Source organism: Hemicordylus capensis, chromosome 3 (assembly GCF_027244095.1).
Source record: "Hemicordylus capensis ecotype Gifberg chromosome 3, rHemCap1.1.pri, whole genome shotgun sequence".
Taxonomy (NCBI): Eukaryota; Metazoa; Chordata; class Lepidosauria; order Squamata; family Cordylidae; genus Hemicordylus; species Hemicordylus capensis.
The window spans coordinates 187,569,137-187,688,182 of NC_069659.1; the positions used below are offsets into that span (position 1 = coordinate 187,569,137).

Here is a 119,046-nt window from a genome sequence, read left to right on the forward strand (position 1 = left end):
GGTTCATCTGATAATAATATGAAATTCCTTGTCCTAGAACACTGGAACAGGACAAGGGGGGGAAATGTGGATTAGATGAACAGATTTGAACTGGTGACCAATAATCTAGCTTCACTACAGAGAAATAATGCTAACATTCCAGGTCACTCAATGAACCTGAAGAGTCATAGGCTTCATGCATAAGAACATAGGAAGCTGCCATATACTGAGTCAGACCATTGGTCCATCTAGCTCAGTATTGTCTACACCAGGGGTGGGGAACCTTGGCCCTCCAGCTGTTGTTGAACTACAACTCTCATCATCCCCAGCCATTGTGGCTGGGGATGGTGGGGGTTGTAGTTCAAAAACAGCTGGAGGGCCAAGGTTCCCCACCCCTGGTCTACACAGACTGGCAGCGGCTTCTCCAAGGCTGCAGGCAGGAATCTCTCTCAGCCCTCTCTTGGAGAAACCAGGGAAGGAACTTGGAACTTTCTGCATGCAAGCATGCAGATGCTCTTCTCAGACAAAAATACTTCTTCATAATTAACTTACAGAATTCACAATCTCAAGATGTGGCAATGACAAGAGCATTTAAAAAGAAGTAGACACATTCAGAAAGCTGAAAGGAAGTTCCATGTTCACAGGTAATATACCTCAGACACTAGGCACTGAAGGCATCCAATAGGGGAAGGTAGTCACCCGCGTGTCCTCCTTGTGAGTTTGAAGAGGCAGCTAGCAGTCTGCTGCTAGAAACAATGCTGGATTTAGATATCTTTCCTGCAGCAGAAGCTATTAACCCCACATCTGCTGGACTAGGCACCCCCTTAGGGAGCTGTATGGTAGATTCTGCTATTGCAAGAATCCTTTACATGCCAGAGAGAGTGCAGAGCAATGGATGCTCTTATTACTCCCCAGTCCAAAGCCCTTTTTCAAAGTACATTAAGTAGCCAATGCTATTTATAGGGGAAAACTTACACCACCAGCCACAAAGCCACTAAAGAGAGAAAGCAAGTGTAGACTCGCTGTTTTATAATTAAAGATTAATTTCACTTTTAGGATTAAACCCACCTCTCCCGCCCCCACCCCAGTGTTAAGAACTCAAGTTTTAGAAGGGCACAGTGCAAGGGCAATCAAACAAATGTACACGTGAGCCTTTGCAGAAGTTAGACCCCAATACATGAAGTCTTGAGCACTGCATACATGTTGAATGGAATTATGCTTTATATTTTTTTAGGATTGAATAAGATCATATTTCATTCTCCTAGTGATACAAGAAATGCCTTGCCAATACTAAATCTGACAGCAATCCTAAACATACTTACTAAGCCCCATTTAGAACAATGAGGTTTACTTCTGAGTAAATATGCACAAGATTGCACTGCACAACTCATTTCCTTTTCTGAACAAATCTCTTGGTCGCAGTTTGATAAATACATAAATAAAACGTTGACTATTATAGTGCATTCAGTGTACTTCTACTCTGAAATAATTTGCCAGATATAATTAGATGTGAAATTTGAACAAGTATGAGAATGCCAAGCTGTTTGTGGTTCCTGCATTTTAAGATGTTTGTGCAATATATTAAATACCTCTCAGACAGCACATGCTATCTACCATGTTAGTTACATCGACCAGAGGAAAATATTTATTTTTGTTACCCTCCATATTCTTGGCTTAGAATGGGGTGACCTTAAAATTTTCAAACAAGCTGAGTAGCAAGAACATTGAAACTTCTGGCTGCTTTTAAGTTTCCCCTTAATTAAAAGAAACAAGTGACTACCAAAAGGGCCTCATTCTTTACCTCCTCATATCCTTTTTGAGTTTCTTCCATTAGAAAATGGTTACTGAAGCACTAATTTATTCACAAGTGTTTAGTTGTGAGCATCTCTTACATGTGCTGGAAGTATATGCCTTTGCTAAGGAGTGTTTGTCACCATTTTTGCAAGGCTGTATTTATACCATGTTTTCAGAATCTTGTCCAAAGGCGACAAGCAAAGTCAGGAAGAATTTATCGCCTGTGCTTCTTTAAAAATTAAATATACATGTATTTCTGAAAGTTGATGTCACACCTAAGAGGCTGGGCTAGAGATCAGGAAGATCCTGGTTCAAACCTTGTGTCTGTCACAGACTCCCAAAGCGGCTTTGGTGAGTCAGTCAGTCTAATATCAGCAATATGGAAATGGATAATTCTGATCTACAGGACTGTTATAAGGATGATACCATATAAATGAATGCAAAATGTTTTCAATACTCAAGAGAACAGTGTAAATTACTTAAAACTCATTTGTTTATACAGCTGAAGGATGCATTCAGGAAGCGGTGGCAGTGGCTGCACTGTCCACTCTCTTATGGGCTCCTAAGCACAAACATGCTTGAAGTCACGTGAGCTGGGATAGCTAGTTTGTTGCTAAGAAACAGCTGCTGCTACTTCAGCTCTGTGGGATGGCTGTTGATCATTCACCAGCAAGCTCAGGCTGCTGCACTATAAGAAACAGAACAGGGAGCATAGAATTTACTTGGAGGAATGAACTGCCTTTTATAAAACGGTACTAAGAGAGGGAACAAGATTAGCGACACCCATCAACTCTCTTCTGGTGTTACTCACAATCTGCATTCAGTTTACTAAAACACACTTATATGGTTTATAAAAAGGCAAATATTTAAATCTTTTACTGTTGAGACGTGTTAACTAACACAGTATTTTTGTTTAAAATGAAGGGTTTTATCAGATTAGATTCCTCTGAAAGGCAAAAGGGGAAAGTAACAATTATCTTCAAGCCATAGCTTCTAAATCAACATTTTATGCTTTATTGGAAGTTGAGAAGTGCAATAGTTAAATATACTGACATTTTACAATTTTCTCCCCTGACTCACCCCCAAGAACATGCACAGGAACATATGCATACTACTATACAGATCATATGCAAAAAAAAATCCATAGTGAGAAACCATTTTGAAGTTTGCTCTTGTGGATAGTATCCTGGAGTGTTGTTGTTTTTTTCTGACCCTGCAGGAAACAGAACTATAATGAACACATGGAGTTTGACTTCAAGTTATTCAGCTCCAAGGCAATTCTCAAGACATAAACAGCATCAGCCAGCCAGTTTTCTGAACAGCTGTGTAGGTGCAAATCTTATTCATGTAGCATCAAAAATAAAATAAAAAACCTACCCTAAACTTGTTCAGTTCATCCTTTTGAATGCACTCTGTACAACTTAATGAGCAGTTACAGTTCCTATTTTACAAAGTAATTACACTAAATACACAAATATACATTAAGCAAATAAACCTTCATTTTAACGATCCTATGTCACAGCAATGTGTCACCTACCTGCTCTCTTCCTAGAAATACAGTTTTTGCACCCATACTTGGCTACAGAAAACAATGAGTGCATATCTGCATTTTAAGGTGGCAGGTGTCAAGAGCCAAAATTTACTTTCCCCCATGTTTCCTCTAAGGTCCTTTCTATCAGTCATTGTTTTGGCTTCTTGGTGGAATGCTGGAGAGTGGGTCTTCATTCCCATCACTCCAGCCTACGCCTTCATGTTTCCATGCTCAATAGCACGCGCATTCACTGCGGCACTATATGGAAGGAAGATCTTAAGGAAAAAAAGCTTCAGGCACACAGATCCATGTCTTAGCAGCCACCTGCAAAAGCTGCTCAAGTCTCCAGTGCATTTGTGCTAAATCCCTGAACATTTGTGAGTCCCTCCCCCCAACTGAAAAATATTAAAAGGAGACTTCAACTCTCCCACTCACAATGAACAGCTTAATACTGGAAACGAAAACATTCTGTGACTATGTATGCAGGGCACAGAAGAGTCTTCATGACTGGCTGGTAGCATGCAATACGGAGTGCGCTACACTGGATACTCGGCAGTCCTGCCTCAGAAAGTCCAGAGCACTTATGCCCAAGACATTTGCAAACTATGCTGAAGATCCTGATCCTTGTGATGCTGGCTGGGAAGGCTGAGTTGTCCCTTGTGGCTGGGAGGATGGAGGTGAAGGACTCGTCTGCAACTGTGCTTGGAACTGGGCTAGCTGCTCTGGGCTAGCCAGCGTTTTCAGGAGGGTGTTTTCCTGTTCCAGCTGGCTGTTCTTCTCAATTAGCTCTTTGATCTGCTCTTTGAGGACCTCCACTTCCTCTCTTACAGCATACATTAAATGGCTCTTTACTAGATCCTGGGGGAAAAGAAGAAAAAAGTCAAGATTTCAGGAAGAAGCAGCACACTGAGGCCATGTGGGAGTGGCAAGCAGTTCCAAATTCTCATGTCAGAACACATGAACACACCCTGAACATAGCTGGTGATTTCCATCTATATTCTATCTGCCAACTCTTACAATTGAATATTCAAGGCATTTATGCCAGCTCCTGTCCCCCACTCGGCAATCTAAACCAAGTGGTTAAGAATATTTTTTAAAATAAGAATCAAACATCTTCATTTGCACTGTTCTAGGGGATGGATGATTAGGAAAGGCAACTATTGCAAGTCTTGTGGGATACAGACTAGAGCTGAAAATATGGTGTCAATCATGTTTAACTGACCAATTCAGCAGCATGCACAAAATGTTTCGAAGGCAGCGGTGGGGAGCCTGTATTTCCTGGGCCACCACTGCTCAGAGCCTATTTTGTGTATTTTTGTGTAATTATATCCCACCCCCCTTATTTTAAGATGACTCTTTTGTTTACATTTGATCAGAAGTGAGTCCAGCTGAAGGGGAAAATAGTCTGTGGTATGTGTGGCATTTGTAGGGGAGAATCAAGAGCACAGGCATCACTCCTGCCCTTCCTCTATCTTCCTGACCCCATATCCATCATCACCCCTACCCCCATTTTCCTTCTTCTATTGTCTCCCTTTGTCAGTACCTACATTGCAAGCCCCTGGGGTGGGGGCCTGGCACTAAAGAATGAAAGGGCATGTACAAGGATGGCACTATATAAATTAACAACCACCGTCTCAGTAAATGTGGACCTGGGGTCACAGGCATGCTGAGATAGTATCTTGTTTGGACCTAAGGGGGAAGTGGTGTACATAGGAATGCCAAACACTATTTGCCCCAACCAGATGGATAAGAATGCATACCTGAATGGGCTGAACTCTCCTGTCTACCAGGAGCATTTCCAGACGGGGCTTTCAGCTCGCTTCTCCTCCAGAATGGAGGATGTGCATTCATCTATTGGCCAAATTGACCTCACAGTCCCTGCAAGCTACTGGGGAGCATTCCACACCCAATTCAGGTTTTTCATTAGGCATTTGGACGGCAGCCCCGACTTATGTCGGGGTAAAAAAAAATCCATTGTTTGTGACTCTTTTTTGGGGGGGGAAATTCGAACTCGCAGTAAAGCCTGCTGTCTGAAAATGCTCCAGGTGAAGGACAAGAGCTCACTGTGGGAAGGCAACCTGACTTTGCATGTGCAAATCAAGCGCAAGTCAATCATTCAGTTTAACCGCCTTAACCTTACACGACTTGTCTCCAAAGGTTCACATTGTTTTTGCAGTATCATGGGGGTGGAGAAAGGCTAAAGAAGTGATCCCTTATAACCACAGGGAAAGTCAGATACATTTTCTGCTACTAAGTAACAGAGCAAGGGATACAAAAGAAGCACGGCCTTTAAGGCTGCCTTTTTCACTGGGTTGGGGGAGGCATCAGGTAAGCTTCCCCGCTGTGCTTTCACACACCATTCAAAGTAGGCCTGTATCTTCCACCCATTGCATTTCTCTTTCTTCTGATGGCGACTCATTCCATGCTCAGGCTTTGCAGTTCCCTGCATGAGGCAGTAGCCACCGGTGTCGCTGCTGAGGAGAAGAGCCCTGCTGGTACTCCATAGGAGTTCTGCTCAGGGCTGATTCAGATGGGCCAAGTAGGCGGACTGCATCCCCCAGCGCTCTGGCAGCAGCTCCACTGTATCATCCATCCATGCAACAATCCTGCCTGCGCTCATCTCCCCTCCCCTCCCCCGGCTTCCCAGACCCCGCCTCCTTGGAGCACCGGCTGCAGCTAGTTTGTTCTTAGAGGGCAAGGTTGGTTGCCGCATTTCCCTCCCCACCCACCCTCGGTGACGTCAGGCGGACCAGGGAAGACCGCCCCCGATGCTGAGCCTCAGCCAATCAACGTGCCACGCTATTTATAGCCGGGAGTTCTAGTTCAGAGTTTGCCTAGCAACAGAGGAGGAGAGGGAGAAGATGTGGATCCCGTGAGAACAGCTCCACGCAGCTCTCCAGCAACAAAAGCGAACAAGCCAAAACGGAAACCGAGCGCAGGGGGGAAGCGGGGGGAGATAATCTAGGATTTCTGAGGCAAGAGGGCACAAGAAAGATGGGTGCCTTCTGCCCGAATCCAGCCCTGCCAATCCTCATTCCTGCATCCCCTTTTCTTTCAGGGGGAAAAAGGATGTGCCCAACAATTGAGCTTCTTCCTCTTCTCCCCACCCCCATTTTAAAAGAGAATTCGTTTCCTAGCCTGCCTCCCTTCTCCCCAAAATATCAGGCTCAAATACTATTTCTTAAATAACATTAACACTAATACCGACAGCAATAGGTAGGGAGCCCCAGGGTAGAGACCGACCGCCGTTTTGCACGGGAAGGAAAGGGAGTGGGCGATAAGCTCCTTAGATTCCTCGCCTTTGAGCAATGAACAGAGGAAGCGCCCCCGAAGTAGCAGCAGCAGCAGCAGCAGCACGCAGTCGCCATCCCCTCCCTCCCCCCACCCCCCCGCCCGCAGCCACATTCCTGGGACGGGAAGGTGCACATACCATGGCTTGCTCGATTTTGTTGTCTATCGCTACGACGCTCGCACCAGAGGAGCTGCAAGACACAAACAAGGGGTGGGGGGAAATACAGAACACATTAGCAGCAGCTATTAAAGGGGGCGCACTGCCACCAAAGGCAGCTGCAACACACACACTCCAACCGCCGCCGCCACCCCCCTCCCCCCCCCTCAATAAACCAGGAAGATGGCAGCGGAATTACATAATGCGGGGGACTGCAGCGATCGCGCCCAGAGATGTCAGACTAGAAATCCTGCCCGCCCTACGGACAAAGGAAGCGGCCACCTGCACCGCTGCAAAGATGCCCCCAACACGGCGGCTGGGGGCGGGGGGCGATCCACACACCCCCCAAATCGCAGCCAGCGTCTCCAAAAGCAGAAGTCGCCGATCGGTCTGTATTTACCTACTGTCGAGCCTCAGGGCAGAGCTGTCGGTGCCCAGCAGAGATGACAAGAAGGAAACTGAGAAGTGCCTGAGCTGGTAGACTCCTAGATCCATTGCCACCTGCCTCCTACACCATTGGGCAGTCATGCAATAGCAGAAAGGGGTGGAAAAACAACAACAGAAGGGCAGAGAAAGCCTTGGAGGGGCTTATGACCGCCGCGATCGAGCAAAAAGGGGGCTGGTGGACTAATGGACAGGGAGCTGGGAAGATGCTGCTGCGCAAAAGCGATCTCCTCCTCCTCCTCAGTAGCCACAGCTTCCCCGCCTGCTCAGCCGATGGAAAACCTGGCAGGGGCTTCAGCCTTATTGCATAATACATGCAAAAAGAGACAGCATCCATTGGCTGCTGGGCTGCTCAGACACGCCCCCCTCGCCTGACTGCCTCGGCAGCAGCAGCAGCAACCCTACTCAAACCATCAAAAGCCAGTTTGGGCAGGAGCCAAGCCGGTGCGTAAGAACGTCAGAGCCTGAAATCTAATCTGTACAGATAAGGGACCCACACCACCCCTGCTAGCGGCGTCGTCTTCGCCCCTCAAAAAGGGGCGTCTCCAAGATTGCGCTCTCCCTCCTAGACACACGTAACTACGTGTGCTGTGGAAACCCAAAACAAAATAAAAAAACCGACACGCGAAAAATTTGGGGTGCGAAAAATTACGGGGAACGAGATTTTTAAGGTGACAGCGAGAGAAATTACGCTAGGAGCCCGATATGGTTCCTCCAGCCACTCCACTAGCGCCACCTAACGGCACAAAGAGGGGGAAGATCCACAGGAAAAAGGAAGCCAACAATGCTAGGAGGAAACAGACACACCAGCAAGCAAGCCCTTTCTTAGCAGGGATAATTCATGCATGGGGAAATGCTTTCCTAACAAGCAGAAGGTTGTCGGTTCGCATCCCTGCCGGTATGTTTCCCAGAATATGGGAAGCACCTATATCGGGCAGCAGCGATATCGGAAGATGCTGAAAGGGATCATCTCATACTGTGTGGGAGGAAGCAATGGTAAACCCCTCCTGCATTCTACCAAAAGAAAACCACAGGGCTCTGTGGGTGCCAGGAGTCGAAATCAACTTGATGGCACACTTTACCTTTAATGAGAACTAAGGAAAGCTCCTGTTACACTAAATCTGTCCATTTAAGTGCCAAGAGACCCATTCATAGGAAAGCAGTTGGCACTGCTCTCCTGACAGCAGGGGTCTCACAAGGTTCAAATGGACCCTGGGGCTAGAAATTAAGATGGGCCCCTGTGCCCCCTGCCAACTTCTCCCCCACCATGTCTTTGTTGCAGAAGAACTATACGGACATGGTGAAAAACAAAAGATCCTTGGCATGCCCTCTCTCTTGCTCCTCTGCATACATCACATCACGCACTCCCATACTGCTCAGGAGCCAGCAGCTTGCAGTGAGGGAGGCAGGCAGGAGAGGAGCATGAGGAGCGGGCCTCTTTCCCAGCTAGCAGCCTCCCCATTGGCCCAGGGACATTTGCCCCCCAGCGCCCCCCTTCAGTTATAGCTCTCCTCCTGCTTGACAGGGTTTAGAACCTTTGCTTTGTGTTCTTTGGTTTCTGGTTCACCGCAGCACTGTGCAACCATTTGTAATATGCACTGCTCTTGAACGATCAAGCCACTTTGAAACACATCTCTTTGCCCAGTCAACAGGGGATATTGACTTGATGTTGTCAAGGCAGAAATATATAAAAATGCAACAACAACAAAAGAGAATTATCTCTTAATTACATTACTCTTAATACATGGAACATGTCTTTTCTTCAAGGAACTCCAGGGGTCCAGCCGTGGGAGTGGTCTGGAGGGCCGCCACCACTATCCACTTTAATCTATTCAAGTCTCTCAGCAGAAACATATTCCATTCATAGGTTAAGTGCCACAACTTACAGGGATGCTTGAAACCATGTAGCTGCTGTCCCCACCCAACCCCACCCCACCCCCACCCCAGCTCGTTCTCTGCACTTTAGCTTGGGAAAACCTATTTTATACTTCATAAATTCTTGGAGAGATTCAGTCAAAAAGCAATTAATGGGGGATAGGGAAGAGAAAGAATAAAGTGCCAAAAGAATACACCACAGCTTGAGAGCTCATTTTTACATGTACGAAAATAATTTAGGAAATACTGCTACTATTTTTAAAATTTTAAGTTATTTATCTTAAAATTTGAAAAATAAGAATTCTAGCAGTTATACAGCAGATAAACCTCTGAATCTGATCATTCACAATAGGCCCATTTTCTGTTTAGGCAAACGTTTGAACCTAAATAAGATCTCCCTGGGACTCTTTCTGCAACTGCATAATACCTTTAACACCACAATTTACCAGGCAGAGAACACCATGTCCAAAGCAAAGCATTTCCTGTGGTGTGACAAGTTTTAAGGAATCTTTTAGGAGGAGTTGTCACAGAAGCTCTCCAAGAAAGCCAAGGAATAATCGTATTATGTTTAACTTCAGTGCTAGTATGCGGTCATCATCCTTCTTAAGGAGCTTATTTTAGCTTCCTTATTCTACTCTTCAAACAGTGCTCCCATCGGAAAGGTATAACTAAAATAAGTTGTTCCCAAGAAAATGAAACAAAACCCACTCAAACAGAGCCATTGCTTGCTGTAGTGGGTCCTCTTCTTAGAAGAGTACAATTCTAAAATCATTTCCCTCCGTACCCATTCTAGTCAGACAAATCAGCTAGATATTAAACTGAAAATGCTGGATGTTTATAGCACTTCTGTTAGAAGAATTTTATTAGAATAGCCTAGATTTGAAGCTTTTTCTTCAGTTGTACCACTCCAACACCTTTCAAACGTTTTAAAAGGCCATACTTTTTTTTTTAATCCATTTTTTTAAAAAAATGTTTTACTAACCACATCTCTCATCCAATTTCTGTCTAGGTTTTCCAAACTAAGTTACCAAATTAAAAGTGCACTCCCACAAGGCAAGCTGGCCAATCACTGATACTTCTGATGTCTGTGAAGTGATTGAAGTTCTATTACATCATTGCTGAACATCCGCAGAACAAGAACTGACCAAGACCATTGTATACTTTGGTGATACAAGTACAATTTGGCTATGTGAAAGTCCTTGAAGACTGCAGTCTTATGTATGCTTGCTTGGGAATAAGCCCCAATTCATTCAGTGGGACTTACCTCAGATTCTACATGTGCTATAAATGTTCTAGTGTTGAGCGCGACCATTCAGAACTTTAAGATCCATTACTGATGACCCAAATTGTGGACTGGGAGTCACCAATGGGTTACAGAACCTTTACAAGTGGGCCTCCACTTTTGTCATGGGTGGCAAAAAGAGAGGGGGAAGGGTTTAGGAAGGGGTGCATTACAAATCAGCAGGACAAATGGATATAGATGGGGTCCTAGATGGGTTTAACAGAAATCCAATATCATTTGCAGAGATGCACTGTATTAAGAAGGTACCAGCTATGTGAGTGAAGAGGCTTCTGCAGAGGAGGCTCATCCATGATTGCTCAGTTGACACTACAGATCCGGCAGTGGAAGATTCTTTTGCCTCTTTCCAAGTACTATTCAAAGCCAATGTCTCAACTGCTTGTGATTCCTGAGCAATTCCCAATCCTCATTTTAGCATTCCGGCATCAGATTTCAAGAGCCAAGGCAGTCTAATAGGTAGGGTGCTTGAATTTGCAATCTGTGGGTGAGTGGGTTTACATCACTATTCACCTGCTTGGCAGCCTTGTGAAAGTCACAGCTGCCTCAGTTCTCCATCTGCAGAGTGGCAATTTATCTCACAGAGTTGTGAATGCGGTTAGTTATAGGCTGCAGCCTCCACATACATTGCCGGTTTGGAAAGATGTAAAGCCCAGCCAGCCACTTTTCAAGGTACAGTGAACATTTGGGAGAAGTGGAAAACTGAAAGATATGTTCCCACAGGCTGTATGCCTAGGCTAACCTCTCCCATAACTACAGCCGCAATCAGAAAGAGCACATGGATGGAGAAATATGGTATGCTTCAATCTGCCAACCACTTATCTAAACCCAGCTTGAATTCTTGCTTGTTAAGGCTGCTCTTGGAAGTGTTATCACTAAACCTTCAAGCAGTCAGGAAGGGAAGTAGTATACAAGTCAGCAGTCTTGCTGAAAACACACACAAGATGTGTTGTATCGTGCAGCAGAGCGTTCTAGCCTCTTGCAGAATTAGACTGAATATCAGGGAACTCAACTATTTCAGATTAACAAGTCAACAACTTAAAACATATGAGCAGAATGCAGAGCAGAATTCTCTTAGTGTCTCAGGGCCAATTTGTACTTCATGTAGCAGAACTGGGTGGGCCACTTGTAGCGGGCCAGCCTTTGCTGTTGCTTTAAAAACCTCACTCTTTATTAATTAGGTCTATACAGGTATGTGTTTGGATGTATCTGGAGATGGTGGGGGGAGGGTGCTCACTGTCCCTAAGGCTATTCCAGTGGTGATGGGGAACAGAGGATGATGTGGCTTTGGCAGAGTAGCAGGCTATTATACAAGGAAAGAGAGATCAGAAATTTAATAGCCGTTACCCCTCCCAGCCCTACTGCCAGCTCTTTGACCTTGGGGAGCAGTAACAACCTTCCACAGAACCTCACCTTGCTTTGTTGTAATGCCACATTAGTTTAAAATAAAACAGAAATCATCCGTGTGGATGATTGTGGCTGATGAAGCTGACCGGGTATGTATTACAGAGACCTGGATGGGGGAGGCTAGTGGTCCAGGTTGGGTCCAGCTTCTCCCAGCAGAATAATCTGTTGTGGAGCAGGTGAGAAGATGTGGGTGGGAAAGAGGAGTGGCTGTGATCTATAAGAACATCTCCCTTACCAGGGTTCCTGTCAGGAAATTGGCCTATAGTGAGTGTGTGTCTGGAGTCTAAGGATAGACTGGGACTTCTGTTGGTGTACCTTTCACCCTGCTGGCCAACAGAGTCTCTAACTGAGCTGACTGACTTGTTGCAAAGTTGGTGTTGGAATCTCCCAGAGTGATAGTTCTGAGCGACTTTAATGTTCACTTTGGGATCAATTTGTCCGGATCAGCTCAGGAATTCATAGAGGCCATGACAAATTGGGCCTATCCCAAGTGGTCTTGGGACCAACTCACTTAGCTGGTCACACGCTCGATTTGGTTTTTTGCCCTGATCAGGATACTGTTCTGTGGGCGGGGACTCTTGTGATTCCCCAATTGTCATGGATGGACCACCATCTGGTTAAGGTTGGATTCAGAGCCACAACTCTCTTCTGCAGGGGTGAAGGACCTATTAGGATAGTCTGCCCAAAAAGGCTATCGGATCCAATAGGATTCTAAGAGGCCTTGAAGGCTTTAAGGTTGGTTCTGCCAGCGATTCTGTCAATGCCCTAGTTCAGACTTGGAATAATGAACTTACTAGGGCAGTAGGCATGATTGCTTCTGTGCGCCTTATTCAAGCCACTTCTAAATTAGCCCCTTGGTATACTGAAGCAGTATGGGGGCTGAAGTGGCAAGGTAGACTGCTAGAATAAAAGTGGAGAAAGACTCGGCTCAAATCAGACAGATTACAACACAGAGTGCATTTGAAGATCTACACTTTGGCAATGTGTGCAGAAAAGAAGCAGTTCTCTGCCTGCATTGCTTTTGCAAGCTCATGTCCAGCAAAGTTATCTAGGCTTGTGAGAGGGCTAGTACATGTCCCTCCTCCCTTTAATGATAATTTGGATCCATCAGTTACCCATTGTGATGTTTTACTTGAGCATTTTGCAGATAAAATATCTCGTATTCGAGCTGACCTAGACTCTACGGTTACTGCAGAGTCTACTGTGGAGATGTCCAGAAGCTCCCCTTGTTTGGTTAAACTGGATCAATTTTAGTTTGTGACTCCAGAGGATCTGGACATGCTGCTTGGGACACTTTGTCTTACTACCTATCCTCTTGATCCTTGCCTAGCATGGCTTATACAATCTAGCAGGGAGATCACTGGAGAGAATCTTGTTAAGATAATTAATGCCTCTCTGGGGGAGGGCAGAATGCCATGTCTCAAGGAAGCAATTGTTAGACCACTGTTGAAGAAACCTGTATTGGATAACTCAGAATTAGACAATTATAGGCTCGCCTCCAATCTTTCATGATTGGGCAAGGTGACTGAGAGGGTGATGGCACCTCAGCTCCAGGCATCTTGGAAGAAGCAGATTATCTGGAACCATTTCAAAACTGGCTTTCGGGTGGGCTATGGGGTTGAGATGGCCTTCGTCAGGATGATCTCCAATTAGAAATCAGTGGGGGAGTGTGACTCTGATTATCCTTTTGGATCTCTTGGTGGCTTCCAATACCATCAACCTTGGTATGCTCCTAAAGTGCCTGAAGAGATTGGGAGGGGGAGGCAATGCTTTGCAGTGGTTCTGCTCCTATCTCTTAGGTAGGTTCCAGATGGTGTCACTTGGAGATTGTTGCTCTTCAAAAAGTGCTATTGTATGGAGTCCCGCAGGGCTCCATTCTATTTCCTTTAAAAAAAAAAATTTACATGAAACCGCTGGGATTGATAATCAGGAGATTTTGTGCAGGGTGTTATCAATATGCTGATGACACCCAAATCCTTTTATCCATGTCAGCTTCATCAGGAAGTGGCCTAACTTCCCTAAATGCCTGACTGGAGGTGGTAATGGGCTGGATGAGGGAGAACAAATGGAAACTGAATCCAAGCAAGACAGAGGTACTCATTGTGAGAGGTCGGAACTTAAAAGTGGCTTAGATCTCCCTGTTATGGATGGGGTTACACTCCCCCATAAAGAGCAGGTATGTTTGTCACCTGGGAGTATTAGAGTCTGGACCCAAACTCTCCCTGGTTTCTCAGGGTGAGGTAGTAGCCAGGAGGGCTTTCCATCAACTTCAGCTGATATGCCAGATATATCCATTTCTGAAGATAAACTACCTTAAAACAGTGGGGCATATGCTGGTATCATTCAGACTTGACTATTGCAATGCTCTCTATGTTGGGCTGCATTTGTACATAGTCTGGAAACTGCAGGTGGTACAGAATGCAGCAGCCAGGTTGGTCTCTGGGGTTACCTGAAGAGATCATATTATACCCATTAAACAACTAAACTGGCTGCTAATAGGTTTCTAGGAAAAATACAAAGTGGGGTTTATTACCTATAAAACCCTGAATGACTTGGGTCCAAAGTATTTAAGAGAACACTTTCTTCTACATGAACCCCACCACCTAGTACGATCATCTGAGGAGCTCCAAGTTGCGGTTGCCACCGGCTCAGTTGGTGGAGACTCAAAACCAAGTCTTTTTGGGAGTTGCCCTGGGACTTTGGAACATGCTTCCTAACAAAATTAAGAGCCCTCCGCTTCTCTGGATGTTTTTAAGAAGGGCCTGAAGACATTCCTGTTTAGTTGGGCTTTTAGCTTAGAGTTTTACATTTTAGAGTTTTTATCTGTATTTTAAATTATTTTAATTGTATTAATGTTTTAATTGTGTTTTTAAATTGTGAACCACCTAGAGACTTGCATATGGGGCGGTAAAAAATTGTTTTTATTTTTATGTTTATACTTATACACACACACACTTGATTTATATACTTGAAATCATACGGCTCTTTACACCAAAGTTTCATTTGGGCGGGTATTGCAAAATGAATGCCCATGCTGAGTAGAAAAGATAACATATTTAAGAAACTTTAATATCTGAGAATACCAATTGGGTAGAATTAATGTGTTTTCTTTCACATACTACCCTACAATCATACATCACATGTGAGTGCTACAACATTCATATGTAGCATAGACAGCAAAAGCAGCTCAAGCATGCTTTTAGAATGTGAGAAAATAGTCTTAAAGTTTTATGCACAAGTCCCAATTTCCATGTATGCTTCTGATTTAGTAAAGTCACCACAAAATGTTTTCACCTCATCAGCATTATATGCTGATGATGTTTAGTGAATGCAGACCTGTGTGGTATCAGCTGGATGTGGAAAATATCAATCATGGTAGAGTCATAACTATGGTGGCAAATTTGTGTCTGGGCCAACCAACAGAAGACAATGCATAGAAAAGTTGCATGTCAGAGTGATAGCTAAGCATCAAGGCTGTGCCATCAGCTGCCACTGCAGGCTAGTTCAGAGACTGAAGTTGGGACCAGTGGGGCTGAGCAGGAAACCAGAATTGGGAAGCAAGGCAAAATCAAAACCAAAGCCAGAGGTCAAGGCTGAGCAGGCAATGGTAGATACCTGGCACCAGGACCAAGATGACCTCGTTACTGAGGCAAAGCCTTAGTCCAAACAATAAGCCATTATCTCTTTCCTGTTCTGGAAGCGACCCAATGATCAGCTGATCTGGGTGGGGCCAGTCCAGGTCTAAAAGCTCTGTGTTGTGCTAAAGCTGTCACAGTTTAATGTAATTGCATCTGGGGATATGGGAACTGTAATCAAACAGCTGGAGAGCCAAGGGGTTTGTACCTCTCAGCCTCAACCCACACAGCTCCTGACATTAGGCTACACTCCTTCTTGTCAACATCCTATGTGCATGGCATTTTTTTAAAATAGAAGAGTATTCAGTCATGTAAGCCTCCATCTGTTTAAACAGGCTTACAGTTTTGTCAGCAAGATCCAGTTTTTTTGTAGACAGTGGTACTGTCCAGAGCCAGATTTACTATCTCAACATGAACTAGGCCCATGTGGTGATGTCTTCATATGGTAGATTTATCACATGAAATTGACAACATAAAATAATTGTAGAAGATCTTTTACCACACTGAAAGTGAGTGTAGGAAATCTGGCCCAATTGACTGTACACACTGTACATAAAATATCTTTTCTCAAGCTTCTCTCCTGTGCCCTGCACACATGGACACATACTACTGGAGCAACAGAGTGTCAGTAACACTACCTGGTTCCTAATCATCATATTGTATAAAATGATAATAAGCTATTCATTTAGTTAAGTGAAGCTTAAGTGGAGTTAGGGGACTTTAAAAAACAGTGGGAACAGTTTTAATTCATAAAATCAATTATTGTTTATTCCTTCATCCAAATTTGTGGACCGCCCCAAACTTCTGTCTTTAGGCAGTTTACAAGTTTGTCCTTTGTATGAAAGGCAAATAATATCATATGAACATATGCACAGGATAATGGGTCAAAATCCTCCTTTCTTTCTATTAGCATCTTCAAGTATACCCTTTGTTAACTTTAAAAAGAAAAGAGCTAGTTATAAGACAGAGTTGGAAAAGGTGGAGATGAAAGAAACATGTTATATAAAATAAGTAACGAAGGAGGAAACAACACGCAGTTATAAAAGTAAGTGATGCAAGAAACATACGAGAAAATATTGAAATATGCCTGGTACAAAATACAATTTAAATGCAGTTCGTGTTTCCAAGAAATGTAAAAAATGACTTTCCAGTGGCACCTGACACCATGGAAAATTAAACAGATATATAACAAGAAGTTATGCTAAGAATTAATCTTTCACTATAATCTTAACTGACAATTACCATCTTAACAAGTTAGCCCACTTGCACCTCAATATGTTCACATATCCACCATCTTGAATCGGAGAGAACGACATCATCACAAATTACACCATAGAGGTGTCCCTAAGAGTCCTTACAACTGCAACAAATTTGGTTCAAATTGGTCCAGGCATTGCAAAGTTGATAGAAATAGGGACACGGACATAGAGAGAGAGAAGGGGGAGAGAGAAATGGGTGGTCTTATAAGCTTACTTTCCTTAAGTAGGCTAATAAAAAGGGAAATGTTGGTGTTCTTATTCATTTTTGCTGAAAGTGTAGTCAAGCACAAAAGGTTTGGTCTAGGATAGTCAATGAATTAAATGAAATGTTTCAGATGTGCTTGATCACGGATCCTAATTTGTATTTATTAAACTATGTTGGTTACCTCCCTAGAGAGATATGAGTCCCATGTAAACCACCCAGAGATTTGCGTTTTGGGCAGTATACAAATAAGTTTAATAAATAATAAATAAAATGTCTATATCTGCTAACTGCAGCAAGATTGAAATTTGTAGCCCATTGGAAAGATTCAGAAGAACCAATGGTAAAGAACTAGGCACTTAAAAGCTGGGGAATAATAGGACTAATCAAACTTACAGCATATTTGAAAGACAGCACAATACACAATACAGTTGAATGTGGAAAAATGGAAATTGAGAAACAATGAGTAAAATTGCTGAAAATAAAGTTAAGTGATAAGTATGGAGTATTTCAATGTAATATGAACTGTGTCAATCACTTGGAGGACTGTAGAAATTCCTTTTTAGCCTAATTTCCTTAAGGAAGGTAAGCTTATGAGATCAACCAGCGCTGTGGCTATGGCTGTGTGTGAGTGAGAGAGCACGCGTTAATGGACGGCCCAGAACTTTGCAATGCCTGGACCAGTTTGAACTAGGGTTGGGCACAAATCAAGATTCATGCATGATTCAGAGGGGCAGTCTGGGCACCTTTAAGAGCGAGGAGAATAGGTCCATACCTGCTCCTCCACTGCTTGCCACAGCTTCCTATTGCAGCGTCACACAACCCCAGCACCTCTCTTGCAGTGACAGCACAGCGGTGGCATGGCAGGGGCACACACATGGCCTCCATGCATGCATGGCGACCATTTGTATGTTGCCATTTGCATGTTGCCGCCATGTGACAGGTTCTGGGCAGCATGACACTGCAGCAGGAAGCTGCAGTGAGCGACGGAGGAGCAGGTTTGGACCTGTTCTCCCCGCTCGAAAAGGTGCCTGTTTGAATTGAACAGAGAGCCAGCGTGGTGTAGTGGTTAGAGTGCTGGACTAGGACCAGGGAGGCCCGAGTTCAAATCCCCATTCAGCCTTACTACTTGCTGGGTGACTCTGGGCCAGTCACTTCTCTCTCAGCCTAGCCTACTTCACAAGGTTGTTGTGAGGAGAAAACTTAAGTATGTAGTACACTGCTCTGGGCTCCTTGGAGGAAGAATGGGATATAAAATGTAAAATAAATAAAAATAAAATAAAAACTGTGCACGCATCTCGATTTGTGCACAATCCTAATTTGAACCAAAGTTGTTATGGTTCTAGAGACACCTCAATGGCATAGTTTGCGATGATGTCATCCACCCCAATTCAAGATGGTGAATGGGTGAATGTTTGAGATGGAAGTTGATAATTATCACTTAAGATTATAGTGAAAGGAGATTAGTTCTTACCAGAACTTATCTTGTCTTTAAGTAAACCTGTGATGGTATCTATGCTTACAGTTATTATTATTTTTTAAGTATACAATTTGTTATGTCTGCTTACATTTATATTTATGGTTATTCTTATTAGATAGTTTGGACATTTATATTGGTTTTTTGCTGCCTTTTCTCAGCTAAGATACAAGTTTGGTACCAATTTTTAGTCAGGAGGCTCGTTCAGACGTTTCTGAGTTCAGGAGTGCTCATGGTTACAGCTGTGAAAGTGGGGAGCAAATCCTGCCCAGCTGCTGTGCCAGTGATCACAGTTACGGCACTCCCCCCCTCACAGAAATGTGAGGGGGGGAGTGCCGTAACCTGTGACTCCACATGGCACAGACAGCTGGGCAGGATTGCCTCCCCACTTTCACAGCTGTAACCATGAGCACCACTGTACTCAGTCATATCTGAATGAGGTTTCACTATAAATTAACCTTTTATACTTAAGGTTAATTAGGATGTTTTACAATATCTGTTTAATCTAAGACTGTTCTTGGAGAAGGAATACGAGGACATGGTGAATGATAAATTGAGTAATGCATTTTTTAACAGAATGAGGAAAAGGACAATACTTGATAAGAGGGTTTTCAGGCTTGTGTGTTTAACTGTGAGGCAGTTGTTTAATTTATGGATTTTAAAGCTCTGAAAGAAAGAAAGATTGTAATATTTTGTTGGGAACAGAAACTGTATTTAATTTTGACTTTTAATTGTGAACAAAATAATAAAAACTAGCTGACCGGGCGCACAGCATCTGCGCCCCTAGTAGCGCCGCCGCCGGGCCCGAGAGTGCCGCCGCCTGGCCCGAGAGTGCCGCCGCCTGGCCCGCCGCCTTGCCTCCGCAGCCACCCAGCCAGGCAATTCTCCTGGGTGCGCCAGGACCAATCAGGCGCCCCCACAGCCCTGCCAATCAGCTGGGCTGCCGGGACGCACGTTCCAAAGGCACACCCAGGAGAATTAAATATATAGATGATTTTTTAAAAGTGAAGCTAGCTGGTATACTATTAGTAGTCACATACTTAGATGATGGACAGTTCTCTCTATTTAGCATAACTCTCAGAGAAAGAACATTTACTCAGAAGGTAGGGAACTCCTATTCTTCACCTGTTATTGGAACAGAGATGCACATCTCTCATCTTTCTGAATCCCAATGTATATACCATGATAGGTAGCAAAAGACATTGAAGGATGGAGGAAAAATTACCGTGCATCTCTGTGCTGATAACATGGTAAGAGAGAAGGGAAAGGAGACAGCAAAAAGCAGTAGTCATTCTCACTCACTTGTCCATCAGTGGCATTTGGTTGCATATACTGTGCACGTGCAATTGCAATTCACCTATCAACGTTGGTTTGAGCCTTCTGTATGCATCGAAGTGGTTATATAACTTCTGCTGCTTAGTCCTAGAGTTTGGTCAATGTATATGTACCCACCAGGAACTACCATTGCTGTCTTACTTGGTTACACCTCTGTCAGTATATACAAAGCCTACAAAGGAACTTCTACACAGCAATGTCATCTGATCATCATGAGCAGTTATACCACCAGTTATAGTCTTGTAGCTCTGCCTGAACACACAGTAGCAATAGTCCAGAAGCACAGTCACAACCAAGCATGGAAAAACAAGATACCCACTAGGATTCCTCCTGCTCTCCCAGTGTTTGGTCAGAGAGAGAGAGAGAGAGAGAGAGAGAGAGTGTTAGCCAACTTTCTACACTACCTGGTTCACACAGTTTTGTGCAGCCCAAGAACCTTGTTTACTTTACATCAAGGAAAGCTGGGCTCAGCAGAAGCAGTGCTGCCCCTCAAGCCATTTTTGAACTGGCTGCAGCAATTATTTTCTTCGCACTTGTAATTTAAAATTGGCCATCACTTATGCATCTCCTTTGAGGTTATTATTTCTTATTACTGAAATCAACATATGTATCTTAAGAAGTGTGTGTGTGTGTGTGTGTGTGTGTGTGTGTGTGTGTGTGCATATACACACACACACACCTTTCCCTTGCACTTATACTTTATCTTAATTTTCCATTTCTCCCTGTTTATTTTAATTATATAAATGAAAAATCTTTAATATACCCAAACATTAAAATATAGTACTTTAATATATTGAGTATGCAGTGCTCATCAACATTTATTAAAAAGCACTTCTAAACATATTTTTACACACCAGTTCACAATTAGTTGCTGCTAAGTACATTTATTTTTTAAGAAAATCAATCAATATGGCAAAAAGAGGCAGGTGTTGCTCCTCCTTCCAAAATTACTCGAGTGGCCACATTTTGTCAGCTGTCTTTTTTTCACATAACCTGGCAAAAATGCTTGGGAGCATACTAATAGTATGATTAAATATTTTCATGTTCCTTATAGCATTAAGAACTATTACATAACTGGTAAGAACAAACAATGCTCTGAAATCCTCATATTTAATGAAGCATTTCACACTCACACACCCCCACCCCTCTGATTTATACTAAATTCATATGATTAATGTACAAAGGAAGACTCAAAAAGAAGAAAGAGGATATGAAAAGCAGGTCCTGTTTCAGAAACCAAACAGAAGAGAACCTATATTTTTCTCTCTATGGGTTCCCACACAGAACACCTCAAATCTTCACGTGGCAACATAGCGTGCTGCCACTAACCCAGCCTGAATAGCACAAGACTGTTTGGAAGGCATAGGACAGGCTGGGGCAACCATGAAATCAAAAGCCAAGAAGAGCAGGGTGTATCCCTACTGGCTGGACAGAGGGGATACCAGCGGAGTGCAGGGGAGGTTCTCAGCCACTTGGAAGGAGGAAGTTCTTAATCTAAGGAGGAGTGTTTGACAAAACAAATTTCAATGTGCTATGCATGCAAGGATAACATGTCACAGGGAAATGGTGGGGGAGGATACCCCTTGGTTTATCTGAATGCAAACAGAATGAATTCAGAAAAGAGTGCTGTTAAAATGCTCACTCTCTTCAGTCACATCATGCCTCTGGCCTGTCTTCCTAAACCTTCCAAATCAATTTCAAACTATAAGAACTTACAGATGTAACGTTTTCCATCTCCCAGTTAATTCTGCAAGGTTGCATCTACCTTTGCTTCCTCCTTTTATTCTTGCCTTTACACTTCCGACCAGGCTCTTCCCATTCCACCTTTCTCCCATCCTCCAAATCTTTCCAGAGTCACCATGGCCTGGTTTATACTGCAGCACCTAGTCGAAAATGATCCTCCCTCTTCCAAATCCTCACTAGTCCTTCAACTTCTATCGTTGTCTTACTATGTACAGCCCATAGCACACTGTTGGCACTAAACATACCAAGTAGTAGCAGTTAGACTGTTCACATCAAGGCAAAGACAATTAATTGTACTAGCCAGAAAACCTCCAAAACTCTAGATCCCTCTTATTAAGCTCTGACTTCAGCTCGCTCTTACATAAAAGGAGGCTTGTGGTTTGCTAGTCACCTGCTGGGGTGACTAGCAATTGCCTTCAGGCACAAACACCCAAGCTACGCATGAAGCTAGCACCAACACTTGGCAAAACAGCCAAGCCAGGGCCAGTTGTGCACACAACTCAGCAGAGCAGTGGGAATGGCTGCCTCCCTCTCAGGCTGCGCCCACACGCACATGCACACAGACGCACACAGACTTCATCCTTAATGCAGAATGTGCACAGCCTGACATGGAAGCAGCAGGCTGGGTAGGCTGTGCCACTCTCAAGTCCTGGGTGGGGGAAGGAGTTTGTTCCAGACCTCTTTCTGCTCTGCAGGAGGGTCATCGCAGGAACTGAATCAGCTCCTGTACCCATCTCCCTACTGCTGTGGGTGGGCAAACACGAGCATTGATCTCCAGTGATGCCTTGCCTAAGCTTCTAGGTCAACATGAAATGGAGGATCAGCTGCTGAGCACTGCGCAAAGACACAGAGCAGCATTAACGGGGACAGGCTGCCCAGGCGCCTGCCTTTTCTTTGGGCTGTATGGCTAGAAGGTAGGGAGAAGAGCATAAGGGTGGGTTGGGGGAGTAGAGCTCAAGCAAGCAGATTAGGAGGTGGGTGACCCACCCACCCCAAAACGTATATAAATGGCAAGGCTTTACAAAAAGAGCTCTTAAGCCAATACACTGGATTTTAGGCAAGTTGATTAGTGGAATAGTTCACCTCTATGGTCATCCACCAAAATCTTTTACTCTTATTCACTGGTAATACAAATGCCTCAAAGCAAGTTACATAGACAAAAAGCTGCAAGAGACAGAAAATGCAGGTGCTTTAAGACAACCCTAGTAGTAGTCATAGTTTTAATTCTCACAACAATGGGAAGCTGGACATCATTATGTCTGCCGTATAGTATCTGTTGGTTGGGATTCAGAAACAGGGCTAGTGATCTGCACAAGTTCACCTACAGGAGTCTAGAGCAAACCTGAGAGTTAGACCAGGGTTATTCCAAATCCAGTCCTATTATCTGACCCCTTCTGGATCAAGTGATTCCCTAGCAAGAGATTAAGTATACCAGTTAAAAATGGTACTCTGTAGCTATAAATGATGTAGATTTGTTTTTAGCCAAGTCAACACCTCCACCATTCTGTTTGAAATCTTTTAAAAACGAGAATTCCGATTCAAGCAGTCTCTTCTCTGGCAGAGGAAACAGGCAGTTTGCTTTAATAAAATGCCATTGATCAGCCGAGAGAACCAACTTGGGATTTTTTTAAAGTTTACAAACACACATGCACACACGCTCTAACATTCAATACACATGTTTTTACAAGTACCTTTTAAGATGCTGCTCCAACTCCAAAAACACTTTCATGACTACTCCGTGGAGGCCTTGTCCCTGGAGAACTCTTGGTTACATCGATCTCTGTTGTCTCTGTCAATTAATTACTGCACAGCCAGGAGCCATACAAACATGTAATAGTTCTCAGCATGAATATGTTTAGTGATAGCAGCATATATTGCTCATTATAAACAAGACAGGGCTCTCAGGAATCTCACAGGGCATGGGTGGGAGGTGGGGGCTGCAGCCAGAGATCACGCAGATGCTTCTATTCAGAGTTTGCCATGTACAATACTGGCTGGTTATGGTTAACAGCAACAAGGACAAGTGATGACGTCACACAGCTTGAGATCACATGCTGTCCTGTTACATAAAGCATCAAGAGAGATTAAGATCTTCTTGATCAGGATTTCACCTCTTGGAATTTACACACAGTATCTTTCTGAAGTACATATTTGCTCCTCCAATTCTGATGAGTCACACCCTTCTCTCCCCTTAAAAAACTACCATCTAATTGTTCATGGCTTGCCTTGTTTCACAGAAAGAAAACAAGTTTCTCATTCAGCTGCTTTCTTTACCTGGTTGATGCCTCTTTTTTTAAAAGGAGAGCTGTCTCCAGCTGCTAGCCTGCCCCATCATACAGCAATCCAGCAAGCTGGAGGAAAGAAAACTGATAAAAGGGGAAGCGAGGCAAAGCCGACGACTGGAACTACCATGGACAAAGGAAATAAAGAATGCAACATTTTCTTTCCCTTACAAAAAATAGGCACCGACTCGGACTCAGGAGTTTGCTGCCTTGTTTCTCAGACAGAGTTCTAGAACTTGACATCAGGCATCAACTAACCCAAGGTCAGCCTCAAGAAAGAGATTAATTAGAAAGCCTGCTGAAGACCCTCCCCCCACACCCCCAATCTTTGTCAGCTGGTAATTAGCAACTGCTACCTTAAAGCAGTTTCCAAGAGACTGGCTAGAAAGAAGAGGGGCACTCATTTCAGTTTAACAAGTAATAAGGGGTCTCAGCTATACTCACTCATGCAAAGGGGCTCTGTGATATGAATCTGACTGAAAGTGATTCTAGAATATTCACATTTTTAGAGCAGATGTAAACTACATGTATTTCAATAGACCTGTTGGTATCAACAGATTATATATATATATATATATATATATAGAGAGAGAGAGAGAGAGAGAGAGAGAGAGAGAGAGAGAGAGAGAGAGAGAGACCCGACTAGGTGCTTTTAGACTAATTAAACTAAATTAGCCAACAGATACGCTGCACTATCCACATGCGACACTTGGAGGCTTTTTCATGCCAGTTAATAATCTCCCTTTACTGAATACTGCAGTTCTATGGGGCTGTTGGGGAAAGCATCTTAAAGTACATTCCCTTAGGCTGGAACAGTCAGCACATGACCGCTGCCAAAAGCAGCGGCAGCAGCCCTGAACTGCTGCCTGCTCTTAACGTTTAGTAATACAAAATATGACATGATGTCATTGCATTGCTTTGTCCGGCAAGCAGCAGCCAGTGCAGTTGCACAAGGAAGCTGAAAACATGATGACCTGACATCACACATTTTGTGTTACTAAATATGAGTAAGGGAAAGAGGAAGAAATGCAGGACTCTAAGCTTTTAGCAACAACCCCGTCAGCTATAGCATGCAGTAGATCCAGCCTGAATCAGCAGTGCCAGCACAGAAGAATGTTTCATAGGTAAGGTAAAGTGTGTTGTTGAGTTGGTGTTGACTCCACAGAGCCATGTGGCTTTCTTTGGTAGAATACAGGAGGGGTTTACTATTGCCATCTCCCACGCAGTATGAGATGATGCCTAACAGCACAATAATAGCATAGCATTTATATAATATTTAAGAGTATTCAAAGGACTTGACATATATTATCCTGCTGCACTCCTTAGAACAACCCTATAAGGAACATAGGAAGCTGCCATGTACTGAGTCAGACCCTTGGTCTATCTAGCTCAGTATTGTCTTCACAGACTGGTCCACCCTGGTTGCATATGAATGGGAGACTAGAAGTGTGAGCACTGTGAGATATTCCCCTCAGGGGATCGAGCCGCTCTGAGACAAAGAAAAGGTTCCAAGTTCCCTCCCTGGCTTTTCCAAGATAGGGCTGAGAGAGATTCCTGCCTGCAACCTTGAGGAAGCCACCACTGCCAGTCTGTGAAGACAATACTGAGCAAGATAGACCAATGGTCTCACTCAGTATATGGTCTGACTCAACATAGCTTCCTATGTTCTTATGGTTTTTTAAAAATTGAGACTAACACTACTGCTGTAGTCAAACATGAAGCTTTCTATTATCTTCTTCAATGAAGTGTTTTCAACTACTTCCTCAATTTGTGTTTTCGACTGCTGAAACACAAATCTCCCCCCGCCCAAAAAAAAGTTACCACACTGAGAGCCAAACTGGACATGATGGAAGCAGCAATGAACATGAACAGTATAAAGTATGTGTGGGTTTCTAATTTTTACCAGCAAGAGGTACATGCAGGTAAGAGGGCTGAGTGCCTCTTACTTTAGCACACCATGCTCTGTTGTTCCAGGTCCTTCTCCCAGCCAGGCTTAGATACCAGAAGTGAATGGGTGAGGGTGGAGTGTGCTTCAAACAATGTGGCACATTAAGTTTAAGGTGAGGAAGATTCAGTTCCCTTTCATGCGTGCACCCTGTGTTCTGAAAAACTGACCTCATTTAGCTACCACACACACTTTACACATGAACAAAGCAGATATGTGGTATGTGATGTTGCAGCATCTCTAGGTTCACCCGAAGACCAGCTACACTTGAAAACATTATGCCAATACTCACAATAGGATCTTGGAAGATGGGGTTTGTTGTAGTTAGTGTGGGGATCTAGACTGTTCGTTGTAAACAGTGACTGACATAGTGACTAAGAAAGCACTGATGTGGCAAGGGGAACAGAACAGCCCCGGTGCAATGGGGAAGGGACGGTTCTTCATGACCTACCCTTCCCCAGGAAGCCCTCTGTACCACCCCAAAATATGTCCCAAAGGGTCACCAAAAACTGCTCTTTCCTCAGTGCACTGGTACAATTAGTCTGGAAGCACTGTTATGATCCATTTGCTGTACTAGTGCTTCCTTTTGTATCCTTCCAGGATACAAGCCACTTTCATTTGCTGGTTCCACATACCAATGTTTTCATGTAATTTCATCTTTTTAGCCATCCTGTGTAAATCAACAATTCAATCAGTAAGTATCCCCCACCTTCCCCAAATGGTCGACTGAGGAAACATTTTTACTACTTTGAAAGGACAGCCTCTAGCTACAACTGAAAATGTTTGAAGTATCTCCATTTATTTTCTTCTCCTGTCAACTTCCTAAGCTCAGCACCCAAGATATGTGCTTTCTTTTTTGTTCTGAAATGTCCTGAGTGTTATAAATACTGACAGGTTGCACACAAATGAATTACCACAATGAGTACACAATGATGCCAGATACAGACAAGTCTCAGCTCCAATAGTACAAAAACAACTAGATTTCATACATGGTAGAACTAGGAAGCTTACCGTTTTTAATTTCTTTGCCTCAATTGCAATCAAACCTCAACATCATTCATTTTATTTCAAGATATATCTTTTGCTGAGGCATCTTCTCCATCCCTACACCAAACACACACACACACACACACACACACACACACACACACACACACACACACAGCAAAAACCTGGATTTTATCCAATAAATAAACTGACACTGGGTTACAAATCTTTACCCTTTGCATTGGTCAAAATACAATGTTGTAACACCACAATTTAGACCTTTCAGTGATGCAACTGTCATAAGGTTTCAGATCACAATAAGGAGGAAAAGAGGACTGTGTTCCCACTAGACCTCACCACTTCTTTAAAAACCTGGAGCGGGTACACCAGAGTAAAGAGAGATAATCTGAAGTTTCAATTTAATCTGCACTTATTTTCTGGAACAGAAAGGGCTGGGTGTTGCTATACTCAATCAATGCAAGAGAATGTGAGGATTAACAACAATATTTGCTTAGCATGATGCACACTTTAAGGATTGTCCAGGATCCTGACACAGCAGTAGCAGTGGCAGCCCTTGAAGAAGATAAAGTATCTCAACGGTTTTATTTATATACAAAATAGATGCTTTGTCCCTTCCCTGAATTGCCCTGTTTCATTTAGAGTAAGGTTAGAGAAGACGACAATGACAACGACAAGCAGCAAGGTGGATGGACTCAATTACGACAACAATGAAGGCACCACTGGGAGACCTTAAAGGCCAAGTTGAAGACAGATCATCCTGGAGAGAATCCATCTATGTGGTCGCTAAGAGTCAACACTGACTTGACAGCACTTAATCAATCAAGGTTATGTACAAGAACTGAAGCCCAAGAGATCTCTGGGATATCTCCAGATGCTATGAGTTCATGCAATCCTCCAGATTGGGAAAGGAATATATATTATGTAATTCTTTCGGGGGCGGAGGGGGAGGAGAAAGCATAGCACCTAAGAAGTGCACACCTTCCTTTATCAGGAACACCCAATGCCATTTCTTAAACTTAACATAAACCCACTTGAGAGAGAGCAAGAGTACGTTTTTAATAATAGCACCTGGGTAGGAACAGTTTGAAGAGCTACACTTTGTGGCTGCCTCTACCACAATGGAACCCCCTCCCGAAATAATCTGTCAGGATCTGAGCCTCTGGGGAAAGCATTCCAATAGCAGTGTCACTGCAGAGCCAAACTGCAGCGCCCAGAGGATTTGGAGCAAATGTGGCCCTGGGCTCAGCTTCACCTTTGGGGCTCTCTTGACTAGATCCAAACAGAGCAAGGTCCTTGGACAAATCTAAAAGGTGAGATACCCCCTGTGGGGTTTTGTAGCCTTTTAACAGATCACTTGAAAACTGTAGGATGCATGAATGGAAAAAGGGGGGGGGATTTTTAGATGAACAAACATGGCGACATGGTGAAAAATACTGAAGTGGGGGAGGAAATCTCCAGGAAGGCATAGATTTAGCCAAAGTGGGCAACCACTCTGCAATCATTCATTTGCCTATGTCAACCACTTGAACTTTATTGTTGGAAATTGATAATAATAAATGCTGAAGGTAGATCAGCGAAAGGAGAACTTAGCAGTTATCACCTATCCATCCAGCACTGGTGTCTTTGAAGAGAATGGCATCCAGCAGGAATGGATATGATAAGGTAAGAGGCCAAGCCTCTCTCTCTCTCTCTCTCTCTCTCTCTCTCTCACACACACACACACACACACACACACACAGAGTTCTTTGATGCCTTTTGTCTTTCAAATTAAACAGCAGTGGCAGCTGCTGCTCTTGGGAAACTCATACATCTGGTGTTCCCTCAATCACTCTCCTTGTGTGGTTGGGGAGAGCAGAACAGAGACATAGGCCAGGTATAGGGAAACACCATTGATCAGCCTGCCAGCAAACTGTGTGCACACACCTCTCCCTTATACTTATCAAGTAGTCTGTAGCTACAGCAAGCAGTCCTTTCAGCAGCAGCTGAACAAACCGCCATGCTGTCTTGGCCAATGGCGAGAGCCACTGAACGCTTCGGCAGCTCCCCGTCTGCCCTCCCACCACCATCAGCAAAGATCATTATGCTCTGCCAGGTTCTATTTCCAGCTCTCCCACACCAGCACTCAGACGTGTGTGTGCGTGTATGCGTGTGTGTACGCATGCACACACACACACACTTATTCATCCAGCACTTATTCTGAGGTGCCTTCATTGCTCACAGCTCTCTCATGAAGCGCAACCTTCTCACATACCTATTATCAAGGATAAAAGGGGGGCAGGGGAGGTAAGAGTAGGTCCCTTAACTGAAAGACAGCTTCCCCTCGACTTGCGTCTCATGCACCAGTTCAGCATCCTGGACAGCAACCATGTGGAGACTCTCCTATCATTATTATTTATTATTTAATTATTATTTTACATTTTATATCTCGCTCTTCCTCCAAGGAGCCCAGAGCGGTGTACTACATACTTTGGTTTCTCCTCACAACAACCCTGTGAAGTAGGTTAGGATGAGAGAGAAGTGACTGGCCCAGAGACACCCAGCAAGTATCATGGCTGAATGGGGATTTGAACTCGGGTCTCCCTGGTCCTAGTCCAGCACTCTAACCACTACACCACGCTGGCTATCATTCAGAGGCTCTCTGACACCACACAATTGGGTTCACTAGGGGCCCAAGTTTGATACAGGAAAAGAGGCTACATTTCAGTATGTATAGTTTAATATGGCTTTAATTAGTTACCTTACACATATTTTCAAATCTGCTGCTGTATGCCCTTGGCTTTTAGGGGGAAAGCAAGCACAAAATTTAAATTACTAAGTCCTGAACACCATAATTATTGGAGGGGGGGATCTTGGTCAGTCACACAGAATGCCTCCCTGCACCCCTGCAACCCCCCAGCCTCCTCCCCAAGGACACAGTCTGCCAAGGTCACAATCCACTACAGTCTGCTTACTCAGAGCCACAAGGGAAGAAGAACCACATTTTAGAACACAGTATGGAGCAGGGGAGGGAATGGTATGCATTTCTAAAAGCCATTTGCACCCACACTGCCAAAAAGAGTCAGGACTGACTTCTAGGGCTACATGTGGGTTATGCAATCTTCTGCTTAGTCAGTCAAAATGCTAACTATGCAGTGCATTCCTGAACACACACTTCCCTCAAGATTCTTTGCGCTGTGAAAACAGCACCCAGAAAGGTAGAATCAGCTCTGATGGTGGTGGTTACATTCTTCCAGTTCAGTAACGTTCTATTTGGTTCAGAAATTGAACTCCAAACTGTGATTGAACACATACAAATGGAAGCTATTCAGATTTAATATTTCAGTGGATTCCATTATTGCAAGGTTCCCTCATCAACTACTACTATGAATATTTGTATACCACTTTTCAACCAATGTTCTCAAAGCAGTTTACATACATCTAACCGACACGTTTGTTTTTCAACAGTCAGAGACACAATGATTAAAAATCACAACTATCACTATGGATGTAAAACAGCTGAGAAAGAGTTCCAATGTTTGCCTAGCTTACTATTCTCCCATTTGCAACAGCGACTTACATCCATAATTTAAGCACTGTTTTCATTACATAAATAGGAACAGTGGCCAGTGTGGTGTAGTGGCTAGAGTGCTGGACTAGGACTGGGGAGACCCAAATTCAATCAATCAAAGTTTATTACGGTCTATGACCAGCACAACAAGGTGGGGGAGGGGGAATACAATTAAAATATAAATAACAGTTTAAAAAAAAATAACATATCAACAGTCTAACCCACCAACAATATTATAACTGAAAGGTTATAAAGGAGCACTAGAATTATTAATTAAAAACTGACGCGATCTTGGAGCTGCCGCACAAAAGCCCGCCACTTTTCGAGTGATGAAAGGAGTACTGTCCTCAAGCAGGAAAGCCACTTGTTGACTAGGCAAATTTCCTGGAAAACGAGCCAGCAGTGGAGATATTAATTCTAGACGTAAGTCCCTATAAAAGGGGCAATAAAGCAAAACATGTTCGATTGTTTCAACCTCCCCACCACCACAGGGGCATAAACGCTCCGCATAAGGGGTCCCACTGTAACGACCTTCAAGGACAGCAGAGGGAAGGCATCTACATCTGGCCTGTGTGAAAGCCAGCCTATATTTGGGGATATCTAATTGTTGCAGATAGGATAATGGAGCAACAAGATACCTTGTGGTATCGTTACAATAAAAAACCGGCGACTTAGATAAATCTTCCTGCCGCTCCGTGTCTAATATTTTCTGTTTCACCAAGGCACGGGCTTGTTGTACTTCCATTTTAAGCAGGGTAAGCGGAAGCAACCCCAATGTTGCCAGTTTAGTAAGTATTCTGCGTTCCCAGGAGGCATGAAATGAATCTTGTAATGTAAGAAATACTAAACTACCATGGGAATGATGGATTTTAATCCAGTAAAAAATTGTAAGTATCCAATATCTAGCCTCCATCTTGACTAGACCTGTCTCCAGTCTCAATCTGGCATTAGAGACACAATGGGGGGTCGAAAGTACAGCTCTAAGGAATTTAGACTGAATTCTCTCCACCAGCTGAAAGCTAGATAAGGGCCCTAGCTGCGCACCATATGTAAGCTGAGCAAGAGATCTGGCAAGAAAAAGTTTAATAGCAGAGGGTATAAAACGCTCCTTACTCCAGAAAAACCTGAGAATAGCAGACGCACTCCTTTGAACTTTCTGGGACACATAGGTAGCATTTGGTTTCCTAGAGCCTGAGGCATGGAAAAGGACCCCCCAAATAGTTGAAGGTAGAAACTTGCTGAATAGGGTGGTCATCAATTTTCCAATTATGATGTTTAGGTTTTTTACCAAGGGCCATAATCTTTGTTTTGGCATAATTAATTTCAAGACTATTTTCTTTACAGTAGGAGGCCAATTCCCCCAGGGCACGTCTGAGGCCCACAGGTGATCTCGCCAAGATAAGAGTATCATCAGCATACAGCAATGAGTTAATGTGCTTCTCTGCTAATTTTGGGGGGTGAAAATTCAAATCTGCCAAGTGGGTAACCAAATCATTAATATAAAAATTAAAAAGAAATGGAGGACCTGAGTTCAAATCCCTATTCAGCCATGAAACTAGCTGGGTGACTCTGGGCCAGTCACTTCTCTCTCAGCCTAACCTACTTCATAGGGTTGTTGTGAAAGAGAAACTCAAGTATGTAGTACACCCCTCCGGGCTCCTTGGAGGAAGAGCGGGTTATAAAATGTAAAATTAAAATTAAATTAAAACTTATGCTCCATGGCCTTCCAGCAACAGAACGGGGGCTGCACATCTGTAAGGAGCCTTCAGTGCTCCCTGTGCTGAAAGCTTCGTGAGCAGTGGACCAGGTGTGAAGGGGAAAGGAGAGAGGCAGTTCTTGCATCTCTCTCCTCCCTCCAAAAGCTGTTTGCACTTGCATTAATATGTTCCTGAGGGCTTATTGTGGATCCCAGCCCTCCTTCCATTGCCTGAGGACTGTGGAAAATGTGAGCCATTCACTTTCCTGATACTCACAAGATGATCAAAACAGGGCAACAAGCTGGAGAAGTCAATTTAGCCTTTATGTTATCAAAGACAAACATTCTTCTGTGGTCCAGATGCACTAAGTTTAAACAGTCTGGATGTCTGGATTAAGTATGTGGCAAGTGGCACTTTAGCAAAGCTCCTCAGAGGGGGGTGGGGGTAGGGTTGCCAACATTTCAGTGCCAGAATGGGGGACACAAGGTCCAGAATGAGGTTCACAAGTTGGGGGGGTCTGGCTGGGGGGGGGGACAGGAGGTGTATGCGGTGGTATTCAAGAGCCTGAGTATCATTGACATATACAGTATGTAATTGAATTATATGCTACTGAGTAAATGAGGGACAAATGCTGTCCCTATAGGGACCAACATTTCATCCCAGAAATGAGACATCCTGTGTAATGAGGGACAGTTGGCAGCCCTAGGTGGCAGGACTGGAACAGCAAATAACAGCTCAGGTATGGTTTGAACTGAAGTATCAACCTGAACATCATTGGGGCTTCTTTAGTTTTACGTGTACCGTATATACCCTAAAATGTGACAAACATTTGCAGCACACAGATACATTCATCAAGGAGACTGGTTAGGACAAACATCTGCAACAGCCAGCCTGAATAATGTGTGAAATACCTCTTAAATTAGAAGTCGCAGATTCAAAATCAAGGCCTTGAGTTCTGTTTAACAACATTAACAGCCCATTGCTTTATCTTCTTTTCAGATTCAGAGAGGCAGATTTTAAAAGATCTTCATTAAAAAGGTAAGGGGTATATTTCATTGTCAATATAAGTTAACCAAGGAGATGTTCTGTTAAAATGAAAACACATTTGATCAAACTGTGTGGGGTGTGTGCGTGCGCACACGTGTATGTGTGTTTGTGTGTGCGCACATGTGTGTGCGCACGCGTGTGTGTGTGTGCACACACATGCAGTTCCCAGTATTTTAAATTTTAATTTAATTTGGTCATTGGTCATTTTACATACACATTCCCCATGACAAGCAGAAATGGAATATGTAGGGTTAAGAAAGCAAAGAGATACTAATCTTCCTGTTCCAATTTATGCAAATCACAGCATTCAGATTTTTGAGGAAGGGAGCAGAACACAGCCTTGATCAACACATCCCAGTCCCCATTCTGTGCCCCGCCTCAACTCAGATAAGTATAAGATCTTTGGAAGGGGGAGAGACCTGTGTTGAAACAGAATAGAAAGGAAGCCTGCTGTACACATTGGTGGTGGTGGTGGTGCTAGTGCCCACATGTTTTTTAGATAGTGCCATCTTTCAAGGAACATGCAGTGTAGACATAAGGTGCTACAGAATTTTGGGGTGCGGAGCGAGCTTTACCATGCTGCCAAGGAGTATGCACACCACCACCAATGGAAACAGAATTACTTTAGTTAAATGGGGTGTGGACACACACACACACACACACACACACACACACACACACAGCCGTTCCCATAAGCATTATTGGATGGCTAGATCTATGTGAACACAAAGAGAAACCCTGCCTAACTGGGCAAGGAGGCACCTTTCAAGTGGTGACCCTCTCTATCTTTAGTAGTGGGAGGGGCAACCAGCCCTATTCAACATAGCACAGTGCCCCTCCAGTCAGCTGTTGCTGATGTCCCCCTGTGTTTCTTTTTAGATTGTGAGCCCTGTCAAAACAAGGAACTGTCTTCTAATTTCTACTTGGATAATGTGTGTGTGTTTGTTTGCTGGAAAGTAATATATAAATACACTACAAAGAAAAGATGCAGAAAATATGGAATGCAGCTATTAAGCAAGTGTGAACAGCACAAGATTAACAAAAATGCAACACATTTTTGATATAGCCTCTGTTGTATCACAGAAGAAAAGATGGACAAAACTAGACCAACAGAGAGCAACACACAATATACAACAAAAGAGTATTTGATTAATAACTTAAATACTTGGCATGCAACATTACTGGAGAAGGGACAGCGTTGGCTTTGAAGTGCATACAACAAAAAGCATTTGATGCAAATAATTCAAACGGGTAACTTAAAAAAACAACAGGCTCAAATGAATGTGGATATGCCTGGTGAATGAGGTGGGTACTTTAGGGCTGTGCAATGCACATTGTGATAAAGCAATGCTGCCTCCTTGTGGAATACGTGAAAAATTACTGAGTTTTCATGGCATTTCTGAATAAGAAAAACCAAATCAGGTCTCTAACATTTTCTCCCTCACATTTAGAGAGAAATCCACTTGATATCTCAACACAGCATAAAGAGCTAATTGCTTAATATATAAGGCATCCCAGAATTTACACAATTTTATTCCAAATAGTTCAGAAGCAATAGACAATATTCAGAAGCAGTAGATAATGTCCTTTTAAATATTTTTTCAGAATGCATTTCTACCATCACGGAGCCTTTAGGAAAAGGCAGAATATAAAGAGAAATACTACTCTGATGGTAAAGCCCTGCTCTAGTGTAACAATTCCTCTACATTCAGCAGTAACTCAGGAATGTTTCAAACTCAAGAGCACACAGCAAAAGCTGTTCACATCTAGAAATACATGGGAGGGGGGGAACACCCCACAGCAGCATTTAAAGAATAGCCAATGAGTTACAGATGTAAAGTGGACCGGGAGGAAAACATAAACACTAACTGCTCAAAAAAAACAAAGGAAAAGAAGAAAGTTTGAAGCAAGCATGTTAGGGCAGAATATTTTGTAAAACTGCTGCTTACTTGGTAGCTAGAAAAGAAAGCATCACAAACCACCCGTTTGGACATGAGTACCTCCCCTTTCTTATAGGGAAGGGTGAGCACCAGTGCCCAGGCTAATGCACTAGACATTTCTGAAGTTGCTCCATGCAGGTGCAAATCCTACCAGGGCAACTGCATGGTGATCATGAAAAAGAAAAGAAGTAACACAATAGGGGTCTGTGTGTAGTAATTCAGAAAGAAAGGGCCTTCTCAGTCTTTTCTATGCAAATGAGCAGAGTCTATCGTCTTTTGCAAGTTATACTTAGCATGTATTTTCAGGGCAAGAAGCAACCTCCAAAGGGCATCTGTGTTTAATATAATGCAAGAGTAGCAAGGAAGCGACACAGCTTTTCAACGCCTTCTTCCAAACGTGTCAAATTGTAATTGTCCTCTAGGTGGCACTACTTGATCATCTCTGTATGCAAATTTATCAATATAAAGCCAAAAAAAGAAAAGACTTCTGAGGACGTACAGGAGCTTGGCACCAGGAGCTTTTTTACACATGGCTTTTAGTTTGCATCTCCTCCAGAATGGAGGGGGCTGTGTGTTCACATATCGGCCAGGTTTACCCCAAAGTCCCTGCGAGCTATCAGGGAGCACTTCACACACAATTTGAGTTCTTCATTGTGTGTTATATCCAGGGTTTAAAAACAAAACAAAACACTGTCAGCGTTGGTTTTGGGGAACAACTTCAGATTTGCAGTAAACTCACAGTAAAGCCTGCTGTGTGAAAAACACCCAGGCAAGGTAAAAATAATTCACTTCCAGTTGCATAGCCAACTCGTTTGGTGGCTACACGGAGATGGGCCTTCTTGACTGCTGCCCCAAGATTGTGTAATGCACTCCCCCTACTAAGATACGAGCCTCCCCATCTCTGGCAATTTTTAAAAAACTTCTGAAAACACCTCTCTTCAACCAAGCTTTCTCAGCTTTTTAAAACTTGTTTTTAAATTGTTTTGGCTATTTAATTGGTGTTTTATGATGTTTTAATTGTTAATTATTATTTTATGTAGTTTTATAATTTGTTTTAATTGTTAATTGATTTTAATGGTGTTTTAATGTAAACCGCCCTCTTTCGGAAGGGCAGTATAAAATTTTTAATAATAAACAAACAAACAAACAAACAAACAGCACCAATGAAAGTTGCATGCATATGGGAGTTTTCAAATCACCAGGAAAACACTCTCATGGAACAGGTAACTCCTACTGAAGATACCTGTACCCTCTTGCATGTCAGTGAGACTATTCATGAGCAAATGTTCCAAGCTGTGAATCATCAGAGATATTCAAATATTACCAAAGAATAAACGCTGCATCAGCTGGACAGATCTAATCACTGGTGGCACTGCTTTCACAGGCATTGTGGCAATCACATTACAATGTAAGCACAAATCTCTCAAAACACCTGGGATGAATGTGAGAAGTTGTTTCTTCAGGCTGGTTCTGTTAGGATGATGATGATGATGATGATTTTGATTTCTATACCACCCTTCCAAAAATGGCTCAGGGCGGTTTACACAGAGAATAAATAAATAAGATGGCTCCCTGTCCCCAAAGGACATTCTAAAACAAAACATAAGATAGACACCAGCAACAGTCACTGGAAGTACTGTGCTGGGGGTGGATAGGGCCAGTTACTCTCCCCCTGCTAAATAAAGAGAATCACCACAGTAAAAGGTGCCTCTTTGCCCAGTTAGCAGGGCTGTTGATGTTCAAAACCCAATATTGAGAAGAGTTCTCAAGCTGCATATAGATATGGGTCAGTTCTCAGTGAGCTGGTTATCTATATGCAAGGGACGTACATATAAAGCACCACAATTCCTGCTTTCAGATTATCAAGTCTTGTCAAACTTGTTCACGAGACTCCAAAAACTTGGATTTGGAGAAATCAATAGCAATAAAATGCATGTGAAACACACTGTGCATTCATCCCTGGGCTTCACAAGGATAAAGCTGGTCAAAAGGCTTTATTTGAAGGGGATACCTGTAATACAATATAGAATGTCTGTGGAGATGCCATCAGTGATGGGCTCTGTCAAGCTGGCACAGCAAAGATTCTTCAGGATCACTCAGGACGAGTGGCCAAGTCTGACGGGTCTTTTGTCAGAGATGCAGCTGTGCAAATTTACTCATATTGTAGTCTTATTGTCCTCAGTGGAACTCATACACTCCCTTTGGACTGCTTCACAGTTTGTCTCCTAAGGGATTTACAAACTTCTTTATATTGCAGCTTCTACCTGCAATATTCAGCTGATAGCTGAAGTGAAAAAAATTGCGTTAAGTTCCTGCACTAATTTGAGATTTAAGTTTTCAATATTTCTCATCCTTTCAAATTAAACACATTTATTTATTTAATTAATATGTTTTCTACTGCCCAAAACCTACGTCTCTGGGAGGTTTAAAATAAGATAAAAACAAAGGTAAAACATTAGTTAAAAACAGACACAAGAAATTTAACACACAACAATTTAAATTTAAAAAAAAAATAATATTCTAAAAACAACATTAAAACATCAAAACAATATCAGTTAAAAGCCTGGGTGAACAGGTGTGTCTTTAAAGACTTTTTAAAAATTGTCAGAGATGGAGAGGCTCTTATTTCATTCCAAAGCCTCGTGGCAGCAACGGACAACACCCATCCCTGAGTAGCCGCCAGTGGCAAATGCAGACGGACCTCTCCTGATGATCTCAATGGGCAGTGGGGTTCATGACAAAGAAGATGTACTCTTAAATACCCAGGGCCCAAACTGTTTAGAGGCTTTATAGGTTATGAGCACACCTTGTATTTTGCCTGGAAACATATTGACAGCCAGTGTAACTCCTTCAATACGGGAGTAATATGGTCTCTCCTCGATGACCCAGAGACCAGTCTGGCTGCTGCATTCTGGACCAACTGTAGTTTTTGGACTACATACAAGGGCAGCCCCACATAGAGCGCACTGCAGTAATTCCAGTCTGGAGGTTACCAGCAGATGTATCACTGTTTTGAGGTCGTCTCAAGAAATGGGCGCAGCTGAAGCTGATAGAAGGCACCTCTGGCCACTGCCTCAACCTGGGACACCAGGCAGTGACTCGGATCCAGAAGCACCCCTAGACTGCGTATCTGTTCCTTCTGGGGAAGTATGACCCCCATCCAGAACAGGCAGATCAAGATCGTCTCTCAAGTATCGACCCCGCACAATGAGTACCTCCATCTTATCTGGATTCAGTCTCAGTTTGTTATCCCTCATCCATCCCATTACCGCCTCCAGGCAGGCATTTAGGGAGGCTATGCCTTCTCCTGATGATGCTGACATGGAGAAAGAGATTGGGGTGTCATCAGCATACTGATAGCACCCTGCACCAAATCTCCTGATAATCTCTCCCAGTGGTTTCATGTAGATGTTAAACAACTTTGGAGACAATACAGAGCCCTGAGGGACATGATACAAATGTTCAGATTTTGAAGAACAACAGTCTCCAAGGGACACCATCTGGAACCTGCCCGAGAGGTACGAAGAGAACCACTGCAGAGCAGTGTCTCTCACTCCTAACACCCTCAGACGCTCCAGAAGAATACTATGTTCAATAGTATTGAAAGCCACTAAGAGGTCCCAAAGTACCAACAGAGTCACATTTCCTCTGTCAGTTCCCAGTTGGAGATCATCCATCAAGCCGACCAAGGCAGTCTCCACCCCATAGCCAGTCCGGAAGCCAGTTTGAAATGGGTCAAGATAATCAGTTTCCTCCAAGACTGTCTGGAGCTGGGAGGCCACCACCCTCTCAATTACCTTGCCCAGCCAGGGAAGGTTGGAGACAGGCCTGTAGTTACTCAGCTCTGAGGGATCCAAAGTAGGCTTCTTCAGAAGCGGTCTAATAATTGCCTCCTTAAGAGAAGAAGGCATCCTACCTTCCCTCAGAGACTCATTTACAATCTCTACCAGGCCTTCTACAACAACCCCCCTGCCAGATAGTATAAGCCATGTCGGGCAAGGGTCAAGAGGAAGGTGGTAGGCCGCACCGTTCCAATCAGCTTGTCCACATCCTCAGGAGTCACAAACTGGAAATGATCCAAACTAACCACACAAGAGGAGTCGCTGGATACCTCCATATCAGACACTGAAGTAATTATGGAGACGGAATCTAAGTCAGCCCAAATACGAGAGATTTTGTCCACAAAGAATTCATTAAACCCATCAGGTGGTAAATGGTTCCAGATTCCGATTCAAGGGAGGAGGGGCACATACTAGCCATCTCACAACCCTGGACAACTCCGCTGGATATGAACTTGCGGATACAATACGGGCAGAAAAGAATCGCTTCTTTGCCGCACGTATCGCCTGAGCATAGGTCTTCACATGAGCTCTATGTTGCAATCTGTCGGATTCAAGCTGAGTCTTTCTCCACCTGCACTCCAGTCGTCTACCTCGCCGCTTCAGCCCCCGTAGTTCTTCTGTATACCAAGGGGCCAGTTTTGAAGCGGATCAGAGAGGACGCTTAGGAGCGATCATGTCTACTGCCCTGGTGAGTTTGCTGTTCCAATTCTCCACCAGGGCATCAACAGGATCGCTGGCAGAGCCGACACTAAATCTCTCCAAGGCTTCTTGAAATCCTATAGGATCCAATAACCTTCTCGGGTGGACCATCCTAATAGGTCCCTCGCCCCTGCGAAGGTGGGGTGTGACTGTGAGTCCAACCTTAACCAGATGGTGATCCGTCCATGACAATGGGGAAATCACAGGATTCCCCACCCACGGAACACCACCCTGATCAGAGTGAAAGAGCAAATCAAGTGTGTGACTTGCAGTGTGCATCGGCCCCGAGACCACTTGTGATAGTCATCATGGCCGCTATGAACTCCTTAGCCGTCCCGGAGAAATTGGTCCCGAATGAACATTGAAGTCCCCCAGCACCACAAGCCTAGCGGACTCCAACACCAAACCCGAGACCAAGTCCGTCAGCTCAGTTAGCGACTCTGTTGAGCAGTGGGGCGATCGGTACACCAACTGAAGTCCCAGTGTATCCCGGTCCCCAAACTTAAGTACACACATTCAATATGGTTCGACACTAACAGGGATCCTGGTAAGGGAGATATTATTCTTATAGACCACAGCCACCCCACCTCCCCACCCACTGTCCCTCACCTGCTCCTCAACAGAGTACCCTGGAGGTAGAAGCTGGGACCACACTGGGCCACCAGCCTCCCCCAACCAGGTCTCTGTAATACATACCAGGTCAGCACCTTCATCCAGAATCAAATCATGGATGGTTTCTGATTTGTTCCGGACCAACCTGGCATTACAGAAGAGCAAGGTGAGGTTCCAAGCATCGTCGGCACTGCTCCCCAAGGTCAAAGAGCTGGCAGGACAACTGGGAGGGGAAACAGCTATTAGATTTCCAAGTCCCCTTCCCCTGTAACGGCCCACTGACCTGCCAACGTTACTTCTTCGATTTCCTACCACCACCGGGATGGCTGCCCCACAGTCAGTGGACACGTCCCCTGTCTCCCCATCTCCAGGCAAGCCCAGACACATTCTAAAAGATCCTCACCCAGGACTAATTAAAACAGAAGCCCCATTATTAAATGCCCACCACATACAATATACTTGGGCCAAGAGGCCTGGCCCTTGCCCTCACTGTCCCCTGAAGTGGCTCCCTCAAAGGGGCGACCCCCTTTGGTGTCGCCCCTTTGGTGGTGACCCCCCCTGGTGGTGAGCCTGTCACCATAGGCAGCGTTCCTATATAGAGCCAGAGATAGCCCCAATGGTCAGCTGGTAAGCAAGAACTGCTGACTCACTCCTGGCCCTGATCCTGCGAAGCAGCCACTGCCAAAGGCCACAGTTCTGCAGGTCAGGCAGGGGGCTGGCAGGTGGACTCACCTTCTCCCCCCCCCCACTTCTGCAGACAGATGTTCAATGCAGCAGCAAAAGCAACAGCCAGAAAGCCCACACCAGTCTCTCACCCTGGGGGCTGTCTAGGAAGCAGGTGGTCTCTCCCAATGCTGCAGGGTTTGAGATATTTTCCATCCAGGCATAATAAATCAATCCCTAACTCAGGAGCACTTGCTCCTTTCTATAGTTGCCCCTCCTCTACATCTTTCTATACATTGGGAAATAATCTCAAAGGAAATGCAGTAATGAGGAATCAGAGTAGCACCCTATTCAAATTATCAGCCATCTCCAAACCTGGCTGCTTTTCTCGGTAACAGGACAAAAGAGAAATCACTGAACTATAGAACCAAATAAAGATTACAGGAATATAAACAGGCTAAATTCCCTGTTAATACTGGATATGACACCATCAGAGCAGATTAACTGAGCACTCATAAGAAGGGCTTTCAAGATAAATGTGCTCCCTGCACAATGCAGACAGCTTGCTTCTAAGGTTTAGGGGTTGAGCACGTTTGTCAAATTCACACAGAACCAATTCCTAAATTCAACAAAGCACCAACTGTTACTGACTGTCGGACAATGTGCGACTGACATGCCCTGCATGGTTTAGCAAAAGAATACCAAAGCAGCAAGTAACCTCCCTCCCAGGACTTTTGTTGATTTCTTGAGACCTTCAGGCTGGAAATTGCCTCTCCCCCATCCCCCCAAGCATTACAGAGGATATAGCCGTGCATTGTGCAAAGAGCATTGCAATATAACAAGCGACAGACAAACCTTTAGCAGCCTCTTTTTAGCAGAACCAACACAACACACTGTGGTAAGCCAGGATGAACCAGACAAGCTTCGTAAAGCTAAAAATGAGTACTAGTCCAGTGGGAGTTTTGTTATTTTAAGGACAAGTTTCTGAATTCCCAGACCTCTTCAGGAGAAACGGCATCTGAATTTGCCTCAGGCCAACAGGCATCTGACTGAATTCCCAGCCCTAGGACTAGCTGAGCAGGAATGTTAAGCAGCAGTTACTGCTTTACTAAACATGGAACTCAATGTTGCTCCAGAAAAGACAGAAGACCCAACACACTAAGTCAGTGGAAAACTCTAACGCTCCAGCTCCCACAACCAGAACCTCAGCATCTTGCCAGACAACCCAACAGAATTCTGGCTTTTACTTTGATTAATACTACCCTGATTGCTTCTCTCGCTCTCCCTCCCTCCCCTCTCTGTACCATTACAGGTCTCTCTGAACCACTTTCTCCCTTAGACCTCTTTCCATTTCTCTTCCCCGCCCCCCCACCAGCCACCCGCAAAGAATAATCACAAATATCTCTGCACCCCTTGCCAATTTTATTTCTTGCTACAACTCTAAATAAGTGAATGTTTTAATCAACTCACAGCAAGTTGATAATGCATTGATAAAACAAAATGCCAGTCCTTAAACTGGATTGAACAACTTTTTCCTAGATTAACAGAAGCCTTTTTATCCTCATCTAATGTGAATTCCCTTCCCTTTTCAGTTGTTGAGAGTTGTATACCCAGTAATTAACGCTCCAAGCCTGGGTTTAATTAGTGAGAGCTCTACATTATCTCTGGGAACAAAGTCACAAAAGCTGAATGCTTTTATTTGGACCAACATTTGTAGATATAAAAGCAAGCAAACATCAATCTTACTCAACTTTGCATCAAGCAGACAAGGTAACTAGTCCTCAGGGTATAAAGGATAAGTTTGGTTACTGAAGTAACATTTAGTCATTTTAGATACACAGCAACAGAACATAGTACTGCAAACATGCATAATTTGCCAATACAAGTAAGCATTAGAGACAACAGTTTTAAATAACTGCTTTGTCAAACCCACTAAAAGGACAGACAGAGCTTTTTAAAGCAAATCTTTTGGAAGAGTTTTTGCATTTTCTATGGGGGAGTCTCTCTATCCTCATTTACTCCCTTCTTCTTCAGTCGTTAGGTCTGCAAACAACATGGCACCAAACTAATTTGTGTATGCCAAAAGCATCATTAATAGAAAAGTGTGATGTCAGCACCGTGTTGTAAGCAAATTGGTGCTCCGTCTGCAAAGGAGGAACAAACTTCTCGCTAGGTCAACCACTAATGAGACTACAGTTAGGTTTCTCTCTGCTACAATAAAACCTCACACAGTCAGCAAAGCAGAAATGACCCTCCATAAACTACAAAATGGAAACTATTCTCAGTCAGTCATTAGAAAATACTGTTTCCCAGAGAATCCCAAGAACATTGAGCAAGAGCAACCACAATGGAAGTAAATACTAGGTAGGTAATGTGATGCGTGCTGGAGGTTAAGTCCAGTTTTTTTAAATCCCCAAATGGCAAGCTAAGAAATGAGAGAAAGAACAGGAAGAATCAGGAAACTGAATGAAAAGTTTCCAAGTATCAGCATGGAACAGGTATCAAATGTTTCAAAAAGAGTAGAGCTCAAGCCACTGAGGACAGCTTCCTGTTGCATCCCAGAATGCACTGTGCATTGTGGGGTGGGGGCAAAAATGAGGCTGGAAACTAGAACTAACAGGGGTCCAGGTCCACATCATCGTCAAAGTACTGGCACAGAACTCTCCCTCAAGCCTAATCAGTCAATAGTAGACATCAGACCAACACAAAATAGCTTCCTATATGCCACAACCACATGTTCACTAGCATCTACTCACGTTGAAAAGATGTGGCCAAACTGCAGCTATCCACAGTGCAGCCACAACACATCTCTCTCTCTCTCTCTCTCTCTCTCTCTCTCTCTCTCACACACACACACACACACACACACACACACACGATACGTGACAGCACACACTTGGTTTTCCAACTAGCAGCAGTACCGAGGAAACTAAATTTGTGCGTAAAATGTCAAGGCAGGCCTCAGCCCTCCCCCTTGAAACTGTAACTGGACTGTGAATACAGAATACTAGTCAAATTAAGCAGCTCTAAAAAGCCTCAGAAAAGCCAAACTCTTTTTCAGGCTGATTTTAAAGATACACATGAGGGAAGCCCAGCTCAGGTGCTTTAATGCATTGTTGCCACATTTTTAACCATGAATGCCCTTTTTAGATCATTTCTAGCCTTCCCCATTTCTCTATGCACCCCATAGCATGCACACACTTTTCTTACAGAGTTAAAGGTCTTTCAAATACCACTTTCTCTATTACCTTTCCCTTCCTTTTCTCTCCCTATTCCATAAAGTGTGTGCTCTGTGTGTGTACGCACGTGTACACTGCAAGACTCTCTGCATTTTGCAGTTCTCCCCCTTCACTCCCCCCCCCATTTTCATTCCTCCCCGAGTTCAGTGGTGACGGCATGCAAAGCTGGTAATCTCTCTCCACTGCAGATGAGCTAGTAGTGAAAGTATTGCAGAGAGGTATGGGCATTAGCAGCTCCTTTGGAGCAACTCTCAACTACTGCCCCTAAGGGAGACATTCTGTCAAAACAGGTTGGGAGCCCGGGTTCTGTAGTGTTCAGTTTGCTACACCTATTGGAATAGGTCTTTGTATGTCTTGAATTTGGTTCCAACTTCACCATGTGTTTCTGAATCTCGGGAGAAGGAGAGCAATGCAGTTGACCTAGTACATCCCCACTAGACTTTCAGTGTTCCCATAAAAAGACAAGAAAGAACCACAAATGCTGGAGGGTCCTTTGAAATTCCCCCTGCCCACAATGGGATGGCAAATATTTTTTAATTTAACATTTATATCCCACTGTTCTTCTGAGGAGCTCAGAGTGGCGTACATGCTTATTTGTATCCTCACAACACCCCTGTGAGGTAGGTTAGGCTGAGAGATACAAGATTGGCCCAGAGTCACCCAGTGACTTTCATGGCTGGATGGGGATTCAAACTCATGTGTTCCCGGTCCTAGTCCAACACTCTAACCACTACACTATGCTGGCTCTTCTCAGGGTGACCTCCTCAAGGAGGAGCGCACAACTGGTATATACAGCAGAACTGTATGCAATGCAATTTATGCAGAAAGCTAGTTTTTCAAGACTAGTTTTCTACATAGTCAAAACTTTAATTTTTTTCCTGCTTCCAAAGAATAGCTAGAAATCCTAGGTAGCCAACTGATGAAATCACCATTTATTACATTAGAACACAAGGTCAAAAACTTAAATGTGAACTTGAAATATGATGAATACAAATAGATTGTGGAACCCTGCTGCTTGGAGACCTTATCTCGGGTGGAAATCAACTCCAAAGAGTGATACGAGACCATAAAGCAAGCCTCATCTCACCTTACTTCATGCTTTCTAGATAATACTTTGAAAGGACACAATAGGGGCTTTCTAATATACATAGTAAGGGTACTAGGCCAGTCATATTGTGTATTTGTCATCATATGCAAAACGTTATCTAAACCTATAGTAGAACTTTAACACATTTTTCTTTCTTGTGCTACATTATTACATTCAGAACTGAAGACAGATGAATTCTATAGATTGTGGGCATATGAGATTTGCTCAAGTTGTTAGCATTTCTCAAAACTAAGTAGCACGGCCTAATCTTGTCATTTAGCAACAAGCCAACATATTCTACTGATGGTCAGCTTTGCTTTCCGTTTCCCCCATGCTAATGGTGCCAAGTCACCTGCAGTTTAATGAGGTGACCCAATCAAAGCTTGGAGTGGGGACAATAGAACACAACCATGGCTGATTTTACTATTAAATGGGAGGAGTTTTGAGACCCTTGTGCTTCCAACACCACTGGGAGGAACAAGACCCTTTGTCAAAAGCTGAAGGCAGCCAACTAGGACAGAACATCATCCACTCATTTTAGATGTTTAGCATCATTGCAATTTCTCCCAGCCATAATTATATCAAAAAATGTCCATGACCCTAACCATGGCCCCCACTTCCATTCAGCTAACAGGTCTTCTGAAGCAAATAATTTTATTTATTCAATTGATAAAATGTTTTGCAGTAGTTTGCCTAAACTAATGATGTTGCAGGGGAAAATAAGGTTATCTTGTTTGATAAGTGCCAGAATCTCCACAATAAGCCCCTTCGGAAACAGTTTGCTTTTTGCAAACAGTTTGTGACAGCACACCCATTGGGCCTGCATCACCAACATGTGATGCAGATTGAAAACGAAGGAAAAAACCAAGTTCGAAACCCCATTCAGCTATGAAACTCACTGGGTGACTCTGGGCCAGCCATGTTTCTCTCAGCCTAACCAACCTCACAGGGTTGATGTGAGGATAAAAATAATCATGTGCAATCATATTCTCTGAGCTCTTCGGAGAAAGAGTGGAATATAAATGTAAAAATAAATAAATAAAAATATTAAAAAACATTAAGTGGGGATAATGCACTCCTCCTCCTCCTCCTCCAAGAAGCCCAGAGCGGTATACTACAGACTTAGGTTTCTCCTCACAACAACCCTGTGAAGTAGGTTAGGCTGAGAAAGAAGTCAGAAGAAGAGTCACCCAGCAAGTATCACGGTTGAATGGGGATTTGAACTCGGGTCTCTCTGGTCCTAGTCCTGCACTCTAACCACTACACCACGTGGCTACACCATGGAACTAGACTCCCTCTGTAGAACAGGGCCACCCACCACTTATCTCAAAAAAACAGAGAGGGGGTGGGGGTGGAGTAATTCAACCCATTAAGACCGTGACTCTCAAACCCTGGGTCCCCAGATGTTTAACTACAGCACCTCTCATCCCCAGCTTCCAACCACTGTGGGACATCTAGAGACTCACATCTGAGAACCTCTGCCATAAGACCATATCGATTCAAAGTCAAGTACATCCACACACTAGTTACAGCACTATAGAGACTTATGCCTCAATATAGATGACACTTGTCCTCTTAGGACAGATCGGACATATTTAAAAATAGACAGGGATCAAGTGCAGCATCCAAAGCTGCCCTTATACAAAGTTAATTCCTTGGGCAATAGAGTCCAGGACCATTAGAGTCCTGGACGCGTGTACAGTGCACACCGGTACAGATGTGTACACATGTATAGTTATTAGCACTTTATGTTGGTTACAGATAGCAGGACACTTCCTATCTGTATGCTGCATTTGAGGGGGCCTGTGCCCAGGTTCACTTTAAATGAACTCAGGTACAGTCATTCACACAAAAACGTGTACGAGTGTACAGACATTGGTACACTCACACAACTATGTCTGAATAAGGCTTTTGTCAACGTAGGGTGCTTACCCTACCAATGAACTGCATTTAAATGAAACAATTAAGCATCTGTTGGTAAAACTTGGATGAGTAACTCAATCAAGACTCAATGAGTTTTGATGAGTAACTCTGAGGTTATTGTATTAACTTTTGTAAACCGCCTCAGGATATGTTTTATTAAAGGTGCTATATGAACTGAATAAATAAATAAAATCTTGCTACAAAATAATTCAGTTGCACATGGATGGCTTGAAATCTCTCTCTCTCTCTCTCTCACACACACACACACACACACACACACACACACCTACCTGAACCAGAAGTAAAATGCAGTTCAGGGGCAATGGGTTTTTTAAAAAAAATAATATGGGAGGGACACGCAGGTCATAACAGAGTAAATGTTTCAAATACACAGTCTCCAAAATAACTGCATTCTTTCCGGAAGGTAAGGAACAGCCTATTATTGTTACTTATCAAACCTTCTAAACATACACCCTGTTTATATTACGTTGCCCAAGGTGCTCAGGTTTTTCTCTACAACCACACAGCACACACAGTTTCACTCCTTTACTTTGAATTAAACTACCATTGCACCTTTTATTCGCTATCAATGTTTTACAATCCTCATTTCACACAAGCTTGCACTGGAAGGGTAGAAAGAAATATCATGCATTTTGTGCCAGGACTACAAACAAGCCATTCTAAAAGCATGAGTAAGGAGTGTGCACACGTATATCTCCATCTCCCCGCACCAGATAAGCTACCTCCTCATCATCAAATGAGGCAGCGTGGTGTAGTGGTTAGAGTGCTGGACTAGGACTGGGGAGACCAGAGTTCAATTCCCCATTCAGCCATTATATAAATGGAGTAATAATAATAATAATAATAATAATAATAATAATAATAATGATGATGCAAGAAATTCATCTGAGCTGCCCTTAAATGCAGGAGACACTATGTAGCATTTCATTTGCACATGTAAGCCTACTTCAGGTGAAGTGCCCCCTGTGCAATTAGAAAGTGGTAGGTTGGGAGGAAAGACGTGCACACCCATACCCCTTCCTCATGCGATTAGGAATGGCAGTTCAGAATATTATCTGAATTGGCACTGTGGGTACAACAGAGATAAAGGGCTGTATGGGCTAATTAATCCGCAGGAAGCACATAGCTATCTATTTTGCTATAGAATTGTAGCAGGCAGGCTTCTTAGAATGCACATTAACTATGGCAAAATATTTGGTCAAACTGCTTTGCATATTACATCCTGGACTCAAGAATAAATTCCCAAGTACAACATACATGCAAATACCATCCCGGTCCCGACTACTACAACCTTCACCCCACTCTTCCATTGCTAGCCCTCAACCCTCTCACCTCCAAACTCTGCTGCCAAAATCATTCACTCCTCTCAGCCACATAATGCCCCTCAAATTCCTTCACTGGTCCCCAATTGTGCCTTCGATTCCATACAAACTCCTCACATGATCTTCAAAGTCTTCAAGTCAGAACTGTGCACATATTAAGTTAAGCCCCTCGACAGCGATCAAGTCTCAGGGCCACCTTCATACAAGATATTTTTTGTACTGGGGTGAGACATTCAAGTTCTGTATAGACTGCGGCGTGCACACTTGGGAAAGTGATTGGGGAAGTACTGGTCCCTTCCCTCCTCGTGGGTATTTTAAAACCAGCCAAACAGTACGTGCCAAATCCAAAGTGAAGGGGGTACACATGTGCATTGCATGAAGGTATTGTATTTGGATACAAAACATCCTGTCAGAATATGAGGGGTGATCACCCAATGATCAGTCCCCGCTCACTGCCACATTTCACAAGGCGCACTCATTGAAAGAGAGCTGTGCTGCTGGCTCTGATGGTGACATACGTACATGTAGCAATGTTATTACACTGTGCTGCTTCTGCTGTAGTGTGTGTGTGAAGCAGCCCACAGACTTACCTACTTCATCAAACTCTAAGGACTGAAAGAACTGAGGTTCCTTGAACACAAAGGCTAGAGAGGTTGTCAGAAAGTGTTGCTTTTCAAGGCTGCTTAGAAGAGAGTGTCTAGACTTCCCCAGGCTCTCTCTTGCTTTCCTTGGAGGAAGGGGGAGGAGGGAGAAGCAGCTTCTTTTTCTGGAGCAGCCAAAATTTGCTCACACAAAGAATCTCCATATATTTCAACAAGGCTACTTAGAACAATACAATTGCAGTATGGTGGCAACAACCCAAGCTAAAAATGTAAATAACCAATGCAATTGAGGAGCTACAGTTGCAAAAGGGTTTGCCTCTTACATCAGATTTTTGGCAAAAGCCAGTACATTGTACTGTTGGAAATAGCAGCACTGGGAATATGCTATTATAACTTGAAATTATTCTGTGACATATTTTAACTTAAATACATACACAGGAGATTTGTGGACACCACAGGCAACCCCTGGAGTTGTAGTTTAATCACTACCTTGATAGAACGTATCCACGAAAACGTACTCCCCTGAAACCGACAAGCACTGCAATAGGCGCATGCTGTCTTGCACCACAGAAAAATAGAAGTACTGTAGAAATATTTAGAATGTGACAACATTAAGGTAAAAGAGTAGCAAACACAAACACACAGTAGACAGGCAGTAAGAAAATGATGCAAAGCTTTCGGAAGCAAGGAACAGTGAATCTGATCAATTTTACCATACTAGGAAGCAGCAGATACTGATGAAAGCAGCAACAAGCATTTAGATTTGTCCAAAGTTGAATGGGAGAACGATAATGAGACAAAATTTTCAGATGCAAGATGCCCAAAGGCTACAGGAATATAAATGCATTCTCAAGAAAAGGACATTATATTTACAGGGTGTGGTGGATGACAACAAGAATTGAAGTACCATAATTCATGGCTGCAAACAAAACGTTTTACACACAAAGTTGCAGTTTCTTTATCATGCTTAACGAGGTACTCAATTGTTCAAGATTAAAGCCATAGGGCTAAAATTGACTGGGGATTATATTTTAATATTTCTCATTTAATTTAGCACTCTAATTTGTTTAAACTGCATCTATCCATCCAAGTTTTTCAATTACTTCAAAACACATTTATGCAAAGCAGTTTTTAAAAAAAAAATTAACTCACATCCATAAATAAGAAAACGATAGCAATAAAGCAGCAGTAAAAGTTCAGCAATGCCAATAAAAGTAGCATAAAATATTCAGCCAAAAATAATGAAAATCCAGGTGGAATTAAACAATACCTTGACAGCTTGTTTTAAAAAGGTTAATGAGGGGGCTCAGGCAAAGAATTCCACCATTGCGATGCCATCACAGAGATAGTCATGTCTCTGGTCCTCACCACATTTGTATGAATGGTAGACCAGACAGAAAGATCTTGGGGTCCAGGCTGGTTAATATAGATCTAGACAGTCCTTAACAGTAACTTGGTCCTAGGCCAAACAGGGCTTTAAAGGTCATAATAAGCACCAAAACAAGTTGGCAGCTAGTGTATTTGGTACAAGACAGGTAAGGTGTGTTCTAAGTGTCTTACACACATCCATCTGGCAGCCCTATTCTGAACCAACAGAAGTTCACAAACAGTTTTCAGGGGCAGCCTCACACAGTAGTCTAATCTGGTCATATTGAGTGCATGGGTAATTCAAGTCAGAGCCAACTTCTTCTTAGAGTGATGACTACAGTTGGTGAATCAGCCAAAGTTAATAAAAGGCATTCCTGTCAGCTACCATCACCTGGGAAACCAGGGGTAATGCCAGGTATCTCTGCACCTGGATCTTCAGGGGAAGCATAATCCTATCTAGAGTCTGTTGTAAGCTTCCATCCAGATTGACAGCATTTCCAACAGCACCTGTGCTTTACCCACATTATTTTAGTTTGTCTATTTTCATCCAGACTAAAACCACCTCCAGACATCAGCTCAGGGTTTCCACTGCCTCCCTGCAACTAGCCGATGGAAGTGACATGTATAGTTGGGCATCATCCACATAGTTGGGTGTCATCGCAACACCTCAACCTCAACCTCCAGATGACCTCTTCCAGTGGTTTCATGTTACTGTTGAAAACCGAGAGGGACAAGAGAGAGCCCTGTGGTACGCCGTGAGCCTAAAGCCAGGAGGCAGAGCTAAAGGTCCCCTGCAACACCTTTGGGGTATGGTCCACTGGGAAGGGCTGGAGCCATTGTAAAGCAATGCCCTTAAGTCCCACCCTGGTGAAATCTTTCAGAAGGATACCATTGTCAACAGTATCCAGGGATGCTCTGCGGTCCAAGAGAATCAACACAATTGTGCTCTCCCATCTCAGTGCAGGTCATCCGCCAGGCTGACCAAGGTGGTTTCTGTCCCATAACCAGATCTGACACCAGACTGAGATGGATCCAAGTAATTAGTCTTATCCAGGAGTATCTGGAGCCGAAAGGGCACCAGCTGCTCTATCACCCTTCCCAAAAAGAAGAAAGTTTGATACCAGCCAATAGTTGTTTCAGTCTGCGAATGATGCATTGATTCCAAAGAGCCAATGATGACTTTTAAAAAGGTGTACCACTGCCTTCTTTCAAGGAGAAGAAGATCTCATCTCACGGGGGCATTAGTCACCTCTGAGTCTTGTAACCATTACTTCCCCTCTAGCTGTTTTAGTTTGCCAAGAAGGGCAAGGACAAAAGGCACAGGTGGTAGTCTCACACCTCCAAGCAGCCTCTGCATCCTTAAGCTGAATAATCTAAAAGGTACCCATAACAATTAAGACAGATGGCACACCGGCCACATTCAGTTCAGATTCTGTTAAAAATGGTGGTGTCCAGGTTGGAGTAGAACTGAGCTATTTTAGACGCAAAATGTAATGCAAGTTGGTCACAGTAGCAGATCCCTAACACCCAGAACCACTCTGCTGGCAGACATTGTGAAGACACAATGGTGGCAGAAATAGTTTCTTTGCTGTCATCACTGCCACAGCACAGATTCTAATACAGACTCCTACTGTGTCTGATCAGATTTACTGCAAGATTTCTACCATTTGTGCTGCTGCAGCAGTTGGCTCAACTGCTTCATTACCCTCAGCTCTTCTGTATACCAAGGGGAAGCAGAGGCTCTGCATTACCTCACAGCACCTAGAAGTTATTGTACTAATTGCCAGATTACAACCCCCTCATTGCAAAGCACTGAGAGTACCAACAGCTCTTGCTGCAGGGAAATCGCTCAGAGACATCAGGAAACTATGTGGATCCATAAACTACTGGAGGTGGACTAACTAGATAGGGCCCCCACCTTAAGGTGACCCAGAGCAGCTCAAAGCCATTACCTGTCCATGACAAGGAAATCGTTAGACTCTCCCATCCACAGATCAACCCTGTCAAATGTCATGCAAGAGATGAGATGTAATGCATGTCTTGTCATGTGTGTGGGACCAACTATTTGAGACTGAACAATGATTGGCATGGTGGCCAAGAAATCATGAGCCACTCCTTAGATTTTATTTTTATTATTAAATATTATGTTATTCTGACATTTTCAAAGAATGGCAACAGTTGATTATGATGTTCGTTTGGGCATCTAAGAAGCCCCCAGAGTGGCAGCTAAGACAGTTTATAAACTTTTGGGCAGAGGAGCACTGGTTGTACTTCCTTCCTATAAAACATTATTATAATGTGCTTTGTTTCAAGTTTCAGCTTGGTACTGACAGAATTATAGCAACAGAACCAGTGGCTATTCCTATTCCTAAAGGATACGCTATATAGTTTTACAGTAGAAATATTGTATCTAACATAAGGAGGAATCTATGTACCAGAGCAGTATATTTTAACTGGTTAAAATTTAAAAGGAATGCTAAGTTCTGGTTCATCACCACTGACTACTTTATATTTTACTAAGGGAATTGAAAACCAAGACTTTTTGGTAACATACAACTCTGGATTAATTATGAACTCACCTCTATAGACAGTCTAGTTCAAGAAGTTACCATGAAGCTTCTTAGAAATTACTGAACTCATGGAGGGTAGAACTCTATGAATCCAACACCTTCAAATGCACTCAAAGAAAGTGGTGAATAAATTGCTTAGGGATTTTGGGCCTCCAGAGGAACAGAGAGATTTTGAATTAATACTTACACAACTTTGAGATGGCTACACTGACTCATAAGTTGCTTATTAATCTAAATATAGATAAACATCATTATTAATTAAGATGGGAAATTGATCTTGGTTACCCTATGGCACCAAATATGAAAAGTTCCCAAGCTTACTTCAAATGCCAACCTGAAGGATCATTTTTTTTTTTAAATGATCATGGAATTGGTACTCAGCAGTACTCACATTGCCTCATATTTGTCCATCTCGGTCAGACCTGTGCTAGAAACATGGGTGTGAGAGGGCTGATCTTCTGCACATGTACTGGAATTGTTCTTGTAAATTGTAACTTTCCCTCAATAATAATTTCTGTTGATTGAGAGTTGCTCACATATTTACTAACTGCTGCAAGATTTGTTATAACAAGAAAAAGGAAACTATACAATCTCGTTATGCTATAATTTACCAACTTTATTCAAATATAGAAAGGCAGTAGGATGATGATTTTATGTTCAATTGGAGTCTTTTTATTGACCTGGAGCAACAATATACAATATAACATTCAACTTTTTCATTCATTTGGTGCAATTTAATTGAAATATAGTTGTGGTTTTCACTTTCTCTGATTAATGAAAAATATTTATTTTCTTGACTGACAGATATTTGTTTAGAAAAATTATTCAAGAGTTAAAAAGGAAATCCTGAACCACTTTCAGTAACGTGACCGCCATATAAATATTAAAGCCTCCCAAGACAATAAGCCTTGGAGTTCTCAACACCATAATGCGAAACCAGCTCTGTCAGGGAGACTGCTGGGCAGCAATGTGGATGATATGCACCAACAGAATCCTTATTTTTTCTTTGGAACCCAGCACCAGGTACAGGCACTCAAAAGCTAGTCAGTTGCTGCACAGGGCACCAGGTGAGGGAGACAGAATCCTGATATACCACAGCCTCTCCTCTCCCTGCTCCTGACCATAGGCATACATGGAAACTTGGAGGGCACAGCTAGGAGAGAACAAACACGCACATCCAACCTGGTTTCTGCGATACAAGCCAGGTTGGCATTCTCATCCAGAATCAAATTTGAAATAATGATTGTTTTCCATTCAGAGCTGGGATTCAGTAGCATCAGATTCAATAGACCGATACAAGAGCTAGTGTACCAATGTCCCCCAGGTTGGGGTGAGGACAAGATGGCAAAATAGTATAAAGACATCTAAGGTGCCTTCCCCTTACTTGATCCATCATCTCTCCACCACCATGCTGTCCCCTAACCATAACCACTTTGACAGGAGTGCCACTTTCAGCAGGGTAGTCAAAGTGAGCAAAAGTTCCCAAACACATTATTCACCCAAGATCTTACCACTACTTTAATGCAGCCTTTAAGCACCAACTAGCAAAAATTATTCTCTTTTCTCCAATATTTGCTTTTTCCCAAACGTCTGATTTTTAGTGGGAAAGGCAGTGTGCAATTTTAGCCTGGTAATATAGACTTGTTGAGCCTTTCCTCTCAGTGGTCCAGCAGAACCAAAATGTGAATGGATTTTTTTAAAGTTTAGATTTTTACTCTATTACTAAGAACAACCTCTGCCTATAAAAACTTCAGCAGCTACACTTGAATTATCTGCCAGCATACTACCTGAAGAGAGATTCAAACTTCATAGCTCAGAGTTTAGTACTGATAGAAGTTCCCATCTTTCCTGATGTGGCATTTGAAGGATCCATGAAAATGTCATTCCCCACAATCAGTATACTAAAGAAAGCCAATTCTATCCTTATCTAGCGATCTGAGAGCAGCCGTTGTGGTTCTGAACCAGTGGCTGAAAACTTTGGTCAAATTGGCAAGTGCAAGCAAACTGAAGTGATGTCTTCTGGGGAAACTGGGATCTTGCTACCATCATTCATGCATGTTATAATGCCCTCTGTGCATCCTTGAAGATGCTTTGGAGAAATTAGCTGGTGCAGAATCATATTCAACCTACCTGTTTGCTTTTACATCTAGGTTCAAGGTGCTCATTTCAGCCTTCACAGCTTTTCATAACATGTACATTTCAGATACTGCCACTCCCAATATACACACCTATCCCAATGCCCAATCCCTTATTTGCCAAGATGTCCACAGGGAATCCATGTTCAGTATTTTTTTTTCCTATCAGAACAAGAAGTGAGAGGAGAAAGGCAGCTCACTACCCGGGCCATAAGGCTTTGGAATGTATTTCCTTTGCAAGACTTACTATTTTTTCCATCCTATTCCTCCAAGGGGTTACGAGAAGTTTCCCAGATAATCTCCCATCCAGAGAGCTTCAGCACTAGAGTATCTTTAGAGTACTTTATTGTATGCAACTTCCTACATTATCAATTAATAATAATAATTTTAAAAAAATATTTTTGTTAGCTGCCATGAATTCATACAAAGAAAAAAGTAGGATATAAATATTTCAAATAATCAGTCCACAGCAGTAAGGAGAATTAAATGTTAATACACCAAGACAAACCGGAGGTACTGTAACACCAGAAGGAACTGGAAAAGAATAAAGGACTAGTAATTAGGAAATAAAAACCAAGACGACAACTAGAGTCAGAAATACTCCTATATAAATATTTGTTGTATTCATACTCCAATATTTCTCCCTGAAATCTTATTCATGTTTTATTTTTTAAAGGTCTAAAAACCCCTCTGTGGCATAAAAATTCATACTGTTTGCTTAGAAACAAATCTGAAAGCCAGTTATTCTGGGCTTCTTCCAGCTTGCCTACTCATTATTGGGACATAGTGCTATTATATTTTCAAGCTTATCTGTAGAACCATGATCACCACTATTCTCAGGAATGTAAACAGCCACAAGCTACACACAATTTGAGGTTAATATCTCACACACACACACACACACACACACACACACACACACACACACACACACACGAAAACACATAGGTAGATACCCCACCATGTAGGATGCTCTGCACTACAGTATCTACTTTCCATAAGACAATGAACATTGCAGCATACTATCTCTTATTCTATCCTAGTCAAACACAGTGCCAAGAATCTGCTTCAATATTAAATTTGTACCGAATACTCAATTTCTGCCTGAAGCTAAAATGAATAAATGGCACCTGAACAAGAAATGCTGAGAGGATATCTCCATGTATCCTCATAATTACTAGAATCTGTAGTAGGGTTTTGTCAAGTCTCTTAGATGCCCTGAACATTCTGGTACCTGCATAGTAGATTCAGTGTCATGCAGCATTATGAGATGGCCATTGCATCCCTGAGTGCAAATGAGAAAAGGAATGAAAGGAATGAGAGAAAAGGAATGAGAATGAGGAATGAGTGCAAATGAGAAAAGGAATGCAAGGTATTTGCAAAGGCTGGTACCTGCAATGAGATGAACAACCCCCAATGACACCACAGGAGGCAGCAGCAGGGAACACTTACTTTGCTCTGTGTAGGCCTAGCCTTTGCAGAGGCTTTGCTGACACATGTCAGTATCTAAGTACCACTTAGGCAGGCAGGCAGTAAGCATTCACTCCACTCCTTTTATATGGAATCCAGTCTGCAGTTCAGTGTTTGTTTCGGATCAACCAATGAAAAAATGTTGACATTCATAAACACATTCATTCTGTACTTACAGGAGGATAACAAGCTTTCCAAACAGGACTGCTGAAACTAATCTTGGAATAAAATCACAAAGTATTTACCAACCAGAAATCTTGGATTAAGGATGGAGTAACTAAGAAAGTAGATGCTGGTTAAACAGATTTCAAAATGGAACAAAACAACATACAAGTATTTTGGCGTGAACAAAGGCTAGCACATCAAGTTAGAGGAAACACTAGACTGAAATTTTGAAATTAACAAAAATAAAATCACTGACCTCTCTAAGGAAAACAATAACACATCCTAATGATAGAGCTGTTTGATTTCAGAAAACAAAGTTCAATTATTTCAGACTAGCATTGAGGATTTTCCAAAGACACCTAGAACTTTTTTTATAGGGGAGACATGAGTGAAGACCAGCAGTGATGAGTATGCCAAAACCGCTTAGATCATGAAAGGCCTTTTCCTGTTACAGCTTGTGTGTCTATTACAGTCACTGTCAGAATTTTGGTACCACGTTTTAACCAGTTTGCAACTAGCCAAAGAAACAAGGCAAGGTTAATCTCCTTATTTGTGGAAGACAGACAAGGTGACTGTTCTTTGTGACATTTCCACCAAAGGAAGATATGCCAGAGCGGGCTTAGCTCCACATGCCAGCAGAGAGTGTCTGTGCAGGTGGGCCAGGACCTTCTTTGTTGATGCCCCCAGGCTTTGGTATGCTCTCCCAGTGAATGTCTGCTCTTTAACATCTGTGGCTGCTTAAAAAAAAACTAAATATCTTTATTTGTTCAGGGTTTTCCCCTTAGGGGTTGCCAGGTCTTTCAGCAGTTCAGCTTCTGTTTGTCATTTTTAGAGTTGTTTTTTGGTGTTTTGTGATTTTTACTGTTTTAAGTGTGATTTTTATGGAGTTTTATTGTATTTTAATTTTTGTAAACTGCCTTTGGGATACATTTTATGAAAGGCAGTTTAAAATTGAACTATAAATAAATGTGCTCAGAAAAGTATCAAGACTTCTTTATTCTGTCAGGTATTTGAATTTTAGGTTTCTGCAATCTAGCTGCTTTAGAATTTGCCTCCTGCATTTTTAATCATTCAACATTTTGAACTGATCTCAATGCAGTGTTTTTATAAATTGTTTCTTAAACCACCAGACAAAAGAAATGGCTCTCTCAGGTGTTTTTATGGATGGATATCTCTTTGCAACTGAGATACCAAGACTTTGCAAGTTAGCCCTATTCCCATATTACAAAGAATACTAATCCGATTAATAGTTGCACATATATAAAAACTTATTCGACTGCCTGATGAAAATATCTAAGATGCTGAAAAGCTTCTATGTAGAGAGGGTAGTACAAGGAGCTATACTCTCAGCATCTCTTCATCATCATCATCTGCTCCTTCACAAAAAAGCAGAGCACTTTTTCAAGAGCACAGCCTACAGGATCTTGCCACAGGATCTTGACTAACTTAATAGGAATGAACATAAATCAAATTTACTACTTCAGTTTCAGACATCCCAAAGAGAGAGACCCTCTCAACCAGCCAAGCAAATACTATTTGATATTAAAACAGTTTAACAGTTTGAGAAGCACACATTTTGATGCTTACTTAGCCAAACGTTTTTCTCTTAAAGAGACTGAATAGTAGCTACATAGAAAACTGCCTCAGGCAGAGTCCAACTATTGGTCCATCTAAGTCATTACAATGTAAGCCACTGAGATTTTGTTGATACACATATTCTATATAGGGATACTAGTCAAAATCCTAAAACCAGTGTACCACCTGTCCTTCTGAAGAGTTCCAGAGCAATGCTGCCCAAGTGCCAATGTGACTGTGGAGAATTTCAATGATCTCTCCTCCCTCTGGAAACCCTCTGTATCACCTGAAACTATGTCCCTAATGGCTACACAATACTCGGGGACCTATTTTTGAGTGGCAGAGTGTACTTCCTGTGGAAGGAGAGGTAGTTGAAGTTTACCCCCACTGCTGAGCCAGCAATGGAACCAAGTTAGTTGAACTTTTTAGAAACACTAGTGCTTCATTAGTCAGGATGCCCATCAATATTTTATTATATAATCATCATCATCCCTGAATTATCTGCCTTGACTGGCAGAAGCTCCCCAAGGTCTCAGGCAAAAGTCATTCCTAACTCTGCTGCCTAAGAACATTTAACTTAAGTTGACAGGACTTAAACCTGAGATGTTATGCACACAAAACATATGCACTACAACTAAGCTAACCCTCACCCCTTGCATTAACATTTAACATTTCTTGTTCCATTTAAGCCATATCATTGGTTCCATAGGGAGTAGTTATACTGCATATAGTCAAATCGCAATTCTCAGCACCTCTGAACAATTCTAAAATATTGTCACATCTCCAATTTATATACAATAATCACAATTCTTCATCTTGTAAAGAAAGTTAGACAAGTAGATGTTAAGGAGTTTTTATTAAGTTCCCTTAAAATGAAACCAAATCATCTTTCATTTTTTAATTTGCTAAATGTAAGCGAAGTCATACAGGTCTACAGACCAGTCAAAAAAAACATCTATCATCTGGATTTAATAGCTGTAAAGCTTTATTGGCAGAAAGACAATTACTCTGCTGGTGATAACCTCCAGTCACCTTGCAAGAATGAGGGCTCATTAAGCATTTTCAAGTCTGTGTTTGAACTGATAATTCCACCCCACCTCCACACTTCTATGCATGGAATTTCTTGTTTAGGACATTAATAGGCTTTTGCCAAATACTAAAAGTTATTCTGGAGATATATTAACAACCATGATGCCATTCACTTCAGAGTCTAAAAATTGCTTCCAGAAGACAGAGACTTCCTTTGATTCTTCAGTTATGCTTGCCATCCTTGCTGTTCTTCCATACAGTGGTCCAAGTCCTCAAGGACTTCTGCTGTTTGCCTCTTTTTATTTATTTTTCTAGTTCCAAGGTTGGAAGAATTCTAAGGGAGGCCCTTTCAGTAACAGCTCGATGGTATTATCCATAATTCTATCTGCATTCTTCAAACTGGATTTAGCAGATTCACTATTGACTCTTTTCACCCCTGGTTCTTCTGACTTCTTTTGATGTTTATGTTCTACAAAGAACTCAGATACCATAAGAGACGTAGAAATGTTGCTCTCTTTAGGCAATCACAAAGGTTCTAAATGTTCATGAAGATATCATTAATTCTAGCCAGACGGTATACATCCATTGAAAAAAAGAGAACGATGCCTTGGTTAACATGTTATATTTATATATGAAAGCATTTATATATTATTTATCTTGCTGTGTATACAGAGACTAAACACAAAGTGGTATTGTGGCACTTCAGAAAATAATTTTCATCTCAAACACACCCAGCACTCCAACAGCAACTATTTCTTAACTATGGATTTTATAGGCTTAATTGGGACACAAGAATTTCCTCAGTGTCTTTCCCAAAATCACAAACTGATCAGACTAAATTGTGGCACTCACTAGTCACACTATTTGAAAGATATAAAATTTGTGTTGCTCCCATGATATAGTAGTACTGCTGGACTACAAAGCTGAACACCCTAGAGCCAATCTCTTAATATTGGGAGATAAAGACTTCATATGAATGGAAAACAAATTTAAAATCTGTTGCAACAGAAAGAGTACAGGCATATTGTTGCTTTTGTAAAGATTACTCCTTACAAGCAAGGAAGTTACAATACTAGAAGTATCATCTTGCCGACTCTAATGTAATTCATATTACAGAATTATTTTTACTTGCTATCTAATCTGTCACACTACAGGAATTATGCTGTTGATTTTTTTTATACATAGAACACCCTGGTCCTTAGCTACAGACTCAGAAGTCAATTAGTGATCCAATCACATATTTTCTGAATGTTTCCTACTCTAAGATTATAGGAGTGGAGACTGGGTTTTATTTGCTTTTTTTCTTTCAAAGATATATATGTCTATAGAAGTGCATTCTGTATCTGCTAATCTGACAAATCTGTAGGAAAATTAACCACTTCTGTTAGAACCACTGTTAAACTAAATACAGTTAAGATCAGTTTTAGATAGGTTAGACAAATCCACAATTAATGTTCTTTTTTTCCTAGAGACTTGTTAAATTTGCAGAGCCTGTAGAACTTTTTTGGAAAAAATGTAAAGCTCAAATACAGCTTCAAAAAGACAAAGCATACATGGCTATTAAATTATACTCAGTCTAATAATAATAATGATAATAATAATATTAATGATGATGTAGTACAGGGATAATTCCTGTATATGCAGTTTTGGAAATCAAGCATACAGGGACACATTTTTAGTAAATCAAAAGTATTTCCAATACCGTAGCCTAAGCAGAGTGTGCTGTGTCTTGGCCAGGGATGAAAGGAAGAGGATCAAGGTGCAACCCAAAACAAACCCCTTTGCTGCTCTTTCCCTCCATTTCTTCCACATATGAAGCATCTGTACCTACCTGCTTTGATCAGTCAGACCTCCCAGCCTTTGCACTAGACATAATTAATTTTGGCAGTGCCTCTTCATAGGCATACTACTGTGCAATGTTAGACTCAGTCATTCTGTATCTGTTGAAATATTAGCATTCATTTTAGATCACTTTTAAAAATAAGATTAAGTAGGAGGGGGGAAATTCAGAGACATAAGGAGGGCTAATAGAAGTGTCTAGTCCAGACGAATTAGACACACACAACATTCTCAGTAACTTGAGAGTCAGATGCTTTAGCAGACAGAACACTGCACAGGGGTGATTTGGGCTCAAAACTCTGCTCAGCCATGAAACCCACTGGGTGACCTTGAGCAAATCACTCATCTCTCAGCCTAACCTACCCCCACAGGGTGCTAGAAGGATAAAAGGGAGATAACCTTATGTATGCCGTCCCACAATACCAACATGGAAAATCAACCGCTAGTTTTCCTTACCTGCTTGGATTTTGACTTTAGAGTCTGGTCAGCTACAGAGAATAGTTATGAGCTCTCCAAATATTTATTTAAGAAACAGGCAGTTTATCACTGGAGTCATATAAGCCAGAAAGAAGCAGTTCACCCACATATCATGTCTGTACAAAGTTTTATTGTCCTTGATGAATTTCAAATGGGTAACCATGCTAGGCTGTAAACAGAACCAAGTGTCTTGTGGCATCTTCAAGAAAAACAGTTTTGCTATGGCATGAGTTTTCCTGGGAGAAGCCTGCTTTTTCAGAGTCATCTCTAGCTCACAAAAAACGAACAACAAAAACCGTATGCCACAATAAATATTAGACTTGAAAGTGCTGCAAGACTTTTCCCTTTGGTTGCTTCTCAACTGTAGGCCAGTTCTGAGGAAACTAAGGCAACTGACCCGAAGGACACACATATGCTCCCCCCAGGCCACATGTGCAACTTATCACCACTATGAGGCTGACACTCCAAGTCTGCCTGAGGCCCCTAGAAATGGACTCTGAGGCCAATGCCTTTCCTACCATTATCAAGTTACCTAGAAGAAGGGTCATAGCAACCACTCATTTAGGTCCTTCCACCTAAAAAGGCTACAAGGCTGAGGAAATTATGGGAGAATAGCCAATAAGACTCTCAGTCGCATTCTCTTGGGGTCTGGAGGGAGAGCTGCCTAACACAACTAGACCACCAAGTTTCCAAAAATAAACACAAAAGCACAAAGGCAAAGAGAGCCAGACAAGGCCTGCTTGGCCTATAAGGGGTCACGATTTCCATGTGTCAGTTTCCACTTCAGTCAGATTATTTGCTCCATCTTTAAGATGCCCCTTCATTATACAGGTGCTAAGGTTTATTGTGAGCCCTTCAGAATTCCTCCCTTAAAAAAAGAAAAAAAAATTAAAAGAATAATTTAAGTAGCTCATCTCAAAGTTTAGGGATGTAAATCAATTTAAATCTCTATAAAATAAAATGAATATATATACAGCATGTTATCCAGGTGATATTTCCCACCAACAATGCAAACGAAAACAGATTCCCAAACCTGCTCTATTGTCATCCCTTCCATTGCTAGACCCCCAGGCTCAAGATCATGAAATGGGGTGAGGAGAATCCAAGGGCAAAAAGGAAAAATGTTGTTGCACCCATTACTGTCTGAAAGGTTAATTAATTAGAATAAATTCATTTTACCTTACGTTCATGATTATCTTTGCAATGAAGAGAGCTAATTGTACATGAAAAGCTGACAAACTCACAATTTCTAATGTGACCCTAATGTGACCTGTGTAAAAAGCAGTTTAAAGAGCCCATATGTGGAAGGATTTTACGGTATACTTAGATGGAAAGCCTACCGGCAAACCCCATAAAACTAGTTATTTGTTAGGTGCTCTAGAAATAATGAAATCCTACCTATACAGTGCAGTTTTGCCTCATGTGAACAAAGGCTTAGATTGAGCAGAAGTAAATTTTCAACTTGAAAAGGTAATGGCGGCCCCAATATCTCCCCTCCCCCAAGCAAAGCGTATCACAGATTTACTCGAGTCGCAGGACACATTTTTGCTTTCTTATTAAATATCCTTCCTGATTACTCTGGATGTCACCATTTTTTTTGAACCAAATTCCCAGTACAGCTGTGCTTGTTCAACTTCTACTTTTTCGTTTCAGTTTCCTGTTCTCCTTAACCTTTAAGAACATGCGGAACTGGAGAGTTATATCAGAAAGCAACATTTTTCTTCACAACATGCATTCTTGCATACTAGTGTTTGTTCTTGCATACTAACCACAAAATAATCATTATCAACACTAAAAATTACTTTTTTGCTCATAGGAATTCTGATTCCATGCATAAATAAATAAAATTCTATCTATCTATCCTTCCAACCCCTAACAGTTTCTCCTGTTTATGCTATGGAAGGGGAACTCATCTATACAAGCACTGGGAAAGTCAGGTAATTTATGTAATATCCTGATTACCAGTGATGTCTAATGGCTACTAACAGGATAATCGGCATTCCAGGTTCTTCCTACATGGTCAAACGATGGCAATCATAGCTGTTCCCACTGGTATAAGGAACTATTTTCCCTGGCAGGAAAAATGAGGGATAAACAGGAAAAATGCTCATGGTCTAGAGATGACGACCATCATTCCCCTCTGGCAACGGTAGAGTTGTCAAGAATGTAAGTTCATGTAAGTGTTGGATATTCTGCTTTATTCTAAACAAAATTTTCTTTTGCCAACATTTCTGTCACCTGGGTCAATGCATGATAATAAAATTTCCAAGTCATCACAGACTGCCACAATTATAGATTTTTAGTGGTGTAGATTTTTTTTTAAGTATCCAAAGGGAAAAATCTGCAGACAATTTATGAATAGCATGTTTGAAAATGAAGGAATCTTTACCCAGTTTACAGTGAAACCATCACTCATGGAAAACTCTCCATTTCCTCCCACCCCCACCCACAAGTCCTATCCAGATGTTATTTAAAACGTTGTTCACGACTACAGTTGTCTCAAAGCGTTCCAGAAGTGCTTCCCTGGTACATCATGCACCCACCCACCTCCAACACAATGATGACAGCATTACATAAATGCCCACCATCATGGTTATGCCGTTCGTCTTTTCAGATGACCACTGCCGTAACCATGAAGCAGAGAAGCAGGCAAGCGATGTGCCAAGGTGGGACTTCCGGAGCACTTTGGGATACTTGCTTCTTTAAAATAACATCTAAAAAGGCTATTGTGTGCACCTTATCTCAACATGTTTGCGCTCTCCAGAACTATTTACTCTGAAGGTACTTCACGTGTGCTGTACCTGCTTTCTTCTATCGCCACATAGTGACCTGGGTGGTGCAGCTTGTCCCATTGAGATCTTTAGGCAGATTTAGAAGGCTTTTCAGAAATGCTTAGCTCAGGTATGCTATAAGGAAATTTCTAATTAGGGCTACCTTTAACTAAGTACACTAAGTCCCAGCTCAAAGGGAGCCATTTGTACAATTCTCCTGACTAGTACAAGACAGACATAAAAAGTTTACTGGCAAACACATAGCAGAGAAATGATGAAGAGAAACAGCCTCAAGGGCTATTAACATGCACTTTTCAAAAGTAAATTGGAAATTTACTTAGTGGGCAAGGGGGAAAGGGAAGCTTGGATCAAACTTTGAGAAAATCTCTGTGTAAGTAATCAAGCAGCTGGACTGGCAAGTATCAAAGGGGCCCAAGGAGGCCTGTTATTCCAAGTAGAGTTCCTCAAGGGCTCATACCTTATAAACAGAGTCAAATGTATGGCAAAGGAAAAAAGACTGTTAATACTCATCAGGGCAATTGTTACTGCCCCTGCAAAGGGCCAGAACAACCATACTACAGATCCCTCCATGCAAGCAAGTTGAAAGGTGCCTATGGGCTATAGCTTCTCCATGCCTGTTCTAAACATATAATTCTGTGAATTTATTCCAACTGTTCTCATAACTCTTTGCTATGCTATTCAACTCATGTTTCAGTCTTAAAGTATTTCTTCCAGGGTTTTCTAGGCTGTTGCCTACCATTTAGTTTCAGATTTCAGAATCAACACTATCAGTCTTTCATTACCAACATCAACCCAGTGTTTGTTCTCAAACTTAAACACAGTTTGATACACACACCTGTAAGGATGGAGGGTTGTGCTCCGCTTTGCATTTAAGTTATGGAATGCATCCTTCATGGCAGTCTCTAAGGACAGGGGAAATTGTTGTCTGTTGCCTCTGAAGTCATTTCTCCATTCATTTCTCCAGTCAGAGTTTAAGAGAGTTTAGCAAATTAGAAGAAATAACTACAAAAGAAAAATGCAGTAGAAACATAAAGCCATTTTTAAAGCATATGCTGTGTTTTCTGCTCTCATAGTATACCAGAAAGGATAAATACAAGTAGACTTTACAACCCATATGAGCTCTTTGTTGTTGTTTTTCATAGTTAAAATCTATATAAGCTTAGCTGTCTATCCTATCCTATGGCTGAATCCAAGACTGAACTTATATCACAAGAGCTGAGTGCAACACACACGGTCAACTTCATTGCAATGAGAATGTAGGCAATATAAAGGAGAAATAAAAGCCAATTCCATCTCCAAGTGCTTTACCTGCCTTTTTGTTTTGTTTATTTAAACACAATAAATAAGGAGTACAGCCACTTACTCTTTTTGCTGACTCCTCACTGAACCATTGCTGCACAACATCTAAAAGCAGAGACATTTGAGCACACAAAATCTTTCTGCACTGGTTATAGATGCTAGTATGCAGCAAACTATTTAAAGTAGAACAGCAGAGACTTTGGTTTGGGGCGGTATAAAAATCCATTAAATAAATCCATTAAATAAATAATGTAGATTATTTATTAAAACAAAAAGAGTGACATTTTGGACTCATGTCCCCTTTGTAAATACTGAGGAACTTTGTGCTCCGATCACTAGAACAGCAAGTATAGACATTCCTTGAAGGGCTATCTGGAGCAAAAAGGAAGATTTTGGTCTTCAATAATGCTTTTTTCCCTTTAGAAATTAAAGATTCAGTGGCACATACTTTGCATTCTCTCTCACTTGCATCGCTCCAAGAGATTTCATGGTCACCACAAAAACATTTAGGGTGAACACCTGTTCACAATCAAGATAAAGGCCCCAGGAAGAAATGCAGGACAGATAATTATGGGACACTGTGTACAGATAATGGTTCACAGCAGCATAATCTAGGACATCTAACATCAGATTGCTGTGCAGAGATGAAACTCACTGGGTAACCCTGAGCACATCACTCTCAACCTCATAGAAGTGTTGTGGGAACTGTAAACGAGTCAGCAAACTGAAGGCTGCTACTAGCAAAAATAGTGGTGGGGAGAGAAATGACACACCTAGAACTTTGCCTCTGACAATATCTTTCTACTCACTGGAAATGCTATCCATCAGGTGCTAGGATGCCAGTCTTGTTTTCTACCTTTATCAGTAGCTGCCTAGTTACTGTCCATAAAAAAACCTACCGTGAAATGCATCTGCTGAATCATAAACACCACCTTTTCAATTTTTGGCAACAAAGTACTCCCAACTACAGCCCTATTGAGACATTACATTCTATATGCCTGCAGTTATCTGTGCACATGTAAATGTTTTTGTGTCAATAACTGTGCATGCATTCATTTTAAAAGCAAACCTGGGTGCGGACCCCTGCAAACGCAAGGCACAGAAAGAACGTGTACTCAACATATGCTGGGCATATGAATAATATAAAGATGTACACCATACACAGACTAAATCTATGTTCAACACAAGTGAACAGGACTTGTGTACAACACTCATACACTAGCTGGATTCGTCTACTGTATGTCTCAGCCATGTGCTCTTTCCACTCTGATAAATCCTCCCATCTAGTCAAATGCACCACTCCACATTCCCCCCCCCGCCCCATCTTAGGCAACGCATAATCATGACGTTACATTACCAAGTTGGCACCTATGTGCCAGAAGTTACAAACAATAAGAACTTCAAAGAGCAGCAGCTTTTCCAACTTCTTCTTTAGCTGAGGAATCCTTCAAAAGTGGTCACTTAACTTTCTGAAAGTTCAAATATTAGCCTGTTTTGAAAAGCTTTTCTGATATTTGGCAACAAAGTATTTTTTTCCAAAAAAGCTTTTCATCACTCAAACAGCACCATTATTCTACAGTGAGCAGACAAGATTTTGACAATATACATGAAAAAGGAAACGACAAAGAACGTTATATCCATTTTGTATTGATTTCTCTTACAGGACATGAACTCATGTGTCATCCACATGGGACCACCCTACAATAACCATACTAATCGAACAGGGTTTTTGTTTTTTTAACTTACCTTTTCTTGATGCTTCCTTCCACTCCCTGACATTTTCCACCAAACAGCCTGCTCCCTACATTTTGTTTTGTATGCATAGATATATTTTTACTGTAAATCTACTTATTATGTAGACAGATTTAATATTAATGGCTACAAAATCAAAAAGGTTCTCAAAGACAGACATCAGCAAAACAAGTTTGTCAATCTTTAGTTTAATGTTGCATTTGCTTATGCTATATTAACACCAGCGCAATCCTCAGGAAAATATTTTGGTGACACACGGTGTCACAGATAGAAGGGGAGATAGATGAGAATCACCTCTTCCCTTGCCCAGTTAACAGTGCAATGGTTGTCTGGAACGCACACTGCTGCATGTACACAATGATAGTCTAAATGTCAGCCAGTTAATGTTTAGAAACGGCGGGGGGGGGGGGGAGATGCCATAGGAAAATATAGCATGGGAGAAATTTCTGGAAGATTTTCCACCCCACATCTCTGTTTCTAAGCTATAAACTGTTTTTTTAAATGTCAGAATGTCCTGGTGTGAATTCATCCAAGAACTGCACAAGTTGTAACAAAAAAAAAGTTTCATGACAAGTGCATATAGGCCATCACACCGTGAACATAAGCGCTCAATTCAAACATCATATCACATTATAGTTAAGAAAGTTTAATTGTAGATTGCAATGTCCAAATTGACAAACCATGTTCTGATAACAGTTAGCAAACCAGAATCAGAAGCTGTGGTTTGAAGCATGTTTGCAAACCATCATTTGTACTTTGATTTGGCATTGTGCCTGAATTGGGAAACCACTATACGACCATGCTCCATTTCTACAAGACTGCTGCACCAAAGAATGGGAATGAAGCTGAGTGCTCAGAAGAAGGAAAGCAAAAGCATACAAACAGCTGTGAACTATGAGTTTTCCCATTGTACTTATGGATGTTCAAATCACTGCTTAGATTCTGATCTATGGTTGGCATTTGTCATGGTTTGGTATCATGTCAGACTTGAGCCAGGGTTACAACAAATTTATTAAAAAGGAAGTTACTGCAATTTTCTAGGTGTTAACCAAATTAAATTACATGTCAAGTTTTGCTCCAACATTCCCAGAAATCACTTTCTAAAAAGCACCTTCATCCTTAGTTACAGTACTCTTAAAATGTAATGTTTCAAAAAAATTTGAGCAAACCAAATGTTATGTACCCCAGTCAATTCAGTTAAGCACCCAGAGTCAATGTTAAGAAAACTCAATTGCCAAATACCTAAATAGACAAGAGCAATTTGAGTATTCCTGCAATTACAAAATTGAAAGTTGCTTATTATTGTTAATATCACAGCCAACAGCAGTTCTTGGTACAAGCATAAAGATGACTAACCACACATCTAGTAATTTGTACCAGCGTTTCCAAAGCAAATCAAGTTACTTCCCCACCTCCCAAGAGATATACAAATGGGAGACATATTTCAAAATATTATACCCATATATAACATTTTGTGTTATCTATAGCCTCATTATAATTCTGCAAAAGTTTGTTTTTAAAATAAGTTTCAAGCTCTCAAGGTGAAAGAAGAGTATAAAAAATGACCAAAATACTCGAGGAGTGAAAACAAGGAGACAGGAAAAGGTTCAAACCCTTTGTTCTTCATGAGTATCTAATATGACATATCAAGTTCTTTCAAGAATTCACATCTGAAAGTTGCTAGCAAATAATTTCTAAGAAGAGAGTTTCTGGAAATCTACCTGACTAGGAAGTACACCATCCATAGGAAATAGCCTTGGTGGAAAGGAGAAACAGATGAAGAGCTACAGTTGCTCACTGAGGTGGTGTGAGAGCCCCATAGACCCCCTTACAATATCACCATAGTAGCACAGGTCCTTCACGGTGGTATAATCTGAAGCCCAAGGGCGTATGAGTGAAGACGCTCATTTGAAGACGAAGACAAAGATTTACAAAGTAAATCAGAGAAAATCCACAGAAGTATTTTTACTGGCAAGGTTACATCATTCATCCTGGGCTGCTACTGCTGTAATATGGGGTTCCCAACCTGGGATCCTTCAGATGTTGCGGAAGTACAACTCCCATCATCCCCAGCCAATTCAGGTTGGGAACCCCTGCCATAACACAGAGAATAGCTACTCCCAGTTACAAAACTGGCAATGCTATGGTGCACAATTGTCCTATTCCCTACCTTCCACTTTACATAATCAAAAGTTCACTAAACACGTTATAGTGCACTGCGGCATTTTTAAAAATGCAATTAAGTTTTAAGTTGTGTGCACTGCCTTGAGATTCAGGCGTTAGATGGTTTATAAGTGAAAGAAAGAAAGGCAGGGAGGCACACAACACACACACCACACTCGTACACCATATTGCCATTATAAAAGCCTATGGTGTGGCCACATTTGCAATATTTTGTGCAGGTGTGTGTGTGTGTGTGTGTGTGTGTGACATGACAGAAGTCTATAAATCATGAACAATCTGAATAAAGTGGGGAAGGAAGATGATCAGAAGGGGTCATTTCAGATATTTATAAAAATTAGACATTTTCTCCCTTTCTTCCCATATTAGAACTGAGTCATTCAGTGAAATGAAACCAAATGACAGCAAGCAGTGTTTCTTTAAAAAAAACCAAAAAACTTAATTCACTGATGCAAAATAAGTTTCAAAAAGTTAGATGACTTTTTAAATAGCACTATAAAAATTCATAGCTTTTAAACTTGTGATGGAACCGGTTCCCCCTCCCACAGAGAGTATCAGACTTTGAGATTGTAGGCAAGGAAATGACGCCCGTCCAAGCTTTCGTTTTTTGACCCCTCGTGAGAGGATGGTCTGTGGTGTGCCTGATGCTCAAGGCAGACTACTCCTTTTCTTCTTCTTTGGTTTAGCTGGGGGTAGCGCCAGGTCTTGGACAAAGTGTTTGGTCTCTTCTCCATGTCTTTTGTGAGGCTGAATTGTGGGCTCTGCGGCTGCTGCAGTAGCTGTGGGGCCAAAAAAGGGAGATGCACCCTCATTAATTGGCAGAGCCGGGAGGCTTCGTGTTCTTTCAGTAGGGTTTGAGTTTGTAAATGGGGCTTCCAATAAAAGTGGAGGGCTCTCTGATAATGAGCCCATGAGGGTTTCTGCCGTTTGTGTAGTATCCATGAAAACTAGAGAGGTACGCCCAAATAAATGTAAGGAAAGAATGCTAATAGAATATCCAAAAAGGGTGTTTGGAATTTGATAAAAGCAAAGTAAACAGGCCTGAAATGGGCATTCAATTTAAAAGAGCTCTCTTTGCGTGTTGTTCTCTGAAGCAAGACAGGAAAGGAACTGGGGCTTCAAGGCTTCACCTACTGCTAAACAAAAGTTCTGCTATGACAACTTCCTGTCTCTTCCCAAGGCATGATGGGTACACAACCCTATGGTAAAGGATGGGCTCCGATTAATGGCGGAAAATATACCTCTTGAGTATCAAATGATAATCTTGCTCTGCTGCTCTCCCAGCAACATCTGGTTGGCTATTACTGAAGAAGCTGGAAATAGGTCAGGGGTTATCATCCTTTGGACCCCAAATATTACTACAACTCCCATTATCCCCATCCACAATTGTGCCATTATGGTTGGGGATGATGGCAGTTGTAGTACAGCAGTATCTGGGGACTCAAGGTTGAGAACTCCTGGTCTAGATGGACCCTTTAGTCTAATGAAGTATCTCACTGTAAAAAACAAACAAACCACTAACTAAATCTAAATGCTGGCTGGGGGCTAGATGAAACACGTTGCTGGCCAAAAATAAATAAATAAATCTTCTGGCATACTTACATTTTATGGATGTATGAACTGACAGACAGAAATGCAAGCAAACATGCAAGCAAAATACCAGGTTAGTTAGAAGTCAGGAAAGGGTTATATTGCAGCTCTGAAGTCATCCAGCAGTGAGTCAGTGACTCATCTTTTTCTTAAATATTTACATGAAGAATATTTAATCCATATTTTAACTAATCTGACCTAACCTCTAATTCACTAGAATTTTAAAATGAAATCACTGGATTACTACAAGAACTTTTCTTTTTTAAAAGACTGCCACATTCTCCACTCCTTCATTCAGGCTAATCTCCCATTACAAATTATCCGTCTATCACATTAAAACAGATAAGTGTTGGATATTTAGAGGCCTCATAGTTCTAAAGAAAAATATTTCACTTGCCATCCTCTTCATTCCTACTCAAGGACAGATTTGGTTTTTTGTTACACCCCTTTTGGACCAACATCCATCCAAAACTCAAGACTGGAGATTTTAGATATGCTGATAACACATCTGTTTTTGTTGTTGTTCTTGCCTCTGTTTTGCTAGCACAGAGAAGAACTGTGATTTAATAATCCACTACTCTGAATTAGTGGTTTCTGATATTAAAATTAAAATTCAGTATTTTGTATTGACCCTAAATACATAATTTTCAGTCATCTGTGATGCATACAAGTCTAACAAGAAGTTCTGGTAAGAATTAATCTGCCTACTTTCACTATAATCTTAATTGGTAATTACCAACTTCCGCCTGAAACATTCACACATCCACCATCTTGAATTGGGGTCAAACTATGTTCACTGAGGTGTCACTATGTGTCCCTACAACTAAATTTGGTCCAAACTGGTTCCCACCTGTGCCTCAAATGTTCATGTACCTATCTTGAATTGGGCTGGATGACATAATCACAAACTACACCACTGAGGTGCCTCTACAACTGTAAATCGGTTAGGCGACCCACAAGTTAGTCCACTTGCACCTCAAACGTTCATACATCCGCCAACTTGAATTGGGGTGGATGACATCATTAAAAACTAAAATATTGAATTTTAATTACAAACTATAAGAAAACAAGATGGTTTCATCTCTGTTCCTAGAGAAATTGCTCAAGAGTTTGTGATGTATACAAGTTCTATAATACCACACAAAATACAAGTAGATTTCCATGCATGTAAGGTGCCTCTACCTGATTTCTAGGGATTCTTCCTCCCTCTAAGGATGCCTAAGCTGCATCCCAAATTATAGCTAAGGATTTCTTGACCTTCATTAAGGGGGGGGGGCTTAGGGGGCTGGGAAAATAGTTTGTCCTTGAGCATCAGTGCCACTATGCATAGTATTCAATGTGGATAGTATAAGAAGTTCTCGATTTTTTTTAAAAAAAAACACCAGTATCATATTCATGATTCACATCTCCTGTGACACAGAAAGAGACATCTCAAAAAAAAAAATGTAAAAGCAGTGCTGCCACAAGATGATGGCTTTAAAGACTTTTGTGTGGATGATTTAACAGAGCTACTGACTCAAACAATGAGAATATATGAAATAAGATAAAATGCCCTATATCTGGGAGGATGAGACTCAAGTCCCCTTTCTTCTAGAGTTCTATAGACAGATAACACTCCTTAATCTAGATTTTAAAATATGGCCCTCTATTCAAGACAGTTAATTAAATTTAATACTACATATATATTTAATGAGATCCAGTGGATGGCAATTTGAGGACAATTAATAGTTCAAAATGTAATAACATATACTGAGAGAAGCTGGATTGGAAGAAGATGAACGTGGTTTTACAGTTGGAGCAAGAAACATCAATAATCTGCACTACGCTGACACCACTCTGATCGCTGAGAATGTGGATGATCTGCAGGCTCTAGTAACGAAAGTCAAGGAGCACAGTGAGAAAATGGGACTACAACTAAATGTAAAGAAGACTAAACTAATGACAACGGGTACAGCAACCTCAGAATTGATAATGAAGACATTGAAGTGGTGGATAGCTTCTGCCTTTTAGGATCGACCATCAACAGTCAAGGATCCAACAGTCAAGAAATACACTTCAGACTAGCATTTGGTAGGGTTGCAATGAAGGCCTTGGAAAGGATATTTAGATGCCGTGGTGTGTCTATACCTACAAAGATTAGAATCGTACGGTTTTCCCAGTGACACTCTACGGATGCGAAAGCTGGACTTTGAAGAAGCAAGATAGAAAAAGTTTTGATATTTTTGAACTTTGGTGCTGGAGAAGACTTTTGAGGATACCATGGACAGCCAGGGAAACAAACAAATAGATCATAGAACAAATAAATCCAGAATTTTCACTCGAGGCACAAATGACCAGGCTCAAACTCATATTTCAGACATACAGTGGGTATTGAAAAGAATCACCCCCTTCGATAGACCTTAAATTCTGGTTCCCTTACATCCTGAAATGAAAACACAAAGAAAATTCCCTTCACCAGCTGTACTTATCCAATGCAACCTATAACATCCAACTGAAAAACTTCACAATTACAGTCCAGAAAAAGTGTCAGAAACAAAAAACAAGAATTACTGAGATTGAAAAAGGATCACCCCCCCAATGTCAATATTAAAGCACACAGCAAAATTGACCACACAGTGGCTGAAGGAGAAAAAAGTGAACGTCCTCATGTGGCCCAGTCAGAGCCCAGACCTAAATCCCATAGAAAATCTGTGGGGAGATTTGAAGATAGCAGTCCACCAACACCTACCATCCAATGTGACCAAACTTGAACAGTTCTGTATGGAGGAGTGGGCAAATATTGCTCCGTCTAGATGTGCAAGGTTGATAGAGAAGTATCCCAACAGACTCAAGGCTATTATTAAAGCAAAAGGTGGTTCAACAAAATATTGACATGGCGGGGGGTGATCCTTTTTCAATCTCAGTAATTCTTGTTTTTTGTTTCTGACACTTTTTCTGGACTGTAATTGTGATGTTTTTCAGTTGGATGTTATAGGTTGCATTGGATAAGTACAGCTGGTGAAGGGAATTTTCTTTGTGTTTTCATTTCAGGATGTAAGGGAACCAGAATTTAAGGTCTATCGAAGGGGGTGATTCTTTTCAATACCCACTGTATTATGCGAAGACCCAGCTCCCCTGAGAAGTCCATAATGCTGGGAAGAGTTAAAGGAAAGAGAAGAGGGCGTCCAGCAGCAAGGTGGATGGACTCGATTACGACAACAATGAACACACCACTGAGAGACCTTAAAGGCCAAGTTGAAGACAGATCATCCTGGTGAGAATCTATGTGGTCGCTAAGAGTCAACACCAACTTGACAGCACCTAATCAATGTAACAAGTGTAATTAATGTCATGTTAGCTGTTAAAACAAGGGGGAAAGGCTACTACTCTTCCTAAATGCTCAAAGAGCTTAGGGGTGCAGTGATAATATCAAGTATTGAAGAAATTTCATGTAGTAGATATTTTTATGTTGTGGGTGAAAGCTACATATAAGCTAGAATGTCACTGAATGGTTTTCTGTGCCTTTTCATTTGGGCTATGGAACACAACCCCATTCTTTTCAATCTGTTTTTAAAACTACTTGCCACAGCTATTTGAGTTTAGATGTGCAACTGGTATCTTGGAGAGAGAGGGAGAGAGAAAGGCAAGGCAGGCTTGAGTAGTAATCCAAGCAGATAGTTCTGAATCCTTAACACACTCAGTTTTTTTAGCCTAACCTATACATGCCTATTGCAGAGGTACAATTCTATAGCAGGATATAAGATAAACTTGAAAAAGTTGTTTTGTTTTAATGTATCTTCCCAAGAGAATCCAAGTTGCTCAGAACCCACAAGATTTCATGGAATTCAACAGAATATTATCTTGGTCTATGGATTTCAAAGTAATATGCAAAATCTTGTAGAAAATAAGTAACTATATGCAGAGCCATTAAAAAAAACACCCACCCTTGAGCACAGCAGTAAGTTTCGTTAACCTTAACAAGTTCAGTTCCATGGTATGTTAGATGATAAAATAATCTTGGGGTAGGGTGGGGGAGTATAAGATGGTACATATAAAAGATTTAAACAAACACTATTAGGACTTACTACCAGATTAAAGATTAGATTTATGCATATATGCTTGCATTTTCAAATTAGTCCTTCTGTTTTGGCTTTGGTAAGGAAGTATGACTCATTTAGAGAGCTAATCAAGGTTGAGCACTTTTTATACATGAATGATAATAGAAGGAAAGACAGATCTCTCCAGTTATCTTCTAAAAAAACAACACCCTCTTATTTTCAGAAAAAGTGGGAGAGAGATCTTGTGATAGTGTACTACAGGTTATCTGGCAGTTGATATGGAAAAAGAACAGTGATATATAGCCATTGGGAAGCATAGTAAAGTATATGCTGAGTCACCTGAATGGAGTTCTAAAAGATGATAAAGGTAAAGTCTGCCATTGAGTCGGTATCGACCCCTGGCGACCACAGAGCCCTGTGGTTGTCTTTGGTAGAATAGAGGAGGGGTTTACTATTGGCTTCTCCCACACAGTATGAGATGATGCCTTTAAGCATCTTCCTATATCACTGCTGCCTGATATACCGTATTTTACGGACTATAAGACGCTACGGACTATAAGACGCACCTTAATTTTAATCCAGTTTTTCAGAGTTTTAACATATTAAACTGTTAAAACATATAAGACGCGCCTGAATTTTGGCAGATATTTTTCAAGGAAAAAAGTGAGTCTTATAGTCCATAAAATACGGTAGGTGTTTCCCATAGTCTGGATAAGGGGATTCGAACCAGAAACCTCTAGCTTGGTAGTCAAGCCATTTCCCCTATTAGGCGGCTACAGATCCTTTACCGTATTTTATGGAGTATAAGATGCACTTTTTTCCTTGAAAAATATCCCCCCAAATTCAGGTGCGTCTTATACTCCGATTGGCTGGGGAGAAGTTGAAAGTTTAGCGCTTGTCGGGAAAGAGAGGGGGAGGAGAAGAAAGAGGAGGAGGAAGGGTTCGGAAGGATTGGGGTGGGGGGGTTCCATTAAGGGCGGGGGAGGGTTTACTTATCCCTCCCATGCTTTCCCCACTCCGGCGCCGTATTTCCTTTACAAATCGGGTGGCAGGATACCTCCCTGCCGCCCCTTTCTCCTTGTTCTGTTCAAATCGGGCAGCAGGATACTTCCCTGCCGCCCCTTTTCCGCTGGGCTCCTTTTAGAAATCGGGCGGCAGGATACCTCCCTGCTGCCCCTTTCTCTGCTTGGCTGCAAAAGGCTTTAAGAAGGAGCCAGAGGCACAAGGTGAAGGAGGTCCCGGATGAGCAACAACTAGCAGCAGCCGCCACCACCGTGGGTCACCAACGTGGGCTGGCTGCTGCTGGCAGGAGGGAAAGGACAGAGCGGGGCTCAGTGGGAGGGCTTGGAGGGGAGATGGAGGAGAGAGGAGAAGGAAAGCTCGAAAACTCAAAAACTGGATGAAAATTTAAGGTGCTTCTTATAGTCTGTAGCGTTTTATAGTCCGTAAAATACGGGTAACTAATATATTGACTGCTGTAAAAATATTTATAGCATGGTTTCTTAACCCTGCATCCCCAGATGTTGTTGGACTACAGCTTCAATCCTCCCCAGCCATGACCTTTGTGGCTGGGGATGATGGGATTTGTAGTCCAACAGCTGGGGACCCAAGGTTAAGAAACCCTGATCTATAGTATTGGAAGAGGAGAACAGCCCTACTGATATTCAAATACAAGAGATTTCAATGTGGTGAAATCAACCCAGAGATGGCCAAAGTTGAAATGATAAATTTTAAGACAATATTAAACTTTATGCACAAGTTTCCTTAATAGGGTATTGCTTTAATGTCTGTTATATATTGGCTGACTTTAAAAATATCATTTTTTAAATGAAGCCGATAACTTTAAAAACAAGTTATAGCATTTACTCGGATAATATTTATGATACCACAATATTTACAACTCCATCACTAAGTGTTGAAATGCTTGTCATAAGCAGCAGCAATATTTTAGTACCGTTTAGTTTTTAGAGATGGACTAATCCCAGTAAATTACACTTGCTTAACGTTAACTCTTACTCTGCTTTCAGCCATCGCTTAACAAAACCAACAGGGCTGCAACACTATTTTGAAATCTTTGGTGCCAACCTTGAAATTTTAGAGAGTCCATCTGAAAAAAGCTACTGTAGACAAAGGATCCCAAAGAGAGTCCATCTGAAAAAAGCTACTGTTTCTAGGATCCCAAAAGACAACACAGAGTCACCCTTTATCGAGCCTGCAATCCTGCCTAAGGTCTGTTGAGCATGGCGAGTTCTATTCCTCATGACATGCTAGTATCTTTTGTTTCCCCCACAACTCTGCTAATGCTCCAAAGAGTCAGATAGATGGGTACTTTCAAACAATTAAGCTAGAGAACAGACGTTTCACTTCTGCCGTGACCCACCTTTATAGCAGGGCTGCACATCTTCAACCCTCCTGTAGATGTTGGACTCTCATCATCCCTGCCTATTGGCCAATGTGCTTGGGGATAATGCAGAGTTGTAGTCCAACAATTGGAGGGCTGAAGTTGTGCAGTCCTGCTTTACAGCATAACAAAACATGGAAGTAAATAGAATCTCCTCTGTTACTGGGATGAAGTAGGGCTCCCAATTCAGCAGTGACAATCAAACAAATGGTTCAAGTTTGGAAACTGAAGACACTGTAAAAATCTCACAAGCAGTATATTCTCAGGCTTGAAACCCCCCCACCACCACCACCACCACCATGCTTTGTGTGTGTTCAGCTTTTAAAAGAAAAATCACATTCACTGCTTACTAGTGTCAAATCCTTCACAAACTTCTTTCTTACGAAAAAAAAGATCAGTTCGTTTGCACCACAGATGCCTAAGAATAAGACCCCCAGTTTGCAAATATAATACAATCATTTTGTTATTTGTTCCAATTTTCAGTTTAATGTTTGTACAATAATTGTTAAAAATTGCTAGAACACATAGAGGGGTTTGGGAGGTGTTTTTTTTGCTCTAGAGCCAATTTTTCTTTTATGCACAATTTTGTTCCCTTTTACAAGTAGATGTGGACATATTTAGAGGAATGAAAACAATCTGAAAGATAAATCAAGAATGAAATAAATAAAAGTACCTTCTGTCTGCATTTTCCCAAACGACAGGTCAGACAAACAGTGGACAACAAGGTGGTGTGTGTGTGTGTGTGTGTGTGTGTGTTGCCAGACTGCCAACAGCAATATTGGTAATGCAGTAAAAAGAGTTTTTTAAAATGAGCTTCTGCATCGATACTACAGAAAAAGGACGTTTAAGGCTCCCAACCACAAAAAATGTCCTTGACTTTTGCTAATTAATCAGCTTATCTATAACACAGGAGACTTCTTCTAAACCAGAGAATAAGCAAAAAAAACCACAAACAGTTATTGCTGCTAGTTCTCACAAAGACATTCAATGATGCCTCTATGACAGGAAATTAAAGGAAAAAATGGAGTTCATTGCTGCATATGGGCAAAGTTACAGGCGAGTTAAGACCTAAGGGATGAGGGAGAACCCTGAAGGCCACCCTCTTCAGAAGTTGATAACCAACAGAAGAGACAGGGCACATGGTCACATATGGAATTCAGTGATTGGGACATATGTATGGAACTGCCTTATGGCCACAATCAAGCACTCCACTGGAAAATGTCAAGGAGAAAGAAAAGCTCAGGGAGTCACTGCCCTTCAACAGAGAACATCCAACAGTCCAGATGGCTTTAACTTCCAGTAAGGATAAACTAACAGAATTTCAACAGATGCATTACCATTGGCAAACCTCTTACTAAAGACATCAAGAACCACTGATTTACAGTGTTTGGCCAAATAACCATATTATCCTACTACCTAGAGTTAGTAGGATAACTCCTCTTATCTTTGCTCCTTTCTACAACAAATGGAAATACCCATGCAGAAACCGTTACATAGGAACAATGGAAGCTGCCTTCTACAGAGTCAGGCCATTGGTCCATCTAGCTCAATCTAGCACAGTTATCTAACACACTGGCAGCAGCTTCTCCAAGGCTGCAGGCAGGAGTCTCTCTCAGCCCTCTCTGGAGATGTCAGGGAGGGAATTTGGAATGTTCTGCATGCAAGCATGCAGGTGCTCTTCCCAGAGTGGCCCCATCCCATAAGTGGAATATCTTATAGCACTCACACATGCAGTCTCCCATTCAAATGCAAACCAGGGTGGATGCTGCTTAGCAAAGGGGACAAATTCATGATGCAAATGAGGAACTGAAGACAGTTCTCACTCTGAGCATGAAAGGTTCTTTCTGCTTTTGGGCAGCACAATCCTATATATGCTTATTCAGAAATAAGTTCAATTGTGTGCAGAGGATATTGCTTCCAAGTAAGTGTGTACAGGAGTGTAGCTTTAATCTTACACTCTTGAGAATAGATGCACATGTTTCAGCCATATGGAATCGCACCCTTGGGGAACCTCAGTTCCACCCCTTGGGGCGGCAGCATTCCTCCCTGCCGCCCCGTTTTTGTCATCGGCCGGAAGTAGCAAGCGCACGTGCACCCATTGTGTGTGCGCGCCCGTCCGCCATGCGTGCACGCGCAACGGGCTTGCAACTTCCGGCCCACTTCCGGCCGATGACGAAAACAGGGCAGCAGGGAGGAACGCAGCCATCCTGAGGGGCTTAAAAGTAACAGAGTGCCGGCGGGGGAAATGCGGTGGGAGCGGTGAGTGCACCCTCCCCCGCCCTTAAAGGACTACCCCCGCCGGTGCCAAAACGCCGAAACAGCCTCCAGAGCCAAAACATTTCGGAGGCCTTCAAAATGGCCTCCGAAACGTTTCAGGCACAAGCCTACTCCATATTGCCCACAAGGAGTGAAATATGTGAGCAGTTGGGTCCTTTTCCATTCCTACCTGGAGATGCTAAGGACTGAACCAAAGAATTTACTGTATGCAAAGCATACAATGGAGGAGAGGTGGTCTTGTGGCAACAAATATGACTTGATCCCTTAGTTAAACAGGGTTTGCCCTGGTTGCATTTGAATGGGAGACTTGATGTGTGAGCACTGTGAGATATTCCCCTCAGGGGATGGAGTTGCTCTGGGAAGAGCATCGAGGTTCCAAGTTCCCTCTCTGGTTTCTCCAAAATAGGGCTGAGAGAGATTCCTGCCTGCAACCTTGGAGAAGCCACTGCCAATCTGTGAAGACAATACTGACCTAGATAGACCAATGGTTTGACTCGGTGTATGGCAGCTTCCTATGTTCCTGTGTTCCACCACTGAGCCATGGCCCCATCCCCAAGACCCTTCTGGATTATAGGTTCATCTAGTTCAGCATCTATTCTTAAAAACAGATTAACTTTGTAAGAATGAAGAATGCAAACAATTTTCATTAATATTAATGAATTTATTAATATTAACAAACTCCTGGGTTCGGTACTCTGCCCCAAGACAAGACCATCACATCACTCTCCGCCAATTATTCTACAACATGACACTAGATTCTATCTTTACATTTTTATCCCACTCTTCCTCCAAGGAATCCAGAACTCTTCACAACAACCCTGTGAGGCAGATTAGGCTGAGGATAGGTGAATGGCTCAGAGTCACCCAGTCACATTCATGGCTGAATGGGGATCTGAATGCTTGATTTCCCTTGTCCTAGTCCAATGGTCTAACCATACCACCACACAGGCTCTCATGCCTATGAATATTAATAGTTAATTAGTAGCCTTTTATTCTTATAATCACAGTAATCTAACTTTGACTTGTCCTCTTCTGTTACCCACTCCAATGATTCGCAGCATACTATCATATCCTTTTTAAGATAATCTAAGCCTTAAAGTAAGCTCTCCATTTTCTATAGTTATATTCCGGTTTTTCCACTTAGCATCTGTTCCAGTTTGGTTCCATTCATATTCCATTCATGGATCATCAGAACTGGACAATATTTCAGGAAAAGGCTCAATCAGGGCATTATATTATCAGCACTTCCCTCTTCCTACAAGAAAGTCTCATACATCAAAGAATAATTAAGCCCTCGTTGTTGCTGCCTCATATTGTCAAGTCATTCATAGTCATCGGCAACCAAACAGTTCAATATCCCCTTTTTGCCCTGTCTGCAGATGAAAGCAAAGCTGTTTATTTCTGAACCTGTCAAGGTAGGATGGTGAATCTGTATACTATCACCCAGCTCTGTCTTCCAAATGGCGCTGACTCAAAACAGAACCATTTGTTTTCTAAAGACCCCAAGTAAAACAAAAGTTTACGCATTCTTATACCAGCACAAATTGGCTTAAGCTACAATGAAGTTTGATAGACATGGTCACATTCTCAATTAACTTCAGCTATTCAAAGAGCCTATTTAGGAAACTGTGACAGCTGAAATAACCAAATAGGAGGTCCACTAAAAAGTTTGTGTTTTTTACTTTCCACAAATGGGAATGCCAGCAAATACACTGCATTAATGCTTTCACTTGTCAGCTTCAACAGTAGGACATCACAGGGAATCTAAAACAAAGTTCAGTCTTAGCCAGCAAAACCCATATTGCAGTGTTCAGCTGAGATGTCAACAGAGCTCACAGAGACCCAGCACTTGTGTGTACTAGTACACAACTAAATCTATCACAAACAAAACAGAACAGAGAATGAGTACAGGATGTTGGACTTGAAACTTGGTCCCCTCAGATGGCATAGGGCACGGGGTGGCATACGCAGACTCTCAATTTTGACTAAATTGAGAAGAGCAACAACCTACCTCACAGGGCTGCATCTATAGAACAAGAGCCTAAAGCACATTGCAAATTAAGTGCTATGCAAATTGAATGCAATTTTAAAAGTTTGAACTGGCCTCTGCCCTGTGCCCTTGTGTGCCTCTTTTGAAAGGATCCCAGACATTTAACAGGACTTCACAGCTGCAAACATATCTAATTGGCATAATCCATATGGCATAGCAGAAACATCTTTGAATGGCTGGGAAGAGACTGGGAAACCGGATTAATCTGACAAGACCTCATTAAACACAACTGAACGTGGCCATCAGAAACCCATGACATTTCTTAGAATAATTTCTAGACTTTGCTTAAAACATTCCTCTGCTCTTCCAAACATCGTACATTGAACAGCTATAAAAAGGCTACTCAAAAGGTGAAGGCCAGTAGAACAAGTTTATCCTATATGAAAGAACTGGAGGGCACTGGTGGAAATTAAAAAACATTTGCAACTCTCTTACCAGGGAGCCAGTAAGGAGGAAGAGGTTGGACTCTACAAAGCACCCATGTTCTCTGACCCCACCACCAAAAAACCTGAGTCTATTGGGAGAATTTCCTTCTCTCTCTCTCTAAAGTAGGCAGTGGGGTTAGTGGATCCCAAGAGGTAGTAGCATCCAGATAATTTGTCAGAATGGTGTTCTGTTCTGTGGACTACCAGCTTCTCTTGAGCAGAACCAATGTTCTTCCATTTAAAACTAACTATGATAATAAAGACAGAGTTGAATGGAGTAGTGAGTCTGGACCTGCTCAGCCATGAAGCCCACGTAGTGAGCTTAGGCTACTTACTTTTTTTAAGCCTAACCCTTCCCACATCATTACTGTAAGAAGGCAAGGGAAATAACTCATCATACACTGTTTTGAACTCCTTGGAGGAGTGATAGGATACAGACCCAACAGAACATGTAATAGATAACTAACTTATACTTCAAAATTCCCTTAACATCTTGTTATTTCCCATAGTTTTCATGGTTATTCTATTCTGTCTTCACCAGCTCATCTCTTCCAGTATTGGAACTCTTTATTTCGAAGCTACAGTTTTGCAGAAGGAAGCTGAATATACTTTTAAATTTGTAAGCAACTGAAACTCAAAATGTCAAGATGACTTGTCAATGCTGACAGCAAAAATAATGAAATACGTTGTCTTTATTCTGCCATTCTAAAGCACATTCTAAAGCACATGGCGCTGACTCAAAACAGAACAATTTGTTTTCTAAAGACCCCAAGTAAAACAAAAGTTTACGCATTCTTATACCAGCACAAATTGGCTTAAGCTACAATGAAGTTTGATAGACATGGTCACATTCTAGACTAGATCAGTTCATATGGACTCCCAAATCAAACCTAAATCCAGGTTGAGAACTAGTCCAAATTTGTATGTCACTGCAGCCTAGGCAACAACATCTATGACCACAGAGCCAAACTCCAAAGGACAAACTAGATGTTATACGTGGCACAAATGGTGTGTCAATAGAAGGTTGGCATGACCGTCAATTGACTGCCTATTTGACCGTGGTTGAATATTCCACAAAGCCAAGAATGCCACTGTGTAAGTGGCAGCTTACCTTTTTATTTTATTATGGCAGAAAGGACAGGAAGTGGGGCTGTTTGCTAACCAGCCTTGCAGCAGTCATGGCAAACCTGACAGCATAGCAAGGCTTCTCCTACTGAAAGCTTTATGATCACTATTTTAACTGGTGGCACCTCCAAACAGGAACGCAAGCAGTTATCTGTGGCAAAGGACCACAACATTTTTCTCCCGGCAGGGGTTACTTCTGCTCTTGGAGCCCTGAGAGAAAAACCACTAAGCAATGTTCCCTCTAACAGGGATTCCCAGATGTTGTTGACTGCAAGTCCCAGAATCCCCAGCTGCAATAGCTTTTGCCTGGGGGTTACGGGAGTTGTAGTCAACAACATCTGGGAATCCCTGTTAGAGGGAACACTGCCACTAAGTAATTTCAGAGAGTTGAAATGTGGGCAAAGGAGATGTTCAGTACCACCCACCCAGCTATGCTTTCAATTGCCAGACACCCCTACTTGATAGAAATTCAAAGTGACCTTTTTCTGGCATATGTGTCTGTTGCCCTCCACGTCCTGTTCACTTAGAGCAGGCATCCCAAAACTGCAGCCCTCCAGATGTTGCTGAACTACAACTCCCAGCATCCCTAGACACAATTTTTTGTGGATGGGTATGCTGGAAGTTGTAGTTCAGCAACATCTGCAGGGCCGCCTGATTTTTTGGGGATGCCTGAATTAAAGAGACTCAGAATAGTGTGGTCAATCAGGCTCTGTCAGTGTCCTGACTCCTAGGCTCTTGTAACATCCGAGGGCCAGCATAGTGCAATGACTGTAGATTTCCATCTGGATGTGGGAAACCAAGCATCAAACACTTGCTTCCCTATGAAGATCGTAGCAGAGTCTTGGTATATCAGCCAAACCTATCTCAGAGGTTTTAGCAAAACTCTGTTTTGCAGCACAAAACTCTGTGCTGCTCTGAACTCCTTGGAAAGTCTAGATACAAATGTAGTAAATCATGAAGAAAAATTGAACTCAGCTTCTGTATCTTGGACACAGAAGACCCACTGTAAGAAGCTGCATGCAGAGATGGGCTCCATCTAAAGACTCTGTAGAGGCTCAGTACCTCCTTGCTTCTAACTGAATGGAAGGCTTTGAGATTACAGCTACGAAAGGACAAGATTCAATCTGCAAGCAATATCGTATTCTATATTTTTAAAAAATAGTGCCCCTTGTCAGTAGCATAACAAAGCTACAAGATTACTTATAATATAAATAATGTAACATATTTCCTGCCTTTGCCCTGGTTATATTCCCTGCCTTTCACAACTGATAGCTTGTAGCCTAGGGTAGGCAACCTTTGCTCTCCCCTGTTGAACTACAGTTCCCATCATCCCCACCCACAATTTATTGTGGCTGGAGATGTTGGGAGTTGTAGTTCAACAACTTCTGGTGAGCCAATGTTGCCTGCCCCTGTTCTAGCCCTTTGGGGACTGGGCTATCAAGCCACCATGAGGATCCTGCTGGGACCGTAAAGAAAAATATATCATCACCACACTTATGATCTTTATACATGAACCAGTTATCTACAAAGTCAAATGACGAGTGAAAGCATGAAGTCTAAGCTCAACCAACTAAGCTAACTCTGCTCTGCTAAATGAGTAAAGAGGAGCCTTTTAAAAGTGGTGATTCTCTTTATTTAACTGAGAGAAACTGGCCCTCTCCATCCCCAGCACAGCATCCCTCCAGTGGCTGTTGCTGGTGTCTATCTTATGTTTCTTTTTAGATTGTGAGCCCTTTGGGGGCAGGCAGCCAAGCAGTATATAAATATTCATTGAATTTGAGTTCATTGTATAATATGGCTCCAGAACAGTAAAGAAGGGGGGATACCCCCAAAAGGATCCTGCTTATCTCTCCTTTTAAATAGGTTTGAGGTGTTTTACCCTGTATGTTAAGCATGCCAGTTTCAATGCACTAAGTCATGCCTCACAGAGCAACTAACCATTCTATTTTTTTAAAGCAACAGGTAGTCTATCTATCTATCTATCTATCTATCTATCTATATAAACAAAACAAATTAAAGTGTAACAGGAGTCTCTGGAAAAGAAAGAAAATATATCATGATGGAAAAAGACATCTGTGTTCAGCATGCCTGTGCAGGGGGCAGGGAGAGGACACAATTAAATAAGTAATCCTTCCCAATGCAATCCCTTTTCTCACCCTTATAAGTAAAATGGAAGTGTCTGGAAAAGAACCTCCCATAGATTTTTTGGGTGCATTCAGTTTTATCTAAATCAGCAGGCAGAGACTGAAGACGACCTGGCCTGGATCAAAAGCTTGCCAAATATCCCTAAAGTGAAGATTACCTTAGTGTTCTTGATAAACTTTTCACATGAAATAACACATCACACACAGTATAGTCAACATCCCTTCTAGAATGACAGGTATCATGAACAGTTCACAGTTACTTTCTCCCACCTCAGTTGTTCCAAATTAACCGTTTTGGCATTACTGCAATCAAACATGTGTAACTCAAGGTCTCTGGCCTGCTCTTAACCAAAAGATTTCTTGTTAACAAGAGTAATTAAAGCTACCTCTATAAAGCTCACATTTGCTTGGAAAGGAGTCAATCAAAAGAGTACAGTTTAACCTGCTCCTCCCCCCATGATCTTACCTCTCATCCTCACCATCAACGAGCTGCGCTGTCAGCGGCAGTACCTTCAGGGGGAAGAGAGATGCCATGCTGCTGCCCCCATCTGAAATGCTCGAGGATGCTCCAACACCACCTTCACCATTGGTAGGTTGGGGTAAACCAACCAAAGTAGGTTCTGTCGGGCGTCTGGAATCTTCACTTCGGTTTGACTGAGCAAGAGATTGTGCAGAGAACTGGGTGGAGTTCAGTGGTATCTGTTGTGGCACACTTTGAGCTACAGGCAAACTGATGCTAGTGGATATCACGGGAGGCTGAGAGACATTTTGGACTAAGTTCCCATTTTGCACACCTGAAGCTTGTGCTATGTTCTTTGAGGGACCCAAGCTCACAGGAGCAGGGGGCACGTTTGCAGCAGAATGGCATGGAACAGGAACAGCACTCAGAGAAGGTGCGGGGCTAACTGCAGGCAATTGTTGACCAGCCATTCCTTGAACAAGAGATTCCACAGCTTGCACTGGTAATAAAGTACTCTGTGGAGCAATAGCCAAGGGTTGAGGAAGGCTTGATGTGTTGCTTTGTGGCCCCGGCTGAATAATCCCTGTTGAAATGGATGGCACCACCTGGGGAAGTGGAGCAGCAGCAGCACTTTGCGGCATCACTGAAGGGGCAACTTGGTTTACAACAGGTTGCTGCTGCTGCACCACAGGAGGTACATTTCCTTGTTGTCCAACATTCATCATTTGAGCACCAGCTCCTACAGTGGGCATTGTGGTTTGGGCATGTGCCACAGGCTGAGAGGATGCCACTGCCAGGTGTGCTTGTACAGAAGGCTGCATACTTGGTGCCTGAGCAACAGGCACAGGTGGAGCTGTCCCTACCACTGTAGGAACAGACTGCATAGGAGCTGAAGTCTGAAGCATCTGCTGCTGTTGTATGTAATCTGGCACAGGCCCCGAGACAGACGTTTGATTGACTGGCTTAACGTGTCCTGAGGCCATCTGCATAGGAATCTGCTGTGGTGGTGGGTGCTGTGCCTGTCCTTGCCCATAAGGTAATTGCTGTGGTTGTGGCACAACTGGAACAGTCTGCACAGGTTGTGTTGGTTGACCATATGGCAGCTGCTGCTGAGCCATACATGGCATGGCAGGTTGTTGATGGCCACCCATTATGTTAACTGGAGCAGGCGCTGTGGTTAGACTGGTTGAAGCAGGAGGCTGGACCCCTGGCTTTTGCGGAGGGTAATTTCCATCTTGAGGATGAAGCTGTACTTGCACAAGCTGTGACTGAGAAATACTCTGGGGTATACTAGGTGCTGGTAAAAGTTGAGGGCCAGTACTGCTAAAATCCATCTGCTGAGACCCGACTCCTTGAATTGCTTGCTGCGGCACCACCGTAGGTGCTCCCATCTCCCCACTTCCCACACTTTCCGTATAGTGACTCAGTGTGCTTACATTGCTGCTCACCGAACTCCCACTGGTGCTCTCCCTTTCAGAAGTCACTTCAAGGGGGTTTTGTTTTAGAGTGTCTACTGTTTTATTTACGGCTACTCCTTCTGTAACTGGCACAGGGTTCTCTTTGTCATAGAACTCTGTGCACGTCCATCTACCTTTTTTAAAAGGTTCTGAACTAGAATCCAGCTTAACCACTCTAAACCTGGATGTGCTGGCTGCAGGCTGCAACTGACTTGGTGCCACGGCTCCTGCAACTGGATTACTACCATTGTTGACAACACTAGAGGAAGCACTCGTGCCGTTGCCAACCCCACTCAGGACAGCAACATTAACACTGCCACTAGTTCCTGACAAAGCATTTATGTTACCAGTACTTGGGATGTTACTTAGACTGATATTAACATGGCCGGGCATGCCGCTCGCCACACCGGGGCTACTACTACCCACGTTGCTTAATGTGGGCAATGCCCCACTGGCAGAAGGAAACCCAGGTGTACCGGTGGTGCGGAAGTGAGGCACAATCGTGGCCACAGGCGTACCAGTGGATGATGCAGCAGAAACCGGGACACCTGCTGTCATGACGCCGTCAGAGCTTCCAGTGGTAGACAGTTTCCTAAATGATGGGCTGGGTGGAGGTCCTCCAGGAGCAGCCATGCCACCCACCCCAGAATGGGATGCATGGTGATGCCGGTAATGGTGCCCATGAGGAGGATGAACACTCCCGTTGATCACCACACTTTGCTGATGGGGGGGATGGGGCAAAGGGGGGTGCTGCTGCTGCTGGGGAAGACGAGGCTGGTTGGGCGACACAGCCCCCGGAGTCTCGGCCTCCTGGAAGTTGTTCAGAGTCTCTTCCGAGGAGCTCCGCTCAGGCTCGGTAGCCCTGGATAAGGAAACGTCCAAGATCTCGGAAGACGACAGGTCCTCGGTGTGGGACTCGTCCAGATCGTCGTAGCTTTCCGTGTCCTCAGCGATGCTGTTGTTGGAGCTGAGGCTGGCGGAGATCTGGGCAGGGGTCACGCTGGTAATCTGGAAGCCGCTCTTCTTCTTCATCTGGGCTCCTGCCTGGCCGAGGGGTTGCGGCGGCGGCGGCTGGGAGAGAAGGGTCAGGCTCTGCGGAGGAGGGGGCGGCGGCTGAGGCCCGGGCGAAGAGGAAGATGCTGCGGCAGGAGGAGGCGGTGGCTGGATGAGCAAGGGAGGAGGATAATCTTCCGAGCCGCCGCCACCACCTCCAACGCTGCTGGTGGTCGCTGTAGCCAGAGCCGGCACGACGTTGCTGCCGCTGCCCCTTCTAGGAAGCATCGCCGGGTGCGCCATCTTCCTCGCACTACTGTCTGCAGCTGAGTCAGGCTGGTGCATTGAATAAGGGCTATTTTAAGGAGCGCAATTCCGCCAGAATGGAGGAGAAGAGGAAGAGACCAGGCAGAGACAGGCGCACCTCGCAGCTAGCTAGCTGGCTGGGGCAGCCGGCCGACCCGGGCGGAGGAGGGGAAAGGAGGAGACAGACACGCACACGAACGCTTCGAGGGCGATCCAGCCGGCAGTCCCCCCAGCACCCTCCTCCCTCCCTCCCCTCCCGGGAATGTGACACTCAAGCCCTGGCCATTCACTTTCTTCTTCTCCCAGCCGAACTCCCTCCCCGCTTGCAATGCGGAGGGAGGGAACGAATAATCCTCGCTGCTGCTGCTGCCGCCGCCGCCGCCCCCGACTAAACCAGAAAGCTTCCGACAGCCCCTACCTGCTCTCCCCTCTTCCAAATCTCCCCGATAAGAGGGAGCCGACAATCTTCCCAGAAGGGGGAAAGGGGAGTAGCACTAGCCGTCTCTACGGAAGCGGGATCCTCGAAGGGGCAAAGCCGCCACCGCCAAGGCGACGACACGTATACGTACAGTCCGCTGGAGCCGGCGGGCGCCAGACGCGTCCCCATCAAGAGCAGCAGAAGCAAGAGGTGTGGGGCATTCTGGGGTGGGTGGAGAGACACGAGGGGACAGGCTGGCGCAGCCGGGCGCTCTCTTCCTCTGCCTGCCTGCCCGCCCAGTCACCACCTCCCCCTTGGAGCGGGACGGAGCCAGTCAGCAGGAAGCTTCACCAAGAGAGGCTGGAAGTGTTGCGCCCTCGTCCCTTTGCTGCTCTTGCTGCCACTACTCCCTGGCTTTTTCTCAGCCTCAGCCGCTTCTCTCTCTCTCCTTCTTCTCCTCCTGGCTTCTCTGTTCCAGAGTCTCCTCCTTAGAAAAAGGGAGGGAGGAGAGGAGGAGGCAAAAGATGGCGCTGGCGGCGCAAGCGCAGCCAGGGCGCAGACATAAAGGACTCGTCTAGAGCAAAAGAGGCGGCCTAAGAGCTTCGGCTCAAGCTGGCGGAAATTGCCGAAGCGAGTGCGGGGTGGGCTTCGACTGACGAATCCGCAGCGGGGAGGCGGCCGGCACCGCCCGCGAGATCACCCTCGCGATTTTCTCTCTCCCTCCCCGTGGGGGTTCCAAAAAGACTTGGATTGGCGAGGTGCAAAACGGCGATTCCCACTTTGCGTTTTAACATTGCAAGCTTGTCCCACCCACCCCCACCGCCGTGTAAATAGATCCAAGGATCTGTACTTTTGAGGGTTTTGTTTCGCTTTCCACAGGGCAGGGAGGCAGAAGGGAAGAATCTCCCTTTGTATTCACAGGTGCCTTTTGTGTAGCAGCCAGGGCAGCGCAGCAGCAGCATCAAAGCGCCAGTTGCCATGTGCTGCGCTCTTGGGACGCCGGCGGGGTCGGAAGGAGTTGATTGGCGGGCCGGCAGTCGGTCAAGGGTTGGAAAGCAAAAAGGTGGTCGGGTGTAAGGCCTCCTGAGCTGACTCAACATCCCCGACCGGCCACCCCCACGCCGCCGAGACTTTGCTTGTACTGTACTCCCGAGGTGCTGCTTGGTTCAATGAGTTGCAGGGCTGCATTTCCGGGTAGGCCACGCCCGTACTTTTGCATTAAAATTGTGCCTGTGTGGAGCAGTAGGAAGACGAGGACCCTCCAGGAAGAGACAGTCTCAGCCAAGAAAGGCCCACAGGAGAGAGAACTAAATAGCTCTGCACCACTTACTGCCCAGTCCCAGCCCTTCCACACACTGTGGTAAGACTGTCCAAAACCAAGCCCTACAGAGTGGAAGCATCTCAATCGCAATAGCACATTTCCGCCCCAGGGAGAAACCTGTAGGTCAGTCTAGAAAACTGCCATGCACTTTTCTTAAGAGCGCCCTTTCTTTTAACCTCTGCATTATGTGTGTGTATGTATAGAGAGAGAGAGAGAGAGCAGGTGAAGGTTGCCCCTGCTTCAGCTCCATTGCTGTAAAATACCTGGAAAAGTTTCATTTCTGAATATTTGCATACTTTAATTATAAAGGTACATCTTATTTGTAGGTCATAGGAGTAGAGATATAAAACTGAAAAATCAAAGAACTGAAACAAATACTAGATAGGAAGAAATGACTATCCTATCATTTTTGTAAGTTTGTATACATATATCTTTATCCTATATTAATACTAAACTGAACCAGCATCTGTACAGCCTCCTGGAGTGGCTGCTCTTGGAGATGCTTGGAGCCTACTCCAGCAACTCAGCCAGACAGGTGAAAAGAGTGGCTCTATTTGCCACATATATTGTCAAACAAAAAAGTTCCTTCCAGATGCCAATAATTAAAGTATAGCCTATGAAACGCTTGCATGCAGATTCTAAGTGTGCCTTTACTCACCACTCCATACAGCCTCCCCCATTAAGTACCAAGCTCCAGATACAGCTATGGCAGAAATTTGGCGATTATATCTCCAACCTTTTAGCTTCCCATCCTTTGGGCGTCAATAATGGCGGGAGATTGTAATGTGAGGAAGGGGGCTAATGATAATGCTTGTTCATGAAATTTCAGTTGAGTTCAATTTTCTTCTTGAGCAAGAAGAAATGCCTTTCCTACACTCTCACCACTTAAAGGATGTCATTTGTGTAATTATGCAGACTTTTGCTTGGCGCAACAAACTCTTAATAATTTAGATCTCTATTTGTTAAATGGCACTACAAAGGATGAATGTCCTGCAGAATTTATTTTCTGGGGTGGGGGCCATCCAAGGACAGTTGATTATATAGTAATAACTCGTGATCTGCTAGTCTCTGGATAAATTTAAAATTGTTTCACATCCAGTGACCATTTTCGAGCTGATATGTACTTGAGCCCCATTAGCAGCCAGCTGTTTGCAGACCCAATTTATAGACCTGTAGCGGGTTAAGGCCTTTGTCTCAGAGCTAGCTCACATGAGGGAAAGAAATGTTGAATCAACCCTGCCAAGCTGCCTGGCTAGACGTCTCCTAAAATTATTCTGTATTGTTGGTAGGTTCAAAATGCTGCCACCAAGAATGCTAATGCACACTACCCATTTTCCTAAGTAAAAACCAACTCAGAGAGGCTCGTAAAAAGAAAAGAACTAAAAAAACAGTTTTATTCAATTATTCAATTTTATTCAATTACTGCAGACAACTTCCTTCTGAGGCTTTCTCAGCTTTTAAATATAGTTAGAACAGAACTTTATTACAGTCATAGACCAATATACAAGAAATACAAACAATGCATCATGTAAATACAATTTTAAAAGAAGAGAGAAATATATAACCTACTTATGAAATGCATTGCTAAAGATCAGATCGAGTTTTGCAGATTATAAAACAAAACCTGGCCACTATATTAATAATTTTTTCATCTGGGTTAAGTAATAAAAACTTCAAATAAAAATCATCAGAGTGTCCTAAAAACTTAGACAATAAGGAGGAGATTAATCTCAAGCGGGCTTCCTTAAAAAAAATCACAATGTAAAATTGAATGTGTACTGGTCTCCACTTGGCCAGAACCGCAAGGGCAGAGGCGGGCAGGGAAGGATGCCCTTGAACCTGCCCTCTAAAGCGGCAGATGGAAGGGTGACCATTCAGGCTAATGTCAATGCATGTCTGAATTTGGGAATAATAATAGAATACAGATAGTCTGCTGGCTTGAAATAAAACAATTGCGCCCTGAGATCTTAGAAATATTAGAAATTGCTTAGAAATAGAAGCAGCTTCCTCTTGCAATCCTACATCAATGATGCATTGGTTGATCTCCCCCTTAGCCCGGTCATTGCCCATCTGCAGCAGAACCTCTGGAGAAAACCCATAGTAAGTTAATTTATCACTAATCAATGAAAACCATTTAAATTTAAAGGAATCAGTATTAATGAGGGAAGCCAAGCCTGAGCTGGAGGACACAAATATTTACCAAAAAAGGAAAATAGTTTTCCAGACTCCAGATTCCATTTGTAGCAGGCCAATCTCTAGGAACATAGGAAACTGCCATATACTGAGTCAGACCATTGGTCTATCTAGCTCAGTATTGTCTTCACAGACTGGCAGCGGTGTCTCCAAGGTTGCAGACAGGAACCTCTCTCAGCCCTATCTTGGAGAAGCCAGGGAGGGAACTTGAAACCTGCTCTTCCCAGAGCGGCTTCATCCCCTGAGGGGAATATCTTGCAGTGCTCACACATCAAGTCTCCCATTCATATGCAACCAGGGCAGACCCTGCTTAGCTATGGGGACAAGTCATGCTTGTTACCACAAGACTAGCTCTCTCTTCTCAGTACCACTAATGGAACACAATGAGAGACAGCAAATAAGGATCTTGGGAATTTAGCTTGCAAAACTTCTAAATTAAAGAAGTTTTGAGATGGACCTAATTGGGCACCATAAAACAACTGAGAATACACTTTGGTGGTAAATAGTTTAACTGCTGCGGGGATAAAAGAAGCACCTCTCAAATAGTAAAAGGAAGTTTTAACTAAATATAGTTATATTTTAACTAAATATAGTTAAAAATACTTAGTAGGTTACAAAAAGAGGTATTAATGCACGCTTAAATGTTTTAGAGTCTTTTGCAATGCCCTAGGTAGGATGGGCGTAGGCTAATGTTTCTTATTTTAATTACGTTGCAGGTAAACAATAATAGAACAGTATCAGGAATATGCAAAAGTGCATACAATAAAGAAATAAGTTTCTAACCTGCAATCTGACTAACAAACTGTTCCCTATGCTGAATTCCCTTTTCCGTGAACTGACCCAATTCCTGAGGAGAACCAAGCTTCCTGCAATCCTATCTTTTAAGGATCTACAGAGTTATTCCATGAGAGAAACTTCCATGCTGGCTTCAACCATGAGGGAGCAAACTCCATTGCCACTCACTAAGCCTTTCCACACATGCTTCTCTCCAACAAAGACTGCCCTTCTTTTTCCCAGAATTCCCAGCAACCACTCTCTAGGTCCCACCCACCTAGTGTACTGATTGACTGCCCTGGAATTCACCCGCCTGTCCGTCAAGACAGGGTTCACTTCCAGCCAACTTCCTAGGGGGAGGGGAGGCTGGTCAATACAAGACCTAATACCGTACTGGAAGTTAGACCCTCCTGAATCAGGTGGTCTGAACAGATGAATAAGTTTTTAAAATGCTTAAATTTAGAAAAGTTTCTGCAAATTCACTCCTTATAACATCCAAGTCAGAGGTGAATATTTTGTTACAATATGTCCTTCCAGATGCAATATTTTGTTACAATATGTCCTTCCAGATGCCAGTAAGCTAGGGGATATTAAAAGCTTTCGTGCAAATTCTAAGCATGAGTTTACTCACCCCTCTCTACACAGCCTGCAAGCTTCCATCCTCTTTCTCAGGGAGAATTCACACTCTGTTCAGACAGGCAAAAACTTGCACATGATTTTCACAGTGCCACCTGCTGGCCATCTCTTGCTTTGAGTGAATAACCAAGCTCTTTTGTATCACTGCTTTTATGGCAAATGGGGAAAAGGGATCAGTTCTTTTCAGGGCTGAACAGCAAGTCGTCCTATGAATATTATGCAAGGGCCCTGCTGAGCATCTGAACAGAGCACGAATTCTTGCTGGGAAGGACAGAAGCCTGTGGGAGTGTGTGGAGAGTGAGTAAGTTCATGCTTAGAATTTGCACAAAAGCTTTTCACGTCCCATAGTTTATTGTCATCTGGAAGGACCCAGAGATAGGAAGCCAACCTACAGCTGCTCACAATCTGCAACTATTCACCACACAGGCCCTCCGGCTTCTCAACTCTCCCATCTTTTCTTTGGGGACAACCTCTTTGCAAAGATAGTGGTTGCTCTTAGATATGCATAAGACATATGATCCAGTTTCCTGCTACACTCCCAAGAACTTTTGAGATTAATCTAAGCATTTCATTAGTGCCCAAGATGCACCATTTTGAAGAGATGTCCCTTAAGGGGCTGAAAGCCTAGGCTTAGATTGTATGCCAGAGGCAACAACAACTTCCTTTTTCTCATGTCAACAGCTCATTACCAGTCTGGCCAGATGCCATGGGCTGCCTTGGCCCAAGCACCTTGATCATATTCCAGCCTCTCAGTTTTCCAAGTCATAAGCCCTCTTCAGCCATTACAAAGACTCACATGCTTGAGAGCAAGCTGTGAGGCCACACCCCTGCCCTGACTCTCAGAAGCCTAGTCCTGCTATCCACAGTTATAGTGGGCTGGTTCAGATGAACAACAGGCCCAGGGCAGGGATGCACTGAGAAAAAGTTTGTCTTGACATCACTAAAGGACATCCTGACTGTTGAGACATCCTTTAATCCCTTGAGAGGACAATCCTCCCAAGTGCTTCTCTACACATACTACACAACACAACCCTGTTTTAAACAGGACTTTGTAATGTGTAGATGGGCGATTTGGATGAACACTCCCCTCATGCAATTAAAGGACATCCCAGCAGCACATCGGACATCCTTCAGTGTTGTTTGAGCACAAGAAAGGACCCTGCCCGCTTGAAGCAGTGGCAAAACATATCATTAGTTGGAGTGGCTAACTACATATGAAATTGAATGTTAATTCAGATAAGAGTACTGTTGGTTAAGGGAATCTGATTATTTGGGCTTAGGGATCCAGCCTTTCTTGAATGGGGTTGCTCACACACTCTCTCTCCCTCTGAAGACTCAGATTCACAGCCAAGAGCATTCTTTGATCTGATACTGCTTTCAGATGCTCTTACATGGTGACTAGACAGGTCTTTTACGAGCTTCAGCTGCTGCTGCTCCTACAACAGCACCCTTTCTTGAGAAGCCAGATTAAAACACAGCATTCCTGTATTAGTAACCTGCGCACTGGCTGCACCAGGTTGCTGTCTGGAGTGGGAAGGTCAGAATATATCACTCCTGTGGTATTAAATCTGTATGGATTACCCATCCACTTCAAAGCTCAATATAAGGTGCTAGTCCTTACCTTTAAAGCCTTCATTTATTTTATTTTAAAATATGTATACTGTCTTTCTTGCCATAGGCAATCCAAGGTAGCAAACACACACACACAATAGGCAACAAAATCCTAATAAGAACAACATGGTAAAATGCAAAAGGGAAAAGGAACAGCAAAGCAACAGCAGCTCCATAAGGACACCAAGAAACAACTACCCCAGAAAACACAACCCAGAAGCTGAGCAACACACACACACACACGCACACACACACACACACACACACACACACACACACGAACACAGGAAGCTGCCATCTACTGAGTCAGACCATTGGTCTATCTGGCTCAGTATTGTCTACACAGACTGGCAGCGGCTTCTCCGAGGCTGCAGGCAGGAGTCTTCTCTCAGCCATCTCTTGGAGAAGCCAGGGAGGGAATTTGGAACCTTCTGCTCTTCTCAGAGCAGCTCCATCCCCTGAGGGGAATATCTTCCAGTGCTAAGACTTCTAGTCTCCCATTCATATGCAACCAGGGTGGACCCTGCTTAGCTAAGGGCACAAGTCATGTTTTCTACAATTATGTCAAAACCAGCCTCCTCTAAACAACCAACGAAAAAGCCACACTTTAATTTTTCCACCTGACAAAGCATAGCATGTGGGCCACATGAGCCTCCAGTGGGAGGGTATTCCACTCTGCTGCTAGTGGATGCCCACTGAGGGTGATTACTGGAGCATACAGACAGATATACCCAGGAGAAGGCAGTCCTTAAGTAGGCCAGGTCCTAACCCATGTGTGACCGGAAAGTTAACTGGTTTCAGACCTGGGCACCTTAAGGACCACCTGACTCCTTGGTGTTCCTCCTCAAACACTTAGTTCAGTATCTGCGGGTTTGCTCTGGAGTCTCAGACTGCACAAGTGACAGGCACATCAGACTGCAGTTGGCAGAAAACAAACATTTATATTTTAAATCCCAGGGAGTTTTCCCAATAAGACATTAAATAAAGCAAAAATATACAATGATACAAGTGACCAGGTGTGACACAATCAACTGCCAAGCCTTGTCTGCTTAATCTGGGCTAGGTTACAAGATGTGCAGCACAGATGAAAAGCATGTTTAAATTATTCTGCTTCCTTGACTACCTAGCCCCATGCATGCTCAAGTTACAGGTTTCAGTTTGTTTAAAACTGGTTGAGTAGGGAGCAATCAGAGGGCATGATACGATGTGGTGTGTGTGTGTGTGTGCGTGCGTGCGTGCGCGCGCGCGCATGCACGCATGCGTGTGCACATATTGTCAAGTAAGAAAACGATAGCATTACAGGTGACAAAGAGATATTAATGTTGTAATCCTATGTTGGGAATAAGACTTAGCTGAGAGTGAGACCCACAATTCACAATAAAGAGCAATATAGACACATTACATTCCTTACAGGGTGATGTTCTTCCATGTACCCCAGAGACCAGGTGCTAGGCTGTTCTCTTCTACTCCACACTGAGAGAGAATTAATTCCCTTAGTTTTTATCAATACGGTAAAAAAATGTGTCAGCAGAAGTATGCAAGTTGAACTGGAGCACTCTAAGGAACATGCAATCTGGCTTCTTTTGTGAATGTCGGCACCTAGACAAGTGCAATCATACTTGAATTACATGTGACATATCCACCAGTGTGGTACTTCTGTGTCAGCAAAATTAATGTGGGGGAAAGCACTTTGATCTTTCAACTAACTGTTAGAGCACTGTGTCTTTCAGAAACATGCTGCTTATGCCCAGGGAGCAGCATGAGATTTACATGCTCTCTTCCCTTCCATACAATGCATCTGTTTATGACATGCATTACATAGCAAACATTTTCAATAGATCCTGCCAATGAGGAAAAGAAATAGAAAAAAACAATGCATAGATCTCAAAAGTTTATAAGTTTGCTGTTCTTAATTATAAGGAAAAATACTACTCAAAGGTTAATGTGAACATTATACTGCAGTTGTATTCATTGTCCCAATCCAGATAAAGCAAAATGTATTCAAAGACCTAATTGAGCATAGAGGTATAAGACTGAAATCCTAAGTATACTTCCTACTGAAGTATACTTCCTATGGTGACTGATCAAGAGAGGGATCTTGGGGTCGTGGTGGACAGCTCGTTGAAAGTGTCGACTCAATGTGCGGCAGCTGTGAAAAAGGCCAATTCCATGCTAGAGATCATTAGGAAGGGGATTGAAAATAAAACTGCTAATATTATAATGCCTTTATACAAAACTATGGTGCGGCCACACTTGGAGTACTGCATACAATTCTGGTCACCACATCTAAAGAAGGACATTGTAGAACAGGAAAAGGTACAGAAGAGGGCAACCAAGATGATCAGGGGCCTAGAGCACCTTTCTTATGAGGCAAGGCTACAACACCTGGGGCTTTTTAGTTAAGAAAAAAGAAGACTGCAGGGAGACATGATAGAGGTCTATAAAATCATGCATGGTGTGGAGAAAGTGGATAGAGAGAGATTCCTCTCCCTCTCACATAACACTAGAACCAGAGGTCATCCCATGAAATTGATTGCTGGGAAATTTAGGACCAGCAAACGGATGTATTTTTTCACACAATGCATAATCAACTTGAGGAATTCTCTGCCACAAGATATGGTGACAGCCAACAACCTGGATGACTTTAAAAGGGGTTTGGAGAATTCCATGGAGGACAGGCCTATCAACAGCTACTAGTCGGAGGGCTATAGGCCAACTCCAGCCTCAAAGGCAGGATGCCTTTGAATACCAGTTGCAGGGGAGTAACAGCAGGAGAGAAGGCATGCCCTCAACTCCTGCCTGTAGGCTTCCAGTGGCATCTGGAGGGCCAACTGTGTAAAACAGGATGCTGGATTAGATGGACCTTGGGCCTGATCCAGCAGGGCTGTTCTTATGTTCTTACTCTAGGAAATAGCATCCATTGAACTCTGTGAAACCTAAATGCATGGGACTGAGCTCTAAAAGTTACAATCCTAAGTACACTTATCTGGGAGTAAGTATAGAACTGAGTGGGACTTGCTTTTATATAAACATGCTTAGGCTTAGCCTGTATGTTTCTCAATATTTTATAAAAAAATATTATCAATACAAATTATTGTTTTGCTGTTTCTTAATATGGCTAAAGTAAATGGCATAGAATTATACATATACAATGCATTTGTTACAGGACTGTTGCCCTGTCTGGCAGGGATGATGGTACTTTCAAGATCTAGGGGTGCTGCAGATCCCTTCCACTCACTGTGCCAAGCCACTTCCACTACACTTTCTCTTGGTTCCATCCATGCCAAGCTCCTTCTTCATGTTCTGTGAATGGAAGATCCTCTGCCACGATAGGTAAATAAAAACTCCATCTTTAGAAGCAGAACACCTGTGAATGCCAGATACTCAGGGAAGAAGTCTGGCCCTCTCTGGCAAGTTCTCCTGTGACTGTTTGTTTGTTGGTAGATGGTTACATTTTATTTCTGTTCTCTGGGTGAACTGGAACAGATACATAAAGCAGCAAGTAAATTGTTTACTTGAGTGGCTGGTTCTAGTTCTGTCTATATACAAACAGTAGCTCTAGTAAAAACAAAGGTTTAGGGGAAATCCTGAACCGAACAATGGAAGAGCTCCACAGGGGAAGTTACTGGCCAATGGATTTAAAGAGTTACAACTGGACTATTTGACTAGCTGTACAATTAACAGCACTCTTGAACACGCCCAGAAATCCCACTCTGACAATGATGCTCCAGGAAGCCTCATCATCGCCACACTGCTCACAGTAACAGCATTTGTCTGAAGAGGCAAACGCCGTAAACGAGCATGGGCACTTCTGCAATCACAAGACTGGAATGTCCCAGCCTGCTGATCACAGAAATGGCTGCAATCACACTTACAGTGTTTGTCTCTTCAGTCAAAAGCCATAAGTGTGAGCAGCGCTCCGAGGCTGAGGCTTTCCACTGCACTGTTGCCAGGGGCAGGACTTCCAGGGCCATTCAGGAATGTTATACATGGATACAGCTCTCCCCACCTCATTCTGAATAGGGCTATTGCATTGTACAAGTGTACAGTTTTACACTCATACACGTTTTTGTGTGAATGACTGTACCTGCATTCACACAAAAACATGTATGAGTGTACAAATATGTGTACATCTGAGTACAGCATTCTTCTTTTCTGTTATTGCATAGAACAGGAAGCTCTGAGTGCTCTTTTATACCTGGTAGATACTCTTCCAGAGAAGCAGAAATATCTCAAAAACAATATATTCAGCTAAAAATACTTAATTTCAAAACAGCCAACTCACTTTACACAGATTGAGTGTGATGAAATCTAAGGTGGTTGTGGCTCCTCTTCCTCTTCCTGCTGGAACTGCTTTGATGAGAATTACTCCTGATATGTTTTGAAGTTGCTATGAGCCCAAGAGCTTAGCAAACACAATTAGGCCAAGAGACCACCCAGTAGCAGCCTGGCACAAAAAGCTCACCATCTGAAAGACTATCAAAGTGGAGAGCAGAACGGGCAGGATCAGTGACTACATCCAGCAACTGTGCAGAAAGTCCTATTAACTCTGAAACTGGAGCAGCTCAGCATGAACTGCCTCTCCTGGACACCTGCTCTGCACCAGCACAAGCTTAGCTACTTGATAAACAGCATTGGACTGTTTGCACACTGTTGAATCTTTGCAGAAGGGTCACACAGGGGGGAAGAATGGAAGAGAATTGCCCTGAAGGTGCACCAGGGAATTACAAGCAGAGAAGAGTCCACTTGAAATAGAATATAAAGTGCATCATTATCTCAAATCCAGACCCTCACCCCGTTCCAACCACAGGAAGGCCAAGTTATGAAATGATATGCTAATCTTACGTCTATTTCTGAAAGATCTAGAAATGTTATGATCCTTATAGAGGCATAACCAGAGCACTTGTGGGCAAGAAGGAGGTACTAACAGACTTGGGGACTCACAGATATGACAATTTCACAAAAACTTAGGTGGACAGGAGGGGGGGACCCAAGGGAGCCCCCCCCCTAAAAAAAAACCCCTCAACTGCCCCATTGTAACTCAATTGAGTGGAATGTCTGTGGACTCATAGTGCATTTAACAGACAACTAGGTAGGCAAAACGAATAGAACTCAGTAGCAGGGGAGAACAAGGGGAGCTTGAACAAAAAGAGTGGGAAATTTATTAATGTAAAGAATTATAAATTCTTCAAGATAGTCACAACCTCTTCTGCTTCAGAGGGGTAAAAGTGTCTAAAACTTCTGTTTTCTCACCAGCCATTTCACAGCTTTGTGTTTCTGAGAGTGAAGGGATTCGACAGATTTAAGCACTTGATGTGGACATTAAACCCACCCCACATAACATAAAGACAATTTTATGAATGTGAACTCTCCTAAGGAATGGAGGAGGAAGTTCACACTGAATCTGTTAATCTGCTGATCATTTAATGTGTGCATGCAGACACACAGTCACACAATAAGCTAACATTCACCTTAAGATATAACCAATTCCATGATTCCTTTCCCTCCCTACAACCTCAGCAAATATTGATGAAAACATTACACTGCCTCTCACCAGCCATTAACACTTGAAACTTTAGGGCTGGATTTAAAAGGCGCTGGAATTGAGTACCAATGCCCTCCCAAAACAGAGGTGTTGTTTTTTTGTTTGTAATGCCTATGAAGTCAAGGGACTCCTATCTTTGTTGCGAACTCACCCGCCCCTCTTGCTCAGCCACAGGCTGAGGTACACAAGGGATACATATATTGCAGGCAGTTCTGGATTTAGGCACAAGCTAAGTAAGCTGCAGCTTAGGCCTCACCTTATAAGGAGCCTCTGAATACCAAACAAGTTGTTCTGGTAAGAACTAATCTGCCTACTTTCCTTTCACCATAATCTTAATTGATAATTATCCTCCCCACAAGTTAGCCCACTTCCACCTCAAACGTTCACATGAATTGGGGTGGATGACATCATCACAAACTACTTGTGATGGGCTCCAATGGATTCCTGAGGGCTCTGGGGAGGTTTTCCAGCTAGTACGGCAGGCTCTCCTGTCGAAGCTCTAGTTGCTCTCTGGAATGGAGAGATGGCTCCGGCGGGTGACACGTTCACTCCCAAGTGCCCTCTCCCTCAAAGCAAACCCCATGCAGTGCCTTGGTATGCACCCAAGCTGAGGGTGATGAAGCAAGCTGGGAGACAGCTGGAACATAAGTGGAGGAAAATGCAGGGTGAGTCTGAGCAGACACAGGTTAGAGCTCACTATTGAGCCTATTCTGTGGCGGTGATGGAACAGAGAAAACTTCCCTCTAACAGGAATTCCCAAATGTTGTTGACTACAACTCCCAGAATCCCTAGCTGCAATGGCTTTTGCTTGGGAATCATGGGAGTTGTAGTCAACAACATCTAGGGATCCCTATTAGAGGGAACACTGGACCCTTTAGTGCAGTTTTTTCTTAAATTACTGCAATGCATTGCACATGAGGCTGCCTTTGAAACTGCAGTTGATACAAAATGGTCCAGAAACTGCAGCTGGATGTAAACAACTATAGGCCTGTGGCCAATATTCCCTTCTTGGGCAAGGTGCTTGAACATATAGTGGCTGACTAGCTCTAGACATTCTTGGAGGAAATGGACAATCCATTTCAATCAGGCTTCAGGCCCAGCTTTGGAACAGATTCTGCTTTGGTCGCCTTGTGGGATGACCTGTGCAGAGAAAGAGACAGGAAGTGCAACCTTGTTAATTCTATTGGACCTCTCAGTGGCTTTCAACACCGTTGGCCATGGTATCATTTTGGATAGGCTGGCTGAGTTGGATGTGGTGCACACTGCTTGGAGGTGTTTCTGCTCTTACCTTGAGGCCCGTTTCCAAACGGTGCTGGGGATTAGTGCTCAACCCCTTGGCAGTTGTGCTTCGGGCTTCCGCAGGGTTCCATTCTTCCCCCTATGCTGTTTAACATCTACATGAAACCACTGGGAGAGGTCATCCGGAGATTTGGCTTGAGGTGTCATCAAACACAGGTGAGGTGGTGACTGTTCTGAATCAGTGCCTGGATGCAGTAATGGACTGGATGAAGGTGAACAAGCCGAGATTCAATCCGATTCCAGATAAGACAGAAATACTCAGTGGTTCTTCTGCCCAGGTGAATGATGTTCAGCCTGTTCTAGTTGGGGTTTGCGCTCTCCCTGAAGGACCAGGTTCACAGTCTGGGGGTGCTCATCAATCCAGAACTGCTTCTAGAGCCTCAAGTGGTCTCTGTGGCTCAGAGCACCTTTTATCAGCTTTGGCTGATATGCCAACTGCAACCTTACCTGGAAAGAGATAGCTCTGGTAACTTTTTTCTTAAATTACTGCAATGCATTGCACATGAGGCTGCCTTTGAAACTGCAGTTGATAAAAAATGGTCCAGAAACTGCAGCTGGTACAAAATAAGACTGCAAGATTATTAACGGGGACAAAGAGAGACCATGGACAGTGATCTTGGGATAGAAACTGGCCTCTGAAAGCTTTTGATCCTCCTACTCTCTTGCATTTTGTTCAGATTGGATAGAAATCTGGGACTTGAACCAAGAACTGCATGGCTTTAGGGTAGAGCCTCCCATGTGAGTTACCTGGGACTGTGTAGGCTTATGCCTCAGACTTCTCTTCAGGCACAGAAGGGAATAGGAATGTGCAACATCAAACCCTACCTCACCCCACCCCCAACTGGCAGGCAGCATAAAGCCTCTGGATTGGCCCAGCATGATAGAAATACTAGGTCTCTCTACTCTTGCCTGATCAACAGAATAACAGTTGCTGCAAGCTATTTGCTGGTACTCAAACAAGCAACTCAAGACAAAAGCTGATATAAGGCTGGGTTTGTAACTAAGCATACTATTGAATAATAAACACACTATATAAAACTAGTAGATACTGTGCAGTAAAACAGCAGATTCAGCATAATAAGCTACTAGGTAAAAGATGACAGCAGGTACACTTAGAAACATTCAATATATGTAAGAATTATTCTCCCGCCGTAAGATGGAATTATATTCGAAAAGTATTATGAATAACCACAGAAGGTGGAAATCACAAATCAAATCAGGTGACGTGTGTTTTTGTGCAGGAGAATCAATTCTTCCCCTGCACACTTCTCTGTGGAAGATCAGAGTCAGTGCAACTGTCTGGCTGTGATCTATCAGATGAAGATGGTTGCTCAAGAAGACTACTTTCTAACACAGGTGTGTTAAATTCCACAACAATCTGTGGTGCTGGAGATAATGTCATGAAATGTTCTGGGTATGTTGTTTAAGCTCTCTATGTTGGAATCACCTTGGAATTGCCTAGCAGACTGTAATGACAGTGTCAATTGTATCAGATGATACTTGGACAGTATAAAGACAAGGGACCTGCCTGGCTATAGACAATAGCAGGACACTATTTGTTTAGTCTTCTGCAATCATGAGCCAGTTCTGCCTGGCCCACTTGCAGCTGATAAGGTGCACCATACAGTCTTAGTCTTTGACCAAGTTGATTATTGATATGCAGGTACAAACTGGTTTCAATACGTCTAAGTCTGAAGCTTCTGTCCTTAAACAACATTGCAGGTAATGCACTAGCAGTGGCATATGCAGCATTGCAGTAACAACCAGCATTCACTTGCCGTCAGCTTCAGGACTTGCTTCAAAGGTTGCATAAATCTTTTCCACCAATCCTTTGTTATAGTGCAGTGCCAAATGCCACTGTGGGATATATTAAGTATTTTAATTCTTCAGAAACAAACAGTGTTACTTACTATTTATGAAAAATAGAGTCTTAGCCTAAAAATAGACTCCCCTATAAAGGGGGAGGAGCTCTTTATAGAGCAATGGGGTAAGCACATGTTTAACAACTGTTGACAGTCAATCAAATGCCTTGCAAGTTTTGTTTTTTTACAATCAACAACAATACAAAAATAAAACCAATAATACTCAACAAGTTCTGTTTCACCATTCTGCTTTTGTAGGAATAGGAGGATTTTTGTTCCTACTCAACAACATCATGCATGACTAGAAGTTAAGATTCCCTTTCTTCCAGAAATTTTTCTTTTAAGTATGATAAAACCTTATATTCCTGCCAAATCAAACAAATTGTGTTTATATATGATTACAGCGGCTAGGATTATATATGCATCTAATTGGCGTATTTTGGAAATCCCTTCCTTAAACGATTGGTTTTTGAAAGTGTGGGAATATGCTTCAGTTTTGAAAGTCTTGGTGTGTGTACATGGTATGTCTACTGAATCATTCATGTCTGTTTGGGAACCCTTTATAAATTATAATATCCGTTATGGTCAAATTTTGTTCCCATTTTCTGGATTTGACTTATTGTGTTTTTGATATGTAACAAGAAGCTGATCAGATTAGATTTTACAATTTAAAGAGTCTGGATTTATTTTGCTTTATCTTGTTCTAGGTATTTTTTCTTTACTGATGTAATTAATTAGAAAAATGAGGTTTTTCATCATGAAAAATGATTGGTGGTTTTTCATCATGAAAAATGATTGGTGGTTTTTCATCATGAAAAATGATTGCTTTTATATTGGTTTTATGGTGATTTGTCTTTGTCCTCTTTGGTCTATTTCTTAATTTTTTATTAAACAAGGAATATTTTCTTATTAAACAAGGAATATTGGTCTTACCGTGAAGGGTTCTTTTTCCTGGTGGTAGGAGATCCTCAGGAAGGGTTATGAACTGTGCATGCCTGAGACAGAACTGGACCATGTGACTCTTTGTGGGCATAGCTGCCTCTCCAGTTCTGGGACTGTTGAGCGAGGAGCGTCTGAGCACTTGGAGAGAGCTGTGATTTCGCGGTCTGTGAACAGCAAGACAAATAGAGAAAGCAGAAACAAGTAGAAAAAAGGTAACACAAGAAAAACCATAAGGTGAAAAAAGAACTACCAGCTGTAACCCTGAGAGCTGCCTCCTATAAACCGGTGGTAGTGTTGGAGCACATGTACCCCAACCTTAGACTCAGAGGTACCAACCCAGAAGTATGTGGAATTCAGGCCTGTGTCTGGTTCCATTTTATTAAGACAGGAATTAATGCCTGGACTCAGGGTGAATTGACACACAGATCTGCCTGGGTAATGCCTGGTAAATGATTTGTAGAGGCAGGGGTAATCTAGCATTGTTTATCAGTGTTTGTGGAACTCACAAGAGACTCAATGGGTCAGGCTTAATTACCAGTCTCACACTACTGAAATCATCCCTTTTCCTCACTGACAGGATGCTTCTGCCTCAGTCAAATGTATTGATTAACTCGTCTCACACATGTACCCCTTTTTATGTTACTTTACTTTAAATAGTCTCTTGTTATAATTACACACTAGATAGAGGTACACAAGAAATAATGTAATTGCTGTCTCACACAAATAGAACTAATTCTCTCACTAACTCCTGACTTTTAACACCTTTTGGGACCAGGCTAGCAAATTTGGGACAAGAGAAGGGGCCCATTTGCAACTCAGAGATGCAGATTTGCTTTGGGCAATGTCCCCTCCTCAAGATAGCAGCTAACAGAAGATGAGATTGAGATCTCTCTGGAATGGCTGAGTAATTAAAAGATGATATCCGGAAGGTAACAGCAAGTTATCACCTTTTTGGGGACACAGAAAAAGATGAGGAGAATTCAAATAGACTCTATGAGAGATCAAAGGAAAATACAACTATAAAGAATGAAGCTTACTGGACAGAGAACTAGCAGTCTTGTGCCTACACGCAATCTTGTGCCTACAAGCAAGATCTGCTCATGAGCAATCCAAGGGTTTGCTGCCCAAGCCGCGGGGCTAGAGGCAGGAACTTTTCCATGGGAGAAGGGACTGTTTGTGACTTCTGCTGCGAAGTGAGAAGTCAAGACTTCCCCAGCCATGGTGCTCTGACTCTCAGCCATGCTCTGAGCAAACTGCATGCTTGATCTAAAAGCTCCTGTCCCCAGCCAAAAGCTTCTCTCCTTCAGCTGAAAGCTCCACCTTTCTCAAGCCTCTGATCCAGGTAATATGCCACCCCAAAAGCCTTGGATCCCTCCATCCTTTCCCCTTCTTCTCCTTTCCCCTGGTCCCTCTACTACTTCCTGATCTCCCCAAACCATGCCAGCCCTCAGCCTTACTTACCTCCCCCCCCCCTTTTCCATCTGTATCTGAATTTATTAGGCTCTAGGAAGATTTAATACACACACATATGTTAGTTAGGAACACTGGGTGAATATTGGTGCTGGCTAGGGTTGAAATACTGTTAGTAATATTGATAGAATGTTCTGCTTTCTGATCAGCTAGATTGATGTTGTTATTCTTTTATACTCAATAAAGCCCATTGAATCATTTAGGATTGGTTTGATCTCCTTTCTTCCTTGCGCCCAGATCCTACATGGTCACTATATAAAAGAACTTGGTCACTTGGTGACACTGATGAGACAGGCCTAATTTTGTATGCTAGCTAATGAGCATATTAAGTGTACAAATCAGGCCTGGACCACAACAGAAGTCCACTGGATGGTTAACAACCGGTCATAACCCTCAAAAACCAATTAACCGGCAGGAACAAGGACATCTGGTTGGGGTTGAGGATCTCCTACCACCAGGAAAAAGAACCCTTCATAGTAAGACCAATGTTCCTTTCCCCCCGGTAGTAGGAGATCCTCAGGAAGGGACGTGCCCAAGCTAAAGACACTAGTCCCTGGGTCAGGTAGGATGTCATTACAGAACTTGTTGGAGAACAATGTGCCCAAAGGCTGCCTGCTGTTCGGAAAACCCCGAGATTTTATAGTGCCTAATAAAGGGAGTCACAGATGACCAGGTGGCAGTCCTGCAAATCTCAGATAGTGGAATATGGGCCAAAAAGGCTGCGGATGTAGCAGCGCTCCTAGTTGAATGTGTGGTGATACCCCTTGGTGGAGGCAGGTTGTACTGAGTCGGCTAGAAGGATACATGACTTGATCCACCCTGCTAGGGTGGCTTTGATGCCTTGTTAACTAATGAAGAACGATGGAAAGAGACAAACAGTGCATCTGATTTTCGAATGTCCTTAGTCCTCTGGAGATACGCACGAATGGCTCTGCGCACATCCAACTTATGCCATAACTTTTCCTTCAGATGGGCAGAAGGATGGTAGAACAATAACCTGGGACCTGTGGAATAGTGAGTTAACTTTTGGCAAGAAGGTGGGGTCCAGGTGGAGGATTACTGCATCTGTCTGAAAGGTACAGAAGTCTTTCTTGGATGACAGGGCACCCAATTCGGACACCCGACGTGCTGAGGTGACCGCCACCAAAAACAGAACCTTGAAAGACAAGATCTTCAGTGAAACAGTTGAAAGAGGTTCAAAGGGAGCCTTGGTTAGGGCATTGAGCACCCTGTTGAGGTTCCAAGATGGAAATCGCCTGATCGGAGGAGGTGCCAAGTTGGCAGAGCCACGGAGAAATCTTGAAATATGCGAATGTATACTTAGTTGATTGTGAGCGGCAAGGTCAAGTACGGAAGCTAAGGCCGAGACCTGTCTGCGCAGGGTAGAAGGGCGGAGGTGCAGATCCAGACCAGTCTGCAGAAACGCCAGAACCTCTAGTACCCCTGCTAATAATGGATCCATGCTGGAGTTACGGGCCCATCTGTGGAAGGCGGACCATGTAGTCTGATATATTCTATGTGTGGACTCACGTCTGGAAGCTAGTATAGTATGTTGCACCGAAATGGGATAGCCTTTCGCTGCTAACTTCGCGCGTTCAACCTCCAGGTGGAGAGTTGCAGCCACTGGGGATCCGGTTGAAGAAGCGGTCCTTGACTTAGAAGGTCCCGCTGTGCTGGGAGGTGCCACAGGGTCTTGACTGCTAACTCGACCAGACTGGAGAACCACGGCCTGCGGGGCCAGTGGGGAGCGATGATGATGAGGTCTGTTTTCTCTTATATCGCTTTCCTGATAATCTTCATGATGATGGGTATCGGGGGAAAGGTATACAGGAGAGCTCTCGGCCAAGGAGAGTGGAGTGCATCTGTTGCCTCTGCAAGCAGAGAGCGGTACCTGGAGAAGAACCGAGGTAGTTGGTGATTCACCTCCGATGTGAATAGATCCACCTGTGGACAGCCCATGCGTTGAGTTATTTGGGAGAAAACGTCGGGGTGAAGGGACCATTCACCTGGGTCAAGGGAGGTCCAACTCAGCCAATCCGTGAAGTCGTTGTCTTCCCCTTTCAGATGTTCGGCGGTGATGGATAGGAGGTTGGTCTCTGTCCAACTGAAAAGGAGATCCAATTCTCTCATCAGCCTCCTGGATCTGGTTCCCCCTTGTCTGTTGATATGAGCTTTCACCATTACATTGTCCGTCCTGACAACATGTCGGTTACGGAGAAGGTGTTGAAAATTGAGGAGTGCCAAGCGGGCAGCTCTGAGTTCTAGCCAATTGATTGGACACTTTGTTTCCTCCAGTGACCAGGAACCCTGTGCGAATTGGTTTCGGCAGTGGGCTCCCCATCCCGAAAGACTGGCGTCCATAGTCACCACCACCCGACTGGGTTCCTCTAACAGATGGCCCTGTAGGAGTGCTGGCAACAGCCACCAGAGCAGAGACCTCTGGACCTCTTGAGGGATTGGGATGGAGATCGTGTTGCTTGCCATGATGTCGTCTTGCCATGGTAGTAGGAGCCATTGTAAAGGATGAGAATGCCATCTGGCCCAAGGGGTGCAAAGCAGAGAAGCTATCATCGACCCTAGCACTTGGGATATGGTCATGATATCCTTTTGAAGTCTTGGAGAGTAGTGGGCGAAGTTGTTGCGCAATCCTCTCCCTGCGCTCCCGCGGAAGGCGAATCACCCCCCGAGCTGTGTCGAAGCGGGCTCCTAGGTGCACCAATTGTTGAGTTGGCTCTAGCTGGCTCTTTGACCAATTGACCATGAACCCATGATCCGTGAGCCTTCCCAGTGTGGTGTAAATGTCCTTGATGGACTGTTCTTTCGTACAGGCCCTTATGAGCAGGTCGTCTAGGTAGGGTGTGTGTGTGGACCCCCTGTAGGCCGAGGTGAGAAATTAGGGAGACCATCACTTTGGTGAACACCCGCGAAGCGGATGATAACCCGAAGGGGAGTGAGCAATATTGAAAATGGCTTCTGTCATAGGAGAAGCGAAGATACTTGCAGGAGTTTTCCCTGATAGGAATGTGCAAGTAAGCCTCCGACAGGTCCACCGAAGCCAAGGAGTCTCCCGGCTGGACGGTCTCTTTTATGGTATGTAAGGACTCCATTCAAAATTTTCGTTTCTGCACAAAGTGATTGAATGCCTTTAGGTTGAGGACGGCTCGCCACAATCCGTCTTTCTTCGGCACGAGGAACAGGATGGTGGGGAACCGAAGAGAGTTCGATTTGGTAGCCCTTGGACACTTCGTCAAAGACCCATGCATCGGAGGCTGTGGACATCCAAGTGGTGCAAAACTCCGACAGCCTTCTACCCACAGGAGTGGCGTCATTGCTTCTTGTGGTTGGAAAAAGAGCTGAAAGGCTTTTGGGAGAATCCTCTGGAGTTGCCCCAGAAGCGCTGTCGCCATTGTGGTCTTGTTGAACCCTGGGAGGGGAAGCGGGAGTCTCATGAGAAAAAGCTTTGATTATAGGATGAGGAATAAGGCTGATTGAAGGACTGTCTGAAGGGTCGAAAAGGCCATGAGGATCCACGAAAGGATCCACGGGATGCCCTGCGGGAAGAAGGCATAACTTTTTTCTTGTCCCAGGATTCAATCAAGACTGGCTCTAACGCTGGACCAAAGAGGTCCTCTCCTGTGAAAGGTACAGACATTAATGCCAACTTAGACTTATAGTCCACGTTCCAGGTCTTGAGCCAAAGAGACCTGCGAAGCGCCACTCCCGCCACCAAAGCCCTAGATGAATATTGTATGTTATTTAAGCTAGAACCTGCCATTAGAGCAGCTGCCTTAGCCATTTTATTAATGCCCTGGTGAAGCTTGGGTAGTTCTGGAGGAACCATCTTTACCAACTCCTTAGCCCAGAGCAAGGACGACCTGGTGAAAATGGAGTTAGTCGTGGAGGTCTTGATGGCGGAGGCCGTGGAGTGGTGGACCTTTTTAAGTAAGGAGTCACAACGATGGTCCTCCTGTGATTTAAGTTGTTCTTGCCCTTCAGCATGCACAATAGCCCCTGAGACCAGCTGGGCCACCGGGGAATCCACCCTGGGGGTGGCAAGTAGTTTGATATTTATTATTTATTTATTTATTTATTTATTATTATTATTATTATTATTATTATTATTATTAATTCGATTTCTATACCGCCCTTCCAAAAATGGCTCAGGGTGGTTTACAAAGAGAAATAAAACAAATAAGATGGCTCCCTGTCCCCAAAGGGCTCACATTCTAAAAAGAAACATAGGACACACACCAGCAACAGTCACTGAAAGTACTGTGCTGGGGGTGGATAGGGCCAGTTACTCTCCCCCTGCTAAATAAAGAGAATCACCATGGTAAAAAGTGCCTCTTTGCCCAGTTTGATAACGTTTGAGGGTAGCAAGTAATGTCTCTTAGGTATATTACCTACAGGTTTGGAGGCAGTTGGACGCTGCCACTCCACACACATTACTTTCTGAAACAACGGTGGGAAAGGGACTACAGGACTCACTGGTTCAGAGGTGGGGAAAACCTGCTGGTCAAGCATGGGGGAGGCACCCTCCGGCTCTGGTGGAGAAATGTCATTAATTGTGCATTTCGCTTTAGAGAGAAGAATGTCAAAGTCTGTAGGGGAGAAAAGTCTGGCAGGGTTAGGCCTCTTCATTTGACAGTTCCCCATCCTCCTTGTCTGAGTCTGAGTTACCCGATGGGTCCTTGGGGGGCAAACGCGGGGAGCCTTCCTCTGAAGACAAATGGGTTCTCAGGGGAGGGGTAGGTCTATCTGGTACAAGGGGAGGAAGGGGAGGGAGGAAGAGAATTTGGGGGGGGGGTTGAAGAGGGGCCAGGGGCACTGGTTGGCTGGGTCGTTTGTGCTTCCTCACTTCTTTAGAAGAGGAAGATGAAGAGGAAGAATGTCTGCGCTTCGTTCTACGCTTGCGGGGGAATGGTCTGGGCATAAACAATCCAAGTTCGGATATAGGAATGGCCCTACACCTGGGACTTGAGTCCGGTGAGGAGGATGACAATCTGTCTGAACCCCACCTGTTGGACTTCCGTCTGCGAGGTAAACCCCCTTCAGATAATGGGTTTGGGGCCTCTGGTATAGGAGAGGGGCACCTACCTAGAACGGCCTCGTGTTGCGGTGTGGTTACTGAAGGTTGCACTGTAGAGGGCTCCAGCACAAATTCCCGCCTAAAAAACTCCCTTAACCACTGCGTGGCTCTAGGGGAGAACGGGTCTTTACTTACAGTAGGAGACGCTGGATTAAGCGATCTGGCCGGATCCTCTTGTGGCGGTGGGGTAGGCGCCCGTGTGGATTCCCTTGGAAAACATCCAATGAGTAAGGGATCAGACGCCGGAAGATTGCCCACCCGGCACCGGACGCCCTTTTAAGAATGCGAGCGCTTTGTGTGGGTCTCTTTACTTTTGGCGCCATTACTCAAAGCCTTTGACTTGGAGCGGCGGCAGACCGCTTGAATCAACAAGCGCTCGCTCAGGCGCTTGTGTCCCTCCGCTCGGACCAGGGACTCCTTGCGTTTTTTCTTCTTTTTGGCGCCCTGCTCCCCTAAGTGTTTTGACTTTTTAAGGGCTTTTGCTGGAGGCTGTCCCAAAGTCATCGCCTCCATTGCCTGCGCCACCGGCGTGGCAGGAAAGGCATTCAGAGATAAAGTGGCCGCGTCGGAACCAACCGCCAGAGCGGAGTGATTCTCCCGCTCTTTGCCCAGGTCCTGCGGCAGCTGGGAGGCTTCCGACATCGAGCCCTGCAGGAGCTCTGCGGCATGAGTAATGTCCATAAGGATTTCAGAAACACAATGAAAACAAGAGAAAGAAGGGCTAACTTTTAAAAAGGGAGCCAATTAGATCGAATGCAAATTAAAAAGACAATTTGAATGTAAAAGTTTGGTGGCCGAATAGAGCGCGAACTCTCCTCCCACCCTTGCACAAGCTAAAGAGATAGAGGGGGAAGGAACGGACAGGTTGTCAAGACACAAACGAATGAATAGAAATTCAGGAAAATAGACAGACTGAAATAGCAGAAAAAGACGGAGCTCTCTCACAAAAGTCTAGTCCTGAGCGAGACAGAACTGGAACTGGAGGCAGCTATGCCCACAAAGAGTCACATGGTCCAGTTCTGTCTCGGGCATGCGCAATTCATAACCCTTCCTGAGGATCTCCTACCACCGGGGGGGGGAAACTAAGTTACTCATGACTAACTCTAACTGAAAGATTTCAGATTACTTTATTTACGGTCAATGACCAAAAGAGAGATATACAATGGTAAATGACATAAAATAGCATAATATCCTTAAAATAAACATATACATATATCTAAAAATGGCAATTTTAAAATACACTCATAACTTTGAGACTCTTATTTTAAAAACCACGTAACAGTACTTAGCAACTATTCTAGAAATTACTGAGTCTTCATCAGCTAATAAATACTTTGAGGAAATCCCCAGTTTTTCCCTTCAGATTATTTATTATTAATTATTATTATTATTATTAATTCGATTTCTATACCGCCCTTCCAAAAATGGCTCAGGGCGGTTTACAAAGAGAAATAAACAAATAAGATGGCTCCCTGTCCCCAAAGGGCTCACATTCTAAAAAGAAACATAAGACACACACCAGCAACAGTCACTGGAAGTACTGTGCTGGGGGTGGATAGGGCCAGTTACTCTCCCCCTGCTAAATAAAGAGAATCACCACGGTAAAAGGTGCCTCTTTGCCCAGTTAGCAGGGGATTAATTAACTGCTGTTTTACATCCTGGTAAAGTGGGCACTTTAAAAGAATATGGGCCATTGACTCGATCTCCTGGGCTCAAGGACATATGTGCTTTTCATAGGGCAATTTGTTATACTTCCCATATAATAGTGCTGATGGAAAGGCATTAAACCTCGCCCTAGAGAAGGCTCATTTATGATTACAATGAGTAATCATAAACAAATAAGTTGCTGGACTTAAATCTGTCTTAAACTGTACAGATTTGTAAAATTGTGGTAAAATAGCCTTCTCATTTTGTATTTCTATGTCGACCAATCTTTGCTGCACCAATTTGTGTGCTGTAGTCGCACCTGCCTCCAGCAAAAAAGTGGGGGATAGATAGCGAGACAGAACTGGAACTGGAGGCAGCTACGCCCACAAAGAGTCACATGGTCCAGTTCTGTCTCAGGCATGCGCAGTTCATAACCCTTCCTGAGGATCTCCTACCACCGGGGGGAAAAACTAAGTTACTCATAACTAACTCTAACTGAAAGTAATAGGGCTTAAGTTAGTCATGATTATCTTGTCTCATTTCAATGGTGCTTAGGCAGGACTGAGTCTGGATGTTGCCCAGTGATTCTCCTGCTCATTCTCTTTCCTATTTCATGTGTACACCTCACAGATACCTTTTTCCATTGGGTGTTTTTTTTTAAAAAATTGGCAGCTATTATTCTACCTCAGTAACCACTCTACACAGTCCCTCCACAGGTTCCCTATATGTGCCTTCATGTATTGCAGTCATCTTCACTGTAAGGCCTGGTGGCCAGTAATGGTGTCCCTCAACCTTAAGTATAACCCCCAAGTGTGCCCCCCTCATTGTTTATTGGGCCTTTGCGATGGTTTGGCTAAAGCTGAATACTCTGTACAGTCCCCCTAGCACGATGCAGGGACTACAGTTTCCACTGTGCAATGCTGTTTTACACAGTGCACCGGTGGGCTTCCTAAGGGAAATGGAGCCCCCTTAAGCCCTTGCACCATCTTGAAAGACACACATGAATTACTGGGAAGTGTAGCCCTTTCCATATAGAGCTCTTAAGAGAGGACTGTGTCTTTTGTAAAGGGCTCTCCCAGCACTGAGAAAAGTGTAGTATTGTGCAAAGGTCAGCACAGTGGGAAATGGCTCACACATTGAAGTTTCTTTGCCCAAATGGGCCCTGCTTGGAAAATAGTTACACTCACTGATGTGATGTATTATATCAGGAATCCTTCATGTTAGACGTCTGCATTCCATCTAAACGTTGGCATTTCATTGCAGGCAAGAAAGGCAGTCAATTACTTTGATATCAGATTATTATAAAACCTTTGCAGTACCTTTAATGACCACTATGATATTTTAATAAATAAAAGTTACCAGAACCATAGACAGATGCATGGGTAAAGCATAAAGGCCATAAGGATCCCTTTTTCGTTACATCATATAGACCTATATCCCATTTAAATACTGATTATATCAATATCTTTATTAAATAATCAACTATGAAAAAGAAAATGAGGAGTAATGTTTTTAAATTTAAAAAATATATATATTTGAGATTTTATGTCCCACGCACAGGAAGAAACCTTGATGGTTTTCTTAGATGCTAAAAAAACTTTCAATAATATTGAATGCCCATTTTTATATGACATGTTGAGATTTCTAAAATGTCAATTTTGTCTAAAATGTCAAAATTATTCAATATAAAGCATACATACAAATGGACAAATGTAATGATCTTTCTTTTAACTCAGCACTGCCCCTTATCTATAATTTTATTTCTTCTAAATTTGAAACATTTGACAGTAAAGATAAGTAAAAATCAGAAGATAAAGGGAGTAAAAAAAAATACATCAGTACATCAATAAAATCAACCTACACTGATATTGTACTGACAATTAGAAAGTCTAAAGGAATCTTTGAAGGAACTAGATCATATTATTACAAATTATTGGCCCCTGGCTCACAAAAATAAGGGTAGATTTTTGGCAGAAAAAGAAAGCACAGTTTTTTTATTTGTTAAAAAATGCTGATTTGAGTATGGGTGGTAAGATAAATCTACAAAATGCGGAGGGGGATTAATCAACAATACATGTGACTTACAAAAGCATAATGATGAATCACTTTTAAAGCAAATGGGCAAGAAACAAACTATGTTGGATCATCATGTCCAAGCATCAATGAGATAATACAAGTTTTTATTTTAGTTAAGCACATTAAAATGAGGAGGCTGGGCTTACCAAGTTCTCATAAAAAATACTTCAAAAGCTGTACTTTTCATGAAAATGTTCCCCAACTACAATATTTTCTTCCCCAATATGACATGGGTGGTTAAAAAATGACAAGCACATTACACCTGCAATGTGTGATGTCCTATGTGCTCCTGAGTTGATAAAAATACTGTCTACCTTGCACATGCTTGGTTTACAACTTTGCATGCAACTAAGAACTCCTTTGTGGTAATGTGTTCCACCAGGATTACAATGAAGATAGTGATGATGAATACAGTAACTGAATCCTAACATGGATTACGAAGTTAGTTCTTTAATTTTTTTTTTTTAATCTTTCATGTTGCTGAGGTTTTTGGTAGTTTTCTGGTAGAAGGAGGAAAGGTACCACCAAGTCCAGTAGGCTAACAAGTAGCGTTAGGGAAGCTATAAGAGGGAAAACAACTTTCTTCAGAAAATGGAAGTCCTGCCCAAATGAAGAGAACAGGAAGGAACATAAACTCTGGCAAAAGAAATGCAATAAGGGATGCTAAGAGTTTGAGGAGCATCCTCTCTAATAAAACGCTTGGTGTCCGTCCGTGGACGGGCACCAAGCGTGTGTTCGTGCCTCCCTGCCCTGTTCTGCGCCTGCGCGAAGCGCAGGCGCAGAACAGGGCAAGGGAGACACGCTTGCTGGTACCAGGGAAAAAGCAGGAAAACACCAACGAGGAAAACGAGCCAGAAACACGAGCACCGGGAAAACGAACACCAACGAGGCCACCGGGAAAACGAGGACCAACCAGCAGGACCTGAACGAGACAAACCCCGAAGCAAACTCCGGGGGCCGAGTGGAGGCTGTTCCGAAAAAGCCTGACAGGGAGAATGCTGCCCCCGCCGCCGCCGCCAAACTCCCAGCCTCCCTCCCAACTTCCAAAACCACCTTACCCTGTCCCATGTAAGCTGGATGATGAAATACCGGCATTGAAGAGGAAGTGAGGAGCACGCAGGCAGAGCTCCTCTCTCTGCACAGACTCTGCCCGAACTGCCGCTTTGGGCGGAAAGGACGCAAGAGGCGTCCTTTCCGTCCAAAGCGCCAGTTCAGAAAGAGGCATTGCAGAGAGAGAAGCACTGCTTGCAATCTTCTCTCTCCCTCTTCTATGCCAGTTTTCCTTCAGCCAGCTGAAAAGGGCCAGGGTGAGGTGGTCACTGAAGCTGGGAGGAAGGGTGGGAGTTTCGCTGCAACGGCGGGGGCAGCTTTAACCCTTTCAGGCTTTAACGGAACAGCCTCCGCTCGGCCCCCGGAGTATGGTCCCTGTCTCCCCGGTGCCGTCTCTGTCGCTCCTGCTCTCTTTCCCCCACCGCCTCGCCCCCCCCGATCAGAACCACAACAACATAAAAGTAACACTAAGCACTACAACAGCCACAAAAAGTAACACAAAGCACAACACACTACATTAATTTAAAAAATAAAAAACTGAGGCAGTGGCCACAAGCGAGACCAGCACACTCCCCCCCCCAACAGCACAGCATAAAAACCCCCACCCACACACACACATACACACACACAATGCATGAAAAGAGGGAGAATAGTCTAGCACCCGTTATTCTAACGGGCTTAAAAACACTAGTATAGCTATAAGTGTCAAGGGGAACAAAAATGTATTTAAATATATCAGAAGTAGAAAACCTGCCAGGGAGGCAGTTGGACACTTAGATGATGAGGATGTAAAAGGGATTATTGAGGATAAGGAGACTGCAGAAAAGCTGAATGAGTTCTTTGCATCTGTCTTCACGGCGGAGGATACTGGCCATAAATCCTCTCCAGAACTGAGCTTTTCAGGTTTAGTGGCTGAGGAACTGGGTCAATTTGAGGTGACAAGGGAAGATGTTCCAAACTGTCTTGAAAAGCTAAAAATTAACAAATTGCCAGGGCCAGATAGCATCCACCCAAGAGTTCTGAAGGAACTCAAATGTGAAATTGCTGATCTCCTAGCAAAAATATATAACTTGTCCCTACAGTCAGGCTTTGTACCAAAAAACAGCCAATGTGACTCCAGTTTTCATGAAGGGATCCAGGGGATTGAAAATAAAAATGCAAATATTATCATGCCTTTATATAAATCTATGGTGCAGCCACATTTGGAGTACTGGGTACAGCTTTGTTCACCGTATCTTAAGAAAGAAATTGTAGAACTGAAAAAGGTGCAGAAGAGAGCAACCAAGATGATCAGGGGCCTGGAGCACCTTCCTTAGGAGGCTAGGCTACAGCATCTGGGGCTCTTTACCTTGAAAAAGAGTTGACTAAGGAGAGACATGATTGAAGTGTATAAAATTATACGTGGAGCGGGTGGGCAGAGAGAAATTTTTCTCCCTCTCTCACAACACTAGAACCAGGGGTCACACCATGAAACTGAAGGTTGGGAAATTTAGGACCAACAAGAGGAAGTACTTTTTCACACAGCGCATAATAAATCTGTGGATTTCTTTGCCATGGGATGTGGTGATGGCCACCAGCTTGGATAGCTTTAACAGGGGTTTAGACAGATTCATGGAGAACAGGTCTGTCAATGGCTACTAGTCTGATGAGTGTGAGCCATCTCCAGCCTCAGAGGCATGATGCCTCTCAATACCAGTTGCAGGGGAGCAACAACAGGAGAGAGGGCATGCACATACCTCTTGCCTGTGGGCTCCCCAGAGGTATCTGGTGGGCCACTGTGTGAAACAGGATGCTGGACTAAATGGGCCTTGTGCCTGATCCAGCAGGGCTGTTCTTATGTTCACTCCGATAGCTGAGAATGTGGATGATCTGCAAGCTCTAGTAATGTAAGTCAAGGAGCACAGTAAGAAAATGGGACTATGACTAAATGTAAAAAAGATTAAACTAATTTTTAGTTTACGGGTACAGTAACCAGCCTCAGAACTGATAATGAAGACACTGAAGTGGTGGATAGCTTCTGCCTTTTAGGATCAACCATCAACAGTAAAGGATCCAGCAGTCAAGAAATACGCTGCAGACTAGCACTTGGTAGGGTTGCAATGAAGGCCTTGGAAAGGATATTTAGATGCCATGACATGACTATACCTACAAAGATTAGAATCATATGGACCATGGTTTTTCCCATGACACTCTATGGATGCGAAAGCTGGACTTTGAAGAAGCAAGATGGAAAAGTATTGACACTTTTGAATTTGGTGCTAGAGAAGACTTTTTTTGGATACCATGGACAACCA

General features: G+C 43.0%; 1 protein-coding gene and 1 long non-coding RNA gene across 9 annotated transcripts; one reads left to right on the top strand and one right to left on the bottom strand.

The window, feature by feature from the left end:
* Positions 1 to 2,764: 2,764 nt before the first annotated feature.
* Positions 2,765 to 89,831, bottom strand: TSC22D1 (TSC22 domain family member 1). Of its 8 annotated transcripts, XR_008319712.1 has the most exons (4): positions 86,070 to 89,831; positions 65,158 to 65,324; positions 61,510 to 62,398; positions 61,137 to 61,154 (listed from the first exon to the last, which is right to left on the bottom strand). XR_008319712.1 is itself a non-coding variant. In XM_053310785.1 (3 exons), the coding sequence occupies exons 1-3, from the start codon at positions 88,856 to 88,858 to the stop codon at positions 3,908 to 3,910; spliced, it is 3,096 nt and encodes a 1,031-aa protein (XP_053166760.1). In that variant the 5' UTR covers positions 88,859 to 89,053; the 3' UTR covers positions 2,765 to 3,907. The 8 variants fall into 8 exon arrangements, 4 of the variants coding, with proteins under 4 accessions (XP_053166760.1, XP_053166764.1, XP_053166763.1 ...); XM_053310785.1 differs by lacking the exons at positions 61,137 to 61,154; positions 61,510 to 62,398; positions 65,158 to 65,324 and adding exons at positions 2,765 to 4,162; positions 6,735 to 6,786 and having other exon boundaries at positions 86,070 to 89,053; XM_053310789.1 differs by lacking the exons at positions 61,137 to 61,154; positions 61,510 to 62,398; positions 65,158 to 65,324; positions 86,070 to 89,831 and adding exons at positions 2,765 to 4,162; positions 6,735 to 6,786; positions 23,118 to 23,257.
* LOC128351327 (uncharacterized) lies at positions 89,716 to 99,291 on the top strand. Its single transcript, XR_008319713.1, has 2 exons — positions 89,716 to 90,431; positions 98,939 to 99,291. It is a non-coding gene; the product is annotated as an uncharacterized LOC128351327 (long non-coding RNA).
* Positions 99,292 to 119,046: the final 19,755 nt, after the last annotated feature.

Bases quoted from the DNA above. Each gene is read 5' to 3' on its own strand.
- TSC22D1 (XM_053310785.1), bottom strand. From the start codon at position 88,858: ATGCACCAGCCTGACTCAGCTGCAGACAGTAGTGCGAGGAAGATGGCG. The intron at 6,787-86,069 runs GTAAGATCATGG...TGTGTCTTGCAG, and splicing joins GTTGATGGTGAGGATGAGAG to CTCCTCTGGTGCGAGCGTCG. The intron at 4,163-6,734 runs GTATGTGCACCT...CTTTTCCCCCAG, and splicing joins ACAAAATCGAGCAAGCCATG to GATCTAGTAAAGAGCCATTT.